The sequence below is a fragment of the Cetorhinus maximus genome, chromosome 27 (genome assembly GCF_964194155.1).
Source record: "Cetorhinus maximus chromosome 27, sCetMax3.hap1.1, whole genome shotgun sequence".
NCBI classification, from domain to species: domain Eukaryota; kingdom Metazoa; phylum Chordata; class Chondrichthyes; order Lamniformes; family Cetorhinidae; genus Cetorhinus; species Cetorhinus maximus.
The window spans coordinates 28341026-28485204 of record NC_135905.1 but is presented as its reverse complement, the minus strand read 5'-3'; the positions used below and the strand labels follow the sequence as shown (position 1 = coordinate 28485204).

The window sequence follows — 144179 nt, the reverse complement described above, 5'->3', positions numbered from 1 at the left end:
TCAGGAGGAGTGACCACTGCACAGTCCTTGTGGAGTTGACGTCCAGTTTACACATTGAAAATACCCTCTATCTAAGAGCAAAACTACTGGAGATCCATCAGTAAACCAAATCTACAAGGAAATAGCTCAGGGATTGTTTAGACTGGTTTGATAGGGTAGAAATGAGGGATGATAATGTGATAAAATTAAGTAATTACCATTTAATTTTAAACAATAGAGAAACAAGCCCATTTCTTCCTTTTGACAAAAGCAAAATACTGCGGATGCTGGAAATCTGAAACAAAAACAAAAATAGCTGGAAAAACTCAGCAGGTCTGACAGCATCTGCGGAGAGGAACACAGTTAACGTTTCGAGTCCGTCTGACTCTTCATCAGAACTAAGGAAATAGAGAAATGAGGTGAAATATAAGCTGGTTTAAGGCGGGGTGGGACAGGTAGAGCTGGATAGAGGGCCAGTGATAGGTGGAGGCAAAGAAGAGATTGCCAAAGATGTCATAGACAAAAGGACAAAGGGGCGTTGATGGTGGTGATATTAGCTAAAGAATGTGCCAATGGGGACATTAAGGTTAGCAAGCAGGACAAGCAAGTGGCAGATGGCCCTAGTGGGGGTGGGGTGGGAGGAAGGGATCGAAATGGTCTAAAAGGTGGAGGTAAAACAATAGCTGGAAATAAATTTAAAAATAGGTGGGAAAAGAAAAATATTTTTTTTAAATTATAAATTATTGGGAAAAGGGGGATCGGAAAGGGGGTGGGGATGGAGGAGAGAGTTCATGATCTGAAGTTGTTGAACTCAATATTAAGTCCGGAAGGCTGTAGAGTGCCTGGTCAGAAGATGAGGTGCTGTTCCTCCGGTTTGCGTTGAGCTTCACTGGAACATTGCAGCAGGCCAAGGGCGGACATGTGGGCATGAGAGCAGGGTGGTGTGTTGAAATGGCAAGCGACAGGGAGGTCTGGGCCCTCAACCGTGTCCGGCCCACCTCCCGCGCCTCTGCTCTCACACCTTCCTCTCTCTCCCAGAACCAAGATAGGGTCCCCCTTGTCCCCATTTCCTTAGTTCTGATGAAGAGTCATACGGACTCGAAACATCAACTGTGTTCCTCTCCACAGATGCTGTTTTTGTTTTTCTTCCTTTTGACAATGCTTCTAGCTTCCCTAATTAAATATCGAGCTTAAAAATTGTCAGAAGGCTTTTTTTGTCCTACACCAGGTAAACAATCTGCTTTATTAAAATATCAGAAATTGGCCTCATCTTTTCTCTTTCCTCCTCCTCTAGTTTGATCGACATGACCCAATAAATGGACGAATCTCAGAGCGTCAGTTTGGCAGTATGCTGTTGGCATACAGCGGTGTCCAGTCCAAGAAACTCAGAGCAATGTTGAAAAGTATCAAAAAGCAATTCAGGGACGCAGAGGTAAGAACCTGGAAGTAATGGCCTGCGTGCTGATGCAGCAGAGCAGAACACTGAGCAAGATGGTTTTTGTTTATTTTCTTAGTACTGTCGGTGTCTCAGTAGACCCACTGTTCCCAAATAGTAAAGGATCATAAACTACTGTGGGGTTTGTTGAGATTTTTACAGCAGTTAAATGTCAGCCAGCCTCAGTTGCTGGCAGTCTCCCCTGTGGGTCTGGGATCATGTTCTACTCCAGAACTTGAGCACATAGTCTTCGGTTGGTTCTCCAGTGTACTGATATTGGTCAGCTCATTATCAGAGCTGCTGGTCTTGACAGCTGAACCAAACTGGTCAATACATAGCGTTATATAATGCAGGTTGTTCTTCTGTAGAATTCTGCCCAAGAAGGTGGCACTGCCGTAATTGCATCATTTAAGTTTTAACTTCTAGATTGTGTGCTACTTAGGTATCAGTGAAGTGTGGTCATGATCATTGATGTGCAGCCCCAGGGGAAATGTGGAGCTTCAATCACTGCTATGGTAGATATCGTCAGTATGGATTGTGACTGCAGAATTAAGCCAGATCCATCATGGCTTACCAGGAAGTGATGAGTCCCCTTATTAAACTTTCCAGATACCGGAGAACAGGTTCAGTTTTCTCCTAACAGCAATTGTGAATTAGAATGAAGTTTTAAAATTGAGAGTTCCAACTATTGTGATTGGTAAATGTGCAGAACAGACTGCAATAGTTGCTGATGGTATTTCCTCTCAATTAGTGGATGGGGCTTAACTGGTCCCTTATGTGGTGCTTTTATATTAAAGAAGTGCAGCTATGAAGTCTGCCTTATCTGCACACCAGAGGTTCCCTAATCCTCTATTCCATTTAAACCGTTTAATGTGCATTTCGTTTCCCTATTCTTGTTACCAAAATGTCTTTCTAAAGACCTTTAATCGGCTGTCTTTTTGACATTTTTGTGTTTTGTGTAATAACCTCTGGAGACCTTGTAAATTAATGTAAGGCATGACAAACATAAAACTCAGAACTCCACCTTATTAATTTGTCACCTCTGCAGCATTTATCAGATTATGGCCAGTATTCAGAAATAGGGTGAGTGGTTTGTCACTCAGGAACAGCACTTTCACTGCCTCTGGGACTTTTTATTGTATTCTCTTAGCAATTTACACCATTTGTGGTAAATAAAGAAAGCTGCGAGGTTTGTCAGAGCAATTCACTCACCCCAGTTAAAAAGGTGTTTCCCATTTATTCATCTCTGGATTCCAATACACACAAGCTGCAAATGTTTTGATTTTTAAACTCAACCCTTGCCACTTAAGTAAAGTGAAAAAGACTTCTTGGGTTACCTCAAGACCAAGTATCTTTCAGTGTGCTCCTGGAGTGAGCAGATAAATAGATGAAATAAAAGCTATGCCATGTCATACAGACTGCTGCCGTTCTCTGCTAGCAACAGCATTGTACATGTAGGGTTGAACCACCAGTTAACACACTTGGAAATTGTATACATAAGAAAGTGAACATTTCAACAGTAATTCAAAAAGATGTAAATTTAGTCCTTCCTTGGGTTAATTACACATTTTAGTTCACTCCATGTGCATAAGTATATGACATACATCACTCAGACATGTAAGGGCCAAGTTTTGTCCTCATTTTTGGGTGGGAATGGACCTGTGATGGGCCAAAATCATACTGCACTACTTTGTGCCCCCTTTATAGCCAATATTGGCTCGCTGCCAATTTTGTCGCTGGTTGTTAAACTGACAAGCATTGCTCCTGACACTTCGTGAGATATCAGCCTTGTAAATACCAGTAGCCCACACTATTTTGTTTTTGTGTACACATTGTTTTGAACTGACAAGAGAATTAACTTAGTGTCTAGTGCTTCAATGGAATGCAATAGGGAAAGAGAACCATTGCTATTACAGCGGTTCTGTTAATGCTCCTGTGAAGCACCTTAGGACGTTTTACAATTAATGGCACTCAATACAAGTTGTTGTTACACGAGGCATTTTATTGCCTATTTTACGCTGTAGTCAAGTTGTGGAGAAGCAATTTATCACCACTTCCTGTTTCTGTTTGAGTTCACCTGTTTTACTGAATTGCATTCTGGGCAGTCCCAGTCATTGTGGCTTGACACGTCACTGAAATCTGACTACCAACCCGTCAAGATTGTGTGGACAATAACGGCTCCCCAAAGTCACCATGTTAAGCAAAGTCACACACTGACTTCTACAAGGGTCTATTTACCAAGTCCTGTGGAAATGGAGAGTTGGTGACAGGGACATCGCTGTGAACCTGGGAGCCCCTAGTCAAGAGCAAAATGCTGCAGATGCTGTAAATCTGATATAAAAACAAAAAATGCTGGAAATACTCAGCAGGTCAGACAGCACCTGTGGAGAGAAAATAGGTTGATGACCCTTCATCAGAACACAGCCCTGCACTGGGATCATTTGTATGCAGTTTGATTCTGAATACCTGCTGCAATTATTCAATAACCTCCCCACCTTCCAAAGATATCTTTATGCAAATTGAGGGGGTTAGCCATTCTGAATCTGAAGCTCCAGGTAGCCTAACTGAGTTTGTATCTTTCTCGTTCTATCTATTTCTCTCTCTCTTCCACACTCTCAGAATGTCTCTCCATCTGTCTATTTAATCTGTTTGTTTGTGTCTCTCTCCTTCCCCCCCCTCATATTTCCATAATTTTTTCTCATCCTTTTTTACCATTTCAGAACACATGATGTTTCAATTTTTGCATATATTTTATCTGAATTTCTGTCACTGATTGAGTGCCAACGCGGCACCACCTTCTGAGAATGTCTTTTCTGATTATCCTTCACTCATGACTGCTTCATTGCGTGGAGATTCTTTTGGGAGTTTCCAATATTAATATATTTAATGAAGCTCCACTATGTCTCTCTCGAATGGTCTGCCACCATTGCAGACAGCAGACCTTTTCCACCCACAGATTTATTTCTCATCTCGCCTCCTAAAGACACTGATGGCCTCTCTGGTACCTCAACCAATTGGCCATTATTCAGACTGAAACTTTGATAATTGCCAGTGGTCAGTCCGACTGTGGAGAACAGCACAATCATACATTTCCAGCAAGAGTTAAGACAGAACTACCAGGAGCCTTGATTTTTTTTCGCACCCCCAATCCAGGGGTGTTGTGAGCAACTTCAGTGCTGCTGCCACTGCATAGACAGATTTACAATAACTGTGCATTGATATAGTGCCTTTAATGTAGAGAAATGTCACTAGATACTTCACAGAGGCATAAGGACAAAAACTCACATTGAGTCAAAGAAAGAGATATTGGCAGAGATGATCAAATGCTTGGTTAAAAAAGATGGGCTGTGAAGGAGGCAAGGGGGTATTAGAGCAGTGGAGGGGCTTAAGGAGGAAGTTTACAGCATGGGCCCAAAGCAGTTGAAGGCACGGCCACTACTTCACAGCACTCAAGTCAAAGCTGCACAGTTCCTGCAGAAACTCTGCCTTTCTATCTAATCCAAGCTCCTGAGTGGCAGTATATACATTACCATTGAGATTGATAATAACTTCACACATGGAAAGTCTGATATCTAAGAATAAATTGGTACAAAAAGTACATGTAAGTGCAAAACACTACAAGCTTGGAATGTGGTTAAAGATTAGGAAAATAAATTCCAACAGAGTTGTGGAACACTGCGAAGGACATTTGGGTCAATTGAATCCTTTAAAGGGAGCTGAATTGAATTCCATTGACTGGGATTAATGATTATAGAGATTAATGATGATTTTTATTTCTTGGGTATTGGGGAGAACCCTAATTTTCCTTAAAGTAGGTGCTCTGTAGGGGGAAAGCAAAGCCCAATGATAGAATAATCATACAGTGGACTTTAGATATTGTGATGGCTCGGATGGCCCTTTCCCACACTAGACCTCATTTTGCTTCATCTCTTTTCTTCTGCAGGGCATCACATTCAAGGAGGTGGAAAATTTCTTCACTTTTCTGAAGAACATTAACGATGTGGATACAGCACTGAGCTTCTACCATATGGCAGGGGCCTCAATTGATAAAGGTATAATGAACTAAAAGTAAAACGTGTCTCTGGAATTGAGCCTGTGCAAATGTAGAAACCATCCGTCAGAATATATTGATGGGGATTTTGTTTTGCTTTCGTTTTGTTGAAATAGTTGCTAGAGTTGGTTTCTATTTTCTAATCTATACCCCCAGCACCACCACCTAATCTTGGTATAACTGAAAACGTTCTATTGGCCTTTGAAGTTACAGTGCACAAAGATGACTATCATCGTACCTAACATAATCATATCATGTTCATTATTCTGTCTAATAGAGGCAATAATGAAATAGAATTAGCGTTTGACTGAAAAGGAGAAAAAGGAATTTTATTACAAATTTATTTTTGCAGGACATATCTTCAACGTCTTGTTTCTTCTTAATAATCATCTTGTCTAAATTTTGCATTTACCTGCTTTTTAACAAGGAGTCATTGATTACGGTAAAGTTACTGCATAAAATGTTATATTCCTACTGTCTCCATTCATTAAGTTGTGAAGCTAACAGGTAAAGGCTGTAAACCTCAACAAGTCCAATCAATACGGAGCAACAATCAGCCAGTAGATTACAAGCCAGAGGAAGTTACAATCAGATTGTGTAATGCTGTGGTTAGACCACACTGCAGCTAGTGTCCAGTTCTGATCACAGGGATATAGTTCTCAAGGGCAAGAGAGAGTGCACAGAAAAGCCACAGGGGTCTGATCCCTAATTTTAGAGGTTTGAGTTATTAGGAAGGACTGGGGAGGCTTGTGTTTTTTAAGCCTTGGAAAAAGGAAATCTGAGCAGTGATGTTATAGAAATGTGCGAGATGGTAAGTTAAATCCAGAGAAATATTTTAAGTTGCAAGAGCAGGATGGTTTCAGACCAGCAAAAGGCAAACTGAGGAATGATATCGGGAAATGATCAACAAATGAATTGGTCAGCAGGTAGAGTAATGGAGGCAAGAAACCCGAGCAATGGATGTACATTTTAAAGAACACTTTCACGTTTCCTACAACTTGAGATTGAGAAAACTCAATGCATGTTATGAATTGAAGCCTGTCGGAGTTTGTATTGAGACGTTGCAGTTCCTTTTTATAAATAGTAGGCCAGGTTGGGTCTGACTTTGCCTGTTGTGATTCAGCTGCTAAAGTAACAGACCTCAGTCAGAATCTTGAAGTCCCTTCATATTTTTGCTCATGCAACGATAAGCAGGTTCTGAGTAGTTTCTGTTGGAGGATCAGTATTTGCACTGTCTATATTCTGTAGTGATTTTTATTCATCCATGGGATGTGGGTGTCACTGGCTAGGCCAGCATTTATTGCCCGTCCCTAATGTCCGCCAAGTAGATGGTGGTGAGCTGCCTTCTTGAACCGCTGCAGTTCAAGAAGGCAGCTCACCACCACCTTCTCAAGGACAATTAGTGATGGGCAATAAATGCTGGCCTAGCCAGCGACGCCCACACCCCATGAATGAATAAAAAAAAGGCAAAGTTGCCGCCACGAAATACTTTGTTGAAAAATTTTAACCAATATCTTTTCCTTTAACAGCGACCATGAAGCACGTTGCCAGGACGGTGGCACGAGTGGAACTTTCTAATCATGTTTGCGATGTTGTCTTTGCTTTGTTCGATAGTGATGGTGAGTGAACCCAAAGAATTCCTGAACATCTCACTCCAGCCTAACTTCCGGTTTTCAGTCTCCACTCTTCCAGCTCTTGTTCAGGACCAAAACCTTCAGCCCCTAATTCAGAAATTCTGATGCAAAACCTTTCCGCTTCTCTGCCCCTCTCTCCACCCTCAAAAGCCACCTCAAAACCTCCCTCAGACTCTGCTGTCCATCAGCTCAGTAAACTTCATACCTATTTCCTGATCCCACTGTTTTCTCCCCAACATGAAGTACGTTATAAATTGTAAGTAATTACATATTTCCTCGGGGTAGTGTTCAAGCCTAACCATCTTCAGCTGCTTCATCAATTCTTCCTTCCATCATAAGGTCAGAAGTGAGGATGTTCACTGATGATTGCACAATGTCCAGCACCATTTGCGACTCCTCAAATACTGAAGCATCCCATGTCTAAGTGTAGCAAGACCTGGGCAATAATCAGGCTTGGACTGACAAGTGGCAAGTAACATTTGCGCCACGCAAGTACCAGGCAATGACCATCTCCAACAAGAGAGAATCTAACCATTGCCCCTTAATATTCAATGGCTTTACCATCGCTGAATCCCCCACTATCAACATCCTGGGGGTTACCATTTACCAGAAACTATACTGGACTAGCCATATAAATACTGTGGCTACAAGAGCAAGTCAGATGGCTAGGAATCCTGAGATCAGTATTTCACCTCCTGACTCCCCAAAGCCTGTCCACCATCTAAAGGCACAAGTCAGGAGTGTGATGGAATATTCTCCACTTGCCTGGATGAGTGCAGTTCCAACGACACTTAAGAAGCCCAACACCATCCAGGATAAAGCAGCCCGCTTGATTGGCACCCCATCCACAAATATTCACTCCCTCCACCATCAACACACAATGGCAGCAATATGTACCATCTACAAGATGCACTGCAGGAACTCCCCAAGGCTCCTTAGACAGTACCTTCCAAACCCACGACCATTACCATCTACAAGGACAAGGGCAGCAGAGACATGGGAGCACCACCACCTGGAAGTTCCCCTCAAAGTCACTCACTATCCTGACTTGAAAATATATCGCCGTTCCTTCAATGTCGCTGGGTCAAAATCCTGGAACTCCCTCCCTAACAGCGCTGTGGGTGTACTTACACCACAGACTGCAGCGGTTCAAGAAGGCAGCTCACCGCCACCTTTTCAAGGACAGTTAGGGATGGGCAATAAATGCTGGCCAGGCCAGCAACTCCCACATCCCATGAATGAATTTTTTTTTAAATTCAATTATGGGATCACCTCGTCCCTGAATCATTTTCCCCCTTCTAATTGTATCGAAGCCAATGCCTGGTGAACCAATACTAACAGTTTGTGTTCTGAGCCCAATTCCATAAGGTGATAGTAGTCCCCATTGATTTGCAGTTTGTTAAGCCCATGTTTCGCCTGTATGTGATTTGTCCAACTCAACCAAGCTCAGCTGCATTATCACAGCTTTGTTGCAACTCTCGGACCAATTTAGCAGGTGAAGTTTGCATGGGGAATAGTTATCTGGTGTCACCCGACGTTTGGATTTAGACCCACTGGTTCACCTGCCATGCAGGAGTGCATGGAATTTAGGGGGAGACGGTAGTGGTAATGTCGCTGAACTGGTAATCCAGAGGCCAAGGCTAATGCTGTAGGGACACGACAGCTGGTGGAATTTAATTCAATTAATAAAATAAATCTAGAATTGAAAGCTAGTCTCAGACCATGTAAGTATAATCACAGAATCACACAGTGCAGAAGCCCATCGAGTCTGCACCAACACGTGAGAAACACCTGACCTAACTACGTAATCCCATTTACCAGCACTTGGCCCATAGCCTTGAATGTTATGACATGCCAAGTGCTCACACCACTTGCTTGCCGGACCTAGCTGGGTGAATAGTCAGTTGAGACAGCTTAGCTAAAGTAGCCAAAGCTGTGAACGCCGGAGCCTAGCATAGTAAACTTACTGTAAAATGTTCCATGTGCTGGTTTTTCTAAAAATAAAGCAACAAATTTAACACATTTATGCAATTTTTAAAAATATTTAATTATATGGGGAGACTATCTTAACATTTGGCACACTGAGATATTCCCTTATATTGGACAGACTTGCTGCAGCATTTGGCCTAGAGGTACTGCAGAACTTTTCAGATTCTGGTGGTGTGTGATTATATAATGCACTTAATAGTCATTTTAAAAACTCAGGAAGGGGTCCAATTGGTGCACTAGGCAGTAACTCTTGCCTTTACCTTGGGGTCCTATTTGAGTCCAGTGCCTTCAACCAGGCTTCCTGACTGATAATTGCAGTTATCAATCGTCCACTCTGTCAAGGAACACTTCTTGACCTCTGTTCTAAACTTGTTGTTCACAACCTTGACCCAGTGTCCTCTCATCCTGCTGCCCCCCCTGGTGTATCTGAAAGTATTGTTCCTGGTTTACTTTATCAACACTGCCATGGATCTTGTACGCCTCTTTTAGAAGTTGAAGAGCCCAGCTTGTCACTTTGTTCCTGATGCCTCATCTGTCTGTAGTCTTCATCCTTGCCTCTGTGCAGCATTTCAGGCCTAGATGGTTCTCTTGTATTGCAGCATGCTGAACTATTCCTCTAACAAATTCCCAGCAAAACTTGAGCCATTATTTTTGACTGCTGCAAACACACATATACCAGTAGCATCTATACCATCAGCATCCCTGGCTAGACAGTACGATGTCAAACTAAGCCAGAAGTTTGGAAAATTGATGTACTGCTTGAGCCTAAGCTAAGCTTCCACTGATATGTAGTACATTATGTTTGCCCATAATTGAACTTCATTTGCAATTGCTCAGCCCAGCTGCAAATCCTCTCTGTCCCTATGTCCCCGCCCCCCTCTTTCTGGCCCGCTCAGTCCCTGTCCCTCGGTCCCTTTCTGTCTCCCACCCCCTTTCTGTCTCCCACCCCCTTTCTGTCTCCCACCCCCTTCCTGTCGCCCAGCCCCTTCCTGTCGCCCAGCCCCTTCCTGTCGCCCAGCCCCTTCCTGTCGCCCAGCCCCTTCCTGTCTCCCAGCCCCTTCCTGTCGCCCAGCCCCTTCCTCTCGCCCACCCCCTGTCCCTCACCCACCCCCTGTCCCTCGCCCACCCCTTTCTTGCCACAACTTTCTCTAAGGGGTCATAGCTGCTTCCTCTTGGGCTAACCAATCCCCCCTCCCTCTACACTAGATATAGGAGTGTTCCAGCATGAACCCTTTGTTGTTGTCCTTACAACTATCAAATGCTTCCCTTTAGCTTGTTAACATTCCACATTCGTGCCTTACTTCTTTACAAATAAAGCTGAGCATTTCATTTTGCCCTTTTAGAGAATGTTGGCTCTTGGATGATTCTGAGGCAGCTAGTCTCCTGTTTTCTTCTGATTTCTGATCCTATGTAATTTCTGATCATTGGTACTTTGGGATTATCTCACCCCGCCCATTTTCCATTGCTCAATGAACAAGTTTGGCTCACTTGCAGTGTATGTTGAAGTTCCTTCATTTTATAAGCACAGGTGAATAACAATCCCCATACAACACCAAGTTAATTTGCAATATAAAGAAAAACATTGACTGTAAAATCCTGATTTAAATGCATCAGGACCACTAGTTATCATAATGTGCTGGTTTCCTTTTTAAACGAGTGAAATGCTGGGAATCTAGAAAAAAGTCCCAGCTTGTTTTCGTTGCAGGACATGACCTGAGCAGTACATCTGGTGTCTGAAAAGATTAATGAGCAGGGAGAAATTCTCTATAGAAATCAACTCAGCATTTAGCTGTGCCAGCTGGAAATTGGGAGAACCCCAGAGCTCCTTGTTTAGCAATGGAAAAAACGTCCCTCCACTTTCATCAGTGAGAATTTTTAACTAGGAAAGCTGGTGGTAGCTGCCAAGGAGTAAATTAGTTGTGCGCACCTCACATCTTGATATGTATGAGGCCTTAAGCCAACACTGCTTTTTTATTATTCATTCTTGGGATGTGGGCTTTGCTGGCTGGACCAGCATTTATTTTGCATCCCTAATTGCCCTTGAGAAGGTGGTGATGAGCTGTCTTCTTGAACCGCATGTGGTGTAGGTATATTCACAGTGCTGTTAGGGAGGGAGTCCCAGGATTTTGACCCAGCGACAGTGAAGGAAAGGCAATATATTCCCAAGTCAGGATGGTGAGGGGCTTGGAGGCGAACTTCCAGGCGATGGTGTTCCCATGTCTCTGCTGCCTTTGTCCTTCTAGATGATAGCAGTCATGGGTTTGGAAGGTACGGTCAAAGGAGGCTTGGTGAGTTCCTGCAGTGCATCTTGTAGATGGTACACACTGCTGCCGCTGTGTGTGGTGGTGGAGGGAATGAATGTGGAAGAGGTGCCAATCAAGCGGGCTGCTTTGTCCTGGATGGTGAGGGGCTTCTTGAGTATTGTTGGAGCTGCACTCATCCAGGCAAGTGGAGAGTATTCCATCACACTCCTGACTTGTGCCTTGTAGATGGTGAACAGGCTTTGGGGAGTCAAGAGATGAGTTACTTGCCACAGGATTCCTAGCCTCTGTCCTGCTCCTGTAGCCACAGTTTTTATATGGCTAATCCAATTCAGTTTCTGGTCAATGTTAACCCCCAGGATGTTGATAGTGGGGGATTCAGCGAAGGTAATGCCATTGAATGTCAAAGGGCGATGGTTAGATTCTCCCTTGTTGGAGATGATCATTGCCTGGCACTTGTGTGGCGCAAATGTTACTTGCCACTTGTTAGCCCAAGCCTGGATATTGTCCAGGTCTTGCTACATTTGGAAATGAACTGCTTCAGTATCTGAGTAGTCGCGAATGGTGCTGAACATCGTGCAATCATCAGCGAACATCCCCACTTCTGACCTTATGATGGAAGGAAGGTCATTGGTGAAGCAGCTGAAGATGGTTGGACCTAGGACACTAACCTGAGGAACTCCTGCAGTGATGTCCTGGAACCGAGATGATTGACCTCCAACAACCACAACCATCTTCCTTTGTGCTAGGTAAGACTCCAACCAGCAGAGAGTTTTCTCCCTGATTCTCATTGACTCCAGTTTTGCTAGGGCTCCTTGATGCCACAAGATGCTTATAAGCTACTTGGACCTGTGTAAACAGGCCTGGCACAACAACACAGAGCTTCTATCGTCCAATCTAGATTTAATTTTTTTTTTAAATGGACAGTCTGTTCGGGGAATGATTTAATGACTGTAAAACAGACAGATGGCAGCCTCTATTCACCATGGTGAGTGGCTCAATTACCAGAGAATGCAAGTTACAAATGAGGAATTCAAGAGTAAGAAAGGAAGTTGGGTAGAATTACTTTAATGTGTACTATATTTGTGGAACAACATGCCTGAAAATGTCATTGAAGCAGACAGTATAAATAAATTTCAGGAGCAGTTGAATATAGTTGTGGAGGCTCTGGGTTCTGGAGGTGGGGCGGTTGCAGAGGGGGTGATGTGCGGGCAGGGGGAGTTACTGGTGCAATCATATTTACTTCAGCCTAAGAGACTCCCTTTTTTGTCGATCCTATCAGTTCTCCGAATGTTGGGTGCCCGTAGCAGAGGGAATCACATCATCCTACATCCCTGTATCATCAGCTGTAATCCTGTGATATAAAAACACCTCGAAGCTCTTTTGGCAACATTACATTGGTAAAAGAAAAGAGGATTTTGTGAGATAGAAACAATGTATTTCCTCAGGCGAGTTTAACAGCTGACTGCAATGTGCTAGGACATCACCATCAGCAATGCAGCAATCCCTAAGCACTTCAGTGAATTGTCAGTCTACATCATAAGCTTAACGCCTGGAGTCGGGCTTGAAATCAGAATTGGCAGCACTGCCAGCAGAAGCGAGCTGACACTTGGGAGAAACCACTTGCATACTTTTTGCTTGTTTTTGATACTGGAAAGTTGCGTAAACTATAACAATGTTTCATCCAAATCACAGCTTAGTATATCTCTACTTACTCAGCTTTTTGTTGCAACCCATCCAGTTACTTGCATCCTTTTGGCCACTAGCTCCTGTGGAACCAGCAAAATAATGTTCAAATCCCGCTCGCAGTGGGACAGAACTAGTATTATCCGAACGTTCCCACTGCAACCACACCACTGCTTTTGATTTCCAATATACAGGTATTCACAGGACTGTGGGTAGCCATTGCAGATTACTGATCGAGGTTTGAAAATGTCTTTCAGGAAACGGGGAGCTGAGCAACAGGGAGTTCATCTCCATCATGAAACAGCGGCTGATGCGTGGACTGGAAAAGCCAAAGGACACCGGCTTCACTCGGCTAATGCGTGCCATGTGGAAATGCGCGCAGGAGACTGCCTGGGACTTGCCTTATCTAACCAAGTAAAGAGAAATAGGGATAGGTCAGTTAGACAGCAACCTGGAGCAGCTTTAACACAAAAAGCTCTAAGAATTGTCAGGAGGACTGAACTGGGATGCCTTAACCCGTGGGATGTTAAGATGCAGATTTTATTTTCAATTATGATTTTCTTTTTTAAAAACATGGGAATTTTTCATGTCGGATCCAATGACACAAAAGTGTTACTCAGTAGATTTCCAAGGAGCAATCTACTTCAAAACATTGATAGGTAGAAGAGGCTTGTTATTAATCTGGTTGGTTTGTTTCTATCTGTGTGCAACCAGTACTGGAAACAGGTAACTCCATCATTCATTATTAAGCTTAAACACCACAGAAATTGCCAGTTTCTTCATGAGAGACTGTTCTCCGATTGTTTGGAGTCACTGTGAGTGGGCTGAATTACTCAGAGATTCACAGATCACCTGTATGGTTAAAGTGCCACAGTGACTTTTATACAGTTTGTGTTCCGGTGTGAGTCTCTCACATGCAGTTTGCATTCTGTGATCTGAACACCTACCTACCGTGTACCACAGTACTTGTTAGATTCAAGATGATGCTGAACATAATCTAAATCGCTTTTCCTCACGAGAGGGGGAGACGGCACTGTCATATTTTATTCACCAAAAGGGACTCTACTAATTTGATTTGTAGTCCCAATGATGCCCCTGGTCCCTAAGTAGTGGGTATTTATAGTGGGCGGGGGGGAGCCACCATTCCGTCCCCAACTTCTGCCATCAGCTGTAATGCTGTAATGATCCTTACAGCTCAATGGCCATATTACATGGGGAGCCAACATGTAGAAAGAGAAGACTTTATGAGATAGATAGAGTGAGCTGGCTGCAGTGCATTAGGGCAGCACCTCCAGCAATGCAGCAACATCTGATTACAGCAGTGACTTGTCAGTTTTGGACTGGGGCTTGAAATCAGTTGGCTGTACTCCCATCTGAGGCAAATTGACATTTGAGAGGAACCATGGACCTGGTATTGCATTTTTGTTTGCACGCACTCAATACTGGGCTCTTGTATAAATAGTGAGTGTTTCGTCTAAATCAGTGCTCATTACATCTCTGCTAACTGTGCTTCATCATATCTCATCTAGTTACTTGGGTCCTGTTGACCATTATTATATTTGAAACCACTAAATTAATGTTAAAATAGACAGGAACTTCCTGTTGTGATTACAGTACATTTGAGCTTCCTCTTGGAATCATTTTCTCTGCTACATTTTTTCCAGTGGGCTGCCTATCAACTAAGGTTTGCTGTTTTCTGGAACAGCTTCCCCTTTAAGATACTAATGTTACAAATAAGTAATTGTATACTATTACTGTATAATGTTTTAAATCTGCAGATAGGATCTGAAATGGCACTTTCCAATTGTGTTGACTGTCAAGTGCCTGCTGTGGAGCCTTGAGCCTTTCAATGTCACTATCTCTTCCTTCACAGTACCTGTAAGCCAGAGGCTGAAAATTCTAATTCCAATTCTGATTTGTTGCTTATTATGGATTTGAGTGTTTGCCATTGTTCAAGCAGTCTCTTTAAACTTCCCACTGCTACTGTTATTTAGAAGTGCATAAATTACTGGCAATATCAGCAGGCAAACCTTTAATGCATTTGCATGGCACTCCCCTGTCTGCTGTTTTACTGGATGAGTTCATACACAGTGTTCAGCACCAATATTCAGTGTCATTTAAAGGTTTGCTCTTGGGCTAGGAATGAGTTCTTTTCAGACAGTTCTTTAGTAAATATGAATGTAGAAACCAAAAAGCGCAGTCTGAAATAAATGTTTTCCCTTAGTTATCACTTTATTTTCAGGTGTTTTAACTCGGTGTATCTCACCCACCATGATTTACAGATTCAATTTTAACTTCTGCCAACTCCAAGCAATCACTGAAATTCAGGTTCCTACAACAAAATGCTGAAGATCCCCATTTTCTATATGTAATCATTCGTTGAAGTGAGAAAATGTTGCTTAAGTAGCGGACTGAGGGATCAGCCCACTACTTACATACCTAAATCTTACATACCTAAATCAGCTGGCTATAGAATATTTGGGTCCATAGTAAGGAGATCAAGTATCGAAGTATTGCACCAGATAGAAGCTCTTGCAATGGTAGGTAGAACTGAGTTGTTGCATGTGATTCATGTGAGAGAATCTTGCACTTGTTTAATGCCTTATCACATACTCAAGCACCTGAATAGGCCTTCGCAGAGTTAATTATGTTGCAGTGACTGCTATTATGTAGATAGATAGTTTGCCACAGCAAGATCCCATACCCAGCAATGAGATGAATAGAACCATAGAACACTACAGCACAGAAAACAGGCCATTCAGCCCTTCCAGTCTGTGCCGAAATATTATCCCGCTAGTCCCATTGACCTGCACCTAGTCCATAACCCTCCAGACCTCTCCCATCCATGTATCTATAATTTATTCTTAAAACTTAAGAGTGAGCCCGCATTTACCACGTCAGATGGTAGCTCGTTCCACACTCTCACCAATCTCTGAGTGAAGAAGTTCCCCCTAATGTTCCCCCTAAACCTTTCCCCTTTCACCCCAAAGCCATGTCCTCTCGTGTTTATTTCTCCTAATCTAAGTGGAAAGAGCCTACTCGCATTTACTATGTCTATACCCCTCATAATTTTGTAAACTTTTATCAAATCTCCTCATATTCTTCTACGCTCCAAGGAATAAAGTCCTAACCTGTTTAATCTTTCCCTGTAACTCAACTCCTTAAGACCCGGCGACATCCTAGTAAATCTTCTCTGCACTCTTTCAATCTTACTGATATCGTTCCTGTAGTTAGGCGACCAGAACTGCACACAACACTCCAAAGTTGGCCTCACCAATGTCTTATACAACCTCACCATAACATCCCAACTCCTATACTCGATACTTTGATTTATGAAGGCCAGTATGCCAAAAGCTTTCGTTACAACCTTGTCTACCTGTGATGCCACTTTCAGGGAATCATGTATCTGAACTCCCAGATCCCTTTGTTCCTCCGCACTCCTCAGTGCCCTACCATTTACTGTGTATCAACTTTTGGTGGTGTGGGCTGTTAAAATCATCGTTCATACATTGAGTAAAGGATGAATCTAGAGCCACTCTTTTCCTCAATACAGGTTTATTCACAAAACCACATCACAGACTCCCCTTTACCCCCCCTACACTGGTGTAAACTGGTTCTTATCCACTTAAGAATAATTCCCTAGTCTTTCCCAATAAGCAACAGCTGCTCTCACTTACAAACTAAAGCATGCACTTCATTGTAACATGATTCCAACAGTAACATTGGCTGAGGGAGGAGTGTGGGCCTGGACATTGGGACTACTTCTTGCTCTTCGTTAAATAGCGCTATAGCATCTTTAACATAGACTTGAATGGCCCAGCAGGCAAAAAGGACCACAGCTTAACATCTCGAACAAAGAACAGTAGCCTCTGACAACATATTCCACGGGAGTGTCAGCTTAGTTTGTGTGTTGAAGTAGTGAAGTGAAACTTGAACCTATAACCTTCTGACTCACTGGTGAGAGTGCTGTTGTTGGTTAATGTGTGCATGCAATATATTGCTTTTGAAACTGCAATATACCAAGCTTTAAGCACCTTGGGACATTTTACTATATTAAAGGCACTATATAAATGCAAGTTGGTATTGTTGTCCACTCCTGATGCTTAATACAGTCAAGTTCAGCGCATGAAATATGAGAGGCACCAAAAGCCATTTTTTTTCTGGTTTTGCTGAATAAACATCTAAGTTTTGCTGTTTTTAATGTAGAGCAAATGTGGAATTAATAATCCCATGTGATCCTCAAGTGAATTATCCATTGAACTATTGAGCAATAGTGGCCGTCAGTGGAGCTCAGCATTTTCCAGACAGGTAGGGATCAATGTTGAGGCTAGTTTTGATCCGTGGTTTAACCACTTTTTAGCTCCAACTCATTGAAATTGACAAAGTGAAGCAAATGGGTCACGGGTTAAATATTTGGCTGTTTGTGCATCTTGGGATTCTCCTCATTATTGTAGTGCTGTCAACACCAATCACAAATGTACATGACCCGAGCTCCATTCAACTCCTGAGAATGGAGGCTCATTTGCTCATGGGCTTCCCAAACTGCTGTTGGAAAAAAAACACCTATCACTACCTAAACTTGCTAAACTTTCCAGGTGGAACAGCTTTAGTCTAATTCCTTAACCAGGTCACTGCACGTAATTATGTCACGATTTAACATTCCTGGAACAGGTTCTTACTCATACCCTCCCAACCACATCTAGTCTGCACTTAGATTGAGACAAGAACAAGCTATAATCCTTGGAGAGTAGTGCATGCAGGTTAGTTTGGCAGATACTGACTGTATCCCATTTCTCTGAACACGAAATGTAAAAGCTCTTTTTAGTGTGCTTGACCTGGTACATTCTCTCTTTTCTGATTATGAAAGACCTTGAGATACAATATATGCAACAGTGAACTCTTCCCAACTTTATCCTTATTAACTGCTGCAAAAATAGGATGTGTGCCAGGATTCCCATTAGATGTGATTATTATCTAGTAGCCAGACTTAACAGAACCTTTCAGCTGAAAGATATAATTTGATACTTGTTCTGTCTGACCTTTGGAGACTTGTCCTTTCCCATGGAACCCTTATGTGTTATTGTGCCTATGCACTGGAAATAAATGGGGACTAAATAACAATTACCATTTTCCACATTTGCCCTCCAGTGCCCCCTCTGAACTGAGATTACCATGTGACAATGAATAAGGGCAGTCTTGTGCAATGAGCTCATGCCCATCAAAATTTGGGTTGAGCCTGGCCAAACTCATTTCACATCGTGAATGTCTGTGTGCCCCCAGTCAGTCTGAACAGGAATGAAACCCAGTGTCTGAGATGGGAGGCCGTGCTACTAACTCACTGCACCACCCGGTCACCTTCTCGAGAATGTTTTACTTGCGTTTACTTAAATCCATGGTACAAACATAAAATATGCCAAAGGAAAACCACTGCTGGAAGTCTGCAATGCACTCGTGACTCCTCTGATTGTAGTTTATGCTGTTAGGCTGCCCCTCGTATAAGTACGTCCAGCAGAAGCAGGAACAAAATTAATTTAGAGAATCTATTTTAATGAGGTAATATAAGTGTACAAGATATTCTCATGCCCTCCATTACTGTAATACAACTTTTGATTATAACCATGGAATAGTACAGCATAGAAGGAAACCATTCAGCTCATTGAACCTGCACCAACTCTTTCAAAGAACAATCTAGTCAGTCCCAATCCTCTTGCTCTTTCCCCATATCCTTGCAATTTTTCTCCTTCAAGTATGTAGACATTTCCTTTTTGAAGGCTATAATTGAATCTATTTTTCTCACCTATCAGGCAGTGCATTCCAAATCCTAGCCACTCGTTGCATAAAAATAGTTTTCCCTCATGTCAAGCCTGGTTCTTTTGCCAATTATAAATCTATGCCCTCTGATTATCAGCTCTTCAGCCATTGGAAGCAGCTTCTCTTTATTTACTCTATGTAAACCCTTCATGGTTTTAAGCATCTATCAAATCTCTTTTGCCTTCTTTGCTATAAAAACAGTAAATAAAGAGAAACTGCATCCAATGGCTGAAGAGCTGATAATCAGAGGGAATAGATTTATGATTGGCAAAAGAACCAGGCTTGACATGAGGAAAAACTGTTTTTAATACAAACCCCAGCTTCTCCAGTTTATCCATGTAACTGTAATTGCTCATTCAGTGGGAATTAAAAGGCCATGACAGCCCCTAAAACAGATACACTTTCACTTGCTGTAGGGCTGCATTTACAGTGCTTGTCTTGAAAATGTTAGAAATATTGATACTATTTTAATAGTCCTGTCTTATGATTAAGTATTAGAAACACTGCTGCATTCCTTGCTTTAGTTCTGCATTTAGCTGTCTCTGCTGATCTCTGGCCAGCCAGCAAAGCCCACATCCCATGAATGAATAAAAAAAAACTGTCAGGCCATTTGTAAATGTGTATGTATTTGTATTCATGGGCGCAGTGCTTTCCTGCACTCACACATTGCTCAACTGAATTTGTGCGGAGAACACTTACTCCCCTTTCCCAGAGTTGAACATTATGGGCTCCTTGTTACTGCCCTGTGCTTCTAATTCCCTGTCTGGGAGAGATTTTGTTCCCCCTGTGTGGGCTGTCCTTATATTCTGGTTCATGAAAATGCTGCAGTAATCCAGACCATGTTAGCTAGAGTCATAGACTCATTATGACACGCAAGGAGGCCATTCGGTCCATCAAGTCTATCACAGAATTGATACCCAGGTCTCAGTTGAAATGTCAATGTTGTAATAAATAATCCCTACTGGAGAATGAAATACAATTTTTGCTCTCAATCTTGTCTGGGTCTCAGCCTGAACTTTAAATTGTCAATTTTGCATATGTTTTTCTCACCATTTGTTGTACAACTGATGTTGTGCACAGCCTTTGAGTAGAGCAAGCACAAAAATAACGAGACTTGTCAACAAAGCCCTAAACAACAAATATTCTCCTACAAATCACAAGCACAGAAGGTGCATGTACCCACGAAGCATGGTTTCCAGGAGACTTAATCACAAAATATCACTTGGTGATATTTTTATCTCTGTTGAGTTGCAGCTGCAGATGTGGTTCTGTGATGATCAGTGCCCAACAGGACCCTTCTTAGCATTAGCTAATGATACTCTGGCTCATGATTAGATAAGACTTGCTAAGTACTTTGCTGAATGAGGCCTATTACACACCGACTGGAGGAAACTAAACCTCGGTTTTAGAAGTCTAGAGACTGTAGGGGGTGGCGGGGAAAAGGTTTTTCCTCGAGTCACCTCTGTTTCTTTTGGCAATTATAAATCTGTGCCCTCCAATTATCAACCCGTCAGCCGTTGGAAACAGTTTCTATTTACTTTATCTAAACCCTTCATGATTTTAAGAACCTATCAGATCTCCTCAGCCTCGTTGGGAGTAGGATATTGTCGGTGTACATCAAGTACAGACAATTCCCTGCACTGCCAACCCTTGCTAACCTCAGTATTGTGGTTCTCAACTTTCCTGAACACGTGTGAAGACTGGCGGGGGCGTGTTTTTAAACCAAAGTTTTGCCTAAGAGCTCTATATATAAATTCTCTGTTCGAATGCAGACATCAGTATTGATCTGTTAATCACATTTGACGGTTAGGGTAAAGTAGCTGATTTTAGGTTCACCAGCGCCAGTGATGGCTGGATGAAATATTTACAGTAATGTAGGAATTTTACAAATTCCCTTACACTTTTGTTTGGGTATCAAAACAGAAATTGCTGCGAGCACTCAGCAGGTCATTGTCCACAGGGAGAGATGGGGCAAATTATTGTCAAAACTGAAAACATGTAAAAGCATTTTGATTGAATCAGAAAAAAAGATGGGTGGAAAACAAGTGAGAAGGTATTGGTGGGATGAACCATAACCGAAACGAAAAGCAGGAGACAGGCAGAAATCAAGCAATAGAAAGATACCTGATTCAAAGGTAATTTCAGTCGTTATCTAACTTCCATGTAGAGGTTTGTCGGGCTACGCACTGAGCCAAGCCGTAACCTGGAATATTCTGCAGCTAATGAAAATTCTAATTTCTAGTGACCTGCTCATAGAGTACATCCTCCTTTTTAAAATTGTAATTCTACAGCAGCAAAGTTCCTTTATTCCGCTGGGTAATGAGTTCCCGATTTTAGTGCACATCACTGAAGCTGAGAGAGGGTGGAGGGGGTTACCTATAGAGGTTTCCTCTGCAGCCTCACTCCACCCCCGCCCCGCCCACATGTTCCTCAATCCTATTTCTTAATCCCTTATATGACCTGGTTGAATTATGTGAAGGGCTGTTTCTTTCAGTGTTGCCTTGGTGGCGGCTAAACCCTAAATGAGAGCACTGAGATGCTATCAGCAGCTTGAGGTGTGTGGCAATTAACAGGGATTTCAATTTTACATGCAGCACTCCGACTCCATGGTACCCACCGAAGGGATTAAATTCCCATTCCCCCACACACCAGTCGCACACTTCATAGGTTTACAAGCAACCATGGGTAGGGATTGGGAGTGCGGCAGCTTTTGGCTGTTATATATATATATATATATACACACCTGGTCTGAGGAGGAGGAGGAAATAAAACAAATGGCAGAAAATCCGGAGGGAGACAATTCAATAGATAAAAACAAAAAACTACTGCGGATGCTGGAAATCCAAAAGACCAGACAATTCAATCCTGGTATGAACAGTCTGCGCTTTTGTGTACTTTGTGAAGGATCAATCATGGTTGCCAAGCTGCTTTTGAAATAAACTCCTTTTCATCTCCCAAGGAGAGTTTTATTAAACAGTGAGAGAGAATTAAGTGATAGCAGTACAACTGCCTCTGGTGAAATATGATCCCAGGCTAAGTGTTGGTTGCAGTGGGAATCTGCCACCTGCTGTCTCAACAGCGATGAAATCCCAGAATGACTTGTCATTGCTGAGGTTAGCATTTTATTATGCTTGTCTGCAGAGATGCAGCAAATTCAGCTCCCTGTGATTGGGAGGAGGACGAGGGAAGAGAAAGACTGCGTGCAGAACAAAACAAAAGCTAAGTTTGGCTGATGATTTGTACTTAACCTGTATTTTGTCTCTGTAAAACACTGCCTGATCTGTTGCATATTTATAGCATTCCCCTCCTCCCTCCCCACCCACCCCTACAACCTTATGGCTGTTTACTTCCAGAATTAGAACTGAACGAGAATAGATTGTCTTTGCTGCTGGTGACTTTATCACTAAGGAAATATCGTCGGTTTTATAACAGTCACAAAACAGAATCTGAAAATGGAGCAATCATCAGAGTGTGGGTCAAATGGCAATGTGTGATATTGTTCAGCTTTGCAGTGAAGTAAGACTGGGGCTTCAAACTTGTCTGTTGGAGTTCCATCCAAAATACTTTGTAATAGGTCATACATAAAAGCTTCAGAAAAGCACTGCCATGTGTGAAACTCTCTAGCATCACAGAATCTTTACAGTGCAGAATGAGAATATTCAGCCCATCAAGTCTTCACTGGCCTTCTGAAAGAGCATTCCACCTAGTCCCGCTTCCCTGTCTTATCCCCATAAACTTGCACATTCATTCTCTTCGGGTAGCAATCCAATTCCCATTTGAATACCTCGATTGAGCCTGCCTCCACCATCCTCTCAGGAAGTTTATTCCAGACTCCAACCACCCTCTGGGCGAAAAAAAAATCCCTCACATCACTTTTACCCCGTTTGCCAATTATTTAGAATCTGTGCCCTCTAGTTCCTGATGCTCCCCTTGGGTGGGAAGTTTCTCACTCTTTACCCTTCCATAACCCTCAGGGTCTTGAATATCTCTACCAACTTTCCTCTTAGCCTTCTTTTCTCCAGGGAAAACAGTCCCAATCTCTCCAATCTATCCTGGTAGCTACAGTGCTTCATCCCTGGAATCATCCTTGTCAATCTCCTAAAAGATGACTTTACAGTTGTGGTTTCCTAAATGCGATGCTGTGATCTACCCACTGTAAGTGAGGCTGGCTGGGAGAGTGGCTGCGTATAAGGCCAAAGTCAAGCCACAGGAAGGAATTGAAAGGCAAGTCTGCACAGGCATCCTACTGACCTGGGGTGGTCCTTGTGGAGAGACCTGGAAATAAGCTAAATCATTGCCTATGGCAGGTACAAGAATGAAGACAAGAGACAAGTGGCTGCTGTGTACTGCAGATGGGAGAACCAGTCAATGGTGCAAGACTGAAAGAAATAGACTGTAGCATTTTTCAAGACATCCCCAAACATTTTTACAGCCAAGCAAGAACTTTTGAATTGTTGTCACTATTGCAAAGTAGGAATCACAGCAACCAATTTTAGCACAGCAAGATTCCACAAACAATGACGTGATCTGTTTTTTTTATTCATTTAACCGAATGTGTCCATTGCGGGGAAGGCCACCATTTATTTCCCATCCCTAATTGCGCTTCAGAAGGTGGTTGCAAGTGGCCTTATGAAATACAACTGAGCGACTGGCTGGGCCACTTCAGGGGGAAGTTAAGAGTCAACCCCATTGCTGAGAGTCTGGGGCCACGTGTAGGTCAGCCCACGTAAAGATAGCAGATTTTGATCCCTAAGCATATCAGTGAACCAGATTTTTTATTTATTTATGACAATGCATAAGTTTCATGGTCACCATTGCCGATATTAGCTTTTTATTCGATTTATTTAATTAATTGAAAATAAATCCTTGAGCTTCCACGGTGGGATTTGAACTCGTGTCTCCAGATCATTAGTCCAGTAACACAATCATTACGCTGCATTACCCCATTTTTAGCGATGCTATTTGTGGGATAAATGGTGATCACGACGTTGGGGAGAATTCCCCTGCTCTTTTGTGAAATAGTGCCATGCGATCTTTTACATCCACCCGAGGGGACAAGTGGGGGCCTTGCTTTAAGGAAAGACAGTACCACCAACTTTGCAGAGGACTTCCCTCAATTGGAGCGTATGCCTAGATTTTGCGTTCAAGTCTCTGGAGTCAAATACTGCATTGAAGCAGAGGCTAAATTGGAGAGACGGAGAAAGAAGGAAAAATAAAAAGGCAGGACAATTGCCAGTCACCAACTGATTAGCTTGTCACAAATCCAAGACAACCAGAGATGGCGAATATATAGAACAGTCTGCAGTCAGGGAGTCCTAGCTTAAAGAGGAAAGTGCAGAATGGTAGCCAGGAGCAGTAATGTATAAATGTTACAATGCCATCTTCAGTCAAGATAATTTTAACTGTTTCATGATCTTTGCATTTTTGTTGTGCCCTGCTCCCAAGTCTACATAGGAGAATCTTGGTGAAACATGTTAATCTTGGCTAATGATCTGACAGCACTGCCTGAGGCAAGGTGTTTCACAGATACTCTTTCGCAGCTAATACTTCTTTAAATGCATTGCTAACAAGCTGCCATATATACCCATGAAAAGATGATCCATGCATAAGATGCCCACCACCCTCCCTATGGCTTTCCAGCCAAAAAAGGATACATCAGTGGCAGAATTGGGTGTCAGCCATGGTTTAGTTGATAGCACACTCATCTGAGTTTGAAGGTTATGGTTTAAATTCCACTCCAGGACTTGAACACTGTCATGAAGCTATTAATGTATATAATATTTTGGAAAATATTTTTCTTTTAAAATAGAGGTTTGGTCTGTGGGTGTGTCTTAATTGGATTAAAGCCAGCTAGTCTGGGTGTTTTGATGTGTACTAGTTTTGCTATGTAAGAGAGATAACGTGCATTTGCATTTTTTTTGCATTTTCAAGAAGTGGGATGAAAATTATACCTAACTAGCAGATACCAAGCCATATGTTTATATTATTAATAAAATTGGTACAATGAAAGGAGTTTTATGGTTAGAGAGGTTTAGTTCAGAGGTTGTTGATACAATGAGAATTAATATTCATGGGGCAGTGTTAGGTATAACAAAGACAACCATTTTGGGTGTGCAGAGCAGAGGCAATGTGAGGTCAAAAAGCAGCTGCAAGCCTCCAACTGGCTCCACAGGAACCAAAGTGAAAAGAACCTCATTTTGAATTTGTAAGGTGAAAATGCTTTGTCTGGTGTTTGGTTCAGTCTATGGGTTGCTGTTACCTTAATGGAGACTAGTTTGGAAATTTGTTAAAAGTTATGAAAGTAGTAATTTGTAGCCATGTGTATATATATTTTAACCTGTGTAAATTAATAAAATGTTTCATTTAGTTTAATGTAAAACCTTGAGAACTGGTGGTCTGATTCCTGAATTTAGAGTCGCATCTCAAACATAACACTTAAAATTATAGGTTATGACAGTTGTTTAAAGTTTCCCTCTGGGATTTTTAAATAACTCCACTTTACCAACTGCATCAGTCATAACAAGCACAAAATCAAGGCTGACACTCCCTGTGCAGGACCGAGGGAGTGCTGCGCTGTCAGAAGTGCCAGCTTTCAGTTGAGACGTGAAACCAAGGCCGTGTCTGCTCTCTCAGGTGAGTGTAAAAGATCCCATGGCACTATTCAAAGAAGAGCAGAGAGTTCTTCCCCGGTGTCCTGGCCAATATTTACCTCTCAACGTCACAATTCAGATTACCTGGGGCAGGTTTTTCGGGGCCTGCTCGCCAATACGTCAAATGATGTGGGGGTACGTCAGGCGTCACCCCGCGTCATTTAGAGTTTCAGTCCAGCGGGCGCGCAGACATTTCGACTGCATGCCCGCCGAACTGTCAACGGCCTATTAACGCCATTAAAAAACGAATTAACTTGATTGATGGACCTGCCCGCCCAACCTTAGGGTTAGCGGGCAGGCCGGGAGCCCAGGCGGGATGAGGTTTCATGAGGGCTTTTAAATGTTTATCAAATGTTTAAATAAAAGTTAAGGACATGTCCCAACTCATGTGACAGTGTCACATGAGGGGACATGTCAGGGAAATTTTTTAATTACCTTTCTGTGAACTTTTGAATCGGAGCCGATCTCCCTGAGGCAGCGCTTTGCCTCAGGGAGATCTGTGCACTCTTTTGCACACATGTGTGAGAAAGCCCACTCCCGGTTCAGGGAATCTCCCCCCACTGCCCGCACAGGGAGCACATAGTGCTTCCTGGCAGATGTCACGCTGGGCAGGCCTTAATTGGCCCATCCACGTAAAATGGTGCATTCCCCCCCGCAACTGGGGGCATTGATTGGAAGGCCGGCCACCGGCACTCGCTCCCGCACTCCCCCCCCCCCCCCCCCCCAACAGGGGAAAAATGTTCCCCCTGGTCATTATCGCATTACTGTTTGTGGGAGCTTGCTGTGCACAAATTGGCTGCGTGTTTCCTATGTTACAACAGTGACTACACTTCAAAAGTACTCCATTGGCTGTAAAATGCTCTGGATCATGAAAGATGCCAGATAAATGCAAGTCTTTTTCCTTTTTGATTAATCGTCACATCTACCCAGAGAACCGGAAATGTGATTTTAATGCATGTTGACTGTTCCATGCACCACACATAAAGAGAGAGGCACAAGAGAGCGGGTGTACTGAAAGCGGGAGGATCAGGAGGACAGGTCTCTGAGAGGGATGACTGACGCTGGAGAGTTCAGAATGGAGAGAACTGGACTGAGCCAGAAGCAGGTATGTGTGCTCCCCTCAGTGACTTGTGTATCTCAACTTGCCCTCCTTTCAATAATGAACTATGTTCTGGTTGCATTTACACATAGTTATGTTCCACACAAACAATGATGGATGGGAAAATACTCTTTGGCCCACCCAGCTTGTCCCACACAATTGTGACAGTTCGTGTGTCACAATATATGCACTTTCCCCATCTCACCCAAAAGCAGCAGATCTCCTGGGAGAAGCAAATCAACAGTTAAAAAAATCCAGTCAATTTGGGAAGAAGGGATCTGGAAAATACTTCTCAGACCCCAGTAGGTGATCAAAACTAGTCCAGATGACTCTGGCTTTGAATTCCCTATGCTACCTACCACTTGCAAGAGATGATCTCTGCTCAAGCCAAAAACAGGTCCAGTTCACGCTCAAAGTAATTCGATATTCATCACATAAGATGACAGCTTGTTCTAGAGACCAACTATTCTGTTGAAAAAGAACCATCTCCTGACATCTAGACTCAGCTAATCATTTGCACTTGAAATTGTGACTGCCCCTCCCTAACATACTTAGTTGAAACAACACAGTATATTCCCCAATCATATAAAACTGGGATGAAAGCAAAATACTGCAGATGCTGGAAATCTGAAATAAAAATAAAAAATGCTGGAAAAACTCAGCAGGTCTGGCAGCATCTATGGAGAGAGAAACAGAGTTAACATTTCGAATCTGTGTGACTCTTCTGTGTGCTTCAGATCACTCCCACCTCTACACTTCTCTAGAATGTAGGGTCTCAGCTTTTGTAGCTTATCTTGATAACCAACTTGCTTTAAACTGGGAATTAATCTTCTGGCCCTCCTCTGCGCCCTATCAAAAGCCTCAATATTGCCCACCATGTGAGGAGACCAGAACTGAAGACAATACTCTAACTGATGCCTAATGCTACCTCAATTGCTCCTTTTCGTCTTTCTTGGGTGAGTTAATGAATTGTGAATTTTGAATATCTGTTCTTTGTCTGTTCTAGTATTTTTTTCATAACTTAAAAGAAACTAGACCAAAGTGAAATTTTAAAAATCACACTCCTGCTTCAGTTGTCTTTTTCTCCTCTCTACAGTCCAATTACCACTCCAGTCAAGAGAGACCCCACCTCCTACTTAGATTCGGAAGACTTCCTGTGTCTTATGATGCATGAGGCAGATGAAACACATGCTTGCAACTGTTTCTGTAGCTCACAATTCCTGGAACAGGTCACTAGGTTGAAGCAAGAGGCTATAGCTTGAGGGAAGCCACTCCACATCAAACATGGCTGACCAGAAGACTCTCCCACCATGGATGTATTGGAAGGATTTGCAGGTCGCTAATCAACCAGTTTGGCCACATTATCAGCCCACCTTCTGTGGCCATCAAGTCCTGGAATGGGATCTTGGAGCTTCTTACTCAGGGGTAGGGGCACTATCCACTGCCCCAAAAGACTTCCATCCACCTCCTACCCTTTCACACTATATTTACCTGTTGCATTAAGAGGCTGTCAATTAGCAGGAGAATGTGCAATGAAGAGTAGGGAAGAGACCCTAAAAGGCAGGAACTAAACAATGGCCAAGAGTAGAGAGAGGAATTGGGGAGGGAATTTTTAAAAATTCTTTTATGGAGTGTGAGCAGTGCTGGCAAAGCCAGAATTTGGTGCCCATCCCTAATTGCCCTTGAGAAGGTGATGATGAGCTGCCATCTTGAACTGCTGCAGTCCATATGGTATCGGCACACCCCTGGTGCTGTTAGGAAGGGAGTTCCAGGATTTTGATCCAGTGACAGTGAAGGAACAACGATATATTTCCAAGTCAGGATGGTGTGTGGCTTGGAAAGGAACTTGCAGGTGGTGATATTCTTGTGCTTGTTGCTCTTGTCCTTCTGGGAGGTAGGGGTCAGGAATTGGAAGGTGCTGTCGAAAGAGCCTTGGCAAGTTGCTGCAGTGCTCTTTGTATATGGTACAAAAACAAATCATGTATAAATGAGATTTACTTCATAATATGCATAAATTTTCCCATCAGTCAGAACTTGGTTCTACATTCAACACCAATAATTATTAACCAGATGCTAACAACAGCTTCTTTATACCAGAGACACCAGAGTTCTTATTTTTTCAAAACATAACAAAGGATAAATAACATTTGCATTTCTTAATGGGAAATATTGTGTGGGCTGACAATCAGAGAACATTAGTGGTACCTCTGGTTACACGTTCCCATGGCAGCAGCAGCAGTCAGTGGCTTAATTCTGTCCCCAGCGCTGCTGCGTGTCAGTATTTTGCCCCCTCGCACAGTCATCAAGGAACTTTGCGTGTCCCATCTACTTCATTAACAGCCTGATTTGGTAAAACTGAGAAGCAGTAGAACAATATTTAGCTGAGGAAGAGGAAGTCATTTCTGCACAGCATTGGAGATAATGAGAATTCTAAAACAACGCAACAAACACTGGAACTTTGAAATGCAAAATTCCAAAATGCATAGTAAGCCCGGTGCTTCTGATCTTTGGCTGCCTGGTGCAGAGGGTAGAGGTGTGGGCAGGTCGGAGGACCCTCCCTTGGGCCTGCTCCTGGGCCTGACAGGTCAAGGATGAGTGTGTCAAGATCTCTGCCTGCTGCTCTCCTGCTGTCTTGCACCTGTGCTAAGTGGTGTGGAGACGTAGCATGCGGTGTCTACAGTTTAATGTTTAGCAGGAGGTCCCTAGAAGCGTATTTGAAGGGGGTCCCTGGGAGCGTGTCAAGAAGTTTGAAAGCCAGTACAGGATTGTGGGGTACGTCGTTCCTGATACCATCTTCCCTTTACCCTGACTGCCTTTGCGTATATATCTTCTGCCTGTTTGGCCTATCCCTTTACTGACAAATTAAAACACTCTGTCGAATCTGTTTACCATCCCTCCCAAACAATTGAAACGATTTGGTGTTTTTAATCAAATCTCTGATTTGCTTGGTTGTGTCTGAATATATTGCTGACAGTGGAGGAACATTGTGCTTCAGGGGATAACTGCAACTGAAATTCAATTAAGTGAGAGGACATTCCTTCTGAGTGGGTGTTGCTGCTAAATGTGTGGAAGCTTGTTTTATGACTCTGATTAAGTATATTGCCTTGGAGAAAAACTACCGAGGCATTTACTTTGAAATGCCAGCTGTTAAAGAGAGTTACTGGTGAATAAGAGCGATGGGCTTGCCCAAGGTGGATGAAGATGTCTGACCATCACCTTGGTCAGTAGCGTTCCACAGGTCATAGGATCAAGTCCCGCTCCAGAATTCGAGCACAAAAACTGAACTGATGCTCCGGAGCAATAATGAGAAATTTACGTTGCGTCTTTCACGATGTTCATTCACCAAGGATCTTTGAAGTGTAGTCACTGTTGTAATGCAGGAAACACGAGTCGATTTGCAAACAAGGAGATTCCACAAACAGCAATGTTATATATAATGACCATATAATCTGTTATTAGGTGCTGGTTGAGCAATAAACATTGGCAAGGATGCCAGGGAGAATGCCCTTACTCTTATTTGGATAGTGCCGGTGAATCTTTTACATCTACCTGACAAGGCAGAGAGGCCTCGGTTTAACACCTAATCTGAAAGACAACACAGCAATCCCTCAGTACTGCAGTGGGAGTGTCAGCCTTGAATGGAAGTAGGGATTTGAACCCATAAGCTTCTGGCTCAAGAGGCAAGAGTACTACCCACTGAGATAAAAACAAAAAACTGCGGATGCTGGAAATCCAAAACAAAAACAGAAATACCTGGAAAAACTCAGCAGGTCTGGCAGCATCGGCGGAGAGGAACACAGTTAACGTTTCGAGTCCTCACTCGAAACGTCAACTTTGCTCTTCTCCGCCGATGCTGCCAGACCTGCTGAGTTTTTCCAGGTATTTCTGTTTTTACTACCCACTGAGTCACAGTTTGCATCTGAATGCCTGAGTACTGAAGGAGCAGAGCATTGTTGGAGGTCTTTCAATTAAGAGGTTAAAATGGACCTACTGTCAATCCTGATGTAAATGGTCCTTTGGTACAATTTGAAAGAGAGCAGGTCAGTTCTGCCAGTGATTTGGGGCCATCGATCATCCCTCAAAGAACAGCAGCAAAACACAGGCAACTGGCCGTTTATCTTAATACTAGAGAAAAAAATACTGCAGATCAAACAGAAAATGCTGGAAATACTAAGCAGGTCTGGCAGCATCTGTGGAGAGAGAAACAGTAAACATTTCAGATCGATGACCAGTCGTTAGAACTGGAAAAAGTTAGAAATCCACATACGAACATATATACAAACATACAAATTAGGAGCAGGAGTAGGCCACTTGAGCCTGCTCCACCATTCAATAAGATCATGGCTGATCTGACTGTGACCTCAACCCCACATTCCTGCCTACCCCAATAACCTTTCACCCCCTTGTTAATCAAAAATCTCTCTAGCTCTGCCTTAAAAATATTCAAAGACTCTGCTTCCACTGCCTTTTGAGGAAGAGGGTTCCAAACACTCACAATCCTCTGAGAGAAAAAAATTCTCATCTCTGCCTTAAATGACCGACCCCTTATTTTTAAACCGTGACCCCCAGTTCTAGATTCTCCCACAAGAGGAAACATCCTCTTGACATCCACCCTGTCAAGTTCCCTCAGGATCTTAAAGGTTTCAATCAAGACGCTTCTTACTCTTCTAAACTCCAGTGGATATAAGCCTAACCTGTCCTCATAGGACAATCTGCCCATTCCTGGCATTAGTCTAATAAACTTTCTCTGAACTGCTTGTAACACATTTACATCCTTCCTTAAATAAGATGACTAACACTGTACATGGTACTCCAGATGTGGTCTCACCAGTGCCATGTATAACTGAAGCATAACCTCCCTACTTTTGTAGTCAATTCCCCTCACAATAAATGATAACATTCTATTAGCTTTCCTAATTACTTGCTGTACCTGCATACTAGCTTTTTGTGATTCATGCACTAGGCCACCCAGATCCCTCTGAATCTCAGAGCTCTGCAATCTCTCACCATTTAAATAATAAGTTTATTTTTTATTCTTCCTGCCAAAATGATCAATTTCACATTTGCCCACATTATACTCCATTTGCCAGATCTTTTCCCACTCACTTAACCTATCAATGTCCCTTTGTAGCCACCTTATGTCCTCTTCACAATTTATTTTCCTACCTATCTTTGTGTCGTCAGCAAATTTAGCCACCATTCCTTTGGTCCCTTCATCCAAATCATTTATATAAATTGTAAAAAGTTGAGGCCCCAGTACTGAATCCTGTGGCACACCACTCGTCACATCCTGCCAATCAGAAAAAGACCCGTTTATGCCAACTCTCTGCTTCCTGTCAGCTAGCCAATCTTCTATCCATGCCAATATGTTATCCCCTGCACCCTGAGCTTTTATTTTCCGCAATTGATGTGGCACCTTATCAAATGCCTTCTGAAAATCTAAGTACAGTACATCTACCAGTGCCCCTTTATCCACAGCATATGTGGCTCCTTCAAACAACTCCAATAAATTGGTTAAACATGATTTCCCTTTCACAAAACCATGCTGACTCTGCCTGATTGCCTTGGATGTTTCTAAGTGCCCTGCTATAACATCTTTAATAATAGCTTTTAACATTTTCCCTCTGACAGATGTTAAGCGAACTGGCCTGTAGAATGTAGCAGGTTTTATGCAAGGCAAAGAAAGAGGAAGGGGGAGGAAAGAACAAGAGGGAAGGTATGTGATAGGGTGGAAGGCAGGGGAAACATTAAATGAAAGAGGGATGACGGCGCAAGGAGAAGGAGATGGCAATGGGGCAAGTAAAGAAACAAAAGATGTGTCTAGAGGAGGTGTAAATTGTAATAGCAGAATCATCACCAATGGTTGAAAAAATGGTGCCAGTGGTTACAATTTGGAATTGTTAAGCTCAGCGTTGAGTCCGGAGTGCTGTAAAGTGATTAAACAAAAGATGAGGTGCTGTTCCTCAAGCTTACGTTGTGATTTATTGAAACACTTAGGAGGCCAAGGAGAGAAAGGTCAGACTGTGAATGGAATGAAGAATTAAGATAACAGTTGACCGGAAGCTCGGGATTGTGCCTGCAGACTGAATGGATGTGTTCCACAAAGTGGCCATCCAATCTGCATTTGGTACCCCCAATGTAGAGGAGACTGTACCCTGAGCAGTGACTACACTAGACTAAATTGAAAAAAGTACAAGTACCTGGAAGGAGTATTTCTGGCCTTGGACAGACAAAGTGATTCCCTGTACACTGCCCTAGGGAGAAGGGGAAATCACACCCATGCTCTGCACACCTGATATATCTATGGGATCTTCTGGACCTAAGTGACTTTTTTTATTCATTCAAGAGATGTGGGCTTCTCTGACGAGACCAGCATTTATTGCCCATCCCTAACTGGGGATCACCTTGAGAAGGTGGTGATGTTCTGCCTTCTTGAACTGCTGCAGTCCATGTAATGTAGGTACACCTGCAGTGCAGTTAAGGAAGGAGTTCCAGGATTTTGACCCAGTGATAGTGAAGGAACAATGATATTTTTCCAGGTCAGGATGATGAGTGGTTTGGATGGGAACTTCCAGGTAGTGGTGTTCCCATTTGTCTACTGCCCTTGTCCTTTTAGATGGCAGTGGTCGTGGGTTTGGAAGGTGCTGTCGAAGGAGCCTTGGTGAGTTTCTGCAGTGCATTTTGTAGATGGTGCACACACTGCTGCTACTGTGCCTCGGTGGTGGAGGGAGTGAATGTTTGTGGATGGGTTGCCAATCAAGCAGGCTGCTTTGTCCTGGATGGTGTCAAGCTTCGTGAGTGTTGTGGGAGCTGCACTCATCCAGGAAAGTGGGGAGTATTCCATCTCACTCCTGACTTGTGCCTTGTAGATTGGGAACAGGATTTGGGGAGCCAGGAGGTGAGTTACTCACTGCAGGATTCCTAGCCTCTGATCTGCTCCTGTAGCCACAGTATTTATATGGCTAGTCCAGTACAGTTTCTAGTCAATGATAACCCCCAGGATGTTGATAGTGGGAGTTTCAGCGATGGCAATGCCATTGAGTGTCAAGGGGCAATGATTAGATTCTCTCTTGTTGGAGATGGTCATTGCCTGGCACTTGTGTGGTGCGAATGTTACTTGCCACTTGTCAGCCCAAGCCTGGATATTGTCCAGGTCTTGCTGCATTTGGACATGGACTGCTTTAGTATCTGAGGAGTTGCGAATGGTGCTGAACATTGTGCAATCATCAGCAAACACCCCGCTACTGACCTTATGATGGGACGAAGGTCATTGATGAAGTAGCTGAAAATGGTTGGCCCTAGGACACTACCCTGAGGAACTCCTGCAGTGATTCACTGTCATGGCAATTGAGATTGGAAGACAATGGATCTAAAAATTCAGAGAGGTGTAAAATAGGCTGAGGATTCATTATCACTTATTTTACAGTATTTCACAAAAATAAATTACCTCCAAAGTGTGAACATTTCCCTGCCAAGTTTTCATACTTAATAGTGGAAGGCTTCACATTCAATTGTTCAAGAGCACCAGATATACCAACTCTATCAAAACTGAAGAAATCAGCACTGAAAATTAAATGGACAAAAATATTCCAGATTGCCAGTTTTATTTTCAAGATACCAGGAGACCCAATTCATTCTCCTTTTGAACAACTGAGGAAAATGCACTTCAGAGAGGAGTAATGTTAAAGATCCTACTTTTGCATGTCTTCTTAATTTTCTCTGATAAATTCATACGTGCACATTTATAAAAGGAACTGGCCATGTAAACCTGCCAACTGTAATCATGTCCTCCTCCAGCACTACCGCTGGTAAAAGGGTGTAATTGCAGCATGACCTGTTTACAGAGGTAGCTTCCATTATAAACATGGACCTGGAAATCTATAAGGAAAATACTCTGTAGACAATAAGGACAAGCTGTATAACTTCAAGGGGAGATGGTGACACAGTGATAATGTTACTGGACTAGGAATCCAGAGGCCGAGGGTGGAATTTGAATCCCGCTTCAGTGGGAATTTGAATTCAATTAACTAAAAAAAAAACTGGAATGTTAAACTAGTCTCAGTAATGGTGACCATGACAACGACTGGCGATTATCATTAAAACCCACCTGATTCACTAATGCCCTTTAGGGAAGGAAATCTGCTGTCTTTACCTGGTCTGGTGACTCCAGGTGCACAGCAATGTGGTTGACTCTTAATTACACTGTGAAATGGCCTAGCAAACCATTCGGCCCAAGGGCAATTAGGGATGGGCAACAAATGCTTGTCTTGCCCGTGATGCCCACATCCCATGAAAGAATTTTTAAAAAAGATTTTAAAGGGAGGGATTGAATTACATCTGCATGGCCTGGCCATGTTAATCCTTCACCTCCAGTGCAGGCTGCACTTATATTAAAATAGCCCAGGGAGGAATTTAGGAGGCTGAGTGAGCAAAATGTAAATACAAGACCAAGATTATGCTGTAAGTGATGCTGAGGTCAATTGAGCTTCAGTGCTGGGATGGAGGGAAAGTTTGCAGAGTGACAGGTGGAGGTGGAGGAAGGAAGAGAGAGACTGGAGAAGGAATATTTCTGCAAGTTTCCGGCTCCAGTAAGACACGACTCGCTTCCTTTCTCTTTCTAATGATATGAAACATTTAAAGTATGATGGTGATGTGTTGGAGGAAGGACAGTATATTTACATCTAGACAACTTTCATCCGTTTTCTTTTTAAAGAGCTGTTTGATTTAAATAGCAAACTTTGATATAAATCAGATTTGCAGTATCTGTAGTATTTTGTTTTTGATATAAATCTATTCCTTTTACATCAACCAGTCTGCAGACAAAAGCCTTTCATATTTATCACAGTTTTGTCATAATTTACTTGCCCGCTTTTCAACCCCAACTTGTATTTATGATGTAGATAAAATTCCCATGGCACTTTACATAAATACATAGAAAGACCAAAAGGAAAAATGGATAATGTACAGGAGTTGGTAAGAAATTGTGCTGATGCAGCTCCTATCGCCATTAAAGCACCACTCCCATTGATGCCTGTGTTAATTTAGTAAAGACATAGATTTGTGTGAATGCATTATGTGTAAGGATGGGAACAGCAAAAATCTTAATATCGATTCTGAAAATCTAATAGCGATCTGGGTGTGTGATACAGCGGTAAAGGAATGTCGTGTTTCCTGGACCACAGGGGCAGAACCTTCAGATGCCACCAGTCAGTGTGCATGTATGTTTAAAGATAACTTCAGTGTGGGTGTGAAGCAGAAGCTGTTTTGCCCTGATAGTAAGGTTGCACTGTAAACGCATCGCACGTTGCTCTCCTCCTTCACTTCAGTATACTCTCCCTATCTTAATTCATGCCTTACTTCCCCATTGCTATCTCTGCTCTCCACTCTTTCATTTTTTTCTCTTTCCTTAATTTTCTCACTTCTCTCTTGAAACCCTTTGCTGTTTCACTGGATTCAGTGCCAGCTGTGGCTCAATCGCAGCACTCTTGCCTCTGGCTCACAAGGTTGTTTGTTCAAGTTGAGCAGGAAAAAAAAAATTAAGGGTGATACATTGATTCCACTGCAGTTCAGAGGAAATACTGTTTTTTCAGATGAGGCGTTTGAAAGCAAGGCCCCACCTGCCTGCTCAGGTGGATGCTAAAGTTCCTGTGACACTATTTTCAAAGAAGAGCAGGGGAATTCTCCCTGGTGTCCTGGCCAATATTTATCCTTCAACCAGCATCACGAAAATACAGATTGTCTGTTCATTATCACATTGCTGTTTGTGGGAGCTTGCTGTGCGCAAAGATAGCTGCTGCATTTCCTACATTATAAGAGTGACTGCACTTCTAAAATAAAAACAAAAATACCTGGAAAAACTCAGCAGGTCTGACAGCATCACAGTTAATGTTTCGAGTCCATATGACTCTTCAACAGAACTAAGGAAAAATAGAAGAGAGGTGAAATATAAGCTGGTTTAAGGGGGGGGTGGGACAAGTAGAGCTGGATAGAGGGCCAGTGATAGGCGGAGATAACCAAAAGATGTCATAGACAAAAGGACAAAGAGGTGTTGACGGTGGTGATATTATCTAAGGAATGTGCTAATAGGTGACATTAAGGGTAGAAAGCAGGACGAGCAAGGTACAGATAGCCCTAGTGGAGGTGGGGTGTGGGGAAGGGATCGAAATAGGCTAAAAGATAGAGATAAAACAATGGATGGAAATACATTTAAAAATAATGGAAATAGGTAGGAAAAGAAAAATCTATGTAAATTATTGGAAAAAAGGGGGATGGGAAAGGGGGTGGGGATGGAGGAGAGAGTTCATGATCTAAAATTGTTGAATTCAATATTTAGTCCGGAAGACTGTAAAGTGCCTTGTCGGAAGATGAGGTGCTGTTCTTCCAGTTTGCGTTGAACTGAATATTGAGTTCAACAATTTTAGATCATGAACTCTCTCCTCCATCCCCACCCCCTTTCCCATCCCCCTTTTTTCCAATAATTTATATAGATTTTTTTTTCCCACCTATTTCCATTATTTTTAAATGTATTTCCATCCATTGTTTTATCTCTACCTTTTAGCCTATTTCGATCCCTTCCCCCCACCCCACCCCCACTAGGGCTATCTGTACCTTGCTCGTCCTGCTTTCTACCCTTAATGTCACCTATTATCACATTTCTTAGCTAATATCACCACCGTCAACACCTCTTTGTCCTTTTATCTATGACATCTTTTGGTTATCTCCACCTATCACTGGCCCTCTATCCAGCTCTACCTGTCGCACCCCCTTAAACCAGCTTATATTTCACCTCTTTTCTATTTTTCCTTAGTTCTGTTGAAGAGTCATACGGACTCGAAACGTTAACAGTGTTCCTCTCCGCAGATGTTGTCAGACCTGCTGAGTTTTTCCAGGTATTTTTGTTTTTGTTTTGGATTTCCAGCATCCGCAGTTTTTTGCTTTTATCTTAGTGTACACTTCTAAAATACTTCATTGGCTGTAATGTGCGTTGAGATGCTGGATGGTTGCGAAATGTACTATATAAATGCAAGTCATTTATTTCATATCTATAACTTGCATCCAGAATTGGTTCCTTCTTGGTAATTTGTATCAGGGCTCCCTCTAGAGCGATAGTTTATGAATTACTGCACTCACAGTAAGTAACCACCAACACTTAATCTGAATTAGAAGTGTCCTTTCATTCTGTCTCAATAAACTCCTGCCTTATTAATGCAGAGTGTGTGGTGTGTGTTCAGCAGTAAGAGCAATATTGGAAGTCACCACTTAATTCATTACCTATGGGAGTAAAGGTTTCTTGCTGCCAATAATTTGTTTTCGCACAAATTTGGTCCTCTTTCACTGCCTCTGGAATGTTTTATGGGAAATGGTGGGACATGGATCAGGAAATTGCTCAATAACTACATGAATATTGTCATGAAAAGCTGATTACAGCCACAAGTTTCTTACGGGTATATTGAGCATTTTAAGGAAGACGTGTGTGTTTTTAAAGAGATACAAGCAAGGACACTGAGCAAAAGATGGCTGATAATGTAAAGTGACTGCTTTCTGGAAAATTCCTATGTGGATTCTACTGACAGGCCTGTCCTGAGAACACAGAATGTCACACATGAAAAATTGTCACCGCCTTCTTCAAGCAGAGATACTTGAAAGGTAGATAGAAAAGATGCAAAAGACTGAACTTTAATCTCCTGTGGCTGCAGAGACAAAAGACCGATTTTCATGTCTCAGCAGTCACCCAAAAATCCATCTCCTGTTGATTTATATCTCAGAATGTGTGAATAGTTCTGAGATGGATGCAAGATGACTATTTCCCCTCATGGAATAGATAGGGAAAATGGGTTAAAAAGCTAGCTGCAAAGCAGTGTAGTATGTGCTGGTGTGCTGTGAGAGTGACAACACAAGACTACCAAAGTCTCTCTCTCTCTGTTGCTAGAGGCAAAGCTCAGCAGAAGCCACAATCTAAAGGGAATAGGGCAGCCTTTCAGCCACCCTGCAGAAGCAAGTGTCTCTAAACTGAGTGCAAAACTGCCAAAGTCAGATCTACTGGAATCACCCAACTTAATGGCTACAACATACTGCCATCCAGGCCTCATGGACCACCCAAAGACTGATTCTTATATTTTTAAAAACTTTTATTTGGACTCTCAACTTCTCATTTCTGATCTGTGCATATATGTGTTGCATTTTTATTATTTTTTTCGGGTTTTGGTAACTAATAAACTTACTCTTTCTTTGAATCAAGAAAGACTGGTTAAATTGGCTCCTAAAAAAAAAATACATTTGGACTGGGAAAAGATATCCAAGGGGGAAGGGATCCCTTTTAAATTAACCTTGTTGCAACCAACCAAGGGGGTTGAATAAAGAAGGGTAGCCAGCTCATTCCTCCTCACTTGGGAGCATAACAAAATTGGGGTCCCGTTTGGGAAGCTAACGAATTAGTGGACCTCGCCCGGGGACTGGTCATCACAATAGTAGGACATTTAGCCAAAGTCACTTGCACCACCGAGTAAACCTAAACACACCAGCCTAGCCAATAACTCGGGAGTGCTCCCAGTTAATATCAGTTAGCCTGTGGCATCCAGGCATTTTAAGCCCCTCACAAATTTTGTAATGATATGTCTAGGTTAGGAACTGTAGTAGTCTGGGAGTGCTGCTGTGTGGGGGCAATATTGTGTGACTCATTCCTCACTGCAGGAGTCCACGCTTTTGCTCAAGTCTGTATTCTGTGTGTACATTCAATAAAGCATTGTTCATTGTGATAAACATCTCCGAATGTTACCACTAGGTACAAATCCTCATATGGTGTCAGAAGTAAACGTCAGCTAAGTGTAAATATTTACGGAGGACAAACATGTGAATACCAACTCGAAAAAGAAAGATACACGGCAGCATGGCAAAATTCAGCCCGGCAGACAATTTTGACTTCAGTCGCCTAGAGCAGTGGCCTGAATAGAAATAGTGTTTTCACCGGGTACAGGATCACCATCAAGCTGGACAAGGAGCCTAGTTAAGTCCAGGTACGCACACTAATTTATGCACTGGGGAAGGAGGCAGAGGAAGTCATTAAAATGTTCTCGTTTGAGGCTGATGAGGAAAATGTTTTTGACAAAGTGCTCGAGAAACTGACCACATATTTTGTGCCCAGACATAATGTCATTTACGAAAAAGTTAAATTTCACCAAAAAAGTGCAAAAAGAGGGCGAATCAACAGAAGAGTATAGTAGGAGCTTGGATCGACTAGCAGAAACGTGCGAGTTTGGGGAAAAGAGAAAAGAAAATATCCGGGACAGACTCGAGATTGACACGAATGAAGACGCAGCACATTCTGCACAACCGATGTCCAAAACTAAACTAGACTTAGTGAAGCAACTGAGGAGCACGGACTCTGACCTGCAGACTGTGATCCGCTATGTCATGTCTGGATGACCCAGATATGCAGCTAAGGTGCCAGAGAATGTGAAGGCTTACTTTACCCAGAAAGACTGCCTCTCAGAGTCAAGAGGACTTCTGTTCCATGGCAACCGAACAACCATCCCAAGGAGTTTGTGTAATGAGATTTTGGAATGGTTGCATGATTGGCCATCACCCAATGTCGCGAAAGAGCCAAACTGAGTGTGCGGTGGCCTGGTATCATGAAAGACATAGAAATTAGGGTGGGAACATGTACAGTTGTCAAATAGCCAAGCCCACCCAACAGAGGGAGCCACTGATGACCACACCACTGCCAGAAAGACCTTGGAAGGGAGTGGGAGCTGATATATGTGAACTCCAGAAGCGATACTACCTAATTGTTACCGATTACTTCTCTAGATACCTGGAAATCGCTTACCTACCGAACATGGCAGGGACACTGTGATATCCAGTCTGAAGAATATTTTCACTCGCTGAGGATGTCCAAATGATCTTGTCACTGACAATGGGCCTCAGTTCACAGGCAAGGGTTTTGCTGAGTTTGCTAGAGTGTATGACTTTCAACATTTAACGACCAGTCCATATTACCCACAGGCCAAATGGCAAGCGGAACGAGCTGTGCAGAATGCCAAGGAGATTCTGCGTCAGGACAACCCATTTCTAGTTCTGTTGAGCGACAGAGCTACACCATTGCAAGCAACTGGATTTAGCCCGGCACAGCTCATGCTTGGCAGACAGCTCAGAACTAGTGATAATTGACACACCACAAGACCCACCAGACACTGGAGGTGTTGCAGACATGTCCGGAACTGACAATTCCCAGAACCCACACCTAGAGGCTGGATTGTTAGAAAACCGGTGTGCTACAGAGACTATGAAACCTGATCTAGCTAACAGGTAGCTAGTTGCCTTAGAGAGAGAACTGGACCTTTGTATTAGTTACCTGTTTGATGAGGGAGTTCGTGTGATATGTTAAAAAAGTGAAAATGCTAATGTTACTTTCTAGCTAATGACTAGTTTAAAAGTCCTCATTTGTGACATAGTGGACTTGTTGGTGACATCCATTGTTCTTTATTCAGAAGGGGGGGATGATATAATTATATATCTAGGTAGGAACCTTAGCCATAGGGACTTTGGTACTCTGGGAGTGCTGCTGTGTAGGGGTGACATTGTGTGACACATTCCTCACAGCAGGAGTCCATGTTTTCGCTTGTGTCTATTCTGTATGTACATTCAATAAAGCACTGTTCATTGTCATAAACACCTCCGAATATTTCAACTAGGTACAAATCCTAATAAATTTGATCCAGGTTTTATTATTGTCACTCAACCAACTGTAATTTCAGCTGTTTGAATGCTTTCTTGTAGACCCAACAATCTGGGTTAAAAGGCTTTCTCTTGTTTAGAGATAGGGAGTAGTTGGCCATCACTTTGTGTGATTGCAGACTCTCAAAAGCAAAATAAATGAACAGTAAAGCACTCCGTCATATTTCCATAAATTGCTTTATGTGCAAGAAACAGTATTAAAGTTTACTGACAGTGGTCATGCAGGCAAATGCAGCAAGCATTTTGTGCAAAGCAAGATCCCAAAACAGTAATTATATAATCTTTTTTCTGGTATGCTATTGGAAGATATTTGTTGCCCGGGAACAAGTAAATCTTTCTGCTTATGACAGAGAACCAGAATAGACTCATGCATTCTCCATCCTTAACCAGTCTTGCTGTGTCACATTGGATAGCTGATTCCAAGGGTGAGTTTTGAGGGACGATGGTATTGTGTTTGCCAGCCTTTTCTCAGTGTTAGCATTTTTGTCTCCAATTCAGAAGCCCATGGGATTGAACTCCACGCCAAAGACTTTACACACAATCCAGGCTGACCCTTTCAGATGAGACATTAAACCAAGGCCCTGCCCAGCTTATTTAAGTAGACGTAAAAGATCCCATATTTCAAAGAAGAGCAGGGGAGTTCTCTATGATATCCTGGTCAATATTTATCCTTAAAACCAACGTTACTAAAAGAGATTACCTGGTCATTTATCTCATTGCTGATTGTGGGATCTTGCTGTGCAAAAATTGGTTGCCCTGTTTCCTACCTCGCAATAGTGACTACACTTGGCACTATGTCGGCTGTGAAGAGCTTTGGACATCTTAAGGTTGAGAAAGGTGCTTTAGAAATGTAAGTCCTTCTTTCATCTCATACCATGAACTCTTTACAATCTGAAATTCAAAACCTCAATTTTACATCTGTTTTGTTATTTTCTTCCCTGGGTGTGAGCAGCAGTGGAAAGGCAACATCTACTACTCCCAGCCCTAGTTGGCCTGAGAGGGTGATGATGTGATAAGGCACTGTGTAAATGCAAGTTATTCTTTTGCACAGGGCTTAAGATGGCATTCTAACATTCTACAGTGGCACAGATTGCATCACTATGCATCCAATCTCATTAATTTTGCTCCAGAGAATATTTGAAGTGCCAGGTTTTCTGTGCCATGTATGTTAATTCCTCCCTGGCATTGTCACTCTATTCTGGTGGCTGTAATATAGAAGCATGGCAACAGCTGAACTGTGTAAATAAATCCTCATTTGACTTGTACACATATCCACTTCACTACAGAGTTAATTTTTTTTAAACTACTCAACCAGGGCATGTTTGCAAAACCCAAAACGAAATATCTACTAGAAGATATGATTCTGCAATTGAGTAGTACTTGCTGAATAATCCTGAGTGCGGTAATAGCTACACTAACGATCAATTTAAGATAATTAGTTGAACTTGTAATGTGGCTCATTTATGTTTGCTCGAAGCGACATACATTCATACACAGGGACCCGTTCTCTGCAAACAAAAAGGAATATGTTCAAGCCTTGCGCCTTTTTCAAATTACCTGGGAAGCTTGGGGAGCCTATAGTTCCCTATTGCTTTCTCCATGGCAACACCTTGGCCAATCAGAGTCAACTTGCCAACCAATCAGCACCCTCTTCCCCTGTAGTATAAATTGTTGTGAGTGCTTGAAATTTGGCATTCTTGTGTTTGTCCTGATGAGTGCAAGATGAAAAGCTTCAGCAACACATCTCTTTTCAGCAATATTCAGGTTCTGCGCAATCAAGCGACATTAATTTTTAAAAATTGCTATGTATAAGGTGAACATCACTGACGTAAACATTAAATTAAAATATAAACTCTTTATTTCCCTGCCTCTGTTTGGATCTTTTACCAGCCCTGAGCCTCTTGCCGCTTGACTTGTTATTTATGATGATTCCTCTCTCGCATTCCAGCTGTTTTTAAGTCCAGCTCCCATATTATTTATCTAGAACTATCTCTATTCCTCATGGGGTACATCCATTAACAGGTCACGCTCCCCTTTGATCTCTGTTCCATTCTGCTATTTCTGTAAAAATCTCTGCTATATTGAATTTTGGTACATTTATTTCCCTGTTTGACTTTTATTCTGTTGCCCATTTAGTTCTGATAGTCACACCATCCGACCTGGGAAAGTTGTGGGATTTGAGTCCACTGAGTACATAACCCAGGCGAGTGCAGTATGGAGGGAGTGAGTGCTGCGTTCAGAGATGCTGCTGTTCAAATGGAATGTCACACAGATCCTGTCTGGATGGAAACAAAAGCAAAATACTGCAGGTGCTGGGAATCTGAAATAAAAACAGAAAGTGCTGGAAATATTCAGCAGGTCTGGCAGCATCTGTGGAGAGAGAAACAGAGTTAACATTTTGTACCGAATACGATTGTTCTTCAGAACTACATGAATAGTCATATTCAGCTTGAAACGTTAACTCTGTTTCACTCTCCACAGATACTGCCAGACCTGCTGAGCATTCCCGGCACTTTCTGTTTTTATTCCTGTCTCTGTGGCCCAGTGATTCAGCCAGACGACACACTCTAGAAAAAACACAGTTGTCTCAGTATCTTGGCCAACAACCAATCCTAGAAAAGACGTTAGCTGGTGATTCCTTGCACTGCTGTTTTTTTTGAGATCTTGTTTCTGTGTTTACTTCGAAACATGGCACTTCATACTAATCCACAGTAAGTGAGAGACTTTGAGAGGTGCTCTATAACTACAGTCATACTTTCCTCTCCACATTTTTGCCTCATCTTTTGCTCTACGCTTTCCCAAGTATTTCAATGGAAAGTACTGCACTGAATGACAGCAAAGCACTCGTACAAAATAATAAACAGATTAGGACAGTAATGAATTAAGTTCTGTGCAAAACAAAGTAATTGAAAGGTCATGAGTGCATAATTATGTTATTATTGCAGCAGCAATTAGTTCTGTATAATAACTAGACTGCCATTCTGTTACTTTATAATCAGTGCAATAATTCAATGGTATTGCTGAAAATGCTGAAAAGAGAGACATGCTGGGTAAGCTTTTCATCTTGCACTCGTCAGGATAAGTCACAAAAAATTACCAAACTGTAACAGGGGGACAACAAATTGTTGTCCTGATGCGCGCAGGATGAAAAGCTTAAACAGTACTCAAGTTCACTCCTACTAAACGAACAATTCAATGGTAATTATACTAACAGAATTATAGAATAGAATGCTACATAGCACCGAAGGTGGCCATTCAGCCCATTGTGCCTATGCTGGTTCTTTAAAAGAATTAGTTCCAACTCCCTTCTCTTCCCCCATAGCTACACAAGTTTTATCCCTTCAATATATGGAGCTATAAAGTTTCAACATTAATTCTTTCTGCTCATGTTTGGTATATCATATTAATGAGATTGGATTTGAAAAATTAATAAGACACTGGGTTTGAAATACACAGGGTGCTATTGGAAGCGAGCGTGTCAGCATATTCATGATTCCCACCTTGATTATTTCATTAGTAACAGATGTGCATGTACACAATTCCTCTATTCATCGTCATTGTACCAAAGTGCGAACAAAACAACCGTATTAATATGCCTTTCATATCCTCTCAATAGCCCAAAGCACTTCACAGCCAAGGAAGTATTTCTTGAAGTATAGTCACTATTTCTATATAATTAGATGTGACAGCCGGTTTACCAACAACAAGGTCCCACAAATAGTAATGGGATGATTGACCACTTAATGAATACAACTTTTTTTGATTAAGAAGTCCATGCACTGACAACGTACAAACTTGCAGTCTAAAGAAAGTCACAAGTCACCTCAGGTACAGAAATCTCCTTCATTGTTCCTTTCACTGACATCCACAAAGGGCAGATGGCATTATTGAGTAGCTTGAGCTGTGTTTGCTGTGGGATTTGGACAAGTGAAAAGGGTAGATACAACAGGCAGCTGAAGAGATAGAGAATCAGCTGTTATTAATAAGTTTAAAGAAAGAGTTAAGACTGTGGAAAGCCATGCACAGATCTTACAAGAGAAGGCAGAAGGCTGAGGATTCCTGAAGGTGAATGAATAGTATTTAAGGCAACTCATCACCACCTTCTCCAGGGCAACTTGGGGTGCACAATAAATGCTGGCCTTGCCAGCAGTGCCCACATTCAATGAATGAGTTTTTTTAAATCAAAGAATTAAATTCAATTAGTGGGTTATCTTGGCCAGCGGAGCACCAGACCTTGCAAGTAAACCTTCAGGTTTTGCAGCTGAAGGACAGTACAGATGTTCAGTTGTCAGGACAAAGGAACAATTGGTGAAAGAAGCCAAAGAAATGGAGAAAATGGATGGACTGTAGTTGATAAAAGAAGTAAGAAATGTAAATCCTGTGAAACTGCCCAAGGGAATGCACCAATGAACAGGTACCACACACTTGCCCAAAGCTGCAGAAAGGTGCAAAGTTATAGAAGTAGAGATACTTAGAAAACTAAATAAGCCACTGTGTGCAGTTTATAGAGAAACTATACTCATAGTTCTTAGTTTTTAAGCAACTAAGGGCGCTGACCATGTCATCAACCCCTGCATCCCCTGAATGAATATATCTAAAAAGAATCTTGTGTCAACCATGGCTCAGTGGGTATCACTCTTGTCTCTGAGTCTACAGTTGTGGGTTCAAATCCCAATCTGAGACTTCAGCACAAAATCAACGCTGACACTCCATTGCAGTACCAAGGGTGTGTTGCACTGTTGGAGGTGCCGTCTTTTGGGTGAGATATTAAACTGGGCCCCATGGGCATAAAATATCCTGTGGCAGCATTCTGAAGACAAGGAGAGTACTGCTCAGTGCGCCAGTCAATGTTTGTCGCTCAATCACCATCACAAAAGGCTTATTGGTCATTATTGTGTCACTGATTGTGGGATCTTGTTGTGCACAAATTGGCTGGTGTTTCCTACATTGCAACAGTGACTGCACTTTGAAAGTACTTTGTTGGCTGTAAGGAATTTTGACACGTTATAAAAGGCGCTGTCTAAATGCAAGTCTTTCATTAGCCATCTGCTACAGTAGTACTGGAAAAGAGCTCCTTCCTGTAGTAACATGGCGGTGTCAAAGTTTCATAGTCACAAGTGAGCATGCGCTTCTGGGAGACCAGACGGGCCGATAACCCAGGTATTCGGATGTTTCCGCCGCTAACGATGACGTAGCCGAACTAAACCCGTAAGCGCTCGCGTGTTTCCGTCACTCTCAGTGACGTAGCCGAGCCGAACCCGAACCTCCTCGGGTATTTCCGACCTCCAATGTGACGACACCAAGAGCCACCGGCAGTGGCCGTTCAACCCCAAAATGGAAGGAAATCGAGACGAGGCGGAACGCTGTACGGAAATCGGTTTGAACGCGCTGAAACATGGGAACAGGGAAGAGGCACTCAAGTTCTTACGGAAGGCTCAGAAGTTGTACCCATCGGAGAAAGTGAAAGGTGAGAGCGGCGGTGACGCTGCGCGAGAGTCGGGATAAACTGCGGCCTGCCCGACGGACGGCCATCGGTCTGCGCATGTGCCGAGGGCCAGAGGGGTTTCTGGGAGTTGTAGTTCATTGGCGCCTAGAGAGCGGTTGTGAGGCGAACTGGCGGAACTGCAGCTCCCGTGGTGCACCTCGGTATGCCTCACCATAAGTTCCCCCCCTCCTCCCAGGTAATGTCTTAAGTGTAGTCACTACCAAAGGGCTTCTGATTAATGTAGGCCAAAGAGGAGCGGGAGTTAATATACTTTAAGGATGTAGATCCAAAGGAGCCCTACACAAACCCCAAGTTTGACAAGTGTCATTCAGCCATCACCTATTTTGGATTGAAAATGTATCTGTCACTTGTGCCCACCTCAGTTCTAGTATTCCTCTACCTTGTTGGTTCTAGATCCAAGGCTGCATCTTCTAATATTTTAGCAGTGTACATGCAAGCTTCATGGATCTCTCAAGATTCACATGTTAGGTTTCAACATTGACATGGGGTAAACAACAGAGTGGGGCTTTTCAGACCCCGTCAGTGTTGCTAAAATCATATAATCGCCAAATAACTACAGGGTCATTAATGATCCCAAAATGGGGTTCTGAAGGATTCATTATCTAAGTTATATCTTACACCAGAGGGGGTACAACAAAAGTTCACTAGACTGATGAGGGTATTGAATTCTATTCCTTAGAAGGATGAGAGGTGATCTCATTGAAACATGTAACATTTTTAAGGGGCTTGATAAGGGTAGGTGCTGAGGGGACGTTTCTTTTAGCTGAGAGTCCAGAGCTAGAGTCAAAGTCTCAGAATAGGGGATTGGTCATTTAGGATTGAGACACATATAAATATATTCACTCAAAAGTTTGTGAATGTTGGGAATTCTCTACCTCAGGGACCTGTGGATGCTCAGTCTTGAATGTATTCAAGACAGAGATTGATAGATTTTTGAATGCTAAGGGAATCAAAAGGTATAGGGATAGTGTGAGAACATGGATTTTTTTATTCATTCGTGAGATCTGAGCATCGCTAGCAAGGCCAGCATTTATTGCCCATCCCTAATTGCCCTTGAGAAGGTGATGGTGAGCTGCCTTCTTGAACCACTGTAGTCCATCTGATGTGGGAACACCCATAGTGCTGTTAGAGAGGGAGTTCCAGGATTTTGATCCAGTGACAGTAAAGGAACGGCGATATTTTTCCAAGCCGGGATGGTGCGTGTCTTGGAGGGGAACTTCCAGGTGGTGGTGTTTCCGTGTGTCTGCTACCCTTGTCCTTCTATGTGGTGGAAGTTGCGGGTGTGGAAAGTGCTGTCGAAGGAGCCTTGGCGAGTTGCTACAGTTAGTTTTGTATATGGTATATGCTGCTGCCACTGTGCATTGGAGGGAGTGAATGTTTAAGGTGGTAGGTGGGGTGCTTATCAAGCAGGCTGCTTTGTCCTGAATGGTGTTGAACACTTTGAATGTTTTTGGAGCTGCACACATCCAGGCAAGTGGAGAGTGTTCCATCACACTCCTGACTTGGGCCATGTAGACAGTGGACAAGTTTTGGGGAGTAGGGAAGTGAGTTACTCAATGCCAAATTCCTAGCTTCTGACCTCCTCTTGCAGCCACAGTATTTCTATGGCTGGTCCAGTTAAGTTTCTGGCCAATGGTAACCCCCAGGATGTTGATAGTGGGGTAATATTGAATTTCATGGGGAGGTGGTTAAGTTCTCTCTCATTGGGGATGGTTTTGCCTGACATTTGTGTGGTGCGCATGCTACTTACCACTTATCAGCCCAAGTCTGAATGTTGTCCTGGTCTTGCTGCATGCAGGTACAGGCTGCTTTAATATCTGAGGAGTTGTGAATGGTACTGAACACTGACTGCAATCATCAGCAAAAGTCCCCATTTCTGGCCTTATGATAGAAGTAAGGTCACTGATGAAGCAGCTGAAGATGGTTGGGCCTAGGACACGTGAAATAGAAGATCGGCATGATCTTGTTGAATGGCAGAGCAGGTTTTTAGGACCGAGTGGAAGTGAAAGACAAAGATAGAGTGCAGCAACGCACTGCTTGCATCAGCACTGTTCTCCTAACTGCTTCTTGTAATTAGATCAGCCATGATCTTATTGAATGGTGGAGCATGCGAACATACAAACAAGGAGCAGGAGTAGGCTATTTGGCCCTCCGAGCCTGCCCCGCCATTTAATAAGATCATGGCTGATCTGATAGTAATCTCAAATCTGTATGCCGCCTACCCCCGATAACCTATCACCCCCTTGCTTATCAAGAACCTATCCACCTCTGCCTTAAAAATATTCAAAGACTCTGCTTCCACCGCCTTTTCAAGAAGACAGTTTGAGAAGAAATTTCATCTTATCTCCATTTTAAATGGGCAACCCCTTATTTTTAAACAGTGACCCTTAGTTCTAAATTCTCTCACAAGAGGAAACATCCTCTCCACATCCACCCTGTCAAGATCCCTCAGGATCTTGTATGTTTCAATCAACTTGCCTCTTACTCTTCTAAGCTCCAGCAGATATAAGCCTAGCCTGTCCAACCTTTTCTCATAAGACAACCTGCCAATTCCAGGTATTAGACTCATAAACCTTCTCTGACCTGCTTCCAAGGCATTTACACCCTTCCTTAAATAAGGTGGCCAATACTGTACACAGTACTCCAGATGTGGTCTCACTAGCGCTCTGTATAACTGAAGCATAACCTTCCTACTTTTGTATTCAATTCCCCTTGCAATAATTTATAACATTATATTAGTTCTCCTAATTACTTGCTGTACTTACATGCTAGCCTTTTGCGATTTATGCACTAAGACACCCAGATCCCTCTGCATCTCCGAGCTCTGCAATCTCTCACCATTCAGATAATATGCTTCTCTTTTATTTTTCCTGCTAAAATGGACAATTTCACATTTTCCCACATTATACTCCATTTGCTAGATATTTGCCCACTCACTTAACCTATCTGTATCTTTTTGTAGCCTCCTTTTGTCCTCTTCACAACTTACTTTCCTACCTATCTACCTATCTTTGTGTCATCAGCAGATTTAGCAACCATCCCATCCATCCAAAGCATTTATATAAATTGTAATCAGTTGAGGTCCCAGCATTGATCCCTGTGGCACACCACTCATTACATCTTGCCAGCCTGAAAAAGACCCATTTATGCCTACGCTCTGCTTCCTGTCAATCTTCTATCCATGCCAATACGTTACCCCCTATACCATGAGCTTTTATTTTCCGTAATAGCCTTTGCTGTAGCACTTTATCAAATTAGGAGCAGGCTTGAAGGGCCGATTGGCCTACTCCTGCTCCTAATTCATTTGTACATATGTTCGTATGTTGCCTCATTGCCCAATATATGGCCAATTCATGGTGTTATCATTACTCAGTGCGACAACTAACGGCACCAATCAAAAAACTAGCGGCTCTTACAATTGTGTGAAATACGTGTGTGCATCATCTTAACTATTGCTTCTGAAAATAATCACCTGCAAAGAAAACAAAACCCTCATGAGGAAAAAGAAGGGTAAATATGTGCAGGTGTTGTAATATTTTGGAATAATAATGACGAAGGATTTGATAAAACTGATCTTCCTCCCTGCTGATTGGACAGTTATATTCCAAGCCTCTGCCCGATACCCTCTGAAAAAAAATTTCCTTGAATCTGGGGCAGTGAGGGACCTGAATTATTATCAGTAGAGAGATCATGATTTATACAATATCCTTCAGCTTCCTGACCTGTCTCTTGTTACTCAGCCCAGCACTGGGAAGCAGCTAGATTAATTATCATCTACATATTGATGTCATTCACTGTCTAAACCAAACCTTTAAAACGCAAAAATCTTAAACTCCTAGTAGCTGTTTGCTGTTTGCTAAATTAGGGTTGTGAAGAACAACTTAACATGTGGCCACTAAGAATTTCTATATTCAGAGCGTAATTAACTCTGTTAATAAATTGCTTGGAAAGTTGGGAGCTGTAAAGGGCAGGTGGGAGAGTTGGACATCGGTAGCATAGATACCAAGAAACCATTTGTTATGTTGGGAGAATCCAAAATACAGGGGCATGATCTTAAAATTCGAACTAGGCCATTTAGGAGTGAAATCGGGAAGCCTTTTTTTCACATAAAAGGAGTGGGAATCTGGAGCTTTGTACCCAAAAGGCTAAGGATGGTGCAGATCAATTGAAATTTTTGGGACCAAGATTGATTGATATTTGTTAGGTAAGAGTATGAAGGAATTGGAGCGAAGGCAGGTAAATGGAGTTGAGGTACAGATTAGCCATTGTCCAACAGATAAAATGAATGAGCTTGAGAGGTTGGATTTATGATTCTGGAGGATGACTCAATGACTCGATGCCTTTTTCATCTGATCTCATCTCATTGCAAGAAGTCCTGATGAGAGCTTCACTTTATAGAGAAGTGATACAAAAATTGTTTTTTTCCCACATGGAGCTCATTATAAATCTGGTTTGATATGTTCACCTGTCATTGAGGAAGTTGGCAATATATGGCCAAAAGTATCATGTGACGGAACAATGTTGTTAACTTTTGCTCTTTATTCTTATTGTATGAAAGACAAAAGCCAAATATCAATATTACTCTGAAACTTGGAGCAGCCTTTTCCTATGTCAGTGTGGCTCAGTTGGTAGCACTCTTGAGTTAGAGTATTGTGGTTTCAAGCTCCAGTCCAGAAATTAAGTGCCTAATTTAGGCCTGGTAGCAAGTGCTTGTTTGTGGCTTTTTAAAATTTGAACAGTTAAACTGTAGTGGTACATTCAGACAGTGATGTCTCCTGTAAAACACCAAGACCTGACTTGCCAATCATGTTTTGTCTTTTAATCGTCAAAGTTTCTGATCAGTTATGCATTTCTACACTATTGGTGGCAGAGTTTTCAACTACCACATACTAGTGCTTGGTCCAGTCAGATTTGCTGATGGGATAGCGAAACAAGTTGAGTACCAGATAGACTCAAATCTTCATTCCTTGGACTTGAGATTGACCAGGAAGAAGAGAGTAGAAGTTTTTTTTGGCAACAAGGGTGTAGAGATAGCTATGAGGGAGTGGTCAAACTAGATTGCCATATGCATTCTGGAACTCTTTTCCTAAACCTCTCCGACATCTCTTATCTCTAACTGCCTTCAGAAAGCCTGCTCAAGTGCTTTCACTCTAATGCATATTTGGTCATCTAGCCAGGTCTCTTCTGCTCAACGTCTAATCCCACCTTCATGAAGCACCAGAGAATGCATTGCTTTGTTAACCATTCTGCATAAAATCCAAATTGTTACAGGATTGGCAAAGTACTTTTTTTATTCATTCTTGGGATGTGGATATCTCTGGCAAGGCTAGCAATTATTGCCCTTGAGAAGGTGGTGGTGAGCTGCCTCCTTGAACTGCTGCAGTCCATGTGGTGTAGGTACACCCACAGTGCTGTTAGGGAGGGAGTTCCAGCGACATTGAAGGAAAGGCGATATATTTCCAAGTCAGGATGGTGAGTGACTTGGAGGGAAACTTCCAGGTGGTGGTATTCCCATGTGTCTGCTGCTCTTGTCCTTCTAGATGGTAGCGGTCGTGGGTTTGGAAGGTGCTGTCTAAGGAGGCTTGGTGAGTTCCTGCAGTGCATTTTGTAGATGGTACACACTGTTGCCACTGTGCATCAGTGGTGAAAGGAATGAATGTTTGTGGATGGGGTGCTGATCAAGGAAGAGTGTCCTGCAGTCAGCATCACAGTGAAGCAGTCTGGGAAAAGTGCTCTTGTTGAAAATAACAAGAGTGGCATCACAAGACAGTGCGAGAGAGTGGCGGAGAGATCAGAACCGGCGCGAATGCGGGGAAGCTTCAAAAAGTGACGTGAGCACAAAGGTGAGAACTGATTGGTGAGTAATGGGTAAGTGTTTTTCTCCAGCTTAAAATAGATTAAGCTAAGAAAAGGTAAGGGTTCTAGTTTTTATTTAAAGTACAGAACTAATTTAATTTTTTTTATTGTATTTAACTTAAAGTAAGGGTTTTTTTTCAACTAGAGGCAAGGCAGCTCAGTCCCATGTTATGTAGCGCCTGCAATATGTGGGAAGTCCTAGACGCTCCTTGTGCTCTGGCCGACCACGTGTGTAGGAAGTGTCACCAGCTGCCGCTACTTGAGCTCTGAGTTTCGGAGCTTGAGCAACAGCTGGAGGCTCTGAGGTGCATCCACGAGGCTGATAGTTTCGTGGATAACATGTTTTTAGATGTGGTCACCCCACAGCTTACAGAAATGTAGACAGAGAGGGAATGGGTGACCATCAGTCAGAAGAAAGGTGTCAGCCAGATAGTCAGGAAATCCCGAGGGTGCTTCTCGCTCGAGAACCATTTTTCTATGTTGGAAAACGGTGAGAGTGATGGTTCCTCTGGGGAGTGCAGGCACGCTCATGGCACTGTGAGTGGCTCAGCTGCACAAGGGGGAGGAAAAAGGGGAGAAGAGCAGTAGTGGTAGGAGACTCGATAGTAAGGGGAACAGACAGGCATTTCTGCGGCCATAGACTTGACTCCAGGATGGTATGTTGCCTCCCTGGTGCCAGGGCCAAGGATGTCACTGAACGGCTGCAGGGCATTCTAAAGGGGGAGGGCAAACAGACAGAGATCGTGGTACATATTGGTACCAACGACATAGGTAGAAAGAGGGATGAGGTCCTGCAAGCAGAATTTAGGGAGCTGGGAAACAGATTAAAAAACAGGACCTCAAAGGTAGTAATCTCTGGATTACTCCTGGTGCCACTCGCTAGTGAGTATAGAAATAGGAGGTTTGTCCAGATGAATGCGTGACTGGAGAGATGGTGCAGGAGGGAGGGCTTTAGATTTCTGGGACACTGGGACCATTTCTGGGGGCGGTGGGACCTGTACAAGGCGGGTGGGTTGCACCTGAACCAGAATGGCACCGACATCCTTGAGGGGAGGTTTGCCAGTGCTGTTGGGGAGGGTTTAAACTAACTTGGCAGGGGGATGGGATCCTGAGAGGAGGTTCAACAGGGAGAGAGGCACAGCCAAAATTAGAAGAGAGAGCAAATGATTCTGGAAGGCATAGAAATTATAGGCCAGTTAAGGCCAAGGGAATTTGGCACGGTTGGATGGTATTTATTTTAATGCAATGAGTCTGACGAATAAGGCAAATGAGCTGAGGGCACAAATTAACACATGGAAGTGTGATGTCATTGCTGTCACAGAGACATGGTTGAGAGAGGGGCAGGATTGGCAGCTCAATATTCCAGGATATAGGGTCTTCAGGCGAGACAGGGAAGGAGGTAAAAGAGGGGGTATCGCAATATTGATCAAGGAATCAATTACAGCAGTAAGGAGGGATGACATCTTAGAAGGCTCCTCAACTGAAGCCATATGGGTAGAACTGAATAACAAAAAAGGAGCAATCACATTGCTGGGGGTGTACTATAGGCCACCAAACAGCCAGAGAGAAATAGAAGAGCAGATATGTAGGCAAATTTCAGAGAAGTGTAAAAATAATAGGGTAGTATTAGTGGGGGATTTCAACTTCCTCAACATTAACTGGGTTAGTCATAGTGCGATAGGTTTAGAGGGAGCGGAATTCTTAAAATGCATCCAGGAGAGCTTTCTAAGCCAGTACGTAGAAGGTCCTACAAGAGAGGAGGCGGTCCTGGACTTAATTTTAGGGAATGAAGCCGGACAAGTGATAGAGGTATAAGTGGGGGAGCATTTTGCAGATAGTGATCATAACTCCGTTAGATTCAAGGTTGTTATGGAAAAGGACAAGGGTGGGCCAGACATCAAAGTTCTAAATTGGGGGAAGGCCGATTTTAATAAGATCAGATATGGTTTGGCCAGCATGGACTGGGAGCAGCTACTTTTAGGTAGATCTGCGTCAGAGCAGTGGGACTCATTCAAGAAGGAAATGGGGAGAGTACAGGGCCAACATATTCCAGTAAAGACAAAAGGTGGGACCAACAAATCCAGGGAACCCTGGATGTCGAGGGATATACAGGATTGGATAAAGAGAAAAAGGGAGGCTTATGGCAGATACCGAGGGTTCAAAACAGTGGAAGCCCCAGAGGACAATAGAATGTGTAGGGGGAACTTAAAAAGGAAATTAAGAGACAAAAAGGGGGCATGAAAAAGCATTGGCAGGTAAAATAAAGGAAAATCCAAAGTAATTTTACAAGCACATTAAGAGTAAGCGGATAACTAGGGAAAGAGTAGGGCCCATTAAGGACCATAGTATAATTTGTGTATGGAGCCAGAAGACGTAGGTAGGGTTCTAAATGAATACTTTGTGTCGGTGTTCACAAGTGAGAGGGACAACGTGGGTATGGAAATCAGGCAGAAGGACTGTGATATAATTAAAGAAATTAGCATAGAAAGGGAAGAGGTTCTAAGTGGTCTGGCAAGCTTAAGAGTAGATAAATCTCCAGGCCTGGATGAAATGTATCCCATGCTGTTGAGTGAGGCAAGGGAGGAGATAGCAGGGACGTTGGCAATAATTTTCAATAGCTGTCTGGCCACAGGAGAGGTGCCAGAGGACTGGAGGACAGCCAATGTGGTACTGTTATTCAAGAAGGGAGGAAGAGATAAACCAGGGAACTACAGGCCAGTCAGTCTAACTTCAGTGGTGGAGAAACTATTGGAAGCAGTGCTGAGGGACAGAATTAATCTACACTTGGAGAGGCAGGGATTAATCAAGGACAGTCAGCATGGTTTTGTTAAGGGGAGGTTATGTCTGACCAATTTGATTGAATTTTTTGAAGAGGTGACCAGGTGTGTAGATGAGGGCAATGCATTTGACATAGTCTACTTGGCCTTCAGCAAGGCTTTTGATAAGGTCCCTCATGGGAGACTGATAGCGAAGGTAAGAGTCCATGGGATCCAAGGCAATTTGGCAAATTGGATCCTGAATCGGCTGAGTGGCAGGAAACAGAGGGTGATGGTCAAGGGGTGTTTTTGTGACTGGATGCCTGTGTCCAGTGCGGTTCCACAGGGATCGGTGTTGGGCCCCATGCTGTTTGTGGTATATATAAATGATGTAGACTTGAATGTAGGAGGGTTGATCAGTAAATTTGCGAATGACATGAAAGTTGGTGGGGTGGTAAATAATGAGGAGGCTAGCCTTAGAATACAGGAGGATATTGACGGGCTGGACAGATGGGCTCTTTCCTTCAGTGGCAAATGGAATTTAATCAGGATAAGTGTGAGGTGATGCACTTGGGCAGGACAAACAAGGCACGGGAATACACGATGAATGATAGGACCCTGGGAAGTACTGGGGATCAGAGGGACCTTGGTGTGCATGTCCACCGGTCCCTTAAGGTAGCCGGACAGGTAGATAAGGTGGTTAAGAAGGCATATGGGATACTTGCCTTTATTAGCCGAGGCATAGAATATAAGAGCAGGGAAGTTATGCTGGAACTGTATAAAATGCTGGTTAGGCCACAGCTAGACTATTGTGCGCAGTTCTGGGATCCGCATTATAGGAAGGATGTGATTGCACTAGTGAGAGTGCAGAGGAGATTTACCAGGATGTTGTCTGGGCTGGAGAGTTTTAGTTATGAGGGGAGATTGGATAGACTGGGGCTATTTTCCCTGGAGCAGAGGAGATTGAGGGGGGACATGATTGGTGTATAAAATTATAAGGGGCATAGATAGGGTAGACAGGAAGGAACTTTTCCCCTTGGTGGAGGAATCAATAACCAGGGGGCATAGATTCAAGGTAAGGGGCAGGAGGTTTAGAGGGGATGTGAGGAAGAATTTTTTCACTCAGAGGGTGGTGGGAATCTGGAACTCACTGCCTGAAAGTATTTGGATGTGCACTTGCGATGCCATGGCATAGGCCTAGTGCTGGAAAATGGGATTAGAATAGTTAGGTACTTGTTTGACTGGCGCAAACTCGATGGGCCGAAGGGCCCTTTTCTGTGCTGTAGACCTCTACGACTCTATAAGCAGGCTGCTTTGTCCTGGATGGTGTCAAGCTTCTTGAGTGTTGTGGGAGCTGCACTCATCCAGGCAAGTGGAGAGTATTCCATCACATTCATGACTTGTGCCATGTGGACAGTGGACAGGCTTTGTGGAGTCAAGAGGTGAGTTACTCATTGCAGATTTCCTAGCCTCTGACCTGCTCTTGTAGTCACAGTATTTACATGGCTAGTCCAGTTTAGTTTCTGGTCAATGGTAGCTCCCAGGATGTTGATAGTGGGGGATTCAGTGATGATAATGCCATTGAATGTCAAGGGGCGATGATTGGATCCTCTCTTGTTGGAGATGGTCATTGCCATTTTGTGTAGTGCAGATGTCAACCCAAGTAGGAAGTATATAATGCCAACACTGAAAAGTTGCTTAAAATCCACCAAGTATAGTGGCAATATAATTTCATGTAACAGCAGTTTGTGTTTATGTGGCACCTTTAAAGCAGGAAAATATCCCAAAGTACTTTAGGAGAGACAGTGGCTTAGTGGTAATGTCACTGGACTAGTAATCCAGAGAACCAGCTAATACACTGGGGACATGGGTTCAAATCTTACCACAGTGGCTGGTGGATGCCATCTAATGGGAACCTGTTCCCCCATCCAGTAGATCATGGCCAATCTGCACTTTAACTCCATTTTCCTGTCTTTGGTACATATCCAATGACACTCTTAACCCACCAAAAAAACTATTGAGCTGTCTTGAAACCTTCAATTAACTCCAATATCCACAGTCTTTTTAGGATGTGAGTTCCAGATTTTCATGTCTCTTGTGTGAAAAAGTGCTTCTGATTTCACTCCTGAATGGTCTAGCAATAAGTTTGAGATTGCATCCCCCTTGTTTCGGATTCGCCCTGCCAGGTGAAATAGTTAGCTCTGTATGTACCCTGTTGAATCCCCTCATTATTTCAAACACCTTGATTAGATCACCCCTTTTAAACTCGGGGGGGGGGGGGGGGGGGGGGGGTGAAGAGGGTGGTTGGGTGGGGTGGGGGGTTGCGGTTTTGTGATGTTGTTTGAGGGATAAATTTTGACCAGCGTACTGGGGAGATCTCTCCTGTCCTTCTTCAATTAGTGACATGGAATCTTTTATGTCCACCTGAAAAAGCAGACAGGACCTCAGTTTAACATCTCATCCAAAGAATGGCATCTTTCTCAGCGCAGCACTCCTTCAGTACTGCGCTGAAGTGTCAGCCTAGTTTCTTGTGCTGAACTCTGTTGAGTGGGAATTGAATCCACAGCCTTCTGACACAGAGACGGGAATGCTGTCATGGCTAATGTCTTCCCAGGTGGATGCTGTAGAAATACAAGCATCCTTTCATTTTTCATAAGTTTTCGGTTTTGTTTCATAGGATTTAATAAATCTTTTACTGTGCCCTGATTGCTGAACCAAACATCTAGACTAATAACAGGCTTTAAAATTACATAAAGGTGCTTTAGTTGTTTTTGTCTGAAGTAATGGCATTTACTGGAGCTCATTGCAAGGTTCTGGTGTCATTTTGTAGGCTGTGCATCCTACAGACTCAGCTCTGAGGCATACAGGAAGTCAAACATATTTTAAAGGAATAGGGAGTAGGCAGAAATACATTTACCATTTTTCAATGTTCATTTGTTAAAAATGCTTTTCCAACAGTTGGACAGGTGTTGCTTTATTTTCAGTTTTAACTGCAATCTGCATCTATAAATAAGTAGACACCTGAGTGTCACTAATATATTTGTCTGTTGGCTGCATTCTGCCTGAGGGCAAGTCTGACCTTGACTAAGGGAGAATAGCCTAGTCTGTTTCCTCACGGTTTTTATTTTTGGAGCACCTTCTCTTAGGTGGGCTTCAACCAAGTCTGAAGAGCCCCACTTGCACTTCACGATGGGTGGATGGATGTTGGGGGATGGTGCCCTCTGCACCCATTGACATAATGGACATCAGTCCAATATTCAGACCCAATGCCCTGGCTCTGTGCCTAGCAGGAGTGTCTGGAGTCATGCTTGAACCCAACTTTCTTGAATCACAGACAAAAATATTTTCCCTGAGCCAGTGATCTTTCCATCGAGGTAGCAGAATCCTGCTTGATGTCAGTCCAGTATTTAGAGACCATACTCAAGTCTTCATTTTCCAGGCTGTCTGGAGTGGGGCTTGAACTCTTCACCTTCAGGCTCAGAGGCAAGAATGCTACCAGTAAACCAGAGGCTTCCTCCTCCTACATATAGCTTAGTAAGCACATACTGCACCTTTGTAAATTCTTCACAAAAGCAACCTGCAATTGTTATACCAATAATTTATTGCTATCATTCAATTACTTTCCAAACCGGTGACCTCTACCACCTAGAAGGACAAGGGCAGCAAATGCATGGGTGCACCACCACCTGCAAGTTCCCCTCCAAGCCACATCACCGTCCTGACTTGGACATATATCACCATTTCTTCACTGTTGCTGGGTCAAAATCCTGGAACTGCCTTCCTAACAGCACTGTGAGTGTACACCTACACCACATGGCTGAAGCGGTTCAAGAAGGTGGCTCACCACCACCTCCTCAAGGGCAATCAGGGACGGGCAATAAATCCTGGCCTAGCCAACGACGCCCACACCCATTAAAGAATAAAGAATACCCAATTAATGATTCACTGTGTAATAAACTTATCATGCCTGGTGTCTTGCAGTCTTTGAAACATCTTGATGTATTAGTAATGTTGTATAAACCACTCTTGCCTGGTGAGTCGAAAATTGATTCCTAAGAGTCAGAAGTCCAATTTTGCAGTAATGTACTGCGCTGTAAACCCCACAGGGTGACCATTACAGCCACAAAGTGTTTTTGTCATTGGAAAAAGTTTTCAGCTTCCCCATTCTCTAGATTCTAACTCTGGAACAACTTATGACTAGAAAGCCTGAGAACTGAGTGCATATTGCAGCTCAAGCATTGAACACAGTTTTAAATAAACTGCTGTTCTTAATTTCTTTTGGGATCACTTTTACAATCTTCATGGTCATCCAAATTTCTGACAGATAGTTGCTTTGTATCGGGAAGGAGCTGTGAGCCCTCCACATGAGAATACCCTTAGAGACATCAGAGGTTCACTGAGTAGATTTGCTGTATCTTCTGTAAAATGGTAAAGATTAGTCACTATAGCCATCCTTGTAGCAATATACAGAGATATTTGCACCAAAATAATAAAATACAAATGTACTTTGTATTGTATTTTTCTTTTATTATTTTGGTACAAATGTATTTTGTCATGAGGTTTGGCTCAATGGCCTTCTCCTGTATGACTGTCAATGGATAGGGTATATGCATTGTCTTTTAAAATGGAGTTCATAGTTAAACTGTCTTTCCTGACAACATTGCAAAATGGAGACTGAAGCCCAGACCCAAAGTAGGCCCGAAGTGAGTACTACCTGGGTTGGGTAAACAGATGACCATTGTGGCATTTATCTTGTTTGATTGACAGCCCTGTTCTCAGGAGATTTTTGCTTTAAAAGATATACCGTAAATTCAATATTTTTGGTTCAGTTCTTAATTGACTCCAGAATTGACATAGGAGTTACATCACCTTTATGTTATTCCAAGTCTCTGTTAAATTATTTCGACTATTGTTATAATGCTTGCAGGTTGCTTTTGTGAAGAATTTACAAAGGCGCAGTATGTGCTTACTAAGCTATATGTAGGAGAAGGAAGCCTCTGGTTTACTGGTAGCATTCTTGTTTCTGAGCCTGAAGCTAAAGAGTACAAGCCCCACTCCAGACAGCCTGGAAAATGAAGACTTGAGTATGGTCTCTAAATACTGGACTGACATCAAGCAGGATTCTGCTACCTGGATGGAGAGATCACTGGCTCAGGGAAAATCTTGCTAAAGAACAAACTGTAAGAACGTTAAAATAAACAGGCATTTAGAATAAAACCATTCTGTCCTTTTTGCCAGTACTTGGTGTTCAATTGCAGCAATTTACTTTAATCTCATTTCCCTGCCTTTTTATGTATCCTTTTATATTTTTCCTCTTCAAATAATTGTGCCTTTTTAAAATTGTGAAATAATAACAGAAAATGCTGGAAATACTCTGCAGGTCAGGGAGCATCAGTGGAGAGAGAAACAGAGTTAAAGTTTCAGGTCGATGAGATTTTGCCAGAATGTGTTGTCATCTTATCTCAACGTGGACAGTACCTTCTGGCTCAGTCTCAAAGGAAACTTCCCAGGGTCTGCCTGCCAACACACCAGAGATAGTCTCTCAGAATTACAGGATAATGATCAGAGTATCATGAAGTCGATTTTCATGCATGTCCTGACCATAGATGTGGGAACGAATCCCAGATGTTGTGTTTAGGAATGGGAACTCGGTGGGGTGTGTAAATAATAGGAGAAAATAATAGGGGGGTCATGGGAGAAAATTCTTTCTCTTTCTGTTTTGAGCTCACATATAAATAAATTATTATTCAGAGTAACTAAAATACCTGTGAGATAACCTGTCACCGAAGTCTCTGAGTGCAACATATCTTTGGACCATGTCTTCTGACTAATGCCATTTTCTTCTTTTTCCTTTTCCCAGATTTGATAGAATCCATGACACAGAATGGCCATCCGTCTGGTAACTTCACCCCGTCAGAGACCACAGATTCATCAGAATGTCACCAAAGGAAAAGAAGCACGTTTTCCAGCTCTGGATCCGGGGAGGCAGCAGGAGAGACGGCAAAAAGCTACACCCTGGACCAGCTTGAGGCCGTGAAGAGGTAGAGAAAAGAAGAGTAGCCAGGGAGAAGGAACTGATCACTGAGCCATGTGTTTTTTCATGGGGTTGGGGGGAGGTGAGACCTGGGGTGTGTCATCATAGGGTACTGGCAAACTCTCTTGAATTTATATTCTGTTCTTAAAGCTTTGGTTTAGGGTTGTTAGGACACCTCTCCCTGACACAAACTGTTGGCTACTTCTCTCAAGCAGAAGAAGCTTTTGCCCATGTGGGAGAAATCTATGCTTGTACCTAAAGAATATACCAGTGGAATGTCCTGTCTTGACTCATGTTACTCAGTGCTGCCTATAATCTTCAGCGATGGCATCAGGTCCGTTTTTGCAATTAGAAACATAATAGTTTGTCTGAATTTTGAGGCATGTCAGAACTTTGCAGCCCCTTTTACCATCAAGGGCGAGACTGATGCCATACATGGGAAGGAAAATTGGAGCGTGATACTCGCAAGTGATTTCTAGGCAGTGCAGCCAATTCGGTATTCATATGATTGATCTAAACTATTCAAGTGTTCAATTCAAAACTGTAGTGTGAAATTATCGAATGATATAACACAGGAGGCCATTTGGTCCAGTGAATCTCTGCTGACTTTTTGAAAGAACTATCTATTTAATCTCACTACCCTGCCCTTTCCCAATTTTTTCCCCTTCAAGTATTTATTCAGTTCCCTTTTGAAAGTGACTATTGAATCTGTTTCACTGCCCTTTCTGCCAGAACATGCCAGATCATAACAACTTGCTGCAAGGTTTCGTCATGTCACCTCCTGTTCTTCTGCCAATCACTTTAAATCTGTTTTTTTTTTCTTTATCGACCCTTCTACCACTGGAAACATTTTCTCTCTATTTACTTTTTTGAAACCCTTCAAGGTTTTGAACACCTCTATCAAATCTCCCCTTAACTTTCTCTGCTCTGAGAAAACCAGCCCTATCTTCCTGAGTCTCTCCACATCACTGAAACCCCACATCTCTGGTTCCATTCTAGTAAATTTCCTCTGCACCCTCTCCAAGGCCTTGACATCCTTCATAAAGTATGGTGCCCAGATTTGGACACATTTAGACATAACTTCCTTTCTTTTCTATTCTGTTTATATAGCTAAGGATCCCTATTTTTTTTAACAGCCTTCCCAACTTGTCCTGTTATCTCCAAAGACTTGTATCCATACATCCCCAGGTCTCTCTGTCCTTGCACTCCCTTTAAATTTGTACCATTTAGTTTATACTGTGTCTCCTCATTCTTCCTACCAGAAGTGCATCATTTCCATTGCAATTATTTAGTACTTCAGATTGACTAAGCAGATGTTTACTCGCAGGATGCTGAAGTGTTGCTGTATTTTCTGTTTGCTTGCAGAATAAAGAAGTGTAAGGATTACTATGAAATCCTTGGGCTAAGTAAAGATGCGTCAGAGGAGGACCTGAAGAAAGCCTACAGAAAACTGGCTCTAAAGTTTCACCCTGACAAGAACCAGGCACCAGGAGCTACAGAGGCATTCAAAGGTAAGTGGCCAGGCACTTGGGCATCCGGTTGGTGGCAGGAGAATTCTAATGTAGATTACTTTAGGAAAAGTGCTTGTAAATCCACTGGACTTTTATTGTTGAAAGGAAGAATAGCATCTTCTCATCACAAACGTCTCATATAATTAATTACTTTGAAGGGCAGTTGTTGATGAAATGGAAACAAATGTGGTAATCATTTCCAAGATCCCACAAATGCCGATAGGATGAATGAGCATTTAATCTATTTTCCTTGATTTTGCTGGAGGGAAGATTATGGAACAAGACATGGAGAGAACTCTATGCTCTACTTCTTATAGTATTCAGACATTCACCTGAAAAGGTGTATTGTCCAAAGAACAGCACCTCCGACTTTGCAGCATTCCTTTAACACTGCACGGTCATTTGGCAAGACTGTGCTCTAGTCCTGGAGTGGGGTTTGAAGCAGCAACCTTCCATTCACAGATAAGTGTGCTACCAAGTGAACTATGCTGGCACTAGTCCACTGTACTGATCTTGCAAGGCCATTAATACACACCTGTAAGATGAACCTCTCCTTTCTGACACTGAACCTTAAAAAATGTTGATGACTCATGTTCTAGACATCAATTCCGATGGTTCACAAAGAGTTTTTAAAATTCATTCACGGGATGTGGACTTTGCTGGCTGGGCCAGCATTTATTGCCCATCCCTAGTTGCCCTTGAGAAGCTGGTGGTGAGCTGCCTTCTTGAACCGCTGCAGTCCATGTGGTGTAGGTACACCCACAGTGCTGTTAGGAAGGGAGTTCCAGAATTTTGACCCAGCGACAGTGAAGGAACGGCGATATATTTCTAAGTCAGGATGGTGAGTGACTTGGAGGGGAACCTTCAGGTGATGGTGTTCCCATCTATCTGCTGCCCTTGTCCTTCTAGGTGGTAGTGGTCGTGGGTTTGGAAGGTGCTGCGAAGGAGTCTTGGTGAGTTTCTGCAGTGTATCTTGTAGATGGTACACACTGCTGCTACTGTGCATCGATGGTGGAGGGAGTGAATGTTTGTGGATGTGGTGCCAATCAAGCGGGCTGCTTTGTCCTGGATGGTGTCAAGCTTCTTGAGTGCTGTGGGAGCTGCACTCATCGAGGCAAGTGGGAAGTATTCCATCGCACGCCTGATTTGTGCCTTGTAGATGGTGGACAGGCTTTGGGGAGTCAGGAGGTGAGTTACCCGTTGCAGGATTCCTAGCCTCTGACCTGCTTTTGTAGCCACAGTATTTATATGGCTAGTCCAGTTCAGTTTCTGGTCAATGGTAGCCCCCAGGATGTTGATAGTGGGGGATTCAGTGATGGTAATACCATTGAACATCAAGGGGCGATGGTTGGATTCTCTCTTGTTGGGGATGGTCATTGCCTGACACTAAGTGGGGAATTTGAATTTGATTTGCCCTCCCAGATACTGTCATTTGTTACAGACCAGGACACAGGGAGCCTGAGGAAAAGGATTTGGTGGATACAGAACCTGAGAATTGGGAGCATAAACAAGAATGGGCAGCAGGATTCTACATTTCTAATTTGTATGAGTATTTTACTTTGGCATGTCTTGCTCATCCCTAAATAAATTCTCATTGTGACCATTAGGAACATAGGGATTGTTAGACAAAAGAAGATCTCAGTCCACTTTGCTTTGATAGAATGACAAACGGAGCTGTTGACTGACCGATCATAGCAATCAATCTTTATTAATTAGCTTACAACAGACCCAGGCATGAGGCAAGGAAAATTTCCAGTAGTGCAGAGCGTAGGGAACCCTAGGTCCAAGTCACCTCATCGGTGTTTTGGGGATCTTGGAAACATATGTGGCAATAATTTCTATTTCATCTGCAGCTGCCCTCCAAAGTAGTTCATTATGTGAGGTGTTTGTGATAAGAAGATGCTATTCTTCCTTTCAACGATAAAGTCCAGTGGATTTACAAGCACTCTTCCTGAAGTAACCTACATTAGAATTCTCCTCCCAAACATACTACACTCACCACACTTGAAATAGTCAACCCAGATAGAGATGCAGCCCAGCATCTGTAGAACTTTCCTGTCTCTGAGGAAGTGCCTCAAAAGTAATGAATTATAAATTTATTATTGAATGTGATGCAACGTTAAATTTATCGATGACTGCTGAATCTCATTAATACTCAAGATGGGACCAATTGAAAGTCTGAGGGAATTCATGTACTTCAGTTACAAATTTTGAAATCAAGCAAGTGAGGTTAATCTGACTCCCCCCCCCCGCCCCCCAAGCTTAAGATTTGTTCAAAGGTAACATCAATTTGAAAGTAGCATATTGTGAACATTTGGCCATTTTTTTTTACTCCAGTGTTTTACATTCACTGTTTTCCAACTAAGCACCATTTCATGGGACAGATGCATGACCAATTCCCAACCATTGGTAGCTAATAAGCCAAAGGCATTTTCTGAGCAGAGCTCATATGCGAGGAGAGTCCTAATGTGATTCCTTCCTTGTGGTCGAAATACTTGGCCTTGTTGCTGCTCTTGTTCTGATGCAGAACAGGGCTAATCATCAGGAGATGGCCGTGCTGGGAATCACAAATGCAGACCAGCATCCTGCAAACCTGTGGCTTAATGCTTTGGAGTGAAGGCAAGGTGCTAATTTGCTCCCAGTATTTTGTCTTATTTAAGATGCATAATAAAACTGTTGGTGTGATAGGGGTTTCAGGTTCTTTCTAGCTGATTGAGGCAGGGATGGTCTGAAAACTCCTTCCTCATTCACATCTGTTGTGTGATGTTTCAAGCATCCTGTGGAACAAAGTTTTGACATTCTCAGGTTAAGTAACAGTGTTGGGGGAGGATGTTACAAGAAGAGAGGGATTTAAACATGTTCTCTATGACCCTGTCATAAGGAAAATATTAGAAGCTATTTTAAAAGACGTTATAGCAGGAAAAATTCAAAGTAATCAGGCAGAGTCAACATGGTGTTGTGAAGGGGAAATCATGTTTAACCAATATATTGGAGCTCTTTAAGAAGTAAGATATGCTGTGGATAAGGGGGAACCAGTGAATGTACCAGTGAAGGTGCTACCTCAAAGGTTAGAGTGGAAAATAAAAGCTCATGGTGTAGGGGGTAACATTTTGGCATGGATGGAAGAGGGCTAGCTAACAGGAGACAGTGTAGGCATAAATGGATCATTTTCTGGTTGGCAGGATGTAATGAGCGGTGTGTCATAGGGATCAGTGCTGGGGCCTCAACTTTTTACAATTCATATAAATGACTTGGATGAAGGGACCGAAGGTATGGTTGCTAAATTTACTAATGACACAAAGATAGGTAGTAAAGTAAGATGTGACGAGGACATGAGGAGGCTACAAAGGGATATAGAAAGGTTAAGTGAGTGGGCAAAGATCTGGCATACGGAGTATAATGTGGGTAAATGTGAAATTGTCAATTTTGGCAGGAAAAATGACAAAAAAGCACATTATTTAAATGGTGAGAGATTGCAGAGCTCTGAGATGCAGAGGAACCTGGGTGTCCTAAGGCATGAACTGCAAAAGGTTAGTTTGCAGGTACAGTAAATAATTAGGAAAGCCAATAGAATGTTATCATTTATTGCAAGAGGAATTGAATACAAAAGTAGGGAGGTTATGCTTCAGTTGTACAGGGCATTGGTGAGACCACATCTGAAGTACTGTGTACAGTATTGGTCTCCTTGTTTAAGGAAGGTATAAATGCATTGGAAGCAGTTCAGAGAACGTTTACCAGATTAATACCTGGAATGGGTGGGTTGTCTTATGAGGAAAGGTTAGACGGGCTAGGCTTGTAACCGCTGGGGTTTAGAACTGTAAGAAGCAACTTGAATGAAACATATAAGATCCTGAGGGGTGTTGACAGGGTGGATGTGGAGAGGATGTTTCCTCTTGTGGGAGAATCTAGAACTAGGGGGCACTGTTAAAAAATATGGACCGCTCATTTAAGACAGAACTGTGGAGAAATTCTTTCTCTGAGGTTTGTGACTGTTTGGACTTCTCCCTCAAAAGGCAGTGGAAGCAGTCTTAGAATATTTTTAAGGCAGAGCTAAATAGATTCTTGATAAGCAAAAGGGTGAAAGGTTATGGGGGATAGGCGGGAATGTGGAGTTGAGGTTACAATTAGATCAGTCATCTTATTATTAAATGGTGGAGCAGGCTCAAGGGGTCGAGTGGCCTACTCTTGCTCTTAATTCGTATGTTCATGTCGGCAGCATTGTCCCATATTTCACCCATCAATCAAAGTAGACCTTCTTTTCCTCATAATAGGAGCAGGAGTAGGCCATACGGCCCCTCAAGCCTGTCCCACCATTCAATATGATCATAGCTGAACTCCTACGTCAACTCCATCTTCCTACCCTGTCCCTTGCTTCCCTTAGAATCCAAGAGTCTATCAATCTCAGTCTTAAATATACACAACGTCTGAGCGTCAGCTGCCCTCTGGGGTAGAGTTGTAAAAAAAAGAGATGTGATTTGAAACAAAACAGAAAATGCTGGAAAAACTCAGCAGGTCTAACAGCATCCGTGGAGAGAAAAACAGAGTTAACGTTTCGAGTCCATATGACTTCTTCAGAGCTTGTTAAAGAGCTTATTCAGAGTTCTAAAGAAGGGTCATACGGACTTGAAACATTAACTCTGTTTTCCTCTCCTCAGATGCTGTTGAGTTTTTCCAGCATTTTCTGTTTTTGTTTCAGATTTCCAGCATCTGCAGTATTTTGCTTTTTTCTTAATGTAATTTGAAAGCTCAGCATGTCTTAAATTCTGCAAAATGTTTTCTTTGCTGCGTTGTGACACACTGTCTGGGAATTCAAATTTAATGATAAATGGTTTGAGTTTAAATGGCTGCATGCTGAGGCCAGGCATTGGAGGGAGCAGACTTTGACTTGAAGGTCCTGTCCTTTATGACCCTTGTTCTGATCTGCTGGTCCTTTCCTTCAGCTATTGGGAATGCATACGCAGTACTCAGTAATCCAGAGAAGCGGAAACAGTATGACTTGTATGGCGATGAGAAACAGGCTGCTAACCGGCACAGTCACAGTGCCTCCGACTACCACAGAGGCTTCGAGGCAGACATCTCACCCGAGGATCTCTTCAACATGTTCTTTGGTGGCGGATTTCCCTCTGGTAAGTTTTGGTTGCAATTGAGAAAGTATTTCTGATCTTATTATTATTGCCATTAGTCAATACTGGTTTTAGTTACTATTAAAATGTTACCAGATTAACATCTATCCCAGAGTTTAATATCAATAGAGTCACCTAGAAATAGAAATGAGCTAACATCTGTTAAGCAAGTTTGGTCTACTGATAGTCTTGCTCATTCAGAAATTGCTCACCACTTAAAAATCTTCCTATTAATGATTGTCCCCAGAGATTGTTCTTTAATCCAAGTATAAACTTGAGTTTGCTAAATCAGCAGGTTTTTTAGCTTTATTGTTTCCTCATTGAATTTGCAATTAAATCACTTTGAAAGCAGGAGACGACCATTCGGTCCATCATGCTAATGCCAGTACTGACTCCACACTGGAACTCTCTAAGCTTGTTATCCTGCCCTTGCTTTGTACCCTTTAATATTTTAGCCCATCAAGTTCCTTCTCAAATGTTGTGCTTGACCTGTTTTGAGTGCAGAAGTTTAGCTATCAGTGTCCAGCTCTATATTGTGACGGTTGGTTGGAATTTCTGAGTTGAATGCTACTTGCTGCTAGCGATATGACCTTTTTAAAGGAGGGGAACAGGTTTAAAACTGTCTGTTTCAAAGGATGGAAGATACAGACTGAAAATTGTACCGACGAACATACGACATAGGTGCAGAAGTGGGCCATTCAGCTCCTCGAGCTTGCTCCACTATTCAATAAGATCATTGCTGATCCATTTGTGTTTCAAATTCCACATTCCCATCTACACCTCGATAACCTTTGATTCCCTTATGGGTTCACTTATGGAGCCATAGTGGAGAAATGAAGATTCACTAAACGCACTATTGAAAATCAAGCCATAACCCTGTGAGAGGGAAATGTCATTCAAATACTTGGCCAACCTCCAGTGAAACAGCAATGTATCCAGATTTATATATCAAAGATGTAAAACAGTTACATTTTAGAACGTGCAAATAAGACAGCCACACACTTCTACCACTAGAACTGTGTACCATCAAATAAGATAGTCACTAATAAATCCGATAGGGAATACAGGAGAAACATCTTTATCCAGAGAGTGGTTGAGAATGTGGAACTTGCTACCACAATAGTTGAGGTGACTAGCGTAGATGTATTTAAGGGAAAGTTAGTTAAGCACATGTGGGTAAAGGAATACAAGGTTTTGTTGATGGGTTAGATGTAGAAAGGTGAGACAAGGCTCATGTGAACCTTAACCCCAGCATGGACCTGTTGGGCCGAATGACCTGTTTCTATGCTGTAAATACTATGTAAATCTAAGCAGGTTGCTTTCTAAATTGATTTTATAGTGAAGTAACCATTCTGATCTCATTGAACATCTCAGGAGCTTGAATGCCCTCTTCATATTGTTATTTCTTCTCTTCCGCATCCCCCAGGCAATGTTCATGTATATAGTAATGGACGAATGCGTTACACATACCACAGACCTGAGCGACGGAACCAGCAGGGTGATGTGAGTATAAAGAATTATAGTCATGTGCAGCTCATAAGAAAGACACACATTATGCGTGTGCCAACTTATTTGAAGGAGCTATACACTCAATCCCACTCTTTACCGTACCTTTCAAAATTGATGTTTGAATCACGTTTTTATCCCCTTCCCTTCTAAAAGCTATCAGGGATGCTGACTCCACCGCTGTTTCATATTGTGGATGATTGTGACCTTTAATCTGGGTTCCCCCATTAGAGCAAATAGTTCCTTTGTATTTTACAGATTCACAGAATGGTTACAGCACACTAAGAGACTATTCAGCTTGTCATGTTTGCGCAGGTTCTCTGAAGGAAAGATTTACCTAGTGGCTCCCCCTGACCTTCTCCCCATAGCCCTGCAAGTTCTTCCTTTTCAGATAATAATCCAATTCCCTTTTGAATGTTCAATTGACCCTGCTTCCACCACACTCTCCAGCAGCACATTTCAGATCCTAACCACTCGCTGCGTAAAAAAGTATTTTCTTTTGTCGCCATTGCTTCTTTTGCCAATTACCTTAAATCTGTGCCCTCATTCTCGATCCTTCCACCAATGGGAACAGCTTTTCCCTACCTGCTTTGTCCAGACCCCTCATGATTTTGAATACCTTCATCAACCTTCTCTTCAAGAAAGGCAGTCCCAACTTCTCCAATCTATCTATGTAACTGAAGTTATTTATCAACCTTATCAATTCTTTTTATCACTTCAAATGCCTCGATTAGATCGGCCTTTAACCTTCAAAAAAACTCGAAGGAACTCATGCCACATTTATACAATCTGTTTTAATTTAACCTTTTAAACCCCGATAATAGCGGAAGCAAAACTTTGAAATCATTTGAGAAACAATCGGATGCTGCAGGGGGGAATGTAGGGAGTTCCAAGCCCCCACTGCCCTCTTGGTGAAAAGGTTTCTCCTCAACTCCGAGAGGGTTTACAAGAAATAATAAAACCATACTGGGTTTCAAGGAGGAACTAGACAGCTAGCTCCCAAACCTGCAACCTCTACCACATAGAAGGACAAGGGCAGCAGGTGCATGGGAACACCATCACCTGCATGTTCCCCTCCAAGCCACCCATGATCCTGACTTGGAAATATATCGCCATTCCTTCACTGTCACGAGATCAAAATCCTGGAATTCCCTTCCTAGCAGCACTGTGGGTGTACCTACACCACATGGGCTGCAGTGATTCTTCTCGAGGGCAATTAGGGATGGGCAACAAATGCTGGTGTTGCCAGTGATGCCCACATCCCATGATAGAATTTAAAGTTCTTGTCAACAAGTGGATTCAGGATTATTATAAATGTACCAAGGGAATACTGTGTGTATGTGAGCTAGACAAACTTGGACACTGTTGCTATGCTAAACTAGTTGTTCCTGTCTGTGTAACATTTAATATCAATTAAACATTACTGGTCTGCATGCGTGATCTGATTGCATTCCTGTTTTCTTTGGCAGGGTGGGTTGGCACTCTTTGTACAGTTGATGCCAATTCTGATCCTGGTTCTTGTCTCTGTGATCAGTCAAATGATGGTGTCAAGCCCTCCCTACAGTCTGAGCTACAGGTCGTAAGTAAAACTTTGAGTTTATACCACCCATTCATTACTGGATTAAATCTGTTTCGTCGTCCAACATCATCAGACCTCTTCTTTAGCTTGAAGATGTAAGAAAGGGTCCCTTCCCTTCCACCACCTCCTACAGTGTTTCAGTGAGTCTAGCCAACAAACTGCATTCATATAGCACCATTAGTATAAAACAAAGTCCCAAGGCACTTTGTAGGTAAGTGAAATGCATGCCAATCCAGGAAGGGAGAAACCAGCCAGGTTTGGTTGAAAGGATGTGCTTTTGAGGAGGTTTTGAAAGTTGGAGCGAGAGAGCGGTGGAGAGAATTTGGGAGGGAGCTCCAGAGAGAGCTAAGGCAGCTGAAGGCTCTGCCAACTCGAGTCCATTTAAGACTCTGGAGAGATTTGCAGGTGGCGTAAGATTTTACGTGTAATATTTTGGGAGGCAAGACATTGGGGGCAGTGCAGAATAAGATACAAGCGTTAGAATTTTGGACAGTTTGGCATTTGTGGAGGTTGGGAGGCTCACAAGGAGAGCGTTGGAGTTTTCAGAAAAGCAGCAGGACAGCGAGCAAGAGCGGGAGTTGAGTAGTATTGGGCAGTCCAGAATAGACCGGAGAGGAAGAGTAGACCAGGGCCTGAATTTTTCCCTTGTCGGGTGCGCGTGATTGGCGAGCCCGGGAGCAGTTGGGAAGTGGGCCCCTGACCGCGATTGGCTCCCGACTGCTATTTCACGCTGGCTGGCCGTTTAACGGCCAGACAGTGCGAAACGAGCGCTGAGAAGCTCAGTGCTGCCGGGGTGGGGGCGGGGAGAGGGCGGGCGATGACATCACCGCAGGCCGGGCTGAGCACTGCGAGAGAGGTCCCTGAAGGCAGCCAGACGCCTTAGGGAGCTGCAGATAATAAAACGAAGCACTAAAAAGCAGCAAAAAAATGCCCACGCATCACAATCAAGCACCTGAAAGCATACTTCATAAAAATGCTGTCCCCAGATATTTCTTTTTATTTCCTAACTGAGATTTCATCCCGCCCTTGCATGAGGTTTCATGAAAAATGTAAAGGCCGCCTGGCCAATTCGCCTGTCCGCCCACCGTAAGGTTGGACGGGCCACAAAAAATCGTAGACGATTGCAGCATTAACGGTTTTAATTGTCAGTGGGCGTGGTGCCCACTTTTGCACATGTCTGCCAAGTGAAATATTGCGTGAATGTGCGATGACGTTGGGACGCTCGCCTGACCTCATCTCATGTGATTTTACGCCCGATCGGGTTGGGCACGTGCCCACCTGTGGAACGTAAAATTCTGCCCCAAGAGTGAGAGTGTGCTTCCCAGAGTGATCTATAGTAACACCCATCACAATGACTCAGATATAAGACCCCTTCTCCCTCCCCACCCCTTTTAGCCCCCAAACAGTAACCTAAATTTCTAGTTTTATACATGAATGTGTAAAGTTTCAACACGGTCTGCCAATAATTGGTGATAGGATGGAGTTCATGCTTGCAATTGGTTGTTATTTACCAGTGAGGCATTGAGCAGAGAGACCATTGAGAAGGGGAGATCACCTGACAGAGCATCATGTATTACCTTTGCGTACCACCCTCTGTCTCAGGATAGACATGACCTCAAGTATCTAATGGATCATTTGGGACACCACAAAAGATGTAAGAGGTGTAAAAAATGTAATGTAAAGTAGAACGCTTTGGTGCGGTATTAGCTTTATATAGCACTGATGAATGGCCATCGGCCTGAAATGTTAACTATTTCTCTCTCCACAGATGTCCCCCGACGTGCTAAGTGTTTCCATCGTTTTCTGTTACTGTTTCAGATTTTCAGCATCTGCAGTACTGTGCTTTTGTAGAAACAGCACCAATGGTGAAAGTTTTCTAACCTTGAGCTGTTGTCCGTTCTCAGGTCCACTGGTCACATTCACAGACGAACGACAGAAGTACTGAAGGTGCATTATTTTGTGGCAGATAAATTTACAGCGGAATATATGGGGCAGAACCTGAAGTTGGTGGAACGGAATGTGGAAGAGGATTTCATTGCAAACTTGAGGAATAACTGCTGGAAAGAGAAACAGCAGAGTGAGTGATTGTAGGGGATTGGGGAGGGGGAGCAGAATGATTTTGTACATAGAATGAACTGCAGCCCAGAAGATGCAGGCTAACTGTGGGTACATGAACCAGATGAAAGCATCCTGTGTATCCCAGTAACTCACCCTGCGACTCTCTATAATTATTTTAACATCACAAGCTTTTTTAAGTCATTCTCGGGATGTGGGGGACCAGCATCAATTTCCCATCTCTAGTTTCCTTGAAAAGGTGGTGGTGAACCATCTTCTTAAACTGCTGCTATCCATGTGGTGAACGTACTCCCAAATACTGTGAAGTAAGGTTTCAACCCAGCAGCGATGAATAGACAGTAATGCAACAGGAATAAACAGTATGCCAAGTTGGAAAGGCTTGTGACTTGAATGGGAACTTGTAGTTGATAGTATTCCAGCCATGTCAAGCAGACTGGGGACTGCAAAACTGCAGAAGGTGCTTTACATATTAAATGGAGCTTACATCTTGCTGTCTGGTAATTCTGGTGGACGTAAAAGGCTCCATACCATTACTTGAAGGGCACAAAACTATTTCAGCGCTTTGACTGATGTTTGACCCTTATCAACTTCACAAACAACAGGCTAATTTGTCATTCATCTCAGTTTTTGTGGGCTGTAACTACATCTAAAATGGCTATTATGTTTCCCCACATAAGTCACTGTACATTAAAATATTTTATTGTCATGCTTTGAGATGTTGTAAAGCACGATAGATGAATACAAGTATTTATTCTGCTCTGCCAAAGTTGCTGTTGATGAAGTGTGTTGACTTGCAAAATCGCAATGGATATTCGTGGTACAAACTGCCCATTCCCACTAACATTTTTATTTTGTCTATACAGAAGAGGGATTGTTATATCGTGCCCGCTACTTTGGAGATGTAGATCTCTACCAGAGAGCCCAAAAGATGAGCACGCCGAGCTGTACCAGGCTATCGGAAGTTCAGGCTTCCCTGCATGGTTAGAACGGAGTCTGCCACATCAGTAACCAGAGACCAGGTATGTCCTCTAGATATTAACATTCATTTACTTTCATTTCTTTTTATCAGTTGGGTGTCTGGCAGATACAGAAACTGATTAGCACATTGAACAGCCTCCTAATCAAGCTCTAGAGACTATTCCTGTAGAAACACATACTACCCAGATAAATCCAGAGAATTTAGGTATAGTTTGACGAGGACAGAGGTTGTATGGATCTCCAACCATGTACGGGGTACAACTGGTAATTAAACAGCTATGGTTTGGTAGCACTGTGATCTCTGAATAGGTAAAGCACCTTGGTTTTAATCATATTCACCAGCTCTGTGATTTTTGGATCACAACTCTGTTATGTTGGAACTGTTAGTAGACTAATCACCACCACTGTCCCTGATTTAAAAAAAAAATTGCATTTATATAGTGCTTTTCGCAGCCACTGGATGTCACAGAGAGTTTTACAGCTAATGAAGTACTTTTGAAGTACAGTTACTGTTGAAATATAAGAAATGCAGCAGCCAGAATGGCACACAGCAAACTCCCAACAATGTGATAATGACCAGATCATCTGTTTTATTGATACTGATTGAAGGATAAAGAATGGCCAGAATGCCGGGGAGAACTCTCCCTGTTCTTCTTTTGAAATAGTGCCATGGGATCTTTCACATCCACCTGAGATGGGGCCTCAGTTTAACATCTCATCCGAACGACAGCACCTCTGACAATGCAGCACTTCCTCAGTACAGTAGTGTACTGGAATGTCAGCCTTGATTTTTGTGCTCAAGTCCTGGAGTGGGTCTGTGGGGTCATGGGAAGAATTAGCAGAATAAAGGAGAGCTGCCTTCGACAAAGGGATTTTGAGGGATGAAATGAAAACTTTGATTTTTTTTAAAAATCATATAAAGGAAATATTTAACCTGCTTTTGTCAAACGATTTGTTACTCTTTCAAATTATTTGTTTATTCCTTGTTTCCCTCTGTCTTCTCACATGGCATAGCGATGGAGATGATGATTACTTAAAAAAAGACCCTTGAAATTTGTCTTAAGACTGGATTTTGATTAGCCAGCAGCACTGCTGAAAATACTCACAGCCAATGAGCAAACCCCCACCACTGGACTTTTTTTGATGAACTGGAGCAGAGGCCTACAGTTTCCTGGCCAGCACCCTGCCGTGCAGACTGCGAAACACTCAACTGGGGAGGAGACTGGCACAGCGCAAAGCAGGAAAGACATGACTACGCATGAACCAAGTTTGTACATGTGCACTAGTCACTTCTAATGGAGCAAATCGACAGATGTGTTGAATTAATGATTTGGAAATTATTTATAGTTGTATATACATTGTACTTTATGCAGGGGCTGAAATCAGTTGTAACTTATTTTGCTCTTCAATAGAAATAAATCTGTACTGTGACAAATACCCATGTCTCCGCATTTAATTGCCCACATTGGTTACCTATTTGAGGATTTGGAAACCATGAAGAGCACGACATTGTAATGCAATCTGAGCCAGGCAAAGGAATAGGAGTAGGCTATCCAGCCTGTAAGGAAGTCTCTCAACTCAATTGGTTTGTGGTTCAGGCCTGAGTGCATTGTCAGAGTGTAAGTTGGACACCGAGAATATAATTATTAGTTATTCAATGGGCTCCCACAGACAGCAATGTGATAAAGATTAGATCTGTTTTAGTGATATTGGTTGAGGGATAAATGTTGGTCAGGACAGAGGGGCTAACTCCCCTGCTGTCCTTTGAAATAATGCCATGGGTTCTTTTATGCCCACCTTAGAGAGTAGAGTGACCTATGTTTGAGGTCTGATCAGAAAGACAATTGTTCTGACAGTGCAGCTTTCCCTCAGTACTGCATTGTCAGCATAAATTTTGTGTTTAAGTCTTTGGAGTGGGACTTGAACCTGGCACCTTCTGGCTCAGAGGCAAGAGTGCTACCCACTAAGCCATAATGCTGAAATGGCTGATTGATGATCTTGGTAAATTACAATTGAATTTAAAGACCCGGAAATTGATGGGAAAATAATAGTGCATTTAATGCATAGACCACGATGAATGTAAAAAGACCCAGCAATTTGGGCCCAGGTTGAGATAGACATTGAGTTGTGAATTACTACTAGTTTCTGGATGATGTGGTGCTCTGCCATTAGCCTCTCGAACCAAAGCTCAATCAACCTCCCCGTGAGTTTCAACAAGCTGCATTTGCACTGTTAAAACAAACTCACCTCAAAGCTGGGACTGGTATTTTAACAATGGATGGATTCTTTTAATGGCAAGATATGTTTCTGCGATGCCACTCAACCTTGAATCTCCAGGAAAGAAACAACAAACTGTGGAAGCTGATTCCCACTAATAAACTGCTCCCAGAGCCTTTTTGCATTATTTGACGCCCCCCTTCTCCCACTTTTTCTTCTATTTTTTTCTTTCTCTGAATCCAATCTTTCAACAGCAACTTGCTTGTATATAGTGTGTTTAACATAGCAAAAACGTCCAAGGTTCTTAAGATTGTCTCCTCTACTTCTTTCTGTATCTAATTTGACCAATTCACTGTATTTTCTTCTGTCATTCTTCTGTTTCTCTCTCTATTCTTAAATTTCAATGGTTAAAGGAGATAAGACTGTTTGTCCTGTCGTTCACCTGGGTCCCAGATGCCCCATTACCAACTCGCACTTGCAGTAATTTGTGGTGCAAATTTTTGTGAGCAGAAGGATGGGGGCGTAGAAACAAAATAAACCCATGAGACTTACTGCAGGATGCCTGTTCCAGCAATTTCTGGCTCCATCTTTCAAACATGATCTGTATTTGATCAGTTCGGCCACAGTAAGTTGCTGGAAATTTACCCTCTCCACGTTATGCCTTCCAAACACAAGTTATGAATATTTTAACTGTAGTATCAGTTTTCCAACCCTTTAAACCACCAGATTCTCCTCTTTTCCAATCTAAACACCTATTGTCTGAAGTTAGCATTCAGCCCAGAAAATTAGTTTGTAAAATAATGTCAATTTATTAACAGTTCAGCTCACAGATCCATACCTCATTTTTTAAGAAGTCTTTAAATGACCCAAATAAATCCCCTGAACACAGATCCCCACATCTATTATGTACATTCAAAACACTCACTGGTGCACATTTTTTTTTTAAACAGAGAAAAATAATTTTGTTTAATCTCCCAGTTTCAATCTGCTGAAGAGCATAAAGCTTTCAAATCGAAGAACTAAATCCAGTCTGTCTCATCTCATCCAGAGGAAGGAGTGAATCCCAGCAGCTGTTCGATTGGTTTGTAGCGCCATTCATCTGCCTCCAACTCCTCAACCAAGCCGGCCAGTTTCTCCATCCGGGAACACTGTTGCTCTAAGGGGGAAAGAGGGAGTAAGTGAAATTGTAATTGGAAGAAATGCTTCAATTGCTCGTTATCTGTTTTAGTTATGTTCCCGAATAGACAATATTATCTTAAAGAGCCGTAGCTTGTTTCCTCCTGATAATGGTTAGATTGGGGGACAAAGCTGGCTTGGCTTCTCAATGTAAAAACAAACTTCAGTTTCCCCTTTCCCCGAGCTAATCTCACATTTGCTGATTTCACTGCTGATAGCCTGGCTGTCATTTCAGGAAAAAGATGTGCTCCTCTGGCTAATTTAGTGCTTGTGGAGACTTTCAGATAAGATAACAGATTTACAAAAATGATTTCATCCACTGAAAAACCTGTTCTCACACACACGTTGGGGCCTTCCAGAATTTAGAAGACCTTACTCCGAAATCTGACAGCTCTCAAAACTCTTGGTAACCATGGGCAATATTCCTCCCTCAACAGACGAGAAACAGATTAATTACTCACTTATCTCAATATGGCTTGAGGCAAAACGCACGCTGCATTCGCCCACGGTTATGTCATTTTCAAATTAATCCAGTGCATGAATCACTTTGTGGTGTTTTGAGAGAATGGGTAAAACATTGTATAAATTTAAATCTTGTATTATTAAGAAAAATCAACAAACAAGAAGTCCTGCTAAAAGAAGGTAAGGCCGTATCACAATGTTTTTGAGGCTAAAATGTGGCTTTTTTTAAAAATTCTTTCATGGGATGTGGGCATCACTGGCAAAGCCAGCATTTGTCGCCCATCCCCAATTACCCTTGAAATTAAATATGGTCCCAGTTCCACCACTGGATTCGTGACTTTACCTCGTTTCACCTGCCTCAACGTGTGAGCCACCTGATAGCTGAAAACTGCTTCACAAAGGAACCTCTCAGTGGCATCTGTCAAAACAGGAACAAGGCTTTGAAATACAGTCCACTTCATTTAGCAGCAAATACACACCAGCAAGTTCTCCCAAACGGAATCTTTCATCTGGATGATTCATTTTTCTCCTTCCTTTATATTTATTATTGCGCCCAGCGTGGGACTCGAACTCACGACCCTGAAATTAAGTGTCTCATGCTCTACCGACTGAGCTAGCCGGTATGCCCAAGATGATAAGCTTCAACACCATGCCTCTCTTTTTCAACTCTTTCGAGTACATTCACAGTTCTTGACTCTTTTTTTCCAGGAGTGGGACATGAACCCACAACCTTCTGATTCAAAGGCGAGGGTGCTATGAACTGAGCCACAGCTGACACTTTCTCCTTCCTTTATACTTCAACAAAGTTTATTTTACAACGGTGCAATTTTATGGACAATGAACCACTTGTATGCAGTGTACCAGGTAGCATTACACATTTAAACTGTCGGATTGAAACCAAAAGCTTGGTCAAGAGGGTAGATTTTAAAGAGCGATTTCACAGAGGAATGGTAAAGAGGTTTGGGGAGGGAATTAGAGGTTAGGGCTGTGGCATAGACTGCCAATGTGAGTTGATTAAAAGTGGTCAAATTAGATGAACGCAGATATTCTAGAGTCTAGTGGGGGCCGGAGGAGGCTCCAGAGATGGGGAGGGGTGTGGCCACGAAGGGATTTGAAAATCATTTAAAAATCAAGGTGTCACCAAACCAGGACCCAATGTCGAGCCCAGACAGGGGTGACAGATGAACAGAAAATTAGTGTGAATTAGGAGAAGAGCAGCAGAGTTTTGGATGATCTTTAGTTCTTTTGGAAGGAGCGTAATTTTAAATAGCTCCATATTTAAGGAAGGATATACTTGCATTGGAGGTGGTACAGCGAAGGTTCACTAGATTGGCCCCTGGGATGAGGGGGTTGTCCTATGACAAGAGGTTAAGTAAATTGGGCTTATCTTCTTGAGTTTATAAAGATGAGAGGCGATCTCATTGAAACATACAAGGGGCACGACGTGGTAGACAGAGGTTGTTTCTGTTGGCTGGGGAATCTAAAACACGGGCACAGTCCCAGGATTAAGGGGTCAATCATTTAGCAATGAGAAGAGCAGAAATTTCTTCATTCAAAGAGTTGTGAATCTTTGGAATTCTCTACCCCAGAGGGTTGTGAATGCTCCATCATTGACTATATTTAAAGGATGACATAAGACAAATTTTTGGTCTCTCAGGGAATCAAGGGATTTCGGAGCAGCTAGGAAAGCAGAGATTAAAACCTAAATCAGCCATGATTGTACTGAATGGCGGAGCAGGTTCGAGGGGCCCAATGGTCTATGCCTGCTCCTATTTCTTGTGCTCTGGTAGGTGAAAGATGGTCAGGAGTGGGAATTGATAAAAACAAATACCTGGTGCCCTCCAGCAATGACAGAACACAAGGTAGCAATCTACACAAACCACAAAGAGCATGTGTCTCTGGGACAATGCATCAACAACCTTTACTTCCCAAGGACATAAGACCATAAGACATAGGAGCAGAAATTAGGCCATTCGGCCCATCGAGTCTGCTCCGCCATTCAATCATGGCTGATAAGTTTCTCAACCCCATTCTCCCCGTAACCTTTGATCCCCATACCAATCAAGAACCTATCTATCTTGGTCTTAAATAACTCAATGACCTGGCCTTCTGTGGCAATGAATTCCATAGATTCACCACTCTCTGGCTAAAGAAGTTTCTCCTCATCTCTGTTCTAAAAGGTCTTCCCTCTACTCTGAGGCTGTGCCCTTGGGTCCTAGTCTCTCCTACTAATGGAAACATCTTCCCCACGTCCACTCTATCCAGGCCTTTCAGTATTCTGTAAGTTTCAATCAGATCCCCCCTCAACCTTCTAAACTCCATCGAGTATAGACCCAAGAGTCCTCAAACGTTCCTCATATGTTAAGCCTTTCATTCCTGGGATCATTCTCGTGAACCTCCTCTGGACCCTCTCCAGGGCCAGCACATCCTTCCTGACATACGGGACCCAAAATTGCTCACAATATTCTAAATGTGGTCTGACCAGAGCCTTATAAAGCCTCAGCAGCACATCCCTGCTTTTATATTCTAGTCCTCTCAAAATAAACGCCAACATTGCATTTACCTTCCTAACTACCGTGTCAACCTGCAAGTTAACCTTAAGAGAATCCTGGACTAGGACTCCCAAGTCCCTTTGCACTCCAGATTTCTGAATTCTCTCTCCATTTAGAAAATAGTCTATGCCTCTATTTTTCCTACCAAAGTGCATGACCTCACACTTCCCCACGTTGTATTCCATCTGCCACTTCTTTGCCCATTCTCCTAACCTGTCCAAATCCTTCTGCAGACTCCCCGCCTCCTCAATACTACCTATCCCTCCACCTATCTTTGTATCATCTGCAAACTTAGCCAGGATGCCCTTGGTTCCTTCATCTAGATCATTAACGTATAAAGTGAAAAGTTGTGGTCCCAACACTGACCCCTGCAGAACTCCACTAGTCACCAGCCGCCATCCTGAGAAGGACCCCCTTATCCCCACTCTCTGCCTCCTGCCAGACAGCCAATCTTCTATCCATGCTAATACCTTGCCTCTAACACCATGGGCTCTTATCTTACTGAGCAGCCTCCTGTGCGACACCTTGTCAAAGGCCTTCTGGAAGTCCAAGTAGATAACATCCATTGGCTCTCCTTTGTCTAACCTACTCGTTACCTCCTCAAAGAATTCTAACAGATTTGTCAGGCATGACCTCCCCTTGATGAAACCATGCTGACTTTGCCCGATTTTACCATGCACCTCCAAGAACTCTGAAATCTCATCCTTAATAATGGACTCTAAAATCTTACCAACGACCGAGGTCAGGCTAATCGGCCTGTAATTTCCCGTCTTTTGCCTCACTCCCTTCTTAAACAGGGGGGTTACATTAGCGATTTTCCAGTCCTCTGGGACCCTCCCTGACTCCAGTGAATACTGAAAGATCACCACTAACTCTTCAGCTATCTCCTTCAGAATCCCACAGTGGAACAAGCTGTGAAAGGAAATAGTCACAGCACCCCCCATCACTTGAAATCTTCAAGACCATCTTTAGATTTTAAAAGCTTAGGTGATCAGAAAAAACCACGTCAGCAGGTTATGCCTGCTTTAGTTAGCACTAACGATATAAACGTTGGTGGAATAGGAATATTAGTCTGTGATGCTGACACAATGGGAGAGCATTGGAATAGTCAAGTCTGGAGGTAACAAAGGTGTGTGGAGGGTGAAATGTGGAGGGTGAAATCACAAGAGGCTGTAGTCCAGTAGATTCCAGCTCGGGTTGCCAATTGTGATTAAATGTATTCCTGGAGGCTTTATCAAATGATTTGCCCCCGCACTCCAGCCACTAGTTGGCCAACATCCATCCTGATGACCTACTGCCTTCCTACGCCAATTGGAAAGCAAAAAAGATCCATTGCCCAATGGGATGATGCTTGACTGTCAATCAAACAGCCTTTTCCCCCATTTTTATATCTAATAAAGGGAAATATTCAGGAAAAATGGCAAAATAACCCCCAATATTTTTCAATCTCCCGATGATATTTCTCCTAGTTTGCACACAGCAGTGTCCTGGAGATTGATCTTCAATTCCTGAGGACTCCAGGCCAATCCTGGAGAGTTGGCAACCCCTCCTTTGCCCACATTGACCTGAAACAGGGACACAGGGTGGGGGGAGGGGCTAAAAACCAGGCCCGAGCACTGCGTTCTCTCCGGGCTGCCCCTCACCTTCCAGCAGCTCGCCGGCTCCCTTGGGCGAGGTGAAGAGCACTTTCCGCGGCGGGGTTAGCTCGGACACCCCGAAACCACCGCCCGCCGCCGAGGAGGACGAGGACGACGCCGAGGTTGCCATAGCCGACACGCTGCCGTAAACCGAAACGGGGCCTTTCCCGGCGGCTGGCGCGCTTTACGGCGGGAGGTCGACCTTTTACGTCACTTCACGACGCCCGCTGAGGGCGGAGAGCTGGATGGACGATACCATTCTCCTCGCGGCTAAGGAGGGGGACGTGGCTTTCTTTACGGCCATTTTAACAAATATACCGACCATTTTAAATTTAACAAACGTTTAAACATTTACAAAATAATATAACACTCTATGCTAAACCCTCGTTGATGTAAAGACGTACAGGAGTGCTGTGCAAATAATTTTTCTATAAGACATTAACTCCCTGTATTTGGAAGTAGAAGCGGCCGGGCGTTGCTGACATTATATTTGTCTAAATCTCTGGCTGCCGAGGACAAAATTTCACGGACACAGCGAATTTAGCCCAACCTTTGCGCTTACACCGGCGCCACGTACGTTTTGAATAAATCGGGCAGTTATCGAGCTTGTGTCTCCCCCCCCCCACCCCGGCCTGGAGCCGGGAAGGGGTTTGGCCACGGACCCACCGGAAGGGACCAACCCGGTCACCGGAAGGGGCCCAATTAAGTGACGGACCGAGGGTCCTGGCTTTGGCCGGAGGGGTTTATTCGTTTCTAATTTCGGTCTGAGTGTTTTTCGGTGTGTAAAACATCTTTTAGTTAAAACATTAACCTGCGGGGCGGGGCAATACAACAACAACTTGCACTGATATGGCAACCTTGGACAACAACAGCAACAAAAACCTGTGTTGATATAGCGCCATTGACGTACTCAACCGTCCCAAAAGGGGCTTCACAGGAGCCACATGCAGCAAAATCCAGCACTGAATCACATAGGGAGATATTGGGACAGCAGACTGAAAGTTTGGTCAAAGTGGTAGGTTTTGAGAAGCTTCTTAACGGAGGAGGGTGAGGTAGAGAAGCGGAGAGGTTTAGGGAGGGAATTCCAGAACTTAGGGCATTGGCAGCTAAAGGCACGGCCACCAGTGGCAGAGCGATTAAAATCAGGGATGCTCAAGAAGCCAAAATTAGAGGAGCGCAGGTCAGGGTCACCAACTCCAGCGAAAAGTTTAAGGGACACTTTGGCATTGGCACAAAACTGCAACCGTAGGGAGTTGCTGCTAGAGCTGTGAGGGCAGGTGGGTTGCTGAAGCTGTGAGGAGGATGGGCAAGGGGGGGGATTGTCCTGCTAGAGCTGTGAGGGCAGGTGGGAGGTGCTGCCAGAGCTTTCAGGCCACCAGGGAGAAGATCGAAGAGGAGAGCACGGTGCCAACCAGCCCAATTACGGGACTATCCTGTAAAATCCGGGACAGTTGGTCAGCCTAGCGCAGATATCTCCAAGGGTTGTGGGCTTGAAGGAGATTACAGGGATAGGGAGGGACATGGTTGGATGAGAATTTTAAAATCAAAACATTGCTTGACCAGGGTCCAATGTAGGTCAGTGTGCAGAGGGGTTGTGGGTGAAGGAGACTTGGTGGGAGTAAGGATACAGGCAGCAAAGTTTGGTTGACTTGAAGATAGAATATGGGAGTTCAGCCAGGAGTGGGTTGGAATAGTCAAGTCTTCAGCTAATGAAGGCATGAATGAACTTAGCAGCATATACTAAGGCATGTAATCAGACAAAGTTTTACTCTGAGCCAAATAAGGTTTACTCTGATTGATAAGTATGTAACTAGAGAGCACTTAAATTTAATATCAATTGAGGAGGCTAGAATGTATTTTACATTGAGATGTTAGGATTTGGAGTTCCCTACCAGCCACCATGATGGAATCGGAACCCAGAACGGCTTTTAACAGGAAAGTGTTCACTTTGTTTTATTCGCCAACAGAGCTCATTTCGTGCTTTAACCTCCACTGGCTGCACTCTCATGGTGAGGACAAGATAAAATGGAAGTTCTTCGGCCAGCACTGATCAATATCGATGGACGAATTTACCGCAAAAACCACGTCAAAGAGCAGGTGTACCCAAATCTGGAAGAAGAAGACTTTACTTACTCTGGTATTTATAAGCACAGACTGTAACTCCCATCTGTAAACGTTGTCAGAAAACAAAGTACCAGTGTTTTTTTTCCAGTGAAAGAATATGTAACCATATTATAGTCCTAGTTGTTTATATATTTGCTATTGAGGCAATTAATGCCTGGAAATCAAATTATAATTTCAGATAAAGAAACTCATTTCCTGTATTCCAATTGTAATGTTTAGCCATTTCTTAAATAATTCCAATATTCTGGCCTCAGACCTCTTTTCCTAGCCTCCTGTTTCAGCTGTTGATCACCCTCTGTGTAAAAAAAATAATCCCTTACATCTGTCCTTTCTGCTCTAAGCTTATTTGACCTCGTCCTCCTAATGTACGAGAGTAGTGATTTGCACTTATTTTTCCAATCCCACTCAGCATCTTGAATGTGTCTGGTCCTTTCTGAGGCATCGTTTTCAAGGGTCAAGAACCCAGGCTTATCCATTTATCCCTGTGCCCTGCTGCTCACCTCTGCACTGACTTTTAAGGCCTGGTTGACCTTCTTAAATAGAACAACCAGAACTGTCACAGTACTTGAAAGGCAACCTGATCTGAAAATTGGCCTTAATTGGCAAATGACCCAACCATGCTATTTGCCTGTATTTGTTTTATTGCCTCACGTTTACTTACATTGAACAACCCGTGTAGATAAAATTTCATGATAACATAAGAACTAGGAGCATGAGTAGGCAATTCAGCCCCTCGAGCCTGCCCTGCCATTTATTACGATCGTGGCTGATCTCACTTCGGCCTCAACTCCAATTTCCCGCCCTCTCCCCATAACCTTTCAACCCGTTACTAATTAAAAATCTGTCTATCTCCTACTTAAATTTATTCAGCATCCCGGCATCCCACTGCATTCTGAGGTAGTGAATTCCACAGATATGTTAATTTAACAATGCTTGCTCCCATTTTTTTCCAGCGTTGCCACCTCTATAAAAGGAGGAAAATGGAAGGAAAGCAAAACACAAAATCGAATTGAATCTTTGAAGAGAAAACTTATCAAGCATTCACAATTTGAATAATATTCAGGCTCTGACTTAGTGCGATGGCTTATTAACTATAATTCACCACTTCCCACCATTATAGTCCTTTATTTACACTTTTGGAGTGCTACTTGCAAATACAGTACTCGTGGACCCCAGCAAATAGGGGGAGGTATTGCTGCTGGACCAGTAATCCAGAGACCCAGGGTAATGCTCTGGGGACCCGGGTTCAAATCCCACCACGGCAGATGGTGGTTTTGAATTCAATAAAAATTGGGAATTAAAAGTCTGATGATGACCATGAAACCATCGTTGATTGTTGTAAAAACCCATCTGGTTCACAGATGTGAACAGCCTACATGTGATTCCAGACCCACAGCAATGCAGTTGACTCTTACCTGGCCTCTGTCAAACCGCTAGTCTCAAAAAAGGAATGAAACCAGACCACCGGGAACAGCAATGACCCTGCAAAGTCCTCCTTGCTAACATCTGGGGGCTAGTGCCAAAATTGGGAGAGCTGTCTCACAGACTAGTCAAGCAACAGTCTGACATAGTCATCCTCACAGAATCATATCTTACCAATAATGTCCCAGACACCACCATCACCATCTCTTGGTCCCACCGGCAGTTGGGAGGGAGTTGCCCTGGGAGTCCTCAACATCGACTCCAGACCCCACGAGGTGATTACCACGTACCGCCCTCCCTCAGCTGATGAATCAGTGCTCCTCCATGTTGAACACCACTTGGAGGAAGCGCAGAGGGTGGCAAGGGCACAGAATGTACTCTGGGTGGGGTCTTTAATGTCCATCACCAAGAGTGGCTTGGTAGCACCACTACTGACCGAGCTGGCCGAATCCTATAGGACATAGCTGCTAGACTGGGTCTGCGGCAGGTGGCGAGGGAACCAACAAGAGGGAGAAACATAATTGACCTCATCCTCACCAACCTGCCTGCCGTAGATGCATCTGTCCATGACAGTATTGGTAGGAGTGACCACTGCACAGTCCTTGTGGAGACGAAGTCCAGCCTTCACATTGAGGATACCCTCCATCGTGTTGTGTGGCACTACCACCGTGCTAAATGGGATAGATTTCGAACAGATCTAACAACTCAAGATTGAGCATCCACGAGGCACTGTGGGCCATCAGCAGCAGCAGATTTGTACTCGAGCACAATCTATAATCTGAAATAAAAACAGAAAATGCTGGAGAAACTCAACAGGTCTAATAGCTTCTGTGGAGAGAAAAAAAAGTGTTAATGTTTCGAGTCCTTATGACTCTTCAGAGCTGTTTCCGACTTCCAGCATCCACATGTTTTGCTACAATCTGTAATCTCGTGGCCTGGCATGTCCCACACTCTACCATTACCATCAAGCCAGGGATCAACTCTGGTTCAATGAAGAGTGCAGGAGGACATGCCAGGAGCAGCACCAGGCATACGTAAAAATTATGTGTCAACCTGGTCAAGCTGTAACACAGGACTACTTGCATGTTGAACAGCATAAGCAGCAAGTGATAGATAGGGCCGAGTGATCCCCACAACCAACGGATCAGATCTAAGCTCTGCAGTCCTGCCACATCCAGTCGTGAATGGTGGTGGACAATTAAACAACTCACTGGACGAGGAGGCTCTACAAATATCCCCATCCTGAATGATGGGGGAGCCCAGCACATCGGTACAAAAGATAAAGAGCATTTGCTACAATCTTCAGCCAGAAGTGCTGAGTGGATGATCCATCTCGGCCTCCTCTGAAGGTCCCCAACATCACAGATGCCAGTGTTCAGCCAATCCAATTCACTCCACGTGATATTAAGAAACGGCTGAAGGCACTGGGTAATGCAAAGGCTGTGGGCCCTGACAAAATTCTGGCAATAGTACTGAAGACTTGTGCTCCATAACTTGCTGTGCCCCTAGCCAAGCTGTTCCAGTATGCTACAACACTGGTATCTACCTGGCCATGTGGAAAATTGCCCAGGTATGTCCTGTACACAAAAAGCAGGACAAATCCAACCCGACCAATTGTCACCCCATCAGTCTACTCTCGATCATCAGTAAAATAATGGAAGGGGTCATCAACAGTGCTGTCAAACGGCACTTGCTTAGCAATAACCTGCTCACTGATGCCCAGTTTAGGTTCCACCAGGGTCATTCAGCTCCTGACCTCATTACAAACTTGGTTCAAACATGGACAAAAGAGCTGAACTCCCGAGGTAAGGTGAGAGTGACTGCCCTTGACGACAAGGCAGCATTTGACCGAGTGTGGCATCAAGGAGCCCTAGCAAAACTGGAGTCAATGGGAATCAGGGGAAAACTCTCCACTGGTTGGAGTTGTGCTGAGTACAAAGGAAGATGGTTGTGGTTGTTGGAGGCCAATCATCGCAGCTGCAGGACGTCACCGCAGGAGTTCCTCAGGGTAGTGTCCTCAGCTCAACCATCTTTAGCTGCTTCATCAATGACCTTCCTTCCATCATAAGGTCAGAATTGGGGATGTTCGCTGATGATTGCACAATGTTCAGCACCATTCGCGACTCCTCAAATAGTGAAGCAGTCCATGTCCAAATGCAGCAAGACCTGGACAATATCCAGGCTTGGGCTGACAATTGGCAAGTAACATTCGCGCCACACAAGTGTCAGGCAGTGACCATTTCCAACAAGAGAGATTCTAACCATCGCCCCATGACGTTCAATGGCATTACCACCACTGAATCTCCCATTAGCAACATTCAGGGGGTTACCGTTGACCAGAAACTGAACGGACTAGCCATATAAAAACTGTAGCTAGAAGAGCAGGTCAGAGGCTAGGAATTCTGCGACATCAACTCATCATCTGACTTTCCCAAAGTCTGTCCACCATCTACAAGACACAAGTCAGGAGTGTGATGGAATATTCCCCTCTTGCCTGGATGAATGCAGCTTCCACAACACTCAAGAAGCTTGACACCATCCAGGACAAAGCAGCCCTCTTGACTGGCACCACATTAACAAACATTAACTCCTTTCACCACTGACGTAACAGCAGTGTGTACCATCTACAAGGTGCACTGCAGGAATTCACCAAGGCTCCTTAGACAGCACTTTCCAAACCCACTACCACTGCCATCTAGAAGGACAAGGGCAGCAGACACATGGGGAACACCACCACCTGAAAGTTCCCCTCCAAGTCACCCACCATCCTGATTTGGAAATATATCGCCATTCCTTCACTGTCGCTGGGTCAAACTCCTGGAACTGTCTCCCTATCAGCGTTGTGGGTGTACCTACACCACATGGACTTCAGCTGTTCAAGAAGGCAGCTCACCACTGCCTTCTTAAGGGCAACTAGCGATGAGCAATAAATGCTGGCCCAGCCGGTGAAGCCCACATCTCGTGAGTTCAGCTCTTTTGTCCATGTTTGAACAAAGGCTGTAATGAGGTCAGGTGCTGATTGTCTCAGTCTCTTTCATGACAGGCCTGTAGCTTCTTATATGAGTCGATGCTTCAGTTGAAATGAAGATCTTGTAAAGTAGAACACACTCAGTAAACTGCTTGGCTTCTTGTAGTCGAATTTGCAGGAGATTGGTTCTCAGGTGAACTTGCAGTTTAAACAGGTTGGGGAAGTCCTCCCACTTTCAATGTATTGTTGTTTGTTACCTTGGCTGCTTGGATGACTTGCCACTGGTTCGATTGCTTTCTGATGGAACTCTGTCTGAAGAACAGCTTTTTGCAGTTATTTTAAAAGTAGACAGAAAGTGTGGCTGTCTCATCATGTGACCTTTTTCAAATCCAACATCCTTTTCCAAATAAGGTGGGTAGTTTGGTTGATTCAGCGTTCTGTGTGTTAGCTTTCTCACCTTGAGTGTTTGAGACAGCCAACGCCTTTGTATCTGAATGACCCATTCAGTTTTAATTACCCTTTTTGAATTAGTTTAATGAAAAGGCATTGATTCACCATCAGTCTGGAGTTTCCTTTTTTCTCATCTTAAGACAGGGGACTGGTCTCAATCCACAAGAGAAGTCAGGTGTTCTTCAATCAGCCATCTTTTTGTAGGCTTTTGTGGTTAGCTTTTTAAAATATAAAAATTAGTGGAAAGTTCAGAATATACTGGGACATGGCACCCTGTAAATACTGGTGTGCTCTTGGGGACCCCTGCAAATGGCATACTCCTGAGGATGCAGTGTCCAAATCTCTGAAAGACAATCTCTGCTATTAGATTTTTAGTTAGTATGCATTAGAAATAATATGCTGGCAAACTAAGAAATACAAAATCCTTGAGAACGTTTCCAATGGTAATATGCCTGCCTACAGACTAGCAGAATTCTGATGACCTCCTGGAGCCTGTGATGATCTGGCAGAGTCCAGATGGAAACCTGGTTTAGACAGTGTCATTAGCTGCATGTGTGATGTTTGTCATTTCCGCAGATCTGTTTGTGCTGTTCTGTCATCTCCTGCTTCAGGTCTATAATGCAGCAATCTCACTAATTTGGCCAGCCGGGCAAGGGATTCCTGCTGAGCCCAGATTCTCATCCTGCTGTACAAATGCTGCCTCCTGTGTAGGTGTTTAGTAGTCCCCAGAAAGACATGAAAAGTTGGTCCACTGAACATGGTATCAGAGGCTTTTCAGCGGAGTGGCTTACACAACTTTAAAAACTGTGTAACTCAGCTGTTGTAACTAAAGCCCGAGAGGAAAAATCATTAAAGCCTCTTATCTTGCCTGTGACTTTAACAGACTGAGAATTGGTGGGGTGTAGCGTAAGAATTTTCCAATATACCGTTCTTTTGTTTAATCCTTAGAAGGAAAATATAGACATGGGTAAAACAATGACAGGAAAATGATTTTGTCCATTGGTTACATGTTGCTGTTATATGTTAGAACAGAATGCTGAGTTAAAACCAACTCTGTTTTTCTGCAGTTTACCTGGATTTTTCCATCACACTCTTCAGTCTTTCAGGACTTCCCTAATGTGCTCTAGAACTGAACTAAACTTCCAAATCTTGATTAAGGTATCCCATTGTACTGGAGATGGAGCAACCACCACTTACATTTCTTTATGTATCCTTTAGTTGTCCTGTTTTGGATTTGTATGTGCACAGATGTTGCCGCACTTTAACTGTGAATTGGAGCTCCGAGGTTCAGTGGTGCTATAAACGATTTCTCTTCTTTTTCTGCAGGAGTTGTAGACTGTATGGATGAGCCTTGTGACTCTGTACTTATAGAGCAGACAGAACGAGGCTACCGATGTGCCATGGCTGTGCCCAGCACTCTTTACAAGTGAGTTATCACCATTTGTGATTTACAAGCATGTTTCTGTTTGCCTGAGACTAAAGCATGTCCCTTCCCCACCTGTCCTGGTCGACAGGGGGACCTTAAACAAACTGTTTGATTTCGAACAGGGAGTTGTCCCATTGTCCTGGTCAATCCTGTCTGGTGCCCCCAATCAGCACCACCAGAAACAGGTTGACTAGTTTTTGACCTTACACACAAAATAGGCAATGCATTTATCTACATGTCACTGAACTTCCAAGTAATTCATTTATATGTGGCGTGCTTTGATAGTCAAGGTGTGAGAAGGTGATAGACAAAGGGAAACCTTGCCTTTCTGTCACATTTAGGATGACGCAACAAACTGAAGTCTGTGCCCAAAATATAAACCCAGTTTTATTTTCTCTTTTCAGGAGCCTACTTATGCGCTACTGGATTTTATTCTAGATTTGTGGATGTTAGCAATTTGTTTCTAACTGATTTTATAAAAAATGCTGTCACTAACCCTGAACATGAACTGTGAAACTGTTCTTGTCAGCAAAATGTTAAAGATAACTTTCAGCTAAGGCCAGTGAGAGACTGGGTTTGTTTTCCTGTGTTGCCACAAGGTGGCAGTGCATATGCAATGTACAACTACAATAAGCACTGCTTTCTCTTTAAAAACCCTTTTAATGTATTCAGATTCCCCAAGATGTTTCATGGGGTGGGGGTGGATAGAACTGGCTAGGAATTAGGAAATGAGCTGAAGGAATAAAATATAAAAGAAAGCTATGGTACTGAACCTTCTAATTCACTAGATAGGCCACTGCTCAAGTGTTGTGGACAATTCTGGGCACCACATTTGATCAGGAAAGATGTAAAAGCCTTAGAAAAGGTAGAGAGGAGATTTTCCAGGATGTTACCAGCGATGATAAACTTCAGCGGTTGAAAAAGTTAGGACTGTTTTCTTTGGAACAGAGAAGTTTAAGAGGAGATCTACTTGAGGATTTCAAGATGGGAGGTTTTAATAGAGTAGATGGAGGAAAACTGTTCCCTCTGGCAAATGGGTCAATAACCAGGGGTCATAAATTCAAAATAATTAGCAAAAGATCTAGAGGGGAGATGAGAGTTTTCTTCAGAGTGTTGTTGGGAGCTGGAATGCTCTACCTGAAAAGGTGGTGGAAGTTGATTCCATCAACACTTTTAAAAGGAAGTTAGATAGTTTCTTGAGGATGAGGAACTTTCAGGGTTACGGCCAAAGCACAGGGATGTTGGGCTAAACACACCTGCTCTTTCTAAGAACCAGCGCAGGCACCACAGGCCAAATGGCCTCCTTTTGTGCTGTAAGTTTCTACGATTCCTCAAGGTGAAAAGATTTTGTGGAGAGATTTGAAGACAGGGAGTGACATGGCAATGCAGAGGGGTTCAGCGAGAGAATTCCCAAGTACAAGGCTGTGACGATGTCAGTGTCGGGGTTGGTGGGAAGAGAGGGGAAGAGAGAATGCTTACTGTCCATTAGAGGGGACCTTGCTGCCTATAAACAAACATAAAGACAAGAAACATTTTTTGAAAGCCCCTGTAGCCCAGCAGGTCCTTACTCTGACTGAAGTGCCGAGTGATCTATTGTGAGTGCAGGATACTGGAAACTGGTCTTTCCCAAATTTATATTTAGCATTAAACATTTTTAAATGGAAGATACAAATTACATATTGGATTGGAGAGGTTATTTTTACAAACCGAGCATCAAATAAAATGACAAGGGCCTCCTTGCATTTCAGCTGTGGGAAAACATCAACTCTTTTAATTTCTAGACAAGTACAGGTTGTTGCCAGTTAATTCTCTTCAACGGAAGTGATGCAGCTTTACAAAGGGGAAAAGTTTTCCTTCATTTTCCTTCACTGAACCTATAATTGGTTTAAGTTTTTAAAGTGAGGCGGTTGACGTATGTCGTTTCCTGAAAGGCGTACTCTAGATATTTGTCCTGTCTGAGGATTAATGTCTTCAAAATTAGATGTGGCAAAACTTTTTGACAGTTTCATTCTTTCCAGGAGCATGGGTGCCATCATCCAACAGTAACATACGTTTAGCATGATGGAAGCATAGTTTTTCTTTTTCTACAGATACGTGATTGGGAAGAAAGGGGAGACTAAACGAAGACTGGAGACTGAGACACGAACTTCCATAACGATCCCTAAACCTGGAATAGAGGGAGAAATTGGTGAGCTTCAGTAGATGTCCAAAGGGAATGTTTTATTAGCGCATGAAATGCTTGTTAAGTTGTAAAAGGAAGTATACTTTTGTTTTTAAACACTCATTATCAAGCAGCCTGTGCCTGTGTGCAGCAAGACCCGGACAACATTCAGGATTGGACTAATAAGTAACATTCGTGCCACACAAGTTCCAGGAAATGACCATCTCCAACAAGAGAAAGTCCCACCATCTTCCCTTGACATTCGATGGTATTACCATTGTCCAATCTCCCACCATTGACATGCTGGAGGTCACCCCCATTGACCAGAAATTATTGCACCAGCCACATAAATACTGTGGCTACAAAAGTAGATCAGAGGTTCTGTATTCTGCAGGAAGTGATACACCTCCTCATTAACAGCACTGTGAGTGTACCTTCACCACATAGACTGCAGTGGTTCAAGAAGGAAGCTTACCACCACCTTCTTAAGGGCAATTAGGGTGGGCAATGAATAGCAACCTTGCCAATGATGCCTATATCCTGTGAATGAATTTTAAAAAGGTGCCTCATAAATATTATTTCTGATTTACAGTTGATCTATTATTGTGAGATCTGGGTGTTAATACCACTGTGAAAGTAACGCATGGTGTAAAAGACTGTTACTCCTCTGTAGTGTTAATGCATTCCCAAACACTTAAGCACATAGTCTAGGCTCCAGTGCAATGCCTCTAACCTTCAGATCAGACAGTAAATCAAGGTCTTGCCTGCTTGGTCTGGTGGTTTGAGATTTTGAACATCCTGTGGCTCTATTCAATTCCTTTTGTGCTGATCACCAATCCCCACCCGACCAATATCAAAAATAAATCCCCATGTCATTTAATGCATTGCCTCAAGTGAGACTTTCAATGCAATATTTTTAATGTGGTGGGCGCTCTTGGGGTCAAATCGGGCAGTCTGTTGAAAAATGCACAGGTCACACTAATGCAGCCGCTGCACTTGAGGTTAGGGTTAGGATACTAAACATAATGAAGAGAGAGCTCTGTGCTGTAGCTGAGCAGAGAATGCTTCATAGTATTAGAAGGCGAAACTCAATTCTAACCTTTTGGTTTCCAGTCATCACTGGGCAGCAGCGAGCGGGTGTCGCATCAGCACAGACGCGGATCGAGGTGATGTTGGAGAGTTTCCGCAGGAAACAGCCCTTCACTCATTTCCTGTCCTTTGCTGTTAATCACTCCACAATTCAGGAACAGTTTGTGAAGTTTAAAGAGCGGGTGTTGGACGAATGCTCCCAGGTACAGTACCAAGGCTGAGGACAAAGCATTGCAGTACTTCTGATCCAGGATATGTAGACGGGTTGGGGATAGGACAGAATGCGGGTTTGAACCAGGCTGATATCTTCATGGGATAGGTATTCCTGGCAGGCTCCACAGACGTCCATTTGAGTGCCAGATGGCTGAAGGTACTTTAAGAAGAACTTACATTGATTTCAATTTCAGAATTTCCTGCAGTGATTTACAACCAATGAAGTACTTCTGAAGCAAAAGCAAATTACTGCGAATGCTGGAAATCTGAAATGAAAACAGAAAATGCTGGAAACACTCAGCAGGTCAGGTGGCACCTGTGGAGAGAAAAGCAGAATTAACGTTTCAGGTCTGTGACCTTTCATCTGAATGTTCCAGTATTTGCAGCATTTTGTGTTTTACTTTTGAAGTGTTGTCGCTGCTGTGACGAAGGAAATGCAGCAGCCAATTTGTGCACAGCAAGCTTCCTGAAACAGCAGCGTTGGTTGTGACATCCCTATCTGAGAACCTACATGAAGTTTAAAAGAACTTTCATTATTAGAAAGAAAGCCAGTCATTGACCAGGAGCATAAAACTTACAAGGAAGTAACAATTGCCCTCTGATCCAAACTTGCATTAGCCAATTTAGGCAGGAGGCATACTTGAATAGTGGGCATGCAAGGGTTGGTAATTAAACGTCACAGCCATTTTCCAAACTACTTGTGAGTCACACCATGGGGCGACCTGTTGGTATAGCCAATTGACAACAGGCAATGACATAGTTACATTAAAGAATATCGAGGAAGGTATGAATATTTCGTACATCTACATCATATATGCAAATTATTACAACCGACCAAAGTTTTTATTGATCAAAAGAGCAATGTTGCTCATTAAGTCAAGGCACTGAACCAATTTGATTCCATCAAAGGAATGTAATCTTTATGAAGCAAGCACTTCAAACTCTGCTACAGCATGTAAAATTGATCTGCACCTGCCCTGCGGCCATTCCATTCATGTCATGCAAGCCAAATTGACAGGAGGCCCAGAGCTTGTGTTGCGCAGACTGAAATGATCACAGCTATGTAGCTTGAGGTCCAGTTTCACACTGGTGCTCCTTATGTCAGCATTCTAATCGCAACTCTAAACCTAATAAGGATGAAGGAAACTAGGGCACTTTGGAAGAATGAACAACATCTAGGGCAGACTAGGGTCTCTGGACCCTTGGCAGGTCCTTGAGAAGATCCCAGAGGGGCCTGGAGTGTTTGACTTGCACATGCCTAATTAGAATTTTGAGTTTTTTGACATTATTTCTCTTGAATTAATATGTTTCTGCAGTATGAGCACGATTTTAATCTGGGTAGCTGAAACCATCTTTCAGAAATAAAGACGGTAGTATATCAATATTTCAAAGAGGCTATTGCACAGAAATGTTTGAGAACCCTTGATCTAAAGAGGTCATTGGGATCTGGTGACAATATAATTACAATATATTTACTGAGCAAGGAAGGAGATCTAACTTCAGAAATACTGCTGTTTTGGGAATGAGTTTTCTGTTTTAATTTGCACTCTTGGGAATAGACGAACAGGCTCTCGCTTGCTTGCTTTTTCTTCCTCTCTCTTTGTTTCTGTTTTCTGGTCCTCTCTTCTCCCCCCTCAGCAAATCTCCCACTTTCTCTCGCCCCCGCCCTCCTTTTTCCACTCTTTTGCCTCTCTTTTTGTCTGTAGGTTGTGGCACGTCAAATCTAACCAAAGCAGGAAAAGATGCAACATTTCCTTATTGGCTCAAACATGGTGGCCATAGGCAGCTAGGCCTGGACTCTGGCAAATGACTGTCTGGTCATTGGGAATGCAACAGAGGCAAAATCTCCTAGAGGGTCGCTTTAATGTTCGGTTCTATTGCTATTGCTGCCACAAAATAACTTTACAAGCCATACCCCAAATCTCTCACTGCTCATTGATAAAATACTTCTATTCCTTCCTGACACAATTATCTCCAGATAATTGACTAGACATTAATTTTTTAGTCAATTAATTAATTACTTCACAATTACTGCACCCCTATATCACAAAGCTCATTAACCATTGGTATTAATACTGGGCACTGATGAAGATCTGGGTGTTAATGTTATGTTGATTGTATTATTAAGACTAAGGATAAACAGATGGAGGGTATTGATTGCTTAAGTATCTTGAGCACATATAAAGAAAGACTGCATGCCATGGCATTCTGTCCTGACATCTGGGGATGGTGGGGCCCTCATTGGGAGGCTCTCTACATGGGAGTCCTCCACTTTTCCATCGGGGATTTGGCGTGGAGGGTGTTGCACGCAGTAGTCCCGTGCAACAAAAGACTAAGGTGGTTCCCGGACTCCCAGGACGCTTGTCTTTTTTGCAGCCTTGAGGAGTCTGTGTTCCACGTTTCCATACATCGTGTGAGGTTGCAGCCCCTATTTGAAGAGGCTGCTCCTCGAGTTCTGTCTGCACTTCAGCCCCACGCTCCTGATCCTTGGCCACCCGGTGCGGAGAGGGGCAGACAGGGTGGACGACCTCCTTGTCAGCCTGCTCCTGGGCTTGGCCAAGGTAGCCATTAGCAGATCACGGTAGCGGGCGACTGGGGGGTTTGTTCGGCCTGACTGTCTGCCCCTCTCCCGCGGCTACATTCGCGCCCGGGTGTCCCTGGAGAGGGAGCAAGCGGTGTCCACTGGCACGCATGACACCTTCCATGACCGGTGGGTGCTGCAGGGAGGGGCTGGGGTGCATCATCAATCCCAGGAACGGCATTTTAAATAAATTTGGTAAGTTTGCTTTGTAGTTTTGTTTTAGTTGTTCATTTGATCATTTGTTTTTTTTTCAGATGAATATAAAGAGGGACACTGAGTGTATTAGTAGACAGGAGGCAGTCATGCTGCAGTCTGTAAATAAAAGAACTAAAAGAAGGAAAGGATTTGCGTCTAGTTTCATACTTCACCATCTGAATCAGGATCCAATTATCACTCAGAACTAAATTGAGTCAACCCACGAGTTCCACTATGTAATTTGTACGTAGGAGCATTTCAAAGAGAAAGACTTGCATTTATATAGCGCCTTTCACGTCTGGACACCCCAAAGCATTTTACGGCCTATGAAGCACTTTTGAAGTGTAATCACTGTTATAATGTGGGAAAGGGGTGCGATTGCAGCCCACTTCAGATAATAATTACAGCTCAGCCTGACCCCTGTCATTGGTAGCATCATCTGAAACTTTGATCAGCTCTCTGCTTTGTAATCATTCCTAGATACTCACTATTCCCCGTGCAGTAGACCTCAATCCCTCCTTTCTAGTTTGTAGCATTCCCCAGAGGGGTGGAACAATGTGAAAATTCGGCTTTTTTGTTCCTTTTCTCTTTTAGGACCGTGGGATTGACAGCAGTATTTTCCAGAACCCAGCAAAGCTCCATCTGACGATCGGAACACTCGTTCTGCTTAATGAGCAAGAGATCAGCAAAGCCTGTGAACTGCTGCAGAAATGCAAGGAGGACTTCATCAGGTGAGTAAAGCCCCAGTCAATTCCAACAATTGGCTGCTGCTCTTCTGTCTGAATGGTGTTCCTCAGCTTGCAGCCGTGTTCCAACTGAGATTTCCCACTAAGGTTTATCTGTAAGGCCAGTTTACAGTGAAAGGAATGATTTGAAAGCAAAATGTACTCGACTCCTGCAAAATGTGTTTGGAGGGGGAGAAATCATTCACCAGGTGAGCTTGCAAAGATCTCTTAGGCAGCCTTCTGACAGTTGCCCTCTCTTCTCTCTCATGGTTTAAGAAAGTAACCCAAAGCACAGATGCAAGTTTCTGAAACTTTTTTTCATCTGCATCTCATCCCTTCAGCACAGTAACTTTAGGATCCTTGCCATTGTCAGTCCAAGCTTTAACATTGTCCACCCGTTCAGAGTCCCTATTGTGGCTTTACACAGAAAAGCTGCATTTCACAATTGATCTTGTGGAGTCACAAAAGTTTAGAACCGGAACCCTCAATGTCTGTCTGTCACAAGTGGTCTGATCTGGTCACCACTAGATGTCATTAAATACTTGACAAAGCTCTGCACTAGACCCCTTTCTCTTCAACCTGGATTGGGTCAGTTTGGACCCGCAGTGGCGCAATCACAGTTCAGCTATTGGGATCAAGATGCATGGTGACAAGTAAAGGTGCAAATTCCCTTGAAAATGATGGAATAATGTTAAACGATTTGGGGCAATGCTAATCCCCAGTTCCAGCTGCTCAAATAAAGTTATTGCAGGGAATTATGCAATGGCTGGCTTTATATCAAACGTTTTCAAACTCTTTTTGTGGAACCACATGAAAACATTGCTTCTGCCCCACACACCCAATGCAAGTATGAAGACGCTTACAGGGACCCAGAGCACATCAGTGCACTGGGACATTCTATGGTGCAACATGTTACAGCAACAGCACTGCTAAGAGATGGATTTCCCCTTTAAAGCAGGAATGATTACACCAGGGCTGACTTAAGCCAGGAACAAACTGGGGCTTTGTTAAAGAAAGAAAGACTGATTATTCAACAAAGAAGATTTGTGCATACAGTGCAGATGAACTGCAAGCTGGTCACACTCGTGATAGGTTTTACAGCAACCTTCTTCAGGAATCATGGTTTGCATACCTCCATTAATCCTCCATACTGGAAAGCTTTACAGATTCCTGGCGCTAAGGTAACACAAAATAAATTACTAGTGTAACTCGGGGAAATAGGTTTTGTAAAAATCATGCATTTTAGTTAATTGCAGATATAAAAATGGAAATGGGGAGGTCAGCCAGCATCTGAAAAGAGAAAATTTTAACCTGTCTTTTCTCTTCACAGATGCTCTTGGGCCTGCTGCATATTATATGTTTTTATTTTAGGTTTCCAACATTTGCAAGTTGTTTTAAATCTGGTTAGTTTACTTATCTCTGCATGCCCCCCCCCTCCCCCCCAACCTTCAACTTAAAATCATTGTCTTCATATTTAAATCCCTTCATGGCCTTGCTCCTCCCTCTTTAACCTCTACTGACCCCACAATCGTCCTTCCAAACTCTCTATTCCCCCGACTCTGGCCCCGTGTGCAATCTCCTCCTCCCTTTGTCCCAGCCTAGGGGCCCATTCTCTGAACCATTAGGCCACATGATCTGAATTCTCTCCCTAAACCCTTCTGCTTCTCCACCTCCCTCTCCTTGGCAACCCGACATTAAACCAGGCTTTTTGACCAATCAGTTCCCTACCTTTTGTAACCTCTTCCAGCCCTACAACTTTCCAAGACCTCCAATTCTGACCTCTTGTACATCTCTGATTTTACCATTGGTGGCTGTGCCTTCAGTTCCCATGGTCCTGAACTCTGGAATTCCCTCCCTAAACCTCTGCACCCCTCTTTTCCTTTAAGGTACTCTTTAAAACCCACCTCTTTGACCAAGGTTTTGGTCACGTGTCCTAATATCTCCCCATGTGGCTCAATGTCAAATTTTGTCTAATAATCTTTCCATGAGGCGTCTTGCTGTATTAAACACGCTATATAAATACAAGTTGTTGGAACAGCTGGTGGAGGGGCTATAGGAAATGGATCCTACGACCCTAATGCCTGAAGGCGAGAGGGGGGTGAAATAATTTGTCCTGCCACAAGTTCTGTGATTTGTGTTGAGGGAGTGGTTAAAATCTGGTTTTACAGCCAGTAACTGGAGGTACTGGAAGAACCTACACCCTGATTTGCTGTTTGAGAGGAGGGGTTATAGTTATCTGTGCAGAAAGCTCCTTGTGATGCAGAAGGAACAGGTCGCGCTGTGGGCCATATGATTTGGGGCAGTGGTGCAAGAGGGTGAGGCTTGGATTCTATATCCAGTTGAGGTGTTGATGGGGGATTGGTAAACCGTTTCTTTATCAGGGCTGGCAGAGGTTGGATTGTTTGCATTTTGCTTGGGGGAGTCAGGAAGAGAAGAGGATTCTGCAGCATATCTAGATGAAGGGGTATAAACATTTCCAACTCGCGTGTTGTGTTTAGTTCTGTAAGTGCTATGGAGGAACATGTCTTACATTCATCCTCGTGTTTCTGTTGCATATTCACTACCCTCTGTTGTGCGAACAGTAATAAGGCAACAAAGCCTGCTGAGAGTCACCAGAGGGCATGAATATAAATGAGTGCCAATATATTCAGCCTCCTGCTTGAGTAAACAGTTTTAAATAGTTTCTTTCCAAGGCCAGTGAAAGATTGGAACAGTATCCCTCAGGAGATCATGACGCACTCTTAGATTGATGTTTGTTAGGCAAGCATCGTGTGGTTTACATGATGAGCACTAACGCGAAGTGAAGTAATTAATGCTAATCGTGCAGTAGGTTGAGCAGTTCTACCTATTTCTCAGATATTTGCCTCCATAGAATTAAGGACTTGCTTCGCAACGTTTTAAGACACTTTTAAAAATCTGATTAAACCTAACCTGCAGACTTTTTCTATCAACTTAGTCTCTTCAGATATTTTAAATAAAAGTGCATATCTTTTAATTGACTGTGTTTCCTGCTTTCCTTCATGCTTCTCTTATTAGTTTCAGTTGTCACCTTGGCATAATTGGTGGCACTCTCACCTCCAGGCCAGAAGATTGCAAGTTCAACCCCATTCCAGACTTGGAACGCCTAATCTAGGCTAACAGTTGAATGCAGTTCTAAGGGAGTGCTGACCTGTCGAGAGTGCTGTATTTCAGATGTGATGTTAAACATGTTCTGCAGGAATGGAAGCCACAGGAGCCAACGTAGTGTCCAGCAGTGCTCCAGGTAGGGAACGCAGAGCAGAGAGCAATGCCTTAGAGGTGGACTGTGGAGTAGAGGTGCACAAGAAGAATGGAGAGGTCAGAACTAGCGAAGACAGCAAAGAAGTTAAGGAGGGAGAGTGCACCATGATTGCAGTCACATAAGATATCCTTGAAAATTGAAGGGTTTCGAACAAGAATGGTCAGAATGAACAAAAACAAACAGAAATACCTGGAAAAACTCAGCAGGTCTGGCAGCATCGGTGGAGGATAGTACAGTTGACGTTTCGAGTCCTCATGACCCTTCAACAGAACTGTTGAAGGGTCATGAGGACTCGAAACGTCAACTGTACTCTTCTCCGCCGATGCTGCCAGACCTGCTGAGTTTTTCCAGGTATTTCTGTTTCTGTTTTTGTTTTGGATTTCCAGCATCCGCAGTTTTTTGTTTTTATCTCTATGGTCAGAATGAAGTTGGAAGGTAACGATCTGACCCAGGACTTTAGAAAGACCTTTCTCCCACTGATAATCTGCTGCTTTTAATGAAAATGCTTTAATTGCCTGATGGCAACAGAGGATTCAAGTGTGGCTACTAAGGCCATAGGATCATCCTTAACAAGGCTGAAGGCTACAAGTTTAGAACTGTACACAGTCCTTCCAAATTCAGCAAACTTGCAATCCCAAATTGTACAACTATTTATGAATGTCAGCGCATCTCAGAGATTGAGTTACAGCCTTTAAATTCCTTTGCAGCACATTTTATTTTATGCAACACTTTTGCTTATTTTTGTAAATGACAACGTTGATGAACAATGCAACCCATTCTCTCTAGGATGCAGCCAGTACGGGCATGTCAGCATTTCTGTATCAGTCCAAAGTGCTGCTGGGGAGCTCTGCAGGAAACTTTGATCCTGTTTCTTCTGCTGGTGCAGCTCTTTCCCAGTTGGTGGCATCGATTGAACATCCATTGCTTGTAAGCAGAAGTTCAGATGCAGGTTTAAGCATGACTAAAAGAAAGCCTAACATTTATATAGCACCTTTCACAACCTCTGTATACTCCACGGCCAATCTAGTACCGCGTTTGGAGTATAGTCACCATTGGTAACATAGGAATTACACTAGCTGAATCTTGGCCTGGTGGACTGAATTTCATTGGAACTTCTCCTGCTCCATCACGATCACTTGAACACAGTTTCTGTCAAAATAACAGCAGGTTTAGCTCTGAAGAGGAGTCATACGGACTCGAAATGTCAACTCTGTTTTTTTTCTCCACAGATGCTGTTAGACCTGCTGAGTTTTTCCAGCATTTTCTGTTTTTGTTTCAGATTTACAGCACCCACAGTATTTTGCTTTTATCTTAGGGGGTAAGGAGACTCTGGACAACTGTAATGGAGTTACCGCTTGCCTTAAATGGCTTGGCATTGTTACTGTCACATGATAACTGTGGCCATCTTATCGAAGCTTTTTGCAGGTAAGACAAGGGCAGCAAAAAGGCAGATCCACAGAGAACCATCTTGAAAAGTCTCCAACCCAGGGAGAGACAGAGAAAGGCATCTAAAAACAGATACTGGTCTGCTGTAAAGTAACTAGGCAGCTAAAAGTGGCAAACTTGCAGAACAGGAGTACGGAACTTTCTCCCTTGCCTGTAATCTCTGATTCCACCTACTAAGCTCAGCTGTTAAAGCAACCTCTGGCAATCCGACAGTGGAAGCACAGCTGCAGAGACAACTCTACAACCTCAAGTAATAAAATCAAAAAATGCTGGAAAAACTCAGCAGGTCTGACAGCATCTGTGGAGAGAGAAACAGAGTTAACGTTGCGAGTCCGTATGACTCTTCTTCAGAGCTAAAGAGAAGTAGAAATGAGTTGGAATTTATACTGTTGGAGGGGGGTGGAACAGGTAAAGCAGAACAGAAGGTCAGTAATAGGTGGGGGCTAAGGAGAGATTGACAAAGATGTCATGGACACAAGACAAAGAGAGTGTTAATACAACCTCAAGACCTTCACTTCAGACAACACACCTTGACTTCAAAACATATCCGAATATGGATTATTCTCTTACATTTATACATTTACATTTATAAGTATCATTTTATCTTCATTTGTAACTAATCTTTGTGTGTGCATGTGTTAGTAACTTTATCTTTTCTTAAGTAACTTCCCGAGTAATAGTGTGAAATAAACTAATCTTTTCCTTTTAAAGTAAAAAGGCTTTGCTGCTGAGTGTTTTTAATTGAATTTTCTCACTCCACAGATAAGAAAATGCACGCGTGCACACATACACACACACACACACACACATTGTTCACAGATGACTTTGGGAAAACACCTTTTAAAGCATCCACAATACAAGAAATGTGGAAGCAGCAACTTGAAGCAATAAAGGTTGCATTTGTGTAGTGTGTTACATGACCTCAGAATATCCCAAAGCACTTTACACCCAATGAACTACTTTTTGAAGGGTAGGCACTGTTGTAATGATCTTAATAGAATTTGTTTATTATGAGCATTCCAATCCATTTACAAGAGCTTCCCTGTGTTTTGGCCTTGCAATGCCCCCAAGGTAAAGTTGATCAATGCTTGCAGCAGAGAAAACATTGTGAAAGTGCACTGCGATGGAAGCAAATTAGGCAAGTTGGGCCCTTTTTGAGAATTGTGGTATGTTATCGCATTATGTCTTTTCAGCATGTGGGCTTTACAATGTTTTATGAGTCTTAATCTCTCTGCAGTAGTTTACTGGGTTATGATTATACAGTGGTACATTGAGGATATTACAAGGGACCTGGCGATTCTGACGTTCAGTGAGAGATGAACTGAACAAAATAACCAGTAAGAAAGTTGAATCTACAGGAGCTTAAATGACTCAACATATCCAGGCAGTTTATATTCTGTATACACAATAACTATTTAAAACTGTGAAAACAAAACTTTACAAACCTCCTATTTTCATGCTGTGTCATGCAGTGATGCTCCTATTGCGTGCAGTAATTTGATTTGTATAAGGACAAGTCGGTTTGGGTTTGTCCCATATGAATATTTCAGCAGCTGTGGTTTCTGTAGTGTTTTTATACAATATTTTACTCTTGATCAGGAAGCAAAGATTACAACTGCATTTAAAGGGGAAATGAGACTGCCTTGAAATTGCCTTTGGAAATTTATGAACAAGTAATCAACATGACTCCTCAACTAAGAAACTATACGGTGCTATGGGAAAGGTTGAACATCTTGGATCTTTACCCATTTAATGTAATTTAGTTTACCCATTGGAGTTTAGAAGAATGAGAGGTGATCTTATTGAAACATATATAATCCTGGCAAGGGAGTCAAGGGTTATTGGAGGGCAGATAGGAAAGCAGAGTTGAGATCACAATCAGGTCAGCCATTATCTTACTGAATGGTGGAGCAGGCTTGAAGGGCCGAATGGCCTACTCCTGCTCCTAAGTCCTATGTTACTATGAGACAGTGAAATCCCTTAGGATTTCAACAACAATGGCTTACTCTAGGCCATCGCAGCGGTGGAAACACCTTGATGGCCTTTCTGGTGATCTCACTCAATGTTTGCAGTGTAAGCACACATTGACCATCTGAGCATATCAGGCCAATCTTTTAAAGGGAATTGGTAAGTATATGAACAGCAAGAATGTAATAAGGTTATGGAGAAAGGACAGGAAAATGTGATTAGAATTGACAAGGCCATTGAAGAGCTATCACCCGCTTTGTTGTAAGACAGATAGCTACCTTTGTGCTGTAAATTCTGTCATCCATAATAACTCGTACAAGAATATGTTTCAAAGCATGCACATATCTTTTGTACGTCGCATTGACTGCCACTTTTCTGAACGGCTGTATATGCATTGAAGAGAGTGAACTGAACTGCAATGAGCATGGCTTCAATTGCAAAGGGAAGGAGCTAAGAAGAAAGAGTAGACAGCAGTCTAATAAAGACAAAGAAAGAACTTGTATTAACATGGCACTTTTAAAGATCTCCGTATATCCCGAAGTGCTTTACAGCCAATGAATTACTTTTGAAATGTAGTCACTCATGCAGTGTGGAAAACATGGCAGCCAATATGTACATAGTAAGCTCCTACAAACAGCAATGCGATGACCTGATTACCTGCTTTTTTGTGATGTTGGTTGAGGGATAAATCTTATCCAGGACACTGGGGCGTACTCCCTGTTTTTCTTCAAATAGTGCCATTGGATCTTTCACTCCCTCTTGGAAGGGCAGATTGGGCCTCAGTTTAGCATCTCATCTGAAACATGACACCTCTAACAGTGCGGCACTCCCTTTGTACTGCATTGGAGTGTCAGCCTGGATTATGTGTTTAGATCTCTGGAGTGGGACTTGAACCCACAGATTTTTAACTCCGATGTGAAAGTGGTACCATTGTCCAAGGAAAGTTGAAGGAGTGAACCTCAGAGGCATATAAAGCATAAAATAGTGTTGGTGAGGGTAGCTTTTTATGCTATTCTGTTGTTAGTCAGTAGATCATGCAAATTTAAATTAGTGTAAATGAAATTAAAATGGATATTATAAAATAGTTATTCAATGGTAGATAATTGAGTTGATCTACTAGGTAAGACAATGAAATCAAAGACTTTGAAGGACAAATGGCCTTTTCTCATCCCTTATTCTTATTTTCTTGTGCCCCTGTTCAGATGAAGCTCATTAAACAGTTCATGGCTCGCTTTTGTAATTTTATGTATTTTGTTTTCTGATGTCTTTATGATGCGATTCTCTTGTTTAAATCTGATATCCCAGTCTTTGAGCAGTTGCTGTGGCTTTATCTGTGCTGAGTGCTTTACATGTCCTCTGACTGCCTTGCGTGATCCTTCTTCTTCCAGTAAACTTACTGATGGAAAGCCGCTCATTGTGAGGATGGAAGGGATTGAATACATGAATGATGACCCAAGTATGGTCGATGTACTTTATGGAAAGATTCAGATGAAGAATGGAACAGACAAGTAAGTGATAAAGAACTTGACAGTTCATTCTACCACTATGTGGTTTCTGGGGAAGACTGAGGGTTGAGGAGGTTAGTTCCCCTGTACACTGTAGATGTTAAAATAAATACACCCTCCCCTCTCCTTTCTCCCACCCAGTAATCAAACATCTCCTAATTTCCTGTTCAACAGTCTTGCAGTAATCAATGGCTCAAAAGAAAAACAGCTATTCATATTGTAGCTATTTGGAAACCTTGTTGTGCACAATTGTTTTTATGCAGCAAGTACTGGTCTGCAATGCCTGAAAGGGTGGTGGAAGCAGATCGAATAATAATTTGCCAGAGGGAAGGGGAAGGATTTGCAGGACTCGGGGGAAAGAGCAGGTGAGTGGGACTAATTGGATAGCTACCACAGATGTGCTGGATGGAAGATGGAATGGATTATTCCTATGCTATATAATTCTGTGATTCTGTGAAGCAGTGGCTGTGTTTTCCAGGTGACAGTCATTGCATTTCAAAGTAATTCATTTGGACTTTTCTGAGACCCTGATGAAAGAAAGAAAAGAAAAAGACTTGCATTTATATAGCGTTTTTCACAACCACTGGATATCTTAAGCACTTTACGGCTCGTTAATTACTTTTTAAAGTGTGGTCCCTGCTGTAATGCAGGATACCCGGCATCCACTTGCGCACAGAAAACTCTGACAAACAGCAATGTGCTAATGAACAGATATTCTGTTTTTGTGATGTTGATTGAGGGATAAATATCGACCCGGGCACTAGGAATAACCCCTGCTCTTCTTTGAAATAGTGTCATGTGATCTTGTACCTTCACCCAAGCAGGCGGATGGATGAGGTGCAAGCTTCTCTTTATTTGCTGTTGTTTTCCCTTGTATTTTTCTGATTGATCCATCGTCATTTTCAAGGCTGTTGTTTTTCAGTTTTCACGGGGTTGGGGTTGTGGGGGGCACTGACAGTCGGAGCAGTGAAACGTAATTTTTTAGAACACTGGAAAAGTTCCCTGAATCCCTTGAAGTTGAGACGGAGTAAAATCATAAAATGCTGGAAGTACTCAGCAGGTCAGTCAGCATCTGTGATGATAAAAAAAACAGTCTGGCCCTTCTGATGAAGCCACGAACTTCCAGCATTTTCTGTTTTTACCGTACACTCGTAGTTTCTTCTTCATCTTGCTGTAGATCATGGGCCTTGGTTGTTTTCTTCATGGCTGTTGAGTGAAAGGCAGTGAAACTGCAAAATGGCTAAAAGAAGGTCTTTAAGCAAGTGAAGTATACTAAAATGTGTTGCAAACACATACTTAAACCAGGCTATCAACTGACTGCACAAAAATCAAGGGCAGTTAATTTAGAATTGGAATGCACAGAGCTGAAGACTACCATAAGTCTGTAATTTACTGGTGGGAACAAGACATCTGGAGATAGGGAATGAATCCCATGACTATTTCCTTTCCTATGGGATAATTCCTGGTCTGAAATATCTCTGCTTATGGTTGGAACCTCGTTATGTCGGGAGACACTGCATCCACTCAGCCGGGTGAGATCCCAAATCCAAGAAGCATTCAGTCTGAATAACTGTTAAAATGGTGCTTGTAATGGTAAAAAGTCAAAGCTTAAGGCTCTTTATCTGAATGCACGCAGCACTTGTAACAAGATGGATGAGTTGAGGCACAAATAGAAATAAATGAATATGACTTGATAGCTATTACAGAGACATGGCTGCAAGGTGACCAAGACTGAGAACTCAATATTCAAGGGGATTCGACATTCTGGAAAAATAGGCAAAAAGGAAAAGGATTTGGGGTAGCCTTGTTAAAAAAGGAAGGTATCAGTGTGGTGGTGAGTAGTGATACAGGTGCAATAGATTGTGATGTGGAATCAGTTTGGGTGGAGATAAGGAATAGCAAGGGGAAGAAGTCATGGGCGGGAGTCATCTATAGGCCCCCGAAGAGTTGCCTCACTGTAGGACAAAGTGTAAATAGGGAAATTATGGAGGCGTGTAAGAAGGGTGCTACAATTTTCATGGGTGATTTTAATATTGACTGGACAAATTAGATTGGTGGAGTAACATTGAAGACGAATTTGTAGAGTGCATCAGGGATTGTTTCTTGGAGCAATACGTTGCAGAACCTACCCAGGAACAGGCTACTTTAGATCTAGTAATGTGTAATGAGGTGGGATTAAAAAGAGATATTGTAATTAAGGATCCTCTAGGGGGTAGTGTTCACAACATGGTAGAATTTCAAATTCAGTTTGAGGGTGAGCAACTCGGGTCTCAAACCAGTGTCCTCAAATTAAATAAGGGCAATTTCAGAGGTATGAAGAAAGAGTTGCCTAAAGCGGGCTGGGAAAATAGACTGAGGGGAAGGTCAGTGGATGAGCAGTGGCAGACATTTAAGCAGATATCCCATAACAGCAAAAATTTATCTCTGTCAAAAAGGACTCGATGAGAAGGATGAACCACCTGTGGTTATAAAGGTGGTCAAGGAGAGTATCCAATTAAAAACTAAGGCATACAAAGTGGTGAAATCTAGTGATAAGCCAGAGGATTGGGAATGTTTTAGGAACCAGCAGCAGATGACTAAAAAGCCAATAAAGAGGAAGAAAATTGATTATGAAAGTAAATTGGCAAGAAATATAAAAACAAACAGCAAGAGCTTCTACAGGTATATAAAAAGAAAGAGAGTGGTTAAAGTGAGCATGGGACCCTTGGAGGATCAACTGGAGAATTGATAATGGGGAGCAGGGAAATGGCAGGTAATTTTAGCCAATGTTTTGCACCGGTCCTCACGATGGAGGACACTATAAACAACGCAAAGATATCAGATAAGCAAGGAGCTAATGGGAGGAAAGATCTTATAACAGTCTCTATCACGAGGGACAAAGTATTTGAGAAACTAATGGGACTAAAGGCAGACAAGTCACCAGGATCTGATGGCCTGCATCCAAGGGTTTTAAAGGAAGTGGCTGCAGAGACAGTGGAGGCATTGGTCAAAATATCCCAGAACTCACTGGATTCCGGGATGGTCCCAGCAGATTGGAAAACCGCTAATATGACGCCTCTGTTCAAGAAGGGAGGGGCACAAAAAGCTGGAAACTATCGGCCAGTCAGCCTAACGTCTGTCGTTGGGAAAATGCTAGAGTCCATTATTAAGGAAGAAATAGCAGGACATTTAGAAAAGCTTAACGCAGTCAAACAGAGTCAACATGGTTTTCTGAAAGGGAAATCATGTTTGACAAATTTGCTAGAATCCTTTGAGGATACAACAAGCAGAGTTGATGAAGGGGAACCGGTGGATATAGTGTATTTGGATTTCCAGAAAACATTCGATAAGGTGCCACATAAAAGGTTAATGCACAAGATAGGAGCTCACTGTATTGGGGTAATGTATTAGCATGGATTGAGGATTGGTTAACACACAGAAGACAGAGAGATGGGATTAATGGGTCTTTTTCAGGTTGGAAAGATGTAACTATTGGAGTGCCATGAGGATCAGTCCTAGGGCCTCAATTATTTACTATCTATATTAATGACCTGGAGGAGGGGGCAGAGTGTAATGTATCCAAATTTTCTGACGATACAAAAATATGTGGGAGGGGCATGTTGTGATGAGGCCATAAGGAATCTGCAAGGGGATATAGATAGGTTGATTGAGTGAGTGGGCAAAAACTTGGCAGATGGAGTTTAATGTAGGAAAGTATGAGGTCATGCACTTTGGTAGAAGAATCAAAAGGCAGACTATTATTTAAATGGAGAGAGACTCCCAAAAGAAATGCAGCACAGAGGGATCTGGGTGTTCTTGTGCATGAAACACAAAAGGTTAGCATGCAGGTGCAGCAAATAATTAAGAAGGCAAATGGGATTTTGTCCTGTATTGCTAAGGGGTTGGAGTTTAAAAATAGGGAAGTCTTGTTGCAACTGTACAGCGTGTTGGTGAGGCCACACCTGGAGTACTGTGTACAGTTTCGGTCTCTGTATTTAAGACAGGATATACTGCATTGGAGGCTGTTCAAAAGAGATTCACTAGACTGATTCCTGGGATGAAGGGGTCGACTTATCAAGAATGGCTAAACAGGTTAGACCTTTATTCATTAGAGCTTAGAAGAATGAGGGGTGATCTTATTGAAATGTACAAGATCCTGAGGGGGTTTGACAAGATAGATGTTGAGAAGATGTTTCCACTTGTGGGGACTCTCGAACTCGGGGACATAGTTACAGGATAAGGGGACACTCATTTAAAACTGAGATGCAAAGGAATTTCTTCTCTCAGAGGGGAGTGAACAGAGGGACAGAGGTGGGAATCTGTGTGTGGAGCCAGAAGAAATGGGAGATACTAAATGAGTGCTCTCATCAGTATTCACCAAAGAGAAGGGCTTAGCGTCCGATTTGTCTAGGGAAGAGTGTGTAGATAGCCTGGATCATGTGGAGATCAAAAAAGAGGAGGTGTTAGGTGTCTTGAAGAGTATTAAGACGGATAAGTCCCCAGGGCCAGATGGGATCTACCCCAGAGTACTGAGGGAGGCAAGGGAGGAGATTGCTGGGGCCTTGACAGAAATCTTTGAATCCTTACTGGCTACGGGTGAGGTCCCAGAGAACTGGAGAATGGCCAATGTTGTTCCATTGTTTAAGAAGGGTAACAGGGATAATCCAGGAAATTACAGGCCGGTGAGCCTTACGTCAGTGGTAGGGAAATTATTGGAGAAGATTCTTCATGACAGGATTTACTACAATTTGGAAGCAAATGGGCGTATTAGTGAGAGGCAGCGTGGTTTTGTGAAGGGGAGGTCGTGTCTCACTAACTTGATCAAGTTTTTCAAGGAAGTGACAAAGGTGATCGACGATGAAAGGGCAGTGGATGTTATCTACATGGATTTCAGTAAGGCCTTTGACAAGGTCCCTCATGGCAGACTGGTACAGAAGGTAAAGTCGCACGGGATCAGAGGTGAGCTGGCAAGATGGATACAGAATTGGCTTGGTCATAGAAGACAGAGGGTAGCAGTGGAAGGGTGCTTTTCTGAATGGAGAGCTGTGACTAGTGGAGTTCCGCAGGGATCAGTGCTGGGACCTTTGCTGTTTGTAGTATACGTAAATGATTTGGAGGAAAATGTAACTGGGCTAATTAGTAAGTTTGCAGATGACGCTAAGGTTGGAGGAGTCACAGATAGTGAAGAGGATTGTCAAAGGATACAACAGGATATAGATCAGTTGGAGACTTGGGCGGAGAAATGGCAGAAGGAGTTTAATCCGGACAAATGCGAGGTAATGCATTTTGGAAGGTCTAATACAGGTGGGAATTATACAGTAAATGGCAAAACACTTAAGTGCATCGACAGGCAGAGGGATCTGGGTGTACAGGTCCACAGGTCACTGAAAGTGGCAACGCAGGTGGATAAGGTAGTCAGGAAGGCATATGGCATGCTTGCCTTCATTGGCAGAGGTATTGAGTATAAAAGCTGGGAAGTCATGCTGCAGCTGTATAGAACCTTGGTTAGACCACACTTGGAATATTGTGTGCAATTCTAGCTGCCACATTACCAGAAGGATATGGAGGTGTTGGAGAGGGTGCAGAGGGGGTTTACCAGGATGCTGCCTGGCCTGGAGGTTATTAGCTATGAGGAGAGGTAGGAGAAACTCGGATTGTTCTCACTAGAGCGACAGGGATTGAGGAGCGACTTGATAGAAGTTTACAAAATTATGAGTGGCATGGACAGAGTAGATAGTCAGAAGCTTTTTCCCAGGGTGGAAGAGTCAATTACTAGGGGTCATAGATTTAAATTGAGAGGAGAAAACTTTAGAGGAGATGTGCGGGGCAAGTTTTTTACGCAGAGGGTCGTGACTGTCTGGAATTGGCTGCCAGAGGAGATGGTGGAAGCAGGTACGATACTGGTGTTTAAGAGGCAGCTTGACAAATACATGAATAGGATTGGAATAGAGGGATACGGACCCCGGAAATGCAAAATGTTTTAGTTTGACAGGCAATATGATCGGCACAGGCTTGGAGGGCTGAAGGGCCTGTTCCTGTGCTGTACTTTTCTTTGTTCTTTGAATGTCTGGAATTCTTTACCCCAGAGAGTTGTGGAGGCTAGATCGCTGAAAATATTTCAAGGGGAGGTAGATCAATTTTTGAAATATCGGAGAGTTGAGGGTTATGAGGAGCTGGCACGAAAGAGGAGTTGAGGCCTGGGGCAGATCAGCCATGATCTTATTGAGTGGCGCGGCAGGCATGAGGGGCCGAATGGCCTACTCCTATTTCTTTTGTAATTTTGGTGGAGAAGTCACTCCTTGTGGTAGTTTAATGCTCCAACGCTGCATTACTGGACAGTGCAAAGATCTGTTTTAGCAATAGCTCCCCAGTGTAATGCAGTGAATTCTCGGTCAGGCACTGTTAAAGGCATCCTGTTTATAGTTGCTTATTTACACGGAAAATGGAAGTAATTCTCACCTACGCAGGGAACCTAATAACTATGCTGCTCTACATGCCTTACTGATCAGAATCTCTCCCTACTCCCGGGAATTCTGCATTGTGGCACTGTAAGTCAGATTGGCTGCGGTCTCTGGATCCCACATGGTTTAGTAATGCTGCTTGCTGATCCTTGCAAGTCAGATGGCATGAGAGATTGCTGCATTTCCGATTTGGGACTTGCAATTATTTGGGGGCTGATCCTCCTGCTGTAGCTCATTGCAGTGTAAACATACTTTCTACCTTGCTTTGTCCGCCTAAAGGATCAAGTTACAGACATCAATTGTACACAGTGTATTCCTACTGTGACCAGAGTTTCTGTGGGACAAGGCAAAGCCCTTCTCTACTGAAAGCGACTTTACTCGTGTTGCTGGCACACAAATTTAGTCATGTCCCTTTGAATGTCTCTGAGATTGGTACTGTTTATAACCATTTATATTTATAAAGTGCAGTGTATGTTGGGCTTTTTTTTTAATTTGTTCATGGGTTGTGAGCATTGCTGGCAAGATCAGCATTTATTGTCCGTTCCGAATTTACTTTGAAAAGCTACCTTCAACCACTGAAACCTGTGTGCTGTGGGCACCCACACTGCTGTTTGGGCGCAAGTTCCAGGATTTTGAACCAACAGCAGTGAAGGAACAGTGATATATTTCCAAGTCTGGATCGTGTGTGACATGGAGGGGAACTTGTAGGTGGGGGTGTCCCAAGCACCTGTTGCCCTTGTTCCTCTCAGGGGTAAGGTCATGGGTTTGGAGCATGCCCTCAAAGGAGCCTTGACGAATTTCTGCAGTGCACCTCCTAAATAATGCACACTGCTGCCACTGTGCACTGGTGGTGGAGGGAGTGATTGCCTTACATTGGCTTTAAGGTATGATTCTGTGAGTATGACTATTATCAGGTTGTTGCTTGACAAGCCTGTGGGGGAGCTCTCCAAATTTTAATACAAGTCCCCAGATGTTATTGAGGTGGACTTTGCAAAGTTGGCTGGCCAGGGAGTCTTTTGTCATTTCTGTTGCCTAAGTCGATGTCAGGTGGACGTCCAGCTTTGGTCTTGTTGGAGTTTTCTATAGCGATTTGATACAACTGAATCAAACAGCCTAGGAAGTCAGCAGGCAGTGAAGAGTCATGGTCAGCCATGTGATGGAAAGAACATTGGAGCCTCTACCTTCACTTTTCATCGCTCCAGACTACAACACGCATGTAAAAGTGCATGTTGCCACAGCAACTTGGACTCCCTGAGTGAGCTGTAGCACACCAGCACCTTCTGGGCAATGGCACCATCCAATGTAGCAATGAACCCCATTGACTTAAAAAGCTCCTAAGTTTGAACACCTGATATGTGCTGAATTAGCAATTAGGGGACTCAGTGCCCAGGGGTATGAAGGGACAAAATCAGCCAATCTTTCACTAATCCCTATTGCAGATGGATTTTGGATGAAATAGACTAGAGTGAGTAATGATGTACCTGAAGGAGAAATAACCCACCAACGAGTGCTAGCTAGTACTGATGCTTTATAAAAATGAAATAAATGGGAAAGCCTGGAGGGAAATGATCATTATCTCGGAATGCAAACTGAGCTTACTAGGAGCAAATTGAGGAGACTGTAGACACAGAGTGTTTAAAAGGGAGATCCTTGTGGAAACAATGATAATTCAGGGATTATGGAGAAAGGGCAGAGAGTTGGGGTTAAAAGGTTAGGCATGCCTTAATCAACAGAGTTACAAGGAAGCCTTGACGGGCTCAACAGCTGATTCGCGTTCCTCTGTCCCAAGAAATGGTGGTTGAGCGTTTCCATACTTGCTAACAACACTAGCTCATAGGCTTTTGGGTGAGATGGACAATGATTAGTTCCTTACTACCTTCTCTTTCCCACCTCCTAGAGTAGGAAAAATAAAACGCCTTGGAGCGAAAGCTGACCAAATACGATAGCAGGTGAGGTAGGCTGCTGTAAAACCACACATCTGTCATCATCTGGCTTTTGTGCATGTTCCTATTGTGTTTCTGTAATCTATTATTCCTCTGTGCCTAGATTGCAGCTGATTGCAGATGGACTGTTGGATCGATTTGTTGCCTCGGGGTTGATGGAGAAGGAATGGGACAAGGTGAAACTCCATGCTACTTTGATGAACACCCTTTTCAGAAGGGACCCAACAGGTACATGTGAAATGCTCATCCCATTCCACTCACCATACCCAATGCAATATCATTCCATGCCATCCACTCACACACAGCGTGACCAATACTCATCTATTCACCCAAAGAATCTTAACATGCCAGTGTACAACGTGCTGTATAGGCCATGATATTAACCCCTTAGAATTAAAGGTACTGGTATAAAGATGCTTCCCAGCACTTGCATAGCAGATGTATCACATCTGCAGATAGAAAAGGCAAGTTAATGTTTCAAATATAGAATCATAGAACAGTACAGCACAGAAGGAGGCCATTCAGCCCATTGACTCTGTGCCAAGTCTTTTGAAGAGCAATCTAATTAGTCTCACTCCCTGGTTGCTTCTCCATATCCTAGCAGTTTTCTTCTCCAATTTCCTATCAGGCAGTGCATTTCACATCCCGGTCACTCTTTAGTTCTGATGTTGGGCTTACGCCTCAAATGTTCATCTGCTTCCTTAATGACTTATGTGTAGTGATGGTGCAGCAAATGCAGAAAGATTTTTTTAAAGTGTTTCGGGTTTCATTAAAAATACTAGAAAGAGGGAACCATTCCCTTATTGCTACAGCTCATCCAAATCCAGCATCTACTTTGTGCACTTCATTCATGCCTAAACTGGCTGAAGATTCACAACTTGTTTCACCTCCACCCTTGGTGTGATGCACAGATTAATTCAAGAGGTACATTTATTAAGTAGGCTGACATGGTCCACTTCAAAATATGTACTTTCAGCAGCTCCTCCACTATGATATGTGCACATGAATAAGGCACTAATCTTATTCTGTGGTTTGCTGGAGACGGCAAGGGGTGGGAGGAGGGAGAGGATGTTGAAACTGTGCAGGTGAGCAGGATGCTGATATCAGTATTGAGCTGCCTATTTGTTTTAGGCTTCCAAGAAATAGATGAAATTTTAATCCCTTTTTTTCTGGCATGAGACTTGTTTTCTGTTGGGTTTTCGATAAGATTAGTGTGTTCTCTCTCTGTCCCTCTTGAGATTGTTCAGGGTGGTTTCAGAGTTGTGATAAAGCCGGCATTGACGTAAATCGCCAGTAAAGGATAGTCAGTTTGAGTGAGTAGCTGGAGGGTGAACAGCACCTGTGAAGCCATCGCCCAGCAGGAGCTGATGCCTGCAGAAGTGGGGTCGGGGGGGGAAGTTGGCACAGAAGTAAAGGTAGCTGGGACAGCAATACCAGTGTCTTCCAATGCAAAGAGCTTTCCATGGCTGAGTTTTGCAGACATTCCAAGGTCTAGGTCAACATGCTGAGGGGCACACTAAGGCTTGGGGCAGCTGCCACAAAGGCTCAATGTGGGAAAAGCCGCTATCTCAGGCCCTCCTGCCATAGTATACTGAGGGGCTGGAAGCAATATTTTCAGCCTGTATGTTTTGTATGAAACGTACGTTGTAAATATAGGCTGTAATTGAGGTGTCTCATTGCACTTAGAGTGCCACATACTGTAATGAAAGAAATTGCACTGTACTGCACTTTATGTAATCCAAAACTTAGACTGTTACCTATCTTTACAAAATTTATATATAAAATATGTTTTTGGGAAATACGAAAGGTAGTTGGGATGTCAATACCAATGTCACAGCATTTGAGTTTCACACTAGATCTAGGGATATTTCTGAGCGGTATCCATATGCTCTTTTTTTTTTGTGATTCCCGTTTGGGGGCTGTGATAATCTTTGTTTAACGCAAACCTTTGTCGGTCTTTAGTGGAAGGTCGAACCAACGCCACTCCGGGGAAGCAGAACTCGCGTGAAAGAGAGTCCTTTGATGCACGAAATGTATTAAAGGTCAGTAACTTGGTGTCAAGCTCCAATTAGGAAACTAAACCCTTGTTTCCTTACTTCTTAGTACAATTATAGAATGTTAACTGCAATATGAAAAATACTCTGAACAGCTCTCAATTGGGCCAGTGGCTAGTTGCTCTTACTGTTGTAGTGGTGAGCCATACAAAACATTCCTGATTTTTGCTGATTTTGGCTGTAGTTGATCTCATTGCTTTTTTCGCCACTGCAATTCTGTTAAGTATACAGGTGGAGCAGGCTTCTATTTATGGTGCAATTAGTCCAGACTTCAATACTCAAAATTGTTTTTTCCAAATATTTAGAAGTATATGTCAATCATGGTTCAGTGGGAAGCATTTTTGCCTCCAAGTCTGAAGGTTGCAGGTTTAATTCCCACTCCAGAGACTTGAGCTCAAGAAGTGCTCTGTTGTCGGAGGATTCGTCTTTCAGATTTTAAAAATTCGTTTATGGGATGTGGTGTCGCTGGCAAGACCAGCATTTATTGCCCATCCCTAATTGCCCAATAAATGCTGGGATATTGGTTGAGATGTCAAACCAAGGACCCCCTCAAGTGGACATGAAATATCCAATCACAATATTTTGTAGAAGTGGAGGAGAGTTCTCTCCAGTGACCTGGCCAACATTTTATCATCCCAACACCCAGAAACATATTACCTGGCCTTTACCACATTGCCGTTCGTAGGAACTTGCTGTGTGCGAATTGAGTGGCACATTTCCAACATTACAACAGCGAATGCATTTCAATAGCACTTCATTGGCTGTAAAGTGCTTTAGGGAAGTTGTGAAGTTATGAAAGGTACTATATAAACATAAGTATTTCTTTATATATAAGTTCAGAATAATTGCATTTTAGTAGCAGAACCATCCATGAACATCACATCTGATGATGTGAACAGTGGAGGATGGTCAGTTGTTTATTTCTAAAGTTCGTCAGCTTGGCATGGTTGGCCTCGTCTCAGAGTCAAAGAATTGAGAGTTTGAGCTGCGCAGCAGGCTCTGAGCAGATACATTCAGCTGCTGTAATACTGAGGGAGTACTGCATTGTCAAAGGTGCTTTTCTTCAAATAAGACAAATTGAGTTCCAGTTGCCTGTAAAGTTGTATGTTAAAGATGCTAGGCCACCATTCAAAGGGGAGAACAGAATTCTCCCAATTCCTGGTCAACATTGCTCTCTAAACTCATTCATCTTGTGAGATGCTTGTGGACTTTAGTAAAGAATCACTGCATTATTTGCTTAAGTAATAGTCTCTATACTAGTATAAAATACTAAGGGGATGTTTTGACATGAAAGCCACGATATAAATGCATGTTCTCAAAATGACCAAAGTGTTTTATTTCTGACTGTCTCATGCTTCACTGTTTAATTTATTTTCTTTTAAGTTTCTCCCCTACGCCCTACTAGTCACCAGCTGAATGGGTGAACCGACAGCCTGTTCTAATATTCCCTGATGTATAGATGGCCACCAGGAAGTGCATGAACGCAACCAGAGGATGGGAGGGATGGTGATGCTCCATTTGAGTATCTGAGCCAAGATTCTGAACTTGCTATATGGGAATTGTAAGAAGGATTCCCCCTTTAAGTCCTACTCCATAGAGCTCCTTGTTGCTGAGGATTTTAGTGACAGGATAGATGCTGAGAGGATGTTTCCACATGTAGGGGCATGCAGAACTAGGAGCGCAGTTGAAAACTAAGAGGTCTCCCATTTAAGGCAGAGGTGAGGAAGATTTTTTTCTCTTAGAGGGTCGTTAGTCTTTGGAATTCTCTTCCACAGAGAGCAGTGGAGGCTGGATCATTGAATATATTCAAGTCTGAGTTAGATAGATTTTGATTGACAAGTGAGTTAGGGGTTATGGGGAGTAGGCAGGAAAGTGAAGTTAAGGGCACAATCAGATCAGCTGTGACCTTATTGAATGCAAGAGCAGGCTTGATGGACCAAATGGCCTCCTCCTGTTCCTATTTCTTATGAGGTACAGTGGCTCTTTCAAAGCCACTGGCTCACTCACTCCTATCAGGCAGCAGAATTGTACAGCAAATTGTCTTCAGACAGAAGAAAATGATTGAAATCTTTCATCCTGTGAAAGGTGAGCTAAGACTGCAGTTTCACTGCAGTGAAAAGTCATCATATTTGACGATGATGTCCTAACAAAAATAATTACAACTCCTTTTTAAATGGTTAAAAACTGGAAGGTTTGAAATCAAGCTGTTCAGACTTAGCAAGGAATTCTTACAAAGCCATAATCACACACCCTTTCCATAGCTAATTGGACCAGATGGTAAAAGTGGAGCATCATCAATTATTTGTTAAAAGTCAAAACATTTTGGGAGCAACTGTTCCTTGACACTAAATCAAGGGAAACACAAAAGCTTCTGAGCAGCAACGAAATGCCATCATTTATATTCTAAACAATATTATTCAAACAATTAAACAAAGCGCAGAGTCATTCTGAAGAAAATAAAAGATTGTTACAGCTCCTGTTATTTTTCACTGGGACTAAGAAGTTGGGCTTTGACAATAGATCCAAGATATAAGGGAAAATAATATTCTTCAAAAACAACCTGCCAATCACTCATATTATTTTTAAAGATTAATTTTTGGGCTGTGTGGCGTTTGAAACGACAAAGATGCTAGAGCATCGTTGGCATCCTTCCACCTGATGATGGACATGCAGGAAATCAAATCCGTTGGGGATGGGGTCACTTAATATGGCGCACTTCTGCTGATGGTGAAGAAACCAGCCCACGAGAGGCAGGTTCTGCCACAAGTGCCGTATATGAAATAGTTATCAGGTTGTTATTTTTGGTGTTGGTGCCTGTTGCCAAGCTGCTGTAGCTGCTAACCATCATGGTGGTACATGCCAGTCCACAGGTGATGACGTCATTTCCCTCTGTTGTCAGCTAGTTTCTTCCAAGTGCGAAAATTGATGTTTAGGGCCTTCAGGTCGCGCTTGCAAGCATCCTTGAAGTGGAGCTTTGGACATCCTACTTGTCTTCTGGCTTTGGCTACCTCGCCATACAGCAAATCGTTGGGTATATGTCCATCTTCCAACCTGCGGACAGGCCCAAGTCAGTGAAGGTACCTCTGCTTGATGAGTGCCAACATACTTGGGACATTTGGCTTTGAGAAGACAGTGATGCTAAAAGTAACCTTAACCAGGTCAACCTTAATACAGATGTGCGTTAGGCTATTCTATGCACTGGGCTGTGCAATCCTGTTTGTGAGTCCTGGTGAGCGTAAGAGACCTAGAAATTACTCTGAGGAATTGGGCAGAGAGCAGCTGCAAGATCAGGTAATGAGTATTGAAAAATGACAAGCTCTCCTGGGTAATATCCCTGTTATTTATCCTCTTGTGTATAGTTATTGCATTTGAAGGAAAGCGTTTATATTCCTGTCTTAATACTTAGTAAATGAGGCATTTTCTCCGTAGAAGAGATATGGGGAGTGAGTTGTCCTTGGATTTAAGGCTTCAGATGTTGTTTACGCAGTGTGAGAGATTAGTTTAAGATATACTGTTTATCCCTTTATTTTATAGCAATCTATAATATGTTAGCTATTTTACATTTGTGCACACTTTTGCCTGCACAGCTTGACTTCTAATCATATTTTTGACGCAGTTTTTGTGTCAACGTTTTTCGGCAGCATAAATTTCTCTGTCTCCATTCTCGGCTGGTTGTTTTCCCCAGTCTTGCAGTTATTTTTTTCAGTTTACTGCAGTGCCTATTAAATTGCTGAAAAATTATGAATTTTGGCAACCCGTGGAAAGCCGACTGTGATAATCTTCACCTCTCTCCCTCCAAGACAGTTACCGTCAATCAAGATGGTATCACAAACCAATCAAAACGTTTGCCCCTGACTAACCCAACTGAGGCAATTTGCACATCAGCAAAGTTTTGTACTGTGACGATGATTCAGAATGAGATTCACAGTGTGGTTTGTAATCTTCATTTTTTTCTTCAGGATATTTTCCAGAGTCCTTCACAGTTGTGCCTAAGGCAGGCTTGATGATTGCGGGCACTGAAGAGGGGCAACTGAATGTTGCACTTCCTGATTCAACAAAGCCAGAAAGCTGATCCTTTCAATCATAAATATTTCCTCCATAAACATTTTACTTGTATTTTCTCTGGTAGACTGAACCGTTTTAGTTATTCTACGTGAATTTTTGCGCTCGCTGCAAATTGACAGTCACTTCCAGTCCCTCTCTTGCTTAGTCACATCGTTGGTTCCATCAAGGCACAGTGAGCAAACAACAACCTTTTGCGAGCCAATCTTGAATTGTTCTCTGATATTTTTAGATATGCACTGGACCTTATCCTTCACAGTGTTCTGACCAAGAGGCATTTCTGCTCCCCACTGCACTGCTTAATTTTGTCCTTGCCGGGGAAAGTCACTGAACAATGTGTCAGCACTACTCTGTGTAACACTCTTGATAAGTTCACCATCTGTGAGAGATTTGCCATGCTTCAGAATGCAGCATGTCATTTTTGGAGCTTGCTGCTAACAGATAATGTGGTTTGGTTTGCTCACTGAATCCACTGGGCCAGCTACACTATAGCACAGCTCCTGTGCTAAGTATACTTTTCCTTGTTGTTTAACACATTCACAGTTTTGTGGTTCATCACCAAAAATCATTTCAAGTTCTAGAAACAATGTAGATACAAAAGTTGTTTCTCTGCACTCAGTCATTCTGAACCTTTCTGCTCACTACACTTGAATTTCTTGCCACTATCATAGGCATCGTCGAATTTTGGTTTTTTACTTTGTTCATTGACCAGCTGTTGTTTCTTCACAAGTGTCTGTGACCCAGTGAGCACATTGTTGTTTTAAATTTCAAACCTCCGGTGTCTGGGAATTCTGCAGCGAGTAACACACCCCCTGATTCCCCAAAGCCTGTCCACCATCTACAAACCATATATCAGGAGTATGATGGAACATTCCCCACTTGCCTGGATGAGTTGCAGCTCCAGCAACACTCAAGAAACTCAACACCATTGAAGGCAAAGCAGCTCACTTGATTCGCACCCTATCCATTACCTTAAGCATTCACTTCGTGCGCCACCACACATCATGACTGCAGTCTGTTTCACCTACAAGATGCACTGCAGCAACTTGCCAAGGCTCCTTCAACAGCACCTTCTAAACATGCCATCTCTACTACCTAGAAGGACAAGGGCAACAGACGCATGGAAACACCAGCACCTGCAAGTTTCCCTCCAGGTGCCCCTCCAAGTCATACACCATCCTGTCTAGGAAACTATATCGCCATTCCTTCACTGTCACTGAAATCCTGGAACTCCCTCCCGAACGGCAGTCTGGGTGTACCTACACCTCACAGACTGCAGCGGTACAAGAAGGCAGCTCACCACCATCTTCTGAAGGGCATTGAGGTATAGGCAATAAATGCTGGCCCTACAAACGACATCCACATCCGGTGAAAGAATAAAAAAGCAAAACTGCTCACCCTCATTCAAGTGATAATGTCTTAAAAGGATCAGTAGTGTTATGTCAAGTGGAACTGTGATTAACCTGGTGTATAAGACCACAAAGCTGAATTCCTGTAAAATAGCACATAGTGGGAGCAGCATAGTGGGCTCTGAAGAAGAGTCATACGGACTCAAAATGTTAACTGTTTTTCTCTCCACAGATGCTGTTAGACCTGTTGCGTTTTTCCAGCATTTTCTGTTTTTGTTTCAGATTTCCAGCATCTGCAGTATTTTGCTTTTAACATAGTGGTAGCAATTAGCTTCATACTGATGTTTATGTAAGATGCTACTTGTCTATTCTAGGCTCTGTACTTGTTTGGTTGTGATTTCATGATTGACATTTGAGGCAGCCAGTTTAAAAGTGTGGCACTTTGAGATGTGACTGAAGCTCACAAGACACCAGACTTTTATAGGTAGATAGATAAACAGCATCCATGACAGTATCGGTAGGAGTGACCACTGCACAGTCCTTGTGGCAAAGAAGTCCTGTCTTCACACTGAGGATATCCTCCATCGTGTTGTGTGGCACTACCACCGTACTAAATGGGATAGATTTTGAACAGATCTAGCAACTCAAGACTGGACAACCATGAGGCGCTGTGAGTCATCAGCAGCAGCAGAATTGTACTCATCCACAACCTGTAACCTCATGGCCTGGCATATCCCCCACTCTACCATCACCACCAAGCCAGGGGATCAACCCTGGTTCAATGAAGAGTGCAGGAGGGCATGCCAGGAGCAGCACCAGGCATACCTAACAATGAGGTGTCAACCTGGTGAAGCTACAACACAGGACTACTTGCATGCCAAACAGCATAAGCAGCAAGTGATAGACAGAGCTAAGCAATCCCACAACCAACGGATCAGATCTAAGCTCTGTAGTCCTGCCACATCCAGCTGTGAATGGTGGTGGACAATTAAACAACTCACTGGAGGAGGAGGCTCCATAAGTATCTCCATCTTCAATGATGGGGGAGCCCAGCATGCCAGTGCAAAAGATAAGGCTGAAGCACTTGCTACAATCTTCAGCCAGAAGTGCCCAATGGGTGATCCATCTCGGCCTCCTCCAGAGGTCCCAGCATCACAGATGCCAGTCTTCGGCCAATTCGATTCACTCCACGTGATATCAAGAAATGGCTGAAGACCCTAGATACTGTAGAAGCTGTCGGCCCTGAAAACATTCGGCAATTATACTGAAGACTTGTGCTCCAAATTGCCACGCCCCTAGCCAAGCTGTTCCAGTACAGCTACAACTCTGGCATCTCCCCGGCTATGTGGAAAATCGCCCAGATATGTCCTCAACACACAAATCAGGACAAATCCGTCCTGGCCAATTACCACCCCATCAGCCTACACTCAATCATTAGTGAAGTGATGGAAGGGTTCAACAGTACTATCAAGTGGCACTTGATTATCAATAACCTCACTGATGTTCAGTTAGGTTTCTGCCAGGGCCACTCAGCTCCTGACCTCATTACAGCCTTGGTTCAAACATGGACATAAGAGCTGACTTCCAGACCTGAAGTGAGAGTGACTTACCCTTGATATCAAGGCAGCATTTGACCCAGTGTGGCATCACGGAGCCCTAGCAAAACTGGAGTCAATGGGATCGGGGAGAAAACTCTCCACTGGTTGGAGTCATGCCTAGCACAAAAGAAGATGGTTGTAGTTGTTGGAGGTCAGTCATCTCAGCTCCAGGGCATCACTGCAGGAGTTCCTCAGGGTAGTGTCCTAGGCCCAACTATCTTCAGCTGCTTCACCAATGACCTTCCCTCCATCATATGGTGAGAAGTAAGGATGCTCACTGATAATTGCACAATGTTCAGCACCATTTGCGACTCCTCAGATACTGAAGCAGTCCATGTTCAAAAGCAGCAAGACTTGGACAACATACAGGCTTGGGCTGACAAGTGGCAAGTAACATTCACGCCACACAAGTGCCAGGCAATGATCATCTCCAACAAGATAGAATCTAACCATTGCCCCTTGACATTCAATGGCATTACCATTGCTGAATCTCCTATTAGCAACATTTTGGGGTTATCATTGACCAGAAACTGAACTAGACTAGCCATATAAATACTGTGGCTACAAGAGCAGACCAGGGGCTATGAATCCTGCACTGAGTAACTCACCTCCTGACTCCCCAAGCCTGCCTTCTACAAGGCCCAAGTATGATAGAAAACTCTCCACTTGCCTGGATGAGTGCAGCTCCAACAACACTGAAGAAGCTTTTCACCATCCAGGATAAAGCAGCCACTTGATTGGCACCCCATCCACAAACATTGATTCCCTCCACCACTGACACACAGTAGCAGCAGTGTGCACCATGTACAAGATGCACTGCAGGAACTCATCAAGGCTCTTTAGACAGCACCTTCCAAACCCACGACCACTACCATCTAGAAGGACAAGGGCAGCAGATAGATAGGAACACCACCACCTGGAAGTTCCCCTCCAAGCCACCCACCATCCTGACTTGGAAATATATTGTCGTTCCTTCGCTGTCACTGAGTCAAAACTCTGGAACTCCCTCCCTAACAGCACTGTGAGTGTACCTACACAACATGGAATGTAGTGGTTCAGGAAGGCAGCTCACCACCACCTTCTCAAGGGCAACTAGGGATGGACAATAAATGCTGGCCTAGCCAGCGAAGCCCACACTCCTTGATTTAAAAAAAAACACATTTTATTTTGTATGACATGCATTCACCATTGTGGTACTAGGCCAGCAGGAGAGTGAATGCTTTCACATCTAATGAGTATTCCATCAAATAAATTGCTGACATTAAAAACAAATGGACCTATTTGAGCTGTGTGAGAAAGGCGTGGTGATGAGGCTCCCTCTGGTGTGATATTTGCTATCCCCCATAGGTGGCCGAACACTGACTACATCGAACCTGGAACAATCAGCTTTGGATTTGTTCAGGCAGAAAGCGCCATTGCGTTTTAAATGGTACTGAGCTGAAATCACAGCTAAGGCAAAGAGTTCACTTCTTTCTCCTCCTGTAGAAGGTGAATCATATTAACTTGTATTTTATATTTTTAAGAAACATACCCTCTGTCAATATAAAAGCAAAATACTGCTGATGTTGGAAATCTGAAGTTAAAACAGAAAATGCCGGACCTGCAGAGTTTTTCCAGCAATATCCGTGGAGAGAGAAACAGTTAACGTTTCAAATCCGTATGACTCTTCTTCAGAGCTAAAGAGAAGTAGAAATGTGATGGATTTTATACTGTTTAAGAGGGGGTGGAGCAGATGTAGCAAACTTGATAGGTGGGAGCTCAAGAGATGTCATGGAAACAAGACAAAGGGAGTGTTAATGCTAGTGTTAAAGACTAAAGAAGGTGCTGATCGTTTCATAAAGATAAGATAGTAGAATGTGTTAACAGCAGAACAACGGCCAGTGCTCTGTGAAAGCAAAACATAAGAACAAGTGACAGAAATGTTGGGGGGAAAAAGATTTTAAAAATAGGGAAAAATGAATAAATAAATAAAAATAATTTTAAAATAAATAAAAATTGGACTAAAGAATACACAAAGATAGAGGCGAGAGTTCATGCTCTGAAGTTGTTGAATTCAGTGTTAAGTCCGGAAGTCTGTAAAGTGCCTAAGCGGAAAATGAGGTGCTGTTCCTCCAGTTTGTGTTGTGCTTCACTGCAACATTGCAGCAGACCAAGGGCGGACGTGTGGGCATGAGAGCAGGGTGGTGAGAGCAAGCGACAGGGAGGTCTGGGTCATGCTTGTGGACTGAGCGAAAGTTCCGCAAAGCTGTCAGCCACTCTTGCGTTTAGTCTCCCCAATGTAGAGGAGACCACGTTGGGAGCAGCGAATATACAGTAGACCAAATTGAAGGAGCTGCAAGTGAAGCACTGCTTCACCTGAAAGGATTTTTTGAAAGGAGTGATTGACCCTCTGTCAACATGGGAAAAGGGTACTGGATGAAATTGAGGTATTTACATGAAAGTACTCATGTAGATTGGATTGGAAACAAACAGTTTCACGAATGATGTTAGTGCAGAAGAATATTTTGGAATAGTGAAAGCTTGTTGGATCTAACAAGCCCTTCCCTTTTTCCAAAGATTCCAGCTCCCTTCCCACTATATCCCTCAATCTCCAGAAACATTCCATTATCACTTGAGATTAAGTATCCTTCCTTAATAGTTTTTGCTGAAGCTCTTAATACCCTTTAGGTGAGCAAGTTCCACCTGACCAATAGAGTCCTAAATTTCTCATTTTAACTTGGTATTTTACCTCCTCAGCACCATGAACAATTTAACCATGATCGAACTTTCTCTTTTCCAAAGAAACCTTCTCACCAATTCCTCTTGGTGTCGAATGCTTGTTGTGTTTGCGAACACAATAATCTCTGTACTCCATAAAAGTAATTAATTTTGTGAAGTGCTTTGACCTGGTGACGAGATGCATAACTATAAGTAGTATTATTTTATTATTGTTCTCTGGACTAAAATTACAAGTGCCCACTTCACTGAGCTTGTGTGACCATGGAGATTGCCAGGGATGGGCAATAAACGTTGGACTCGCTAGGGACACCGATAACCGCAGAATGGTTTTGTTTTCAATAAGTTTCATTGCTGGCAGAGAGCCAATTTAGTCAGGAACGGCTGCCCAGGTAATGTCAATTTCTTTTGACTCTGAGAATTTATTGAACATCTCGTCAAATCCTTTTCACTATTACTGGCAGCTTTTACAATGTTGACTGTTACACCTCACCCACATTGTAAGATGTTCAGTTTTCCTGTGGTAAAGCTACTAGGCCATGGTTTCTGACTCTTGAGGTGTTCATTACAACATTGCAAGTGAGTTGTTATAATGTGAGATACTTGGCTGTGAAGAATCTGTGATATATTGAATGGAACTGTATCTTGTAATCGGCTAACCTGATTCAGCCCTTAGCTGGTCAACTTCACGGCTCTAGAAATGGTGTTACGAAGAGATTGCACTCAAAGTAAGAGAGATATTCTAACTAGAAAGAATGTGTTTCTCATAAAATCCCCAAGGGGAATGTACTTTGTTTTAAATTACCAAGGGAGGCTAAAATAATTTGTGTTAAAATGTAAGTGATTGTGTCTTTTATTCCAAACCCCTTGCATTCAGTATTTCTTGTTCCATGATTTTTGCAAAGCTCCTATTTACTCAGAAGAGCACCAAGTTATAATATTTGATGTGTAAGATTTGAAGAGTAGTTGTTCAGGGCATCTGATGTGTAAGAGTACAAGATTCCAGTTTAGCAGGATAAGGATCAAACCTCTAGTCACAGTGGTTGATGTGCAAATGAATGAGGTTCTTAGGATACAGTGGTGTAATTGTTAAAGTTGAGATTTTTGTTGTAAGGGATCCTTTGAAAATATTGACACATTCTTATGGACCTCCTAACCTCCCTTGCAAAAGAAATAAACAGCTACCCAAGATAAAACTGTGCTATCTTTATGAAATTCAATGTTATTAGCAAATAGCAAAATAAATAACACTCTTGTAAATCAACAAATACAAGCAAAATACAAACTTCTGCAGACACTGTGCTCACCAATGTATCCGACATCAGAAAAATAGAAACCTGGTGACAGGATGAACCTCCAAGGACCATCATACGCACATGCATACAAACATATGAATTAGGATTAGGAATAGGCCATTCGAGCCTGCTCCGCCATTAAGTATGATCATGGCTGATCTGATTGTTAGCTCAGCTCCACATTCCCGCCTACCCCCGATAACCTTTCACCTCCTTGCTTATCAAGAATCTATCTATCTACCTCTGCCTTTAAAATATTCACAGACTCTGCTTCCACTGCTTTTTAAGAAAGAGAGTTCTCCTCATCTCTGTCCTAAATGGGCGACCCCTTATTTTGAAACTGTTGCCCCTAGTTCTAGATTCTCCCACAAGAGGAAACATCCTCTCCACATCAACCCTGTCAAGACCCCTCAGGATGTTGTATGTTTCAATCAAGCCGCCTGTTACTCTTCTAAACTCCAGCAGATACAAGCCTAGTCTATCCTCATAAGACAAGCCACCCAGTCCAGGTATTAGTTTAGTAAACCTTTTCTGAAGCCGCCTTTATCCTGAGGAGTTATGTTTGAAAATCTAGGGTTAAAATAACAGTCACAATATCTGGTGTGCAAACTATATGAGTTTTATTTATTCAGCAATGTAAGAATTATAGAAAACAATAGATTTACATAGTGTCTTTCATGACCTCAGGACATCCCAAAGTGCTTTAAGTGTAGTCACTGTTGTAATGTAGGAAATGCAGCAGCCAATTTGTGCATGGCAAGCTCTCTCAGGATGCAGTGTGATAATGACCAGATAATCTGTTTTTAGTAATCTTGATTGAGGGATAAAAATTGGTCAGGGAACTTGGGATAACTTTCCTGCTCCTCTGGAAGAGATTTTTTATGTCCAACTGAGATTGCAGACCAGGGCCTTGTTATAATGTTACATCTGAATGAATGGCACCTCCGGGTGTGTAGCATTCCCTCGGTACTACAATAGTGCCAAGTTGGTCTCCTGAGTGTTGATCATAGCACAGAGGTCCTGTTTAGCTGGGAATATTCCCGATTCCCACTGCCCCACTCCCCCGTTGAGTTATACAAAACTAACGGTAGTTTTAAGTGCACCCAAAAGACAAATGACTCTCCCTTCTGCAGGATAAAATATTAATACTTTGCTTTCCATTGCAGAAATGTGAAAATTACCGTTTTGGTGATGTGGAGCTGAACGCCGTGCACATCTCCCAGAGGTTTTCCACCGACAGCTCTGGGTTCTATTCTTCGTCTGGCGCCATTAACTTTTCGTAGTGTGTGGTAATGTTGGATCAACGGGTCTGCAGAATAACGCTCTACCCCCACCCCAAAAAAAATTACGGAAAGGTGAGTCTTGCTACAACACAGCAGGACAAACTCACCTGCTGGTTAACTGCCAGCGCTCCAAGTTCTCAACTGGGACCCATTTCCCTTGTTTCTTCTGGGGTAAAGGAGCTGAATTGAAGCAACCTTGCAAGAATATCCTGCTGGAACAGTGATGGTGATGCACGAGAGACTGCAGGAGAAGACCTGTTTTCACATCAGATACGTCTGCAATAATCTCTGTACTCCATAAAAGACTTGTCTGCAAAAGTCATCCCAGCCTTTCACAGTCAAATATTTGCAGTGATATATTAAACTGAGGGTGAATATTTCTTGACTCGGAGTGAGATGTTGATGTTGAAAAATGGAGCACTTTCCTATTTGCTCGAGCCAAGTATCCCCATTTCAAGTATAGCGTGGCCAAATGTAAAGTGAGGGTCCTCTTACTTTGTTTGTCTGAACGGTGCACCTCAGAAGAATACCTCTTACTGCATCAGTCTGACATTCCTTTCCATTCCCTGCCCCAGTGATCCTGTTCTCTCTAAGTCAGGTTGCCATTTTATTTTTGACTTGGACTGAATTGAGACTGGCCACACGTATTTTGTGTTTGACCCTTGGGGGTCGACAGACAGGGGGGAAGCTTCTTCAAGACCATTGTCAATCCAGACTAGATTCAGAACCAAATGCTAGAAGCCCAGTGCTCCACCCAGTCCCCTGATTGCTGTAAACTGTCCGTCGAACAGTTGCAGCAAGTATTTTGTTGCAGTAGATTGTGATAAGTTAATAATGGAGCCTGGCAGATGTGGTTATCATGTAGCAAATAAATCACCGCAGACAAGCAAAGCCTCATGTAATTCCCTGCAGAGTATAGTCTGTTTTGGGATTGTTTTTTTGCCCTTGTCCTACATCAGACACAGTTGTGAAAATCGAGGACAAGGTACAGGGTAACCGTTTGGAAATATGAACTCAACCCTGTACAGTACTGCAGATTCCCTGGAGGAGAAAGAAGAGAATTAAGTGGTGCATATTGTTTACCCAGGCAGGTCACTCCAAATGGCTTCAACTTCTTCCCACTCACCCTCTGCGCCCCCTCCCCACACCCGACCAAACCCCATAAAGGGTTCTATTTGCACAATTCCCGTAGAGGAATTGTAGACTTAGTGTCACACTGTGGAGCTTTGTGTGTCACTAAAAATTCAAAACTTAAGCTGTAGATACTAACCAATCTTGGTGCATTGATTGAGGATTTATTCACCAAAAAATGCAGCTGAAAAGAGCCCTTTCCAAAGCTCCAGACTCTCAAAATTTAAACTGGACAAAGTGAGTGCGAATAGAACAACCTTGCCTGACCTTTTTGCACTAGAATTGATGAGCTATTCCCTTGGGTCACTGGTTTGAACATCACCCTTTTGGGACAAGTCCTCTCACTGCCTTTCAAGTGGTTGGATTTTTGAATATCAAAAGGAAATTGAACCCAAACCCAAATCTGCTTTTTGATCCTTATTATTGTCAATTTATTCCAAAACACCTGGAGAGACTATAAAGAGAGAGATTCTGCAAGTGCAGTGCTACAAGGATAAATGGCCATGAATGACATGCAGTGGCTGCTGCCATGTTACTTCCGTACAGGCCACTGGAATGTAGCCTTTGCTGCATTGCTACTGATCTGGCAATTCCTCAATTGTAGCATTCTCATCCTTGCTTTCATCACTCCCTATCTCTGTAACCTTCTGAAGCCCTACAACACTCCCATGACCTCTGTACTACTATAATTTTGCCTGTCATGCATATCCTATTTTAATCACCTTTAGCCACTCTGTTTTCAGCTACCTAACTTCTGGCAGTCCCTCCCTAAACCTCTCGGCCTCCTTACCCCTCTCTCCTTGAAGACGCTTCTTAAAATCTAACCCTGACCAAGTCTTTGGTCACCTATCTTGATATCTCCTCACATGGCTCGGTGTCAAACTCTGTCTGATAACACAAAGTGCCTTGGGCTTTTTAACCATGTTCAAAGTATTATATAAATACAAGTTATTAATGCTATTTGGAGGCCTGGAGGGGGAAGTATAGTTCCAAATTGGGGGAGATGGTATCATTGCAGTTATATCACTGAACGAGTAATCCAGAGGCCCCAGGCTAATGCTTGGGGGACATGGGTTCAAATCTTACTATGGCAATTGGTAGAGTTTAAATTCAATTAATAAATCTGGAATATAAAGCTGTCTCAGTAATGGTGACCATGAAGCTGTCATCAATTGTCGTAAAGACCCATCTGGTTCACTAATGTCCTTTTAGGGAAGGAAATCTGCCATCCTTACCTCGTCTGGCCTACATGTGACTCCAGACCCACAGCAATGTGGTTGACTCTTAACTGTCCTCTGAAATGTTCAGTTCAAGGACAATTAGGGATGGGCAACAAATGCTGGCTTTGCCAGCAACACCCACATCCCATGAAAGAATAAAAAAAAAAATCTCAACCCTACATGTCATTCTAGCTGCCATGGAGCCCTCATTGTGATATCAATAGCGTTTCCACAGCACCAGGGGCCTGAGCCACTATTGCAGAACCAATTCTCGATGCAATTCTCCATTTTAAATGCATCATTAGATCCAATTTGCAGCCAAGCCACCATCTGCTGGAGCATTTAAAATAGATGAGCTTTCTGCTGCTGTTACTAGCTGCCACACTGCCTCCCTCAGCAGTTCGATAAGTTCATACGAATTGAAGATAATTATCGTCATCACTGTCGCTTTGTCAGCAGCCAAGGGAAAAGTGGTGGAAACAAAAACAAAATAATGCGGAGGCTGGAAATCGGAAATTAAAAACAAAAAATGCTGGAAAACACTCAGCAAGCAAGTCAATATTTCAGGCCAATGACTTTTCATCAGAACCAGAAAATGTCAAAGACAAAGAGCGTTTGAACAAGTGCAGAGAGAGGGAAGAGATATGGCGGAAGACAGAACTGATTAAATAAATGGTGCAAGGCAAATTAAGGTGATGACAGGACATAAGATGGGACCAGAGAGGTGTAAATGGTTGCAGGAGAATAGTAGAGGGGGATGGAAATACTAAATAACTGGCAAAGGGAAGGATCCGTGGCCAGGGAATGTGCTGGAGAAAGTTGGGCAGTCCCCAGGAGTATGGACCATTCCAGCGACTGTGTACCAATTGGGTCCTATCCTGAGGACCTGCCCACATCTCTGCCATTCCCAGCGGCTCTGATGAGCCTTCTTCCATTACCAGCTGTCTGAGAAAAAAATGGGAGCGTTGGTTAAGGTCTAAATTTGTTAACTCTGATGTTACAGCTGAATGAGGTGCCTAGTGGAAAGATGAAGTGTTATTCCTCAAGCTTGTGTTATGAAAATAATAAAATCCTTTTGAGTGATTCTACTCATACCATTGCAGTGCTCTTCACTCACCTCCCCAGCCCACGTAACACTACCTAAAAAAAGATTAAATCCCTGATGAGAATGGATCTCAAACTCCCATTCTTCCAGATGTAAATGCAGTAGCACACCAGCATTCAGGTAGCTGGCTGACTTTTGTGGGAGCTACTTTATCACACAGTCTTAAGTGGTTCAAGAAGGTTCATCACTCCCTTCTGAAGGGCTACCAGGGATGGGCAATAAATGGCCAGTGGCAACACATGCTGAGAATTAAATCTTTTGAAAGCAGTCACAGTTGACTTTCAACTTTTGAATGAACCTGTGTTCAAATGGTTATAACGTTTTTCTGTGCCAGATGGTGGATGTTATTCTTTATTTGTTCTGGGGATGTGTCATGGTCACATTCGTGAGCCACAAGGACAATTGATGAGTTTGCTAGTCTGCCTCATAAATTATTCATCAACCGTGTAGCTTGAGAGTGGAGTCGTACTAATGCCAGACCAAATTGGGGTGCATGTTCCCTTGCCTGAAAATGAGCTGGATGAACCGGTTGTGTTTTTATGATAACCTAGCTGGAGTCAGTCAGCCAGTTTATCAGATTTATTGAATTATAACTTGCTATGATGTGCTTTGGACTCCCAGCCTCTGAATTGATAGTGCAGTATTATAACCACTACACTACTACCATACCCTGAGATAAGGATCACAATATTAAATTTATATTAGTGCGTCTCTATTACTTCTTTAGTGAATGAAGGCACAGTCTGCCTGCAAAGTCTATCAGCCCGAGGGCAAACCCATAACATCTGCAAAAGTGTCTTCCTTACCATTTTGGTGTCAACATTAATTAATTCTGAGCAATTTCCACCATTTCTGCACAGTAAAGTCTGTCTAACATATCTGTCTGACTCTGATGGAGCCAAGCGCTGCCTGTAGCTGTCTTCAGATCCACAGTAATTGTTGAGCCAACTTAACTCCTGGAGCTCCATTAGCGTTTTCAGATTGATGTTTACTGGAATCAATTATGAAGATATTTAAATTGCCAGAGAAAATTGGCAGGAAGAAAAAATATTAAGATGTTCTGCCTGAAGCCATCTGAAATATTCTCTGCAATGCACAAAAATACATCTACACAAACTGAGATGTTGAGTTCTTCTTGTAAGAATAATAATTGTGTCTGCTTGCCTCAATTGTAGGCAGTTTGGTCACTAGATTAAGAAATAGCCCCGCTCCAACGTTTGAACTCATACGCTCCAGTGCATTACTGATGGAGGTGCTGCATTGTCTTAGGGACTGTCCTTCAGGCGAGGCATTAAACTGTGACCCAGCCTGTTAGGATTACAGTATGAGTGGGCTATTTAGCCCCTCCAGCTTGCTCTGTCATTCAAGTAGATAGATTAAGGCTGATCTGCACCTTAGTACCATTTATCTGCTTTTTCTCTGTATCCCTTCATATCCGAATGAAACCCCTATCAGTCTCGTGCTTGAAACCACCCTTTGTCCTAGTACACACAACAACTTGCATTTATATAGTGCCTTTAATGTAGTAAAACATCCCAAGGCGCTTCACAGGTGTGTTATATACTAAACTTGACCAAGCAACAAGGAGGTGAAAGGTTATTGGGGGTAGGCAGGAATGTGGAGTTGAAGTTACATTCAGATCAGCCATGATCTTATTGAATGGTGGAGCAGACTTGATGGTCCGAGTTGCTTACTCCTGCTCCTAATTCGTATGTTCGTATAAGGAGATTTAGGACTTGGTCAAAGAGGTAGTTTTTAAGGAGAATCTTGAAGGAGAAAAGAGGTTTTAAGGAAGGAATTCCACAACTGAGGTCCTCAACAGCTGAAGGCACAGCTGTCAATGCTGGAGTAAAATCGGGGAAGAACAGCAGCCTATTGGGGGAAAGAAGGTTCCAGATTTCTATAACCCTGTTCAAATAGATGTGTCAGTACTTGAAGAAAAGCAAGGAAGTTCTCTTTTCCTATCAAACACTCCTCACTGACAGAATAGCTACAACACTAGCATCTACCCGGCTATGTGGGAAATTGCCCAGGTATGTCCTGTACACAAAAAGCAGGACAAATCCAACCCAGCCAAATTACCGCCCCATCAGTCTACTCTCAATCATCAGTAAAGTAATGGAAGGGGTCATCAACAGTGCTTTCAAGTGCAATAACCTGCTCACTGACACACAATTTGGGTTCCGCCAGGGCCAGGGGAGGCGATGGTGTAGTGGTATCGCTGGACTAGTAATCCAGAAACCTAAGCATAATGCCCTGGGGACCCAGGTTCGAATCCTGCCATGGTAGATAGTGTTTGAATTCAATAAAAATCTGGAATTAAAATAATGATCTGGTTCTAACCATCTGGTTAACCATCTAACCGTCACTGGGTCAAAATCCTGGAACTCCCTTCCTAACAGCACTGTGGGTGTACCTACAACACATGGACTGCAGCAGTTCAAGAAGGCAGCTCATCACCACCTTCTCAAGGGCAATTAGGGATGGGCAATGCATGCTGGCCCAGCCAGCGATGATCACAACCCGTGAATGAATAAACAAGAACACCAAGGAAAAAAAGATGTTCTTGTCGCAACTTTGATCTAGACATAGACACAAGAGCTGAATACCAGAGGAGAGATGACAGGAAGCGCTTTTGACATCAAAACAGTAGTATTCAACCAGAGTTTGGCACCAACGAACCCTCACAAAACTGAGCTCAACATTAAAATCCTCCAGTGGCTGGAGTTATATCTGACACAAAGGAAGGTAGATGGTTATTGTTGTTGATGGCTAGTCATCACAGCCCCAGATTATCACTGGAGTTCCCCAGGGTCTTGCTCAGCCCAACCACCTTCATTTGTTTCCTCAATGACCTTCCCTCTGTCAAAAGGTCAGGAGTGTAGCTGCTGATATGCTGCTACTATTTTTTGGTTGAGTATCCAACTTGGCTTTCTTTCCCCTTTATTCATTCAGAGGATGTCGGCATTGCTGGTTAGGCCAGTGTTTATAGTCATCACAGAGCGGCTTGCTGGACAAATTTGGACGCTGAGGGGACAGTTAAGAGTCAACCACATTGCCGTGGGCCTGGAATTGCACACAGGCCAACCAGGTAAGGACAGCAAATTTCTTTCCCTAAATGTGAGCCAAATGGGTCTTTATATTTAATAATTACACAGTCACTGTTCCTAGCACTAGCCATTTATTCCAGATATATTAACTAAATTTAAATTTCCCAGATGCCATATGGGATTTGAATTCCTGTCTCTGAATAATTTTTCCATTCGTTCATGGGATGTGGGTATCGCTAGGCCAGCATTTATTGCCCACCCCTAATTGACCTTGAGAAGGTTGTGGGGAGCTGCCTTCTTGAACTGCTGCAGTCCATCTGTTATAGGAACACCCAGAGCGTCGTTTGGAAGGGAGTTCCAGGGTTTTGACTCCGTGACAGTGAAGGAACAGCGATATAGTTCCAAGTCAGGATGGTGTGTGATTCAGAGGAGAACTTGCAGGTGGTGGTCTTCCTGTACATCTGCTGTCCTTGTCCGTCTAAGTGGTAGATGTCGTGGGTTTGGAAGGTGTTGTCAAAGGAGCCTTGGTGAGTTGCTGCAGTGCATCTTGTAGATGGTACACACTGCTGCCACTGTGCGTCAATGGTGGAGAGAGTGAATTGTTTATGGTGGCGGATGGGGTGTCAATCATGTGGCTGCTTTGTCCTGGATGGTGTTCAGCTTCTTGAGTGTTGTTGGAACTGCATTCTTCCAGGAAAGTGTGGAGCATTCCATCACATTAGTCCAGGCCTCTGGATTACAAATCAATCAACATTACCACTATGCTAGTGTTTCTAATGGCTACAGTGGCCAGTAAGCTGGGTTTCACATTGCTGGACTGTATGGAATTTTGGTGTACACCTTCAGAGTCACTTTCCATTGATGTGCACCAAGTAGAATCAGGGCTCATTTCCTGGACTTTGAAGGCTGGATTGGCAGGGAATGGGAGCTACATGTGGTCCCCAGGCCTCAATGTGGACATTCTTGGTGTACTCAATTAGTATCTTCTGTATTAGTAATGTGTATATATGCATTTATATAGTGCCTTGCACAAACACAGGACATCCCAAAGTGTTTTACAGCCAATGAAATACTTTTGAAATGTAGTCACTGTTGTAATGTCGGGAATGCTACAGCCAATTTGTGGACAGCAAACACAATGATATAATCACCAGATAGTCTAATTATAGTGATGTTCATTATTGGTCAGGGTATCATGGATAACTCCCCTGTTCCTCCTTGAAATAGTGTCTTGGGAATCTTTTACATCCACCTGGAGAGAACAGGTGGGGCCTCAGTTTAATGTCCCATCTGAAATATGGCACATACAACACAGTAGCACTCCGTCTGTACTGCACTGGAGTATCACAGAATCACAGAAATATTACAGCGCAGAAGGAGGCTATTCAGCCCATCGTGTCTGCACCAGCTCTCCGAATGAGCAATACACTTAGTGCCATTCTCCCCGTAACCCTGCACATTCTTCCTCATTAGAAAACTGCCTAATTTCCTTTTTGAGTGCTTCAATTGAAACTGCCTCCATCACACTGTCAGGCAGAGCATTCCAGACCTCAACCACTTTGCTGTATGAAGGCGTTTTTGCTCGTCACTTTTGCTTCTTCTATCAGGTTAGATATTGTGCTCAAGTCTCTGGAGTGGGACCTGAACTCACTAACCTCTGATTCAGAGGCAAGAGTGCTATCCACTGAGTCACTGCTGACACAAAACTTCTTCCCATTCATTCCTCTTGCATAGAATAACAATGTACCTCACAGCTTTTTGGATGCTGTAGAAAATAACAAATTTTAAATGGCTTCAAGATCTTGACGATTCCAATTGTGCAGTCCATTGGCGATGGACCAAGTAACCTTTTAGCATTCACCATTTTCAAAATGTTCTTAGACAGAAGGCTAATTGCAACTTTAGTTCTGTGAAAAGATTGACTTCATGGCAGTCAACATCAGGTAGTGGTTGTGCTCTACATGAATCTTCCTGCCTGTTGCTGACATTGATGGAGTGTTTCTGCCTAACATTGGATATAAAGTGTTTGTCTCCTAAGCTTTGCAAAGAAGACCTTCTGTTAAGGATTATACTCTCATGGTACAATTTTGTTAAACATGGAAGTTGCAGAATATATAAAAGAATGTTATAGCCCTTCATATCCTACAGCACCATTCTCCTTTAATATTCTAAATGCAGTCAATTCCGCTGCCAAATTTCTCCCAGAATCAATTGCACATTAAAATTCTGATCCCTTCTGTGCAAAGTATATGTTTCTGTTCGGTGCTATCTGTTGTTTTTGTACAGAATGGCTTTCTAAATGGATGCTAAATGAATTGTGGTGCAAAGATTTGCTAATTGACCAATTTTAGCTGAAGTTTATAGAAATTCTGATCCAACTATCACTTAGTGCCAAGAGCACATTGCATTTCTTGGCAAAGGGTCTGTGTGTTCATCAGGATTCAACAGCACGATATTAATTTGAGTAATAATCAGAAACTCTTCTCAATCTTAGGAGTTTTGCCACACTTTTAAAAATGAGAAAGGTGCTTTTTTAACTTCCAAATGTGTTTTCTTTGTTTCAGCCAAGGTCAGAAGTTTTATTTGCAAATGCAAAGATTTTTGCACTTAATAATTGTAGCCATAGTGATTAAAAGTGGCAGATTTTTTTTTTATTCATTGGATGTGGGCATCACTGGCTAAGCCAGCATTTATTGCCCATCCCTAATTGCCCTTCAGAAGGCATTTAAGAGTCAATCATATTGTGGGTCTAGACTCACATAGAGGCCAGCAGATTTCCTTCCCTAAAGGACATTAGTGAACCAGATGGGTTTCTATAATAATCGGCAATGGTTTCATGGTCATCTTCAGACTTTTAATTCCAGATATTTATTGAATTCAAATTTCACCATCTGCCATGATGGGATTCAAACCCGGCTCCCCAGAGCATTACCCTGGGTCTCTGGATTACTAGCCAGTGACAATACCACTATGCCACCGCCTTCCCCATTGCCACCAATCGATCTCAGTTTTCCTGCGTTAAAATGGTACAGGTCCAATGATCAGACAGCATCTTGAGTATGGTGTCCAGTTTTGGTCACAGATAGCACAGGAGAAACATTCAAGTCCAGGAGACAGACACATAAGACTAATCCTTAGATGATTCAGATATGAAGAAAGACTGAAGAAACTTGGGCTCTTCACCCTTGAAAGTTGGCAACTGAGACATAACATATCTAAGATAGTAAGCAGTATAGAAAGGCAAAATCCAGAACAATACTTCAAGTTAAGCCATGATGACCACAACAACTGAACTTATATAGTGTTTCTATGGTGAAATAGCCCTTAGAATAAGGGATAGATAAGTGAGCAAGGATAGAAAAATTAGGCAAGATGATCTAAAAATTTGTTTGAAGAGATAGATTTTGAGAAATTATTAAAGATGCAGAAGTTTAGGGGAGGAATCCCAAGAGAAGAGGACCAAGGCAGCTGAAGGTCTTGCCACCATTGGTCAATGGGAAGAGAAAGACAAACATTTGGGGAGGTGGTGCCATAGTGGTATTGTCACTGGACTAGTATTGCAGAGATCCAGGGTAATGCTCTGGGGACCTGGGTTCAAATCCCATCATGGCAGATGGTCAAATTCAATAAAAATCTGGAATAAAAACTCTGATAATGGCCGCAAAACCATTGTTGATTGTGATTTTTTTAAATAACCCATCTGGTTCACCACTGCCCTTTAGGGAAGGAAACTTTCCTTACCTGGTCTAAATGTAGCTCCTGGCTCCAGACTCCAGACCCACAGCAATGTGGTTGACTCTTAAACAAGAACATGGGCAATAAATGCCTAGCCAGTGATGCCCATGTCCCATGCACAAGTAAAAAAAAAAATTAAGAGTCTGGAGTTGGAACATTTGAAGGTGATTATCGGACTGAAGGAGATTGGAGAGGTAGCGGGGTGCAAGGCCCATGGAGGGTTTTAATTTAATGTGTTAAGTAAAAATCAGCAAGGGACGAGCGTGATAGGTGAGCAGGGTTTGTGCAACTGGAGAAATGGAGTTTTGGACATTTTGGAAGTTATAGCAGGAGTAGGGTTGCCAACCCTCCAGGATTGGTCTAGAGTCTCCAAGAATTGAAGATCAATCTCCAGGACACTGCTGTGTGCAACTCTGGAGAAAGATCATTAAAAATGATAGTTTTATTTTCTTTGGACATTTCATTTTACCAGATATAAAAATATTGCAAATGGGAGAAAAAAAAAAGGCTGTTTGGCTGACAGTCAATCATCATCCAATTGGGTAATGAGTCTCTTTGCTTTCCAATTGGTGTAGGAAGGCCGTACGTCACAAGGATGGGTGTGTTGGCCGACAAATGCCTGGAGTGTGGGGGAAAGTCATGTGATGAAACCTCCAGGTTTCCATTTAATCACAGTTGGCAACCCTAAGAGGGAGAAGAATGATAAGTCAGCAAAGCAGAAGTAAGATATATATTATGAGGGTGTAGACAACAGAGGGGTCAAGATAGGGCTGGAGGCAGGTAAGATAGTGAAAGTGAAACTAAGTGATTATAGTGTTGGGTGCTCATGGTTAAAGAGGATGCGAACAGTACGGTTTGGCCTGAGAGAGTGCCTGCAGAGGGAATGGAGTTCATTGTGAGGGCTGTTGACTGAGCTGGAGAAAATAGCGACTCATCTGAGGCCAAGTGTCAGACAGGCAAGCATAGAAGCAGTTGGCAAGTCAAAAAAAGTGGTGGAGGGATCGAACTGTTTGTCACTGGCATTCAGATGGAATCCATCATTGTGTCAGCATGATGGATGGTTTTGCCAAGAAGCAGCACATATATCAAGAAAAGGAGAGGACAAATGATACATCTTTGGAAGACTTCCCAGGTGGAGATGTACAGGTTGCATTCAGATAGGTTGGAATGCAACCATACAAGGGGTTGTCCACAGGATGGACAACAACGGAGAGGCACTGGAGGAGAATGATTTGATCAACCATCTTTAATGTTGCAGAAAGGGCAAAGGGGAATAATACTCCACAGCTTCAGAGGATGTCTTCACAACTTGGGCTCTAGGAAAAATGACTGCAGGTTCAAAACGCAGCTGTGGGACTAATATCAGGGAGCCCTTTGTGCATAAAATGATCTTCATTAGGAATAGATTCCAAGTAGAGTGGTAAAGGTAAACATCCTGGAATAATTTAAGGAACAGCTGGATTCTATTATAAGGGAACTGTATATTTCTACTGGATTAGCCAGTTAATGTATCCTGAATGGCTCTTGAATGTGTGCTCCCTTGTGAAATAAACTCACAGCAGAAATCTGAAGCGGTTTATCCTCATTTTGTGGTCTGGGTGTCTCCGGTAGACAGTTCCAAACTTTTCTGTGTAAAAAGAAAGACTTGCATTTCAGTAGTGCCCCTTATAACTTCAGGACATCCCCAAGTGCTTTACAGCCAATGAAGTACTTTTAAAGCATAGGCACTGTTGTAACATAGGAAAGACAGCAACCAAGTTGCACACAGCAAGATCCCACAAACAGCAATGTGGAATGACCAGATTACCATTTTTTTTAGTGATGTTGATTGAGCGATGAATGTTGGTCAGGAGAGTGGGGAAAGCTCCCTTATTCTTTTTCAAAATAGTGGCTCTTCTATGTCCACCTGAGAGGGCACATGAAGCCTCATTTAGGATCTCACCTGAAAGACAGCACCTCAAAAAGTGTAGCAACCTTCAGTATTGCTCTGGAGCATTCCAAAGAACAAAAATATATCAAAACAGCTATGCAATTATTTTGATATTTTGCTGTTGTCATTTTCAATTGCTGTCCCCTCATCTCGTGAAAGCATTTATTCAAGTTGGTGTTAGGGTTAGCATTAGGGTTAGACCGTTCCTCATGGGTATGCATGGATAGGGAGTCAGCGGGCTATTTGGCTTTGGAAGGAAGCACAGCTGATTCTCACCCTGCCCTGGCCCCTTGTGCGTAAACAGGCAATAATTTTAGCAGCAACCTCTGATCAGAAGCAGGAACCTAGTTTGAATGATTTTCTTCTTGAAATATATAAGCCTTACTTTATTCTCTTTTATGCTTGAAACTCCATAGAAGGCCAACTGATTCCCACGTACACTTGACAGTCACCATATTTTTGTCTGCAATCATTCCTCAGCCAGTTGTGCACACTCACTCTGCTCTAGGCTTGAAAGAGTTTGGAGACGAGTGACAAGTATGATTCCAGGGATTAGGGTTAGGACGATAGGCTCAGGCAACTGGCCTTAATTTTGCTGGAGAGGCGTGAAATCGGAACAAATAGGTTTGTCTAGTTTGAGAAGTGAGAAGAGAAATTGTTAATACAATCACAAAATTCACAAGCTTTGAGTAGAGTTACGGAGAGTAGAATATTTTTTGCCAGCAGAAGCTGAGGAACAGATTCCTGAGAGAAGGAGTTAATTATGGGTCAATTGGTGCTGTTAAAAGGAACTTGAGAAAGTCAGTTGAGAATTACAGGGACATTAATAGATCTGTTTTACTCACCTAGGGTTTAGCAAAAAAGCCTAGAGATGTCAGCTGAGATGGAGGGCAGGGGGGGATTTATGGTTGTGGTAATCATATTAGCAACAACTTGCATTTATATAGTGCCTTTAATGTATTAAAATGTCCCAGATGCTTCACCTGAACATTATAAAACATAATATGACAGTGAAACACATAAGGCAATATTAGGGCAAGTGATCAAAAGCTTGGTCATAGAGGTAGGTTTTAAGGGTCATCTTAAAGGAGGAAAGAGGGGCCCAGAGCTTTAAGGAGGGAATTCCAAAGTGAAGGACCTAGGACGGGATTTCCCACACCCACCCGCTGCCGGGATCTTCCGGTCCCGCCACAAGTCAATGGGCTTCTGGCTGGGGCACCACCTCACCCGCGGCGGGTCCCACCCATGACAGGGCCCGAAAATCCCAGGCCCTAGGCAGCTGAAGGCACGGGCGCCAGTGGTGGGGCGATTAAAATCAAGGGTACTCAAGTGGCCAGAATTAGATGAGTGCACATATTACAGAGGGTAGTGGGTGCTGGAGGAAGTAGGGAAGGGTGAAGTAGGGGAGGCACACAAGGATGAGAATTTTAAAATTGATGTGTTGCTTTGACCAGCAGCCAGTGTTGGTCAGTGAAATGTAATGTAACGTAAATACAATTAAGTTTTGGAATAGTACATTTTGCAAATCATGATATCATTTTCCTGTAGTACTGGCTGCATTCAATGCCAGAGCAGATTGGCTGATATATAAATATAAAATAGATATAAAATAAAGGATACAATTTTTAAGGGTGTGCAGGAGCAAAGGGACCTGGGTGTATATGTGCAGAGATCATTGAAGGTGGCAGGACAGGGGGAGAAAGCAGTTAATAAAGCATATAGTATCCTGGGCTTTATTAATAGGGGCATAGAGTACAAGAGCAGGGAGGTTATGCTGAGCTATACAAGATATTAGTTAGACTTCAGCTGGAGTACTGTGTTACAGCTCTGGGTGCCACACCATAAGAAGGATGTGAACGCATTAGGGAGAGTGCAGAAGAGGTTTACAGGGATGGTTCCAGGGATGAGAAACTTCAGTTATGAAGATAGATTGGAGAGGTTGGGACTGTTCTCCTTGGTGTGGAGAAGGCTAAGCAGAGATTTGATAGAGGTGTTCAAAATCATGAGGGGGCTGGATAGAGTAGATGTTCCCGCTCATAAAGGGTTCAAGAATGAGAGGGCACAGATTTAAAGTGATTTGCAAAAGAAGCAAATGTGATGTGAGAAAAACTTTTTCACCCAGCGAGTGGTTCGAGTCTGTAATGCACTGTCTGGGAGTGTGGTGGAGGCAGGTTCAATCGAAGCATTCAAGGGCATTAGAACATTATTTGATTAGAAACAATGTGCAAGGGTACAGGGAAAAGGCAGGAGAATGGTACTAAGTCATAATGCTCAGCTGGAGGGCAGTGCAGACACGATGGGCTGAATGGCCTCCTTCCATGCCATAACAATTCTATGATATGTAATATGAATGTTACTCATTCCTGATCAATGTAGGTACTGATTATAAGGTATTTTAGAGGGTATGTGTTAATGATTGGAATCTCTAACATAGTTGTCTTCACCTCTCTTCACCCTGCCTCCAAGTGAGACAAAAACATGAACTTTCTATATTACCTTTCACAGCCTCAGAACATCCCAAAGGGCTTTACAGCCAAGGAGGTTATAATGTAGGGAACACAGCAGCCAAAGGGCACACAGCAGTTCCCATAAACAGCAGTGTGATCATGAGCAGATCATCTGGTTTTGTGCTATCAACTGAGAAATAACTTTTGGCCACAACATCAGGGGAAGCCCCTGGTCTTCAAAAGAGCGCCACATCCACCTGAACAGGGCAGACAGAATTAACATCACATTCGAGAGATAGCACCTTCAACAGTGCAGCACTCCCTCAGTACTGCACTGGAGTGTCCGTCTTTGATTTTTGTGTACAAGTGCTGGAGTGGGGCTGAAACCACAGCCTCTTCACTCACAGGCAGAATTAGGCAGATTTTTGAAAGGCAAGGGAGTCAAGGGTTATGGGGGTGGGGGAGACAGAAGGCAAAGTGGGGTTGGGACACAGCCAAGATCTCATTGAATAGCAGTGCAGGCTCGAAGGGCCAAATGGCCTACTGCTTCTAAGTCCTACGTTCAGAGGCAAGAGTGCTACCGACTGAATCAGAGCGACCCTCTTTGACAGCTGCTAATAATGGACCGACAAGGAGATGGAGATCTCACTGGAGGCAGAAAGTGATGAGCAACTCCATTCGTTTCATCAACACTTCCACAGAATGGTCAATTGATTTATATATTTATATATATATATATATATATATATATACACACACAGTCCTGATTTTGCTGGAACATTTCTACAGGAATACAAACAATTCTCCCAAAGAGCATTTTTATTCACCATTTCCTATGCTAATTAGCAATCGATATTGCAAATATAAAGGAGCCTTTGCTTTTATTTATAAAGCCTTTTTATGTTGCATGTATGATCTTAAAGCCAGTGTCTGAAATTTAACACCTCTGTAGCGTTTTCCCCCCCAAGTTTC

At 42.9% G+C, this 144179-nt stretch overlaps 4 protein-coding genes and 1 long non-coding RNA gene across 11 annotated transcripts in view; 3 read left to right on the top strand and 2 right to left on the bottom strand.

The window, feature by feature from the left end:
• Positions 1-17111, top strand: part of micu1 (mitochondrial calcium uptake 1) — a 99503-nt gene extending 82392 nt beyond the window's left edge. For 5 of the 6 annotated variants that reach the window (XM_078530950.1, XM_078530946.1, XM_078530948.1 and 2 more), the window contains 5 exons: positions 1274-1411; positions 5358-5466; positions 6995-7084; positions 13293-13449; positions 15278-17111. In XM_078530950.1, coding sequence (XP_078387076.1) covers positions 1274-1411; positions 5358-5466; positions 6995-7084; positions 13293-13449; positions 15278-15329 — 546 coding nt within the window. In that variant the 3' untranslated portion in view covers positions 15330-17111. The other variant, XM_078530951.1, reaches the window with a different exon arrangement.
• The window catches only part of LOC144668667 (uncharacterized), a 32310-nt gene extending 11251 nt beyond the window's left edge, over positions 1-21059 (bottom strand). The window contains exon 1 of the long non-coding RNA XR_013573529.1: positions 20971-21059. This is a non-coding gene — a long non-coding RNA (uncharacterized LOC144668667). The remainder of the gene's footprint in view (positions 1-20970) is intronic.
• Positions 21060-46578: 25519 nt separating this feature from the next.
• On the top strand, positions 46579-75690 carry dnajb12a (DnaJ heat shock protein family (Hsp40) member B12a). The gene is made up of 9 exons (XM_078530952.1): positions 46579-46795; positions 61307-61487; positions 62846-62991; positions 67932-68117; positions 69541-69617; positions 71090-71199; positions 73104-73276; positions 74139-74294; positions 75268-75690. The coding sequence occupies exons 1-8, from the start codon at positions 46663-46665 to the stop codon at positions 74258-74260; spliced, it is 1128 nt and encodes a 375-aa protein (XP_078387078.1). The 5' UTR covers positions 46579-46662; the 3' UTR covers positions 74261-74294; positions 75268-75690.
• A 1565-nt stretch (positions 75691-77255) lies between these two features.
• anapc16 (anaphase promoting complex subunit 16) lies at positions 77256-82686 on the bottom strand. Its single transcript, XM_078530958.1, has 3 exons — positions 82304-82686; positions 78452-78526; positions 77256-77626 (listed from the first exon to the last, which is right to left on the bottom strand). Exons 1-3 carry the CDS (start codon positions 82425-82427, stop codon positions 77511-77513), a joined length of 315 nt encoding a protein of 104 aa, XP_078387084.1. The 5' UTR covers positions 82428-82686; the 3' UTR covers positions 77256-77510.
• A 138-nt stretch (positions 82687-82824) lies between these two features.
• Positions 82825-132028, top strand: ascc1 (activating signal cointegrator 1 complex subunit 1). 2 transcript variants are annotated; one of them, XM_078530953.1, is made up of 10 exons: positions 82825-83075; positions 84265-84434; positions 90588-90687; positions 92778-92875; positions 93962-94140; positions 97521-97657; positions 105734-105853; positions 114337-114461; positions 116196-116275; positions 128473-132028. In XM_078530953.1, the coding sequence occupies exons 2-10, from the start codon at positions 84323-84325 to the stop codon at positions 128587-128589; spliced, it is 1068 nt and encodes a 355-aa protein (XP_078387079.1). In that variant the 5' UTR covers positions 82825-83075; positions 84265-84322; the 3' UTR covers positions 128590-132028. The 2 variants fall into 2 exon arrangements, with proteins under 2 accessions (XP_078387079.1, XP_078387080.1); XM_078530954.1 differs by having other exon boundaries at positions 82825-83312.
• The last annotated feature ends 12151 nt before the right edge of the window (positions 132029-144179 follow it).

Coding starts and splice junctions, on each gene's coding strand:
- dnajb12a (XM_078530952.1), top strand. CDS start 46,663: ATGGAAGGAAATCGAGACGAGGCGGAACGCTGTACGGAAATCGGTTTG. Junction 46,796..61,306: donor CCCATCGGAGAAAGTGAAAG/GTGAGAGCGGCG, acceptor TCCTTTTCCCAG/ATTTGATAGAATCCATGACA. Junction 68,118..69,540: donor TGGTGGCGGATTTCCCTCTG/GTAAGTTTTGGT, acceptor CGCATCCCCCAG/GCAATGTTCATGTATATAGT.
- anapc16 (XM_078530958.1), bottom strand. CDS start 82,427: ATGGCAACCTCGGCGTCGTCCTCGTCCTCCTCGGCGGCGGGCGGTGGT. Junction 78,527..82,303: donor AGCCGGCGAGCTGCTGGAAG/GTGAGGGGCAGC, acceptor CTGTTTTGACAG/ATGCCACTGAGAGGTTCCTT. Junction 77,627..78,451: donor GTTGAGGCAGGTGAAACGAG/GTAAAGTCACGA, acceptor TTTCCCCCTTAG/AGCAACAGTGTTCCCGGATG.
- ascc1 (XM_078530953.1), top strand. CDS start 84,323: ATGGAAGTTCTTCGGCCAGCACTGATCAATATCGATGGACGAATTTAC. Junction 92,876..93,961: donor TGGAATAGAGGGAGAAATTG/GTGAGCTTCAGT, acceptor TTTGGTTTCCAG/TCATCACTGGGCAGCAGCGA. Junction 116,276..128,472: donor ATGCACGAAATGTATTAAAG/GTCAGTAACTTG, acceptor TTTCCATTGCAG/AAATGTGAAAATTACCGTTT.